The following is a 121,896-nucleotide window of genomic DNA, read 5'->3' as shown; positions in this document are numbered from 1 at the left end:
TTTTAACCTCATCTCAGAGAATAATTAGATCAGATGTCTGCCACAACATTCAAACTGAACAAATTCTGACATGTTTTCTACAAGCTCGTCTTCCCAGAGATGTTTTTCCCCACAGATGTTTCAGGAAGACAACCCCTCACGTGTGTGAGTCCTCATGTGCTTAGTTAAAATACTACTTGTATTAAAAAATTTCCCACATGTTTTACATGGATAGGGTTTCTCACCTGTGTGAGTCCTCATGTGGGAAGTTAAATGACATCTATGACTGAAGGTTTTCCCACATGTTTCACATGAATACGGCCTCTCACCTGTGTGAGTCCTCATGTGGACAGTTAAAATAGATCTATGACTGAAGGGTTTCCCACATATTTCACATGAATACGGCCTCTCACCTGTGTGAGTCCTCATGTGGATATTTAAAGCAGATCCTTCTCTGAAGGTTTTCCCACATATTTCACATGAATACGGCCTCTCACCTGTGTGAGTCCTCATGTGCTTAGTTAAAGCAGATCCTTCTCTGAAGGTTTTCCCACATGTTTCACATGAATACGGTTTCTCACTTGTATGAGTCCTCTTGTGGATAATTAAATTAGATGTTTGACTGAAGGTTTTCCGACATATTTCGCATGAATACGGCTTCTCATTTTTGTGAGTCCTCATGTGGACAGTTAAAGCAAATCCTTCTCTGAAGGTTTTACGACATATTTTACATGAATACGGCCTCTCACCTGTGTGAGTCCTCATGTGCTTCGTTAAAGAAGATGTATGACTGAAGGTTTTCCCACATGTTTCACAATAACATGGTTTCTCACCTGTGTGAGTTCTACGATGGACGTTCAGTATGTGTTCATTCTTGAAGGTTTTTCCACAGACGTCACATGTTACAGAGTTTCTATCTGTGTCAGTATCACACTGACTCTCTGACATGGGAGAGTTGTTACAAAAGAGCTGGTCACTGTTTGGTTCTGGTTCACTGAGCTCACTTTCCTCATCAGTAGGAGTCTCCATCAAGGAATCAGTCTTCTGGTTCACCACAAGATGTTCTCCCTGCTGACTGATGCAGAGTTCCTCCTGTTCCTCTTTCATCTGTGGAGGTTCTGGTTCCTCCAGTTCATCTTCCATCTGTGGAGGTTCTGGTTCCTCCTGGTCCTCTTTAATCTGTGAAGGTTCTGGTTCTTCCTGGTCCTCTTTCATCGGTGGAGGTTCTGGTTCCTCCTGGTCCTCTTTCATCCGTGGAGGTTCTGGTTCCTCCTGGTCCTCTTTAATCTGTGGATGTTCTGGTTCCTCCTGTTCCAGACTAGAGTTCCTCTCCTGGTTACAGAGCTGCTGATTCCTGAGAACCTCCTCCTCTGTCCAGACATATTGCTGTGGGAGGTCTGGAGGGACAAAGAGACACAACATAAATGTTACTAATGTGATGACAGGAAAACACAGGTGACATTTAAACTGTAAATTTAATACAGAACACCGACACACTGGGTGCTGCCAGTAAAGTCAGTCCACACTACAACAGACCTTTTCCAAGAACTTCCTATCTAATCATTGTTAATGTTTAGTGAATCATGGAGAATGTATTTTGAGTGTTTCTTGTAGCACACCAGTGAAGATAGATCACAGTGACAAACATGTGATACGGTGGCTAGGCTAACCACATCCATGTTAGCTAGCACTGAGTAGCAACAGTCCATGTAGCATTAGCTGTGCTAGTTGTTCTGTTTGTTTGTTGACATTTTAGTTTAACACATATACAAATCACAGATTCAGTAAATGTGTACGATAGACCCCTCCCCCCCAACGCCTCATGATCTCAGATCCTCTAAAGGAAAAGAAAATACAAAGGAAAAAATAATGTGATAAGGAAGAAACAGAACGAGGTAAGATGGCTGAATAGAATGATGATAATAATAGTAGTTATAATAAAAGTAAAATAAAGGAGAAAGAAAAAAAATACAATGGATTAAGTCACCAGTCTTCACCCAAATATGCAGAAATATCCTCTACTAGTTCCAGTTTGTCACATCAGTAATTTTGTGGAAATAAGTCAGGAAAGGCATCCAAACCTTGTTAAATCTGTCCTTATTACCTCTCAGAGAGAATTTGATCTTCTCCAACTGAGAAGATAGTGAGACATAATGTCCCTGATCCACCTAACACGGGATGAGGGTTTAGATCTCTTCCAATTTAACACTATTTGTCCCAGATGAAATCAGAAAATATCCTATCACCTTGTACACCCTGTCACTTCGGATTATCCCCTAAAAGGAGAGACACTGTCTTAAGGAAACTGCAAGCGGCTCAATCACTAAGTCAAAAAGCAGCGGTGATAGGGGGCATCTCTGGTCTCGTTCCATGGTATAAAGGAATGTAGCTTGATTGTACCTCATTTGTTCCAAGTGAGGCTAAGGGGGTGCTGTAAAGTAATTTGACCCAGGAAATAAAAGTGGGTCCAAAGCCAAATCTTGAAAGGGTATCGAAAAGGAAACCCTGGCTACAATAAGCTACAATAATTTCAGGTGAACAGGACTCCGACTCGGTGTACACTATGTCAAGGAGCCTACCGGTGTTGGAGGAGGAGTGTCGTCCCTGAATAAATCCTGTTTGATCGGGTGAAATGAGGGCTGGGAGAACCTTCTCAAGGCGCTTGGCTGGGCACTTTGCTAGAATCTTGCAATCCACACTGAGTAGACTAAATGGGCGGTAGGAATCACAGCGAAGGGAGTCTTTGTCTCTTTTGGGAATTAGACAAACTGAGTCTTGCCTCAATGTTTGTAGCAGCTGACCGTGCAAGAGGGCTTCATTGTACATATTCAAAAGTATTGGGGAAAGCTCGCTAGAGAACCTCTTGAAAAATTCCACTGGGAACCCATTGGGCCCAGGTGTTTTCCCAGACTGCATGTGGTTAATGGCGGCCGGACTTCCTCAACTGTCAATGGATTATTGAGAGTAGACCCCCAAGTAACGTTCAGTCTGGGTATATTCAGTACCTGACAAAAAGAGTCTGCTTCTACAGGGCCGGTGGTGCACTCAGATGTACCGTATTTTCCAGACTATAAGGCGCACCTGAATATAAGCCGCACCAGCTAAATTTTGGGGAAACTATAGATTGTTCCATATATAAGCCGCACCCAACTATAAGCCGCACCCGACTATAAACCGCTGGTGTTTTAATGTTTAATTACCGTAAGGGTTTCTTCTACCACGGAGGGGATTGTCGGGACAGAAATGACTGTTTGGAAACGCAAAGCGTCCCATTTATTTACATTTGACAAACATAAATCTTTCGATCAATCAAACAAAAAATCAATCAATCAAACTTTCACATCTTTGACATTACAAACAGCATTCGTGCAGTGCACAAACAATACAACGGTGTGCTCCTAGCGCACTTCCTGCAGTCATAGTACCGTAGTAGTGCAGTATAACAAAAAACAAAGCTTACAACGCTTGACGAGGCAATAACGTTAAATGGCTAAATTTAATTTGTTTGTAAAAGTGCTTGCCTGTAACACAGCAGCAAAAGTGCAGTAACCCGGCTGCTCAACAAAATAACCAGCCTACTATACCAGAAAAGTCAGTTCTTAATCCTCGTGTCATCGTCTATGAGATGATAGTGCGCCCCTGGCGACCGTTAGCTGTAAAAATCCATCCGCCGTTGTATAAGCCGCAGGGTCCAAAGCAAGTGACAAAAGTAGCGGCTTATAGTCCGGAATTTACGGTATATAATTTACCATAGTACTCAGCAAATGTATCATTGATTTGTTTTTGGTCAGTGACCGTGGAACTTGAGGTGGTCTGTATTTGAGCTTGCATCCCCTTCAGATCTTCACAGATGAGTTGTGAGTTGGGGCTGGTGTTAGCCCAAGCTTCTGTAGGGTTGCCAACCGTCTTTTGAAAAATGGAATCGCCTCGTATTTAGAAATTAAAGTACGCGGCCCACGTTGAGCTGAAATGGGACACACTTTGTCCCGTAATACCGTGAGAATCAAAAATAGTGTGTTACACCTCATTGGTTGAGGTACTGTCGCTTGCGAAGAAGATACCGGAAGACAACAAAGCAACAACTTTTACTCACACTTTCTGTTTACCCTTTTCTTATTGCACTATTACAAGAGAAATGTTCTGCTCACCTCAACAAAGTCAAGGTAAAGGAATGACCTCAGTCCAAATGAAACCACCTTGTAACCTACATTTGAGTCACTTCATAAAAAACACAAGCACACAAGTTATGTGAAAAGAAATTCAACATTTATTCTTTAGTGAAGCTTCTTATTGTCATATACACTACTCACAATAAGTTAGGGATATTGTTATTTACATGAGTGCTTTTCGTATTTGGTCTGAATTTTAATGAAATAAGTAAAAGTTCCCTTTGATATTCCTAATAATGAATGAGAAGAAACACCATTTTCATTAGTTTAATATTTATTACCCCAAAAATTTAGACAATAACTAGGATAGCCCCAAATAACAAAAATTGACAATGTCAGTATCGGGTGTTTCCACCATTTGCCGCAATGACAGCTTGACAGCGACGTCTCATGCTCCTCACTAGCCTCATGATGTTGTTCTGAGGCAATGCGTTCCACTCTTCCACAAGTCCTACATGCAGTTCTGCCAGGTCACGTGGGGGTGGATACGATCATCCAGTCTCTGCTTCAGCTGGTCCCAGACGTGCTCTATGGGGTTCAGGTCAGGGGACATTGCTGGCCATACCATATGAGGCACTCCGACTTCCTGAAGTCGAGCTGTGATAATTCTGGCACGATGTGGTGGAGCATTATCATCCATGAACAGAAAGTTGGGGGTGTGCTGGCGGAATTGGGGGATGATGATGGGTTCTATGATGTCTCTGAGGTAAGAACGTGCAGTGACTGAGCCATCTACAATAACCAAATCTGTTTTGCGCTGACTGGTGATGCCTGCCCAGACTGTTGCACCTCCTCCACCAAAGCAAACCCTGGGGACCATGTTGACCTCGGCGTATCTCTCACCTCGCCTTCTCCAGCAACACTGACGACCGTCATTTCAAGGTGACCCGACAATCATCAGTGAACAGGACGGTAGACCACTGCTGCATTGTCCAGGTCACATGATCTTGTGCCCACTGCAAACGTTCACGGCGGTGTCTTGGTGTCAGTGGAATCTCCTGCAAGCGTCGTCTGGCATTCAAGCCAAAGCGGTGGAGTTGGTTGCGAATGGTTTGTCTGGAAACCCTAGTACCCCTCACATCTCGTAAACGGGCCTGCAGCTGTGTGGCAGTTGCAGAACGATGTCTGAGTGCATACGTCCTTAGGTACTGGTCATCGTTGCGGTCTGTCACTCGTGGGGTTCCACTCCTGGGTCTGTCACAAACTCTGCCAGTAGTTCTGTGTCTTGATGCAAGTCTGCTGATGACACTTTGAGACACACCAAGTTCACAAGCAACATCTGACTGCGACCGACCCGAAGGCACGCTATGCCAGGTGGTGCTGCTCGTCCGTTAAGCGATGTCGTGTGTTCATGGCTGTTTGAATGATGAACTTGGAATGACTTACTGACAATACCAGCTTTTTATACCCACAGAATGTTGAAATTGATGCCACATTGAAAAGGGTTGTCTTTTAGTACTTTTTGGTATTGGCCCCAATATGTAAGGCACACGGTACACAGTGAGACCATAACGTGGAAAACACGAAATGAGGTGTGTCTATCATCCCAATACAATTGCCTGCCTATCCCAAAAATCTCTGAAGTGAAACAAACACCGTATGTATGACATCCACTGAGTCTCTTACAATATCTCTAACTTATTGTGAGTAGTGTATTTAGGATGAAACAGTTTTCCTTGTTTCTCTGATAGTGAATGATGACTGCTGGTGAAAATGTCTTTAATGTTAACATAAAGGGCAAATAAAACAAGTTAAAAGGTCATAACTATTTCAGTCAACAGAAACATTGAGTAGACATAGTATGCGTTGACCAAGAAATTCTATAACTCAGTGACTCTGTGAAAAATTAAAATAAAAATACAAAAACAAGATTTCCACCCCAACACATGAAAACAACCGATGCAGACTATAATCTGGGTTAAACCCATTTAAACTATTAAAACATACAGATTAAGATATGAGTTGATCTTAAAGGTAACTCGTGTCAAGTCACTGCAGGAATGTGTCCCTTATTGATGACTGGCATCTGGCTGGTTTATCTCAAGTTGAGAGGACAGAGAGGAAGATGGTGTGTGTTTACGTGTGAGAGACAGACAAGAGGAAAGAATACAGATTATGGCATCCTGGTCAAATTTGTCAATAACAGAAGGATTTCATCACACTGATACATTGTCAGTTTCTATACATGGTACTACAGTCTCTGGAAGAGTTGTTTTGTTAGCCATGTTCTTTCAGTTCTCGCCATTAAAACACAGTCTGGTTGTCTTATCTTCTCCCTGTCCTGTTAGATGGTCGTCCCAGTCAGAGAGAGAGAGGTGTCTCCTTTCATCTGTTTTAACCTCATCTCAGAGAATAATTACATCAGATGTCTGCCACAACATTCAAACTGAACAAATTCTGACATGTTTTTTACAAGCTCGTCTTCCCAGAGATGTTTCAGGAAAACGACCCCTCACCTGTGAGTCCTCATGTGCTTAGTTAAAATACTACTTGTATTAAAACATTTCCCACATGTTCTACATGGATAGGGTTTCTCACCTGTGTGGGTCCTCATGTGGACAGTTAAATGACATCTTCGACTGAAAGTTTTATCACATGTTTCACATGAATACGGCTTCTCACCTGTGTGAGTCCTCTTGTGGATAGTTAAAATAGATCTATGACTGAAGGTTTTCCCACATATTTCACATGAATACGGCCTCTCACCTGTGTGAGTCCTCATGTGCTTAATTAAAGAAGATCTTTCTATGAAGGTTTTAACACATATTTTACATGAATACGGCTTCTCACCTGTGTGAGTCCTCTCGTGAACAGTTAAATTAGATCTTTGAATAAAGGTTTTCCCACATGTTTCACAATAATACGGTTTCTCACCTGTGTGAATTCTGCGATGGACTTTCAGTGTGTATTTATGCTTGAAGGTTTTTCCACAGACGTCACATGTTACAGAGTTTCTACTTGTGTCACTATCACTCTGACTCTCTGACATTGGAGAGTTGGGAGAGAAGAGCTGGTCACTGTTTGGTTCTGGTTCACTGAGCTCACTTTCCTCATCAGTAGGAGTCTCCATCAAGGAATCAGTCTCTTGCTTCACTACAAGATGTTCTCTCTGCTGACTGATGTAGAGTTCCTCCTGTTCCTCTTCCATCTGTGGAGGTTCTGGATCCTCTGGTTCCTCTTTCATCTGTGGAGGTTCTGGCTCCATCTCATCCTCTTTCATCTGTGGAGGTTCTGGTTCCTCCTGTTCCTCTTTAATCTGTGGAGGTTCTGGTTCCTCCTGGTCCTCTGTAATCTGTGGAGGTTCTGGTTCCTTCAGTTCCTCTTTAATCTGTGGAGGTTCTGGTTCCTCCTGGTCCTCTTTCATCCGTGGAGGTTCTGGTTCCTCCTGTTCCTCTTTAATCTGTGGAGGTTCGGGTTCCTCCTGGTCCTCTTTCATCCGTGGAGGTTCTGGTTCCTCCTGTTCCTCTTTAATCTGTGGAGGTTCTGGTTCCTCCTGGTCCAGACTAGAGTTCATCTCCTGGTTACAGAGCTGCTGGTCCCTGAGAACCTCCTCCTCTGTCCAGACATATTGCTGTGGGAGGTCTGGAGGGACAAAGAGACACAACATAAATGTTACTAATGTGATGACAGGAAAACCCAGGTGACATTTAAACTGTTAATTTAATACGGAACACCGACACACTGGCTGCTGCCAGTAAAGTCAGTCCACACTACAACAGACCTTTTCCAAGAACTTCCTATCTAACCATTGTTAATGTTTAGTGAATCATGGAGAATGTATTTTGAGTGTTTCTTGTAGCACACCAGTGAAGACAGATCACAGTGACAAACATGTGCTATGGTGGCTAGGCTAACCACATCCATGTTAGCTAGCACTGAGTAGCAACAGTCCACGTAGCGTTAGCTGTGCTAGTTGTTCTGTTTGTTTGTTGACATTTTAGTTAAACACATATACAAATCACAGATTCAGTAAATGTGTACGATAGACCCCCCCCCCCCCCAACGCCTCATGATCTCAGATCCTCTAAAGGAAAAGAAAATACAAAGGAAAAAATAATGTGATAAAGAATAAACAGAACGAGGTAAGATGGCTGAATAGAATGATGATAATAATAGTAGTTAAAATAAAAGTAAAATAAAGGAGAAAGAAAAAAAAATACAATAGATTAAGTCACCAGTCTTCACACAAATATGCAGAAATATCCTTTACTAGTTCCAGTTTGTCACATCAGTAATGTTGTGGAAATAAGTCAGAAAAGGCATCCAAACCTTGTTAAATCTGTCCTTATTACCTCTCAGAGAGAATTTGATCTTCTCCAATTTAAGGTGAGACATAATGTCCCTGATCCACCTAACACGGGATGAGGGTTTAGATCTCTTCCAATTTAACACTATTTGTCCCAGATGAAATCAGAAAATATCCCATCACCTTGTACACCCTGTCACTTCGGATTATCCCCTAAAAGGAGAGACACTGTCTTAAGGAAACTGCAAGCGGCTCAATCACTAAGTCAAAAAGCAGCGGAGATAGGGGGCATCTCTGGTCTCGATCCACAGGATAAAGGGATGTAGCTTGATTGTACCTCATTTGTTCCAAGTGAGGCTAAGGGGGTGCTGTAAAGTAATTTGACCCAGGAAATAAAAGTGGGTCCAAAGCTTAATCTTGAAAGGGTATCGAAAAGGAAACCCTGGCTACAATAGGCTACAATAATTTCAGGTGAACAGGACTCCGACTGGGTGTACACTATGTCAAGGAGCCTACAGGTGTTGGAGGAGGAGTGTCGTCCCTGAATAAATCCTGTGTGATCGGGTGAAATGAGGGCTGGGAGAACCTTCTCAAGGCGCTTGGCTAGGCTCTCTGCTAGAATCTTGCAATCGACACTGAGTAGACTAAATGGGCGGTAGGACTCACAGCAAAGGGGGTCTTTGTCTTTTTTGGGCATTAGACAAACTGAGTCTTGCCTCAATGTTTGTAGCAGCTGACCGTGCAAGAGGACTTCATTGTACATATTCAAAAGTAATGGGGAAAGCTCCCTAGAGAACCTCTTTAAAAATTCCACTGGGAACCCATCGGGCCCAGGTGTTTTCCCAGACTGCATGTGGTTAATGGCGGCCGGACTTCCTCAACTGTCCATGGATTATTGAGAGTAAACCCCCAAGTACCGTTCAGTCTGGGTAGATTCAGTACCTGATGAAAAGATTCTCCTTCCACAGGGCCGGTGGTGCACTCAGATGTATATAATTTACCATAGTACTCAGCAAATGTATTATTGATTTGTTTGTGGTCAGTGACCGTGGAACTTGAGGTGGTCTGTGTTTGAGCTTGCATCCCCTTCAGATCTTCACAGATGAGTTGAATGAATGAATGAATGAAACCTTTATTGATCCCGCAATGGGGAAATTACAATAGTGGGGGGAGGAAAAAGGGAAGAAAAATAACAGGAGAGGGGAGGATAAAAAAAGCAGCTCCCAGACTACTCTCCTCTGGTCCCAGTGTGGGACCGGGAAAAAAACTCAGCAACATAAGCACATTTGAGCACACTTTACAACATGAAAACTCAAAACAACTTGCACCGCGGAGGGGGGAAAGGGGGGTGGAGGTGTTCCAGCGCAGACAGGCATCCCCTGGCCAAAGTCAACTACGGCGCCGCCTTCGGACCACGCCTGTTGCACTGGGGGGGTGGGGGTAAAGCGGCGAAGGCGTGGGATTGGGGGGTGGGGAGGTGTTATTGCATATGTGCATGTGTGCGAGTGTCTGTGGATGCCTGTGTGTACATAAGCCTGGAGAGTCGCTTCGTCTAGCCTCCCAGTCAGTGCCTCAGTTCGCAGGATGTCATCGTGATAACACAGCAGGTTGCCATGGAGAGGTCCCTGATCGGGTCCCAGACGGATTCAACCATCAACAGGTGTCCGTGAAGGAAGGGAGGGGGGAATAGGACAGAGCGTCTCACTGCAGCGATCTCCTGGGGGGTTGTTCCAGCAGTGGCCTTGGCCAAGGAATGCAGATTAGATTATGATTGTTTGGGTTAGGGCGAGTAGTCGCATTTCAATAGACACGTCTTACTCTATTTGTCCATTCTGGTCTTCAAATCGATCCATTCGCCTTGCAAAGCCAAAAAAAGCTTCTCCAAGATGGTTTCCATTTTGCGATTTATAACCACAGTCAGTTTGCTGGTAGCTCTTTCCAGTTGTGGGTTGTGAGTTGGGGATGGTGTTAGCCCGAGCTTCTGTAGAGTGGCTAGGGTTGCCAAGCGTCCTTTGAAAAACGGAATCGTCTCGTATTTAGAAACTAAAGTACGCGGCCCACGTTGAGCTGAAACGGGACGCACTTTGTCCTGTAATACTGTGAGAATCAAAAATAGTGTATATCACCTCATGTCGCTTGCTAAGAAGATACCGGGAGACAACAAAGCAACAACTTTTACTCACACTTACACTTTTCTTATTGCACTATTACAAGAGGAATGTTCTGCTTTCTATTGTTTGATATTAATTTATACAGTTTTAAGTTAAGCAGGACAGGTTTCTGTTTAAGAAAGATACTTATTTTATTCTGTTAATACTGTTAATTTTGTATTAAAAATAAATTGTTGAATAATAATGTTTTCCATGAGTTCATATCACTCAGAAATATGCATCTAATTCAATTCAGCTTTGAGTCAAATAGTAAAAAAAATCGTTTCACACACAAAAAGGACAAAATAAATAAATAAATGAAAATCACCACATTGGGAAGGGTGAAGGCATCCTGGTCGGCCGGTCCTGACAATGAGGTGTCCCATTTGTTTTTCAGGGAGTTGAATTGAATTTCGATATAGGTGAGGAGCACAAGAGTTTGCGTCTTCACTCCGCCATATTCTACTCACCTGTTCTGTGTAACTTTATCTCGGGTTTCCAGGTGATATCCAGCAGTCTGCGCTGACGATCGATCTCTTCCTCGTACTGGACGACAGTTCTTTCAACGACTCTGAATATTTCTTCAGCAGCAGCAGTTAGTCGCTCGATGATCAACTCTCTCAAACTCTCAGCTGAAGACATTGTTACTTCAACAGCTCTAATATTTATCTGGACACGACGACACGACACAACCGTCTTCCAGCTCAGTCCACAAACACAGTAACGCAACAACACGGAGTTTAAAAAACAAACCACTTCCGCCTGGTGTCCCACGGTAAAGGTCCGACAGAGGAGGAGAGTCAACATTTTGTTCCGCTATCTTTTTAAATCTCTCATTTCGGATCATTTCATCATTTTCTAGCAGGAATATTAACTCTGCATTCCCCAAAGACAAAACAAACATCAACAGATTGATTTAACTTCTATATTATTTGAATGATTTTCACTGAGGACTAAGTTTATTCTCTGACACTGTTATTGTTTCATATAACCAGTTTCTCCTCCTTCCCCTTGGAAACCCCGTGTTTAAAGCATTGACTGTATGCTTCAATTCAATTCAATTCAATTCAGTTTTATTTATATAGCGTCAATAACAATACAAATCGTCTCAAGATGCTTTACAAAAACCCGGCCTGAAACCCCCAGAGCAGCCTGAAGGCAACGGTGGCAGGGAAAAACTCCCTTTTAACAGGAAGAAACCTCGAGCAGAACCCAGCTCATATGGAGGGACCCATCTGCCTAAGGCCAGCCGGGTACAGACAGAAGAAAGAGAGAAGAGAACAGCAAAGAGAGAAGAGAACAGCAAGATAAAACGTACATCTGTCATAGATACACATATCTGACTAAAGTGTACATGTGGAATCTTATGATACAAACTGATGATGTTACATGACAGTTTGAAAATGTAAGAGGAATCATAGGCAGGTTGGAGAATTGTTCATTCAGGTAGGAGTGGATAACTGCAGGATTCCATGAAGACTAGGCAGGCTGATGAGACCACGACAACAGATGTAGTATAGAGCTCCACAGGAAACACACCACTCCAGGCCAGAGATACTCACAAGAAGAGGGGGGAAGTGGGGGGGAAGGGGGGTGGAACACACACAGCAGTAAACATTCTACATAGTAATAGCACAGAATTGTATGACTAGTAGTAGATAGGAAATTAGAGGGCAAGAGCTCTGTGCCAGAGAAAAGAAAGTGGAGGATGCGAAAGTGGAGAGAGAAGAAAGAAGGAGGACATGTGTTTGGTGCATCGTCCCCCAGCAGCCTAGGCCTATAGCAGCATAACTAAGGGATGGTTCATTACACAGGATGGTTAAAGTTCAGACCGGTTTAATGAAGCTGTTCACAAATTTTGTTTCACATGCTAGCTAGCTAGTGCTAACCTTGTAATACTACTTTTTTACCATAAGATGATAAGTAATAAGACAGTGTAGCGTCTTGTTTGCCCTCAGGTCAACATGAGAGGGAGGAGTATCCAATATGATCCAGTATGCAGAGTGGTATTTGGATTATTTCTATCCTGTACGCCGGAAAGAGACCTCGGGGCCAACCCAGGACACGATGGAGGGATTACATCTCTCATCTGGCCTGGGAACACCTGGGGTAGGCATGACCACTCGTTAGTCAGATGTACATGCTGGAGTCAGGTGACTCTATTAGAACTTAGTCATTTTTTTCCTTTACCTCAGTTATATGTGGACTCTGACTCTCATAACCCTCTTTTGTCCGATCATTTCCTCATAACTTTTGAATTTAGAATAATGGTTTATACAGGAACTGAAAAGACATTTCATTACAGTAGATGTTTATCTGATGAGGTTATAACTAGATATAAGGAGTTAATTCCTTCTTTATTTACCTCAGTGCCATATGCCAATGATGTGGATGACAGCAACCACAATTTAACTCCTGCACTAATAGATTATTTTGTCAATGGCACTGCAGCATCGCTTAGCACAACTCTAAACTTAGTTGCTCCTCTGAAAAAGAAGGTGATGAATGAGAGGAGCCTAGCTCCGTGGTATCATTCACAGCTGATCAGTTCAAAACAGGCAGTCCAAAAGCTAGAAAGAATTTGGCATTCCACTAATTATGAAGAAGCTTGCATAGCCTGGAAAGATAGTTTAACAACTTATAAAAAAGCTCTCAGTAGTATTAGAACAGCATATTATTCATCATTAATAGAAGAAAACAAGAACAACCCCATATTTGTTTTCAGCACTGTAGCCAGGCTGACAAAGAGCCACAGCTCTGTTGAGCCATCTATTCCTTTAGCCCTCAGTAGTAATTACTTCATCAGCTTCTTTACTAATAAAATTGTAGGCATTAGAGAAAACATTCAAGGCATCCTTCCTCCAGCTGTCAAAGATGTAAGTACAGTGACATTAGAAATTTCTGTAAGACCTTATCAACATCTGGAATCCTTCTCTCCAGTAGATCTTCCTGAGCTCTCTTCAACAATTACAGCATCTAAACCATCAACCTGTCTTCTAGATCCCATCCCAACTAAATTGCTCAAAGAAGTTTTTCCATTAATTAACGCCTCCATATTGAACCAGATAAATTTATCTTTATTAACAGGATATGTGCCTCAGTCTTTTAAGATTGCTGTAATTAAGCCTTCACTCAAGAAAGCCACTCTAGATCCAGATGTTTTAGCCAAGTATAGACCAATCTCCAACCTTCCTTTTATTTCCACAATTCTAGAAAAAGTTGTTGGAATGGTCTGTTTGAAGAGTTTCAGTCAGGTTTTAGAGTTCATCATAGTACAGAAACAGCTTTGGTTAAAGTTACCAATGATCTCCTCATGGCTTCAGACAGTGGACTTGTCTCTATACTTGTTCTGCTAGATCTTAGTGCTGCATTTGACACTATTGATCATAATATTTTACTACAAATACTTGAAAGTGAGATCAAGATTAAAGGAACTGCATTAGACTGGTTTGAATCCTATCTATCTGACAGATTCCTGTTTGTCCATGTCAACAATGATTCTTCTACTTATACAAAAGTAAGTTACGGAGTTCCTCAGGGTTCTGTGCTAGGACCAATACTCTTCACGCTATACATGTTGCCATTAGGCAAGATTATTAGAAAACATGACAGAAAATTCCATTGCTATGCAGATGACACCCAGCTATATTTATCCATGAAACCAGATGAAACAAATCAGCTGGTTAAACTCCAAGCATGCCTTAAAGACATAAAGGCTTGGATGACTTGTAATTTCCTACTCTTAAACTCACACAGAACAGAAGTCATTGTTTTTGGTCCTAAACATCTCAGAGATTCATTATCTAATCATGTGGTTTCTTTGGATGGCATAACCTTGGCCTCCAGTACTACTGTGAAAAACCTTGGTGTTACTTTTGTTGAGGATATGTCCTATAAATTGCACATAAAGCCAGTAACCAGGACTGTCTTCTTTCACCTGCTTAATATCATCAAAATTAGAAACATCCTGTCTCAGAGTGATGCTGACTTCATGCATTTGTGTCATCCAGACTGGATTACTGTAATTCATTACTGTCTGGCTCCAATTGCGCTTTAAAAAGAATCCAATTGATTCAAAATGCCGCAGCAAGCACATTGACAGGAATTAGCAAGTGGGAGCAGATTACTCCAGTTTTAGCTTCTCTTCAGTGGCTCCCTTTAAAATCTACAATAGAATTTAAAATCCTCCTCCTTACATACAAGGCCCTTAAAGGCCTAGCTCCATCATATCTTAAAGACCTCATTGTACCATATCATCCCAGCAGATCACTTCGGTCTGAAAGTGCAGGCCTACTTGTGGTTCCTAGAATTTCAAAAAGTAGAATAGGAGGTAGAGCTTTCAGCTATCAGGCTCCTCTCCTGTGGAACCAGCTCCCAGTTTGGGTGTGGGAAGCAGACACCCTCTCTACTTTTAAGGTCAGGCTAGTCATGCAATTCTGAGCTATTACTGTGTAGCATGTTAAATGCTGTGTGTACCTCTCTCCCCTCCTCCTCCATCTTCTTGTGGGTATCTCTGGCCTGGAGCTGTGTGTTTCCTGCGGAGCTCTATACAACATCTGTTGTTGTGGTCTCATCAGTCTGCCCAGTCTTCATGGAATCCTGCAGTTTTCCACTCCTGCCTGAATGAACAGTACTCCAACCTGCCAATGATTCCTCTTACATTCTGAAACTGTCATGTAAGTCATATATCAATCATAAGATTCCACATGTATTCTTTAGTCAGATATGTGTATATATGACAGATGTATGTTTATCTTGCTGCTTCTCTCTTTCCTCTGTCTGTACTTGGCTGGCCTTAGGCAGATGGGTTCCTCCACATGAGCTGGGTTCTGCTCAAGGTTTCTTCCTGTTAAAAGGGAGTTTTTTCCTGCCACCGTCGCCTTCAGGCTGCTCTGAACAATATGTAATTTATTGTTACTGAATTCTGGGTTATTGACGCCATATAAATAAAATTGAATTGAATTGAATTATTTGTTTAGAGCGTTTCATTTGTCGTTTTGTATGTCTTCTTTATTTTTCTAGTTTTAGGCTTTAGAGGTGACACTGACAAACTGTAAAAGATGGATGACACAGTGTTATATAAATCATCTTTCTTTTGTCAGAGAAGTTTGATCATTTCTTTCAAACGATGAATTCAATGATGAATTGTGTCGGGACCTGTTCCATCCAATGATTTAATAATAATCATTTTTAATAATTATTATTTATTAAAACCCAATATTTAGTGCCCTCAGTACACATGCCAAACATAAATGGTGCCCCGTGTGAGATTTTGGCTAAAGCCAAAAAGATTTTTTGAGCAACTTTTAGACTTGCCAAAAGTCTTCACGTTCAGTCCCACTAGTCTACCACAGGAGTAGATGTTCAGTTGTAAATGAATACAGTTGCAGTGTCGTGATACCATGTATTCAATGCAATCCAGTAAAGCCGTTTCCTGATAATTTAAGTGCTCCCCTGTTTAAGTAAACCACAGCGTGCCACTGGCCCTGTTACATAAATAACTTGTTCCCAACTGTTACTGCCATGTATTTCAGCCTAAGTAAGATAGAGTCTGAGACAGATCCACAGTGTGCTACCAGCCCTGTGAAACATAAAGTTGTATACTTAGCTGTTACTGACATGTGTTCCAGCCTGAGTTAACTTTAAGAATCATGGTTCTAACTGTTACTGCCCTGCATTTCAGTTATTGCATGCTGAGTTTTGGTAAGCAAATTTGTAAACCTGCATTTACTTTGTTACCAAATTTGTTGTGGCCATTAGAGTCACTAAATAGTGCCATGGTTACCTTTCTAGCCCTTAGAAGCTACTTAAGCTACTTAGCATAGCATTGCTAACTACATTGCTTTGTTATTGTCATTTGTTACCTCTGTCCCACATAACAATGGAGAACTCCTGTGTAGAGCAATTTATTTCTTCCCTTGCACAGAGCCGACTACCCACAATTCATTAGCAAGTTGAATTTCAGTGAGTGCAGGGATGAGATAGATTCACTACTGAATGACAGGTGCGATGTGCAGACTGCATCCAAAGGCCCATTGTTAAGATGTTTGCTTCTGAACTTTCACAGGCAAACCAGCCTTGCCTCTCAGAGCAAAGTAGCCCTAGAGACAGAATTAGTCCCTTAGAGCACAAACTGCTGGTCTCGTCCATGAGGTACAAATGGCCAATAATAAAGCTATGCGCTACTTAGCAGACCTGCCCTCAGAGTCAGATCTTTGTGCACACAAAGAGGAACTGTTGAGGCTTAAATCGGGTTGTATTTTCCCAACACAGTCATTAAGCCATGTGATTCTGGTTATTTCAATTCACATTCTTCCTCTTGTGAAAGGTTATTACCCTCTCCAGTCAGAAGATAGAAACAATTCCCAGCCGACCCTAAATTCCTGGGAATGGAGTCAACTTCTCAACCTCCTCTGAGAGACCAAGGTAATAGTCAGATAGATAATTATTTTTAATAATTATTAATTATTTATGAAAGCCAAAACTCAATATTTAGTGCCCTTAGTACACAGACCCAACAATGGAGTTGTGAGTCATCAGTCTCATTGGTAGTAATGCTGACAATGATCAGTGCCAGTTGTTTTTAAAACACTCCACTGACCAGCCCCAATAACAACGCATCAAAGACAGAAGTGAACAGACAGCTGAGATTATCAATGAAGTAATTTTAAAAGCTTGATTAGAAGAGCAAGCCAGGAAGTCAAGAACACCATCCCAACCATGAAGCATAGGGGTGGTAGCATCATGTTGTGGGGGTGCTTTCCTATGGGAGGGACTGGTGCACTTCAGAAAATAGATGAGGCTTCGTGAGGAAGGAAGATTGTGTGGATATATTGAAGCATCTCAAAACGTCAACCAGGAAATTAGAGCTTGGTTTGGATCTTCCAAATGGACACTGACCCAAACACACTCCTCAAGGACAACAAAGTCGAGGTATACGCATGACAAACACAAAGTCCTGACCTCAGTCCAAAAGAAACCACCTTGTAGCCTACATTTGAGTTGCTTTATAAAAAAACACAAGCACACAAGTTATTTGAGAAGAAATTCAACATTTATTCTTTAGTGAAGTTTCTTATTGTCATATATTCAGGATGAAAACAGTTTTCCTTGTTGCTCTGATAGTGAATGATGACTGCTGGTGAAAATGTCTTTTAAAGTTAACATAAAAGGCAAATAAAACAAATTAAAAGGTCAAAGGTCAACTATTTCAGTCAATAGAAACATTGAGTAGATATAATATGCGTTAACTAAGTAAATCTACAACTCAGTGACTCTGTGTCAAATAAAAATAAAAATATAAAAACAAGATTTCCACCCAAACACATGAAAACAACTGATGCAGACTATTATCTGGGTTAAACCCATTTAAACTATTAAAACATACAGATTAAGATATGAGTTGATCTTAAAGGTAACTAGTGTCAAGTCACTGCAGGAATGTGTCCCTTATTGATGACTGGCATCTGGCTGGTTTATCTCAAGTTGAGATGACAGAGAAGAAGATGGTGTGTGTTTACGTGTGAGAGACAGACAAGAGGAAAGAATACAGATTATGGTATCCTGGTCAAATTTGTCAATAACGGAAGGATTTCATCACACTGATACATTGTCAGTTTCTATACATGGTACTGCAGTCTCTGGAAGAGTTGTTTTGTTAGCCATGTTCTTTCAGTTGTCGCCATTAAAACACAGTCTGGTTGTCTTATCTTCTCCCTGTCCTGTTAGATGGTCGTCCCAGTCAGAGAGAGAGGTGTCTCCTTTTATCTGTTTTAACCTCATCTCAGAGAATAATTAGATCAGATGTCTGCCACAACATTCAAACTGAACAAATTCTGACATGTTTTCTACAAGCTCGTCTTCCCAGAGATGTTTTTCCCCACAGCTGTTTCAGGAGGACGACCCCTCACCTGTGAGTCCTCATGTGGCCAGTTAAACTACTACTTGTATTAAAACATTTCCCACATGTTTTACATGGATAGGGTTTCTCACCTGTGTGAGTCCTCATGTGGATAGGTAAAAAAGATTTATGACTGAAGGTTTTCCCACATGTTTTGCATGAATACGGCCTCTCACCTGTATGAGTCCTCATGTGGTCAGTTAAATGAAATCTATGAATGAAGGTTTTCCCACATGTTTCGCATGAATACGGCCTCTCACCTGTGTGAGTCCTCATGTGGATAGTTAAAGTACATCTTTGAATGAAGGTTTTCCCACATGTTTCACATGCAAACGGCCTCTCACCTGTGTGAGTCCTCATGTGCTTAGTTAAGCCAGATAATTCTATGAAGGCTTTCCCACATATTTCACATGAAAACGGCCTCTCACCTGTGTGAGTCCTCATGTGTACAGTTAAACGAGATGCCGTTCTAAAGGTTTTCCCACATGTTTCACATGCATACGGCCTCTCACCTGTGTGAATCCTCATGTGCTTAGTTAAGCCAGATAATTCTATGAAGGCTTTCCCACATATTTCACATGAAAACGGCCTCTCACCTGCGTGAGTCCTCACGTGGCGAGTTAAACCAGATGCTTTTCTGAAGGTTTTCCCACCTATTTCACATGAATACGGCCTCTCACCTGTATGAGTCCTCATGTGGACAGTTAATTGACACCTTTGACTGAAGGTTTTCCGACATGTTTCGCATGAATATGGCTTCTCATCTTTGTGAGTCCTCATGTGGACAGTTAAAGCACATCCTTCTTTGAAGGTTTTACGACATATTTTACATGAATACGGCCTCTCACCTGTATGAGTCCTCATGTGCTTAGTTAAACCATATCTTTGACTGAAGGTTTTACCACATATTTTACATGAATACGGCCTCTCACCTGTGTGAGTCCTCATGTGGACAATTAAATGTGATCTTTGAATAAAGGTTTTCCCACACGTTTCACAAGAATACGGTTTCTCACCTGTGTGAATTCTGCGATGGACTTTCAGTGTGTATTCATTCTTGAAGGTTTTTCCACAGACGTCACATGTTACAGACTTTCTACCTGTGTCAGTATCACACTGACTCTCTGACATGGGAGAGATGATAAAGAGGAGCTGGTAATTTTTTGGTTCTCGTTCACTGAGCTCACTTTCCACCTCAGTAGGAGTCTCCATCAAGGAATCAGTCTCCAACTTCACTACAAGATGTTCTCTCTGCTGACTGATGCAGAGTTCCTCCTGTTCCTCTTTCATCTGTGGAGGATCTGGTTCCTCCCGGTCCTCTTTAATCTGTCGAGGTTCTGGTTCCTCCAGTTCATCTTCCATCTGTGGAGGTTCTGGTTCCTTCTGGTCCTCTTTTATCTGTGGAGATTCTGCTTCCTCCTGGCCCTCTTCCATCTGTGGAGGTTCTGGTTCCTCTTGGTCCTCTTCAATCTGAGGAGGTTCTGGTTCCTCCTGGTCCTCTTTAATCTGTGGAGGATCTGGTTCCTCCTGGTCCTCTTTAATCTGTCGAGGTTCTGGTTCCTCCAGTTCATCTTCCATCTGTGGAGGTTCTGGTTCCTTCTGGTCCTCTTTTATCTGTGGAGGTTCTGCTTCCTCCTGGTCCTCTTTAATCTGTGGAGGTTCTGGTTCTTCCTTGTCCTCTTTCATCCGTGGAGGTTCTGGTTCCTCCTGATCCTCTTTAATCTGTGTAGGTGTTCGTTCCTTCTGTTCCTCTTTAATCTGTGGAGGTTCTGGTTCCTCCTGGCCCTCTTCCATCTGTGGAGGTTCTGGTTCCTCCTGGCCCTCTTCCATCTGTGGAGGTTCTGGTTCCTCCTGGCCCTCTTCCATCTGTGGAGGTTCTGGTTCCTCCTGGCCCTCTGCCATCTGTGGAGGTTCTGGTTCCTCCAGTTCATCTTCCATGTGTGGAGGTTCTGGTTCCTCCTGGTCCTCTTTAATCTGTGCAGGGTCTGGTTCTTCCTGGTCCTCTTTCGTCTGTGGATGTTCTGGTTCCTCCGGTTCCTCTTTCATCTGTGGATCTTCTGGTTCCTCCTGTTCCAGACTAGAGTTCCTCTCCTGGTTACAGAGCTGCTGGTTCCTGAGAACCTCCTCCTCTGTCCAGACATATTGCTGTGGGAGGTCTGGAGGGACAAAGAGACACAACATAAATGTTACTAATGTGATGACAGGAAAACACAGGTGACATTTAAACTGTAAATTTAATACAGAACACCGACACACTGGGTGCTGCCAGTAAAGTCAGTCCACACTACAACAGACCTTTTCCAAGAACTTCCGATCTAACCATTGTTAATGTTTAGTGAATCATGGAGAATGTATTTTGAGTGTTTCTTGTAGCACACCAGTGAAGATAGATCACAGTGACAAACATGTGCTACAGTGGCTAGGCCAACCACATCCATGTTCGCTAGCACTGAGTAGCATCTGAATCAGAAACAGAATCAGAATCAGTTTTAATGTCCACGTATATGCACATACAAGTAGTTAAAGAAAAAATAAAATAAATCTCAACCTGTACACATAAAATATAGAATAAGAGCAGATATGTACACCAAAACCAGGGTTTTGTACAGTGATTATGTACAGCAGTGCAGAGTTATTGTTTGTTCATGTCGATGGTCTCACACTCTGTTCAATAGCCCGGGGGAAGAAACTGTCCTTGTGGCGGGTGGTTTTGGCGTACAGCACTCTGTAACGCCGGCCTGAGGGGATGAGTCTGAACAGATTGTGACCAGGGTGTGAGGGGTCTGTGGAGATTTTACTGGCCCGCTTTCTGACCCTGGACCGGTACAGGTCCTGGATGGAGGGAAGGTCAGTACCAATGATCCTCTCTGCAGACCTGACTGTTCTCTGCAGTCTGTCCCTGTCATGTCTGGTGGAAAATCCAAACCAGACAGTGATAAACGTGGTCAGGACAGACTGGACTATTGCATTGTAAAAGATGATCAGCAGCTCCTGAGGCAGGTTGAACTTCCTGAGCTGACGCAGAAAGTACAGCCTCTGCTGGGCCTTCTTCCTTACAGAGTATATGTGGGAGGTCCACTTCAGGTCCCGTGAAACTGTGGACCCTAAGAACCTGAATGACTCTACTGTAGGGACTGTCCTCGAGTACTGTGAGAGGAGGGGTTGATGGGGGTCTCTTCCTGAAATCCAGTGTCATCTCCACAGTTTTGAGCAGGTTTAGCTCCAGGTGGTTCTGACTGCACCAGAGGACCAGCTGTTCCACTTCCCTTCTGTATGCAGACTCCCGGATGAGTCCAATGATGGACAAACTTCAGGCGTTTCACTGCAGGGTCCCTTGAGGTGGAGTCAGTAGTGTAAAGGGAGAAAATGCATCCCTGGGGGAAGCCAGTGCTGAGGGAACGGGTGCTGGATGTGAAGTTATCCAGTTTCACCTGCTGCCTCTTGTCAGTCAGGAAAATGGTAATGCACCGACAGGTGGAGGCGGGCACAGTGAGCTGGGACAGTTTGTGGTGGAGGAGCTCCGGGACGATGGTGTTGAATGCAGAGCTGAAGTCCACAAATAGGACCCGTGCGTAGGTCCCTGCAGAGTCTAGGTGGTGCAGGATGTAGTGGAGAGCCATGTTGACTGCATCATTTACTGATCTGTTTGCTCTATAAGCAAACTGCAGGGGGTCTAGCAGGGGATCCGTGATGTCCTTCAGATGGGCCAGCACCAGTCATTCAAAGGATTTCATGACTACAGATGTCAGGGCGACTGGTCTATAGTCGTTTAATCCTGTGACAGGGGACTTCATGGGAACCGGGATGATGGTGGAGCGTTTGAGAGATGTAGCTTGATTGTAACTCATTTGTTCCAAGTGAGGCTAAGGGGGTGCTTTAAAGTAATTTGACCCAGGAAATAAAAGTGGGTCCAAAGCTTAATCTTGAAAGGGTATCGAAAAGGAAACCCTGGCTACAATAGGCTACAATAATTTCAGGTGAACAGGACTCTGACTGGGTGTACACTATGTCAAGGAGCCTACGGGTGTTGGAGGAGGAGTGTCGTCCCTGAATAAATCCTGTGTGATCGGGTGAAATGGGGGCTGGGAGAACCTTCTCAAGGCGCTTGGCTAGGCTCTTTGCTAGAATCTTGCAATCCACACTGAGTAGACTAAATGGGCGGTAGGACTCACAGCGAAGGGGGTCTTTGTCTTTTTTGGGAATTAGACAAACTGAGTCTTGCCTCAATGTTTGTAGCAGCTGACCGTGCAAGAGGACTTCATTGTACATATTCAAAAGTAATGGGGAAAGCTCCCTAGAGAACCTCTTTAAAAATTCCACTGGGAACCCATTGGGCCCAGGTGTTTTCCCAGACTGCATGTGGTTAATGATACCTGATAAAAGAGTCTGCTTCCACAGGGCCGGTGGTGCACTCGGATGTATATCATTTACCAACGTACTCAGCAAATGTATCATTGATTTGTTTGTGGTCAGTGACCGTGGAACTTGAGGTGGTCTGTGTTTGAGCTTGCATCCCCTTCAGATCTTCACAGATGAGTTGTGAGTTGGGGATGGTGTTAGCTCTAGCTTCTGTAGTTTTGCCAGAGTGGCTAGGGTTGCCAACCATCCTATGAAAAACAGAATCGCCTCATACTTAGAAACTAAAGTACGCGGCCCACGTTGAGCTGAAAGGGGACGCACTTTGTCCCGTAATACCGTGAGAATCAAAAATAGTGCATAACATCTCATTGGTTGAGGTACTGTCGCTTGCGAAAAAGATACCGGAAGACAACAAAGCAACAACTTTTACTCACACTTTCTGTTTACACTATTACAAGAGGAATGTTCTGCTTTCTATTGTTTGATATTAATTTATACAGTTTTAAGTTAAGCAGGACAGGTTTCTGTTTAAGAAAGATATTTATATTCTTCTGTTAATTTTGTTATTTTGTATTAAAAATAAATTGTTGAATAATAATGTTTTCCATGAGTTCATATCACTCAGAAATATGCATCTAACTCAATTCAGCTTTGAGTCAAATAGTTAAAATAAATCGTTTCACACACAAAATGGACAAAAAATAAATAAAATTAAAGCTGCGAGCAGCGTTGAATGGGCCCTCGCACCCCACGCCTGTCGCCGACCGTCAAGGATGGGGTCACTGCAGTTCTCAGGGAATACACTGGAGTAACAATGCACCGTGGCACAATGCACAGTCTGTGCAATTCAATATTTACTACTTCCACACTACTTGAAATAATGATGGAATCAGTAAGACAGTAAGACTCCAAATTTTGAAGTCAATCTGATACGGCTTAATGCCTGATTTACACACCCTACGAAAAAACTTTTTGACAGTTTTATCAAAATAACAGACTTCCTGTTGGGTTTAGAATATGGCTCCAATTGACTTTTTTGTGCGTCCTGGATTGTTACATATATGTGACATATTTCTAGATTTTTAGATGCAACGGGCTTCAGGGGCTGGTCCGTACATCGCGCCACAGAGCCATTTTGCCACGCCCGTGCAGGAGGCCCTTACTCGGCTAAAGTTTTCGGGCGAATGAATTTTTCTGCAAATTTTCAGGACTTTTCGTGCATGTTTAGTCATCGTTAGTATTTTCCAAAGAACCAAATAATAATAATAATAATAATTATTAAAGCTGCAAGCAGTGTTGAACGGGTCCTGGCACCCCACGCCCGTCGCCGACCGTCAAGGACGGGGTCACTGCAGTTCTCAGGGGATACACTGGAGTAACAATGCACCGTGGCACGATGCACAGTCTGTGCAATTCAATATTTGTCAGAGCAAATCATCTGTGACAGCTGTAAGTACTGGCTGTTTTGAATGTATTCTCTCTGTGGCATCAAAGTATGTTAAAACAGTTTCACACACATACGTACACTCACAGACAGCCACCAGAGAGAAATAGTATGTCTCCATCTGCTGGACTGTCAATATTTGAAGTGAATCCAATCACTGACAGTAGCAGCAAGTCACACTACAAAATAAGATATTTCCTGTTCTCAATAGGTGGCGCTACAGTATACAACTATCATTTCAGGGGTAGCAGACATTGCCCTCCTTCCTGTTATACCTGCCACAATAACCATATATGTCACCTCCAGTAACCACAATGATGACAACACTGCACTGCACCCATCACCAGCCTCTGCAGAATGCTCAACACCTGTAACAGTACCATCACCAACAAAATTCCCATCATCAAACAACCCAGAAATATCATCATTAATTCGCCAAAGCCAGTTGCTATCTGTAAGTACTATTCTTTTTTATCTGTGCATAATGTACTGGTAAATCTGCTGCTGTGAATAACTAATACATATATTTCCTTCTAGTATTCCATTATGGACCCTCAAACAGCACCAAGAGACAACTACAACAATGAAACTTTGTTATAAGATCAGCAGCCTACTGGTGAAACAAGACCGCCAACACCATGCCCTACAAAAGGCTCTAAATATAAAAACAGAAATAATGGACCAGCAATCTAGCACTATTTCTAACTACAACAACGCACGATGCTTTGGAGGAACGCCTTCACAACTGCTTGTGCAAAAATAGTAAGTGCTAAAGGCTTACATGACTACTACTAACACAACTTTATTCATTACAACTTATTAAATAATACTATCCACACTTACATCCACACGCCAATACCGAATACATCTATGTCCCAACAACACTATTTTCCTTGAATTTATTCAATTTATTGCACATTTCTAGTCATATCCTCATCAAATGTGATCCACCCCTAAAACTATTGACTGCATTAATCTTGAACCTTCTTCTGGAACTAATAATGCATAAACTGTCTTGCAGGTATCCCAGACTCCATCTTCCTGGAGCTTCCTGACACAGAGGATGCACCTGAGTTGTCGGAGTCTGACTAACTGCACCAACAGGAACAAATAACAGTACAAAATGCACTCTTTGTTTGAGTACTTCATATTTATTGTACTTTATTCTTGTAAATAAAACTAATACACTTTTACAGCGATGTCTTCATTAATGCACTTACTCAATAACATCTCAACATCTATACATTTAACTATATCACACATCATATCACCATTGCATACACATGATTTTTCAATCTTTATGAAATCAAAATGACTACCCTCGTCACCACACATTATCATTGCAACTTTATAATTTCCTTAAGAGGAACTTAACAACACACACAGTGTTCATCTATAATGCTTCAGTTAACATAAGCAATGGCTCCATCTGCTGGACAAAGTAGCATACTACTTGAAATGATGATGGAATCAATAAGACAGTGAATCATTTCATTTTCACAACCACAACAGGCCCAGAGTTTAACGAAAACTCACAATTTCCGCAGTAAATCATCACGACGGCCATTAGTCTGTCCTGACAAACTTTGAAGAGAATCCAATCACCCTGACAGTAACAGCGGGTCACACTACAGACATTTGGCAAAATCAGACATTTCCTGTTCACAATAGGTGGCGCTACAATAATTGCATGAATATTGACATATGGATGTGTGCAGTTAGGGACCATTAACAATACTGTAAAGTTTGATGCACTTAGGACTGAATTAAAGCATGTTTAATGCAACTTCCTGTTTCATGGCACGTCATGAAACTTTAAGGGTCAGAACACCCACGCCACTTCGACAAAAAGTCAAAAACTTTTGTCAGGTTCCTTCGCCTTTCTTTCGACAACCTATTTCCAAATTTTGAAGTCAATCTGATAAGGTTTAATGCCTGATTTACTCACCCTGTGAAAAAAAACTTTTGTCCAATTTTCACAGTTTTATCAAAATAACAGACTTCCTGTTGGGTTTAGAATATTGCTCCAATTGAGTTTTTTTGTGCATCCTGGGATGTTACATATATGTGACATATTTCCAGATTTTTAGACGCAACAGGCTTCTGGGGCTGATCACGCATGCTTGAAGCCCCTATACAATAAAATTTGTCAGGCAAATGAATTTTTCTGCAAATTTTCAGGACTTTTCGTGCATTTTTAGATATGCTTTGAATTTTCCAAAGACACCAAATAATAATAATAATAATAATTAAAGCTGCGAGCAGCGTTGAACAGGCCCTCGCACCCCACGCCCATCGGCGACCGGCAAGGATGGGGTCAGTGCAGTTCTCTGGGGATACACTGGAGTAACAATGCACAGTCTGTGCAATTCAATATTTACTACTTCCACACTACTTGAAATAATGATGGAATCAGCAAGACAGTAAGACTCCAAATTTTGGTCAGAACACCCACGCCACTTCGACAAAAAGTCAAAAACTTTTGTCAGGTTCCTTCGCCTTTCTTTCGACAACCTATTTCCAAATTTTGAAGTCAATCTGATAAGGTTTAATGCCTGATTTACACACCCTATGAAAAAAACTTTTGTCCACTTTTCACAGTTTTATCAAAATAACAGACTTCCTGTTGGGTTTAGAATATGGCTCCAATTGACTTTTTTGTGTGTCCTGGGATGTTACATATATGTGACATATTTCCAGATTTTTAGACGCAACGGGCTTCAGGGTCTGGTCCGTAGATGGCGCTACAGAGCCATTTTGCCATGCCCGTGCTCGAGGCCCTTACATTAAATTTTTCGGGCGAATTTTCAGGACTTGTCATGCATGTTTCGACATGCATGGAATTTTCTAAAGTTTCTGACAAATAATAATAATAACTAGAAAATTTCTGTGGAAATTTTGACTGTGCCGATGATGCTGCCGTCCAGTTTAAAGTGTGCGTGGTAAATAATTTTTTAAGAAAAACATCATACTATATCACATCACTCTGCAACAAAGTGAGTGGATGGGTGTGAGTTTGATGTCATGCATGTTGGAGGGTACAACAAACCAAACAGTTTGATGAGGATGCAGTAGGCCTGGCTGAGAGAGAGAGACACTGAGAAGGGTCGTCCTTTATGCCCTTCTACAAACCGACAGGTACATGCAGCAGACCCCTCCCAGCTCCACCTGAAAACCAGCATCAAATAAGGAAGAGAGTGAGAGGGATCGTCACACCCCCACCTTTAAGAGGGGTGTCCTCACTAGGATCCCCAGACAAAGAACGAGCAAATCATAATAATTGATCGTTAATCATAATCATTTAATAATAAAAGTCATTACTGCTATCTGAGCAATAGTTTAACAGTTTACGGCACAGTCTTACATTTAGAAAAACATCAATATTAAACTTAACACGTCCAGGCTGTAACAAGGAATCAGCGATGAAGTGAAGACCTTCAAATTGTCCTGTTAGTCCAGCTCTTCGTCTCATGTTGGACGTCACTGCAGTCTGTCTGGATCAGCTGGAGGAAAACTATAGACGGGTTTCCTGTTTACAAACATTACTGGGTGCGCACGCATCCAGGGGGCAGAAAGCCAGACTGACTTATTGGTCCCCTACGACAACAATCTTAAGTATTGAAGTATTGAAGCTTTTTTGTTTTGTTTGTATATAAATGCACAACTGCAGACTCAATAAAACGTGATTTTAGTTGGATCCGTTTGTCCATCTTTAATTTTGCAATGTTACTGTATATGTATGGCTATAATTATCATGTTAGGCGGGTAATGTAAAACGTAGCCAATTTTAACAGCGGCATCAATCGGACAGCCCGATTTTACTTTTAAATTAAAGTTAAGAACCCTTCATTTTTCTTTAGTCACAGAGCTTACCTGGCTTGCTCACATATCTTGAACATTTAGCTGAATTTACCTTTTTGTAGATTTCGAGCTCTTTGTCATTTGACGTGCAGGCTATGCTAAGATATGTTGACGTGCAGGCTACTTGCTAAGATATGTTGGCTAATGTTTACATATTTCGTGTTTTAAGTATTAAAATACAACCTGTAGTTAAGTTGAAAGGGGATATCTCCGAAGTAATGATCCAACTGGCATGCTATAACAACATTAGCACTCGCAAACGTGATAGCTAGTTAGCTACACTAGCTGCTAGCCTGCTACGAACAGATTTACTGAACGCAACGTCTTTTGTTTACAACTTTGTTAAACTTTAACATGAATGAACGTGAACATGGACGAGCATGCAGTGCTAACTTAAACTCATAGATAGAGAATTAAGATAGCTCTAAAAAAAAAAAAAACACCATCTGGACCCCAATCTGCCCTTTTTATGGCCTGAAGCCATAACCTCCTCCGGTTTTTTGCAAAAGTATGATTCCCCCTAGGAATATTAAACATCTGGCACACATCACTGGCTCTTTTAGCGCAGCCAACACAACAACTCCTTGGCATTTTGACTACTACTACTACTAAACAAAACACGCAAAGATTCAGTCCTCCTCCTTTATCAACATTCTCTGAAAAGACGTCTTTCTGCCCCCTGTCTGCGCGGGGGGGGGGGGGGGGGGGGGGGGGGGTCATAGTGTCAGGTTCTGGCCCCCTACAGTACTGCAGTAATGGTGTGTTCTAATGTTTTGGCAGATCGTCTCCCTCTGTCTCCCTCAGCCTTCTGTGTGCACTTGTGCTGAGTCTGCTCGTCAGGGCCGTTGCCACTAGCCTGGTCGTTACCATCCTACGTTTCTGCCCGAAATTTGATTTCGGTCTGGCACGTTAGTCTGGCCCAATATAATAGGAATCTGTCTCCGTAATGGGCGGATGCTTATTTTGAGGTTTAAAATCATTGGAGTTCCCTTAACCAATCAGCAACGTTTGGTAATGACGTATATTGTGCGCCGTCGCCATTGTTGCTATGCTGTTGAACTACAAGCTTCGCTGGACTACAAGCAACTCGGCATGTGAGTTCCGCGTCATCACTCAACTGTTCGCTGATTGGCGCGGACCGCGGTTTGCCCTCCGAACAAATGCTCATAAATCAAAAACTAAAAGTCCTATCGAGAAAGCGAACACATTGTGAGCATCAGCCGTCTTTCCTCTACAATTTAGTGTTGTTCCCACGCGCGTACTGTGTAAATTGTGGCCGTGGTCGTTTTAGAACAAATAAAACCCACAGCATCTGAAAGCCAACAAAAATCCCTACGTTTTTATGTATTTTTTATCTCTGTACCTCAAAAACTGTGGCCCCCTGGTGAGATTGAACTTTTTTTTTTTTTTTTTTTACAGAATTTCGACAAAACTCTGAAGTTAGAGTGCGAGTTAGAGTGCGACCCTGACCAAACCGTAAAAGGTAGTGTTATAAGGGTAGCATGGCTCCTTTAAGGGGGGTACTACAGTGCGCATTTGCGACTGTGACTTGTGTGTTTGTGGTAGAGCGAGGGTGAGCGAGGGTAACGGTGAAGGGCAGTTAACAGTGAGACTGGTTAGCGAAGTTAGCAATAAATGGACAGTGCATGTCACAGTGTTGGTTAATAAAGGCTGTCACTTCTTCAAAGACAGAAGGGAGCTTCCGTGTATGTTGCTTGCCACTGCTGGAGATGAAGTAAGGGGGGTTAGCCCCGAAGTTAGCATCAACTTCTGTCCTGGAGGAAACTCTCCCCTGTGCTTATCGACTACGGTCTGGGAGCCGAACAGGAACGGCTAACACTGGCGCCACGAAGGGACTCTCTGACATTTAACGGAACAACAGTGGTGAGCAAAGAGAGAAAAACGGCGAGATAAGCCGGAACAATTAGCCACGTTCATTGTTTACTGCACCTGGCCAAGAAGTAAAGAAATACAAATGGCTGCCGCTAACCACCGCTATACTGCCAAGAACATTTCTTATAACGTGACCAGCCACTCTAACCCTTTCATGACACTAACTGCAGTAAATGAAAGTCAAGGAGAAATGATAATAATAATTCACCAGAACGGTGTCATAGCCAGACTGAACGGTTAAAGGACATATCCACCAATTGTGAGAGGGCCAAGACACGTGTCAGCCTCACAGTGCACGCTACCAGCCTTCATCTGAGAGTGAGGAAGACTACGACAACAGAGAGAGAGTCCCCACTCTACGTCCTGGTCAGTATGATGGCACCACTCCATGGAAAGAGTTTCTGCACCGGTTTGAGAGCTGCGCCAAGGCTAAGTACTGATCGGAAAAGACTATGGCTGTCCAGTTGAATTACTGTCTCGTGGGTGCTGCAGGGGCAATCATCCACAGAAATCCTCGGTCTGCACGGTGGGACTACAGCCGTCTGGTGGAGGAGATGGAGACTGCATACGGCCCTTCGTCAGAGCATGCAGCCGCAGTGGCTACTGAACTGAGACAGCGTGTTCGCCGATTGGGTGAGGCTCTCCATGTGTTAAGAGATGACATATATGGAAAAGTGTCAGTAGCCTACAGTGACAGGACAGAGACCGAGCAGGATGCCATAGGCGTTGAAGTTTTCACCAATGCTGTAGGCGATGCAGAAATTGTACAGAAACTGTTAGAACAACGGCCACACACACACTGGCGCAAGCCTATGACATCGCCCGCTGTCATGAAACCACCAAGCGGGCAGCGTTACATGTCACTAACCTCATGTAGTCAGGGGCACGCAGCATGGCTGAACGGAGGCCCCGTGCTGCTGTAATCAGAGAGGGAGCTGTGACAGAGGGAGCTGAGGCGGGTGCAGCACCGCCAGTGGCCAGCTGGAAGCCTGAGTCTGCCAGCTCCAGCCATCCACCACGTAAATGGAAGGGCCAAAAAGATAAAAGTGAGGAGATTCGCTGTCACAATTGCTCAGGGTTGGGTCACATGAAGAGAAATTGCCCCTCACCAAGGAAACCCTTCAGAGCTCAAACCTCAACAACCTTCTCCGAAAGCCCAGAGTCTGCTGTGCTCCATCTTAAAGCCCAATGTCAAGAAATGAGCACTAACATGTTTGTGTATGAACTGGAAGTGTGTGCTGTTTTGGACAGTGGGGCATGGAGAAGTGTAATGCCCCTGTGCCATTATAATGCCATTCATCCGAATGTCCGGCCTTCACTGCAGCCATCAGAGGTAGAGACTTTGCTTGGTGTTGGGCCTGGTGACGTCCCCGTGCTTGGTGAGGCTTATATTCCTGTACACGTTAACAACTGGCAGGTGAGCGTGCATTTCCTGGTTGCTAACATAGCCGGCGATGAGGCTCTCTTAGGCCATCCATTCCTGATTCAAGCTCAAGCACGCCTTGATTTTGGGAACCACCGCATTGTGCTATTTGGGGAAGAAGTGCCCTATTTCCGCTCACAAACCAAACCAAAGACGCATGCAGTGAGAGTGGCTCGGACTGTGGTGCTGGAGGCTGGACAAGAATACCTGGTACGAGGCAACGTTCACTACAGGGAACCTGTTAAAGGGGAGGTGTTGTTGAACCCCACCAAGGGCTTCGTAGAGAAACACAAAGTGCTTGTTGCACGCATCCTGGTGGAAGCTAAGCCCCTCAAAACTGTTCCCCTCCGCCTTTTCAACCCTGGAAGCACATCCGTAACTATCAAAGAAGGGGCAATTGCAGGGTTTCTCCAGCCTGCTAAAGCCTTGCCATCTACAAAGACCCCAACTCAGCCTGAACAAACCATTAGCAGCCCCCCCACTGTTCCCCAGCACCTGCAGGAGCTTTACACCCAGAGTTCCGCTGAGCTTAACAGAGAAGAGCAGCTTCAGCTAGCACAGCTGCTGTGTACCTACAACACTGTGTTCTCCACCGGTCCGGATGACCTCTGCCACACCAGCTTGGTGCAGCATGACATCATAACCCGGCCAGGCATCCCAGTCAAGCAGCCACCACACCGGATGGCGTGTGAGAAACAAAGTGCTGACCACCAGATACAGCAGAGCTTGAAAGCAGGACTGGCATGCCGGAGCCACAGCAGCTGGGCATCGCCCATTGTGATGGTACGTAAAAAGGACGGTACATACCGCCTCTGCATGGACTATAGAGCCTTGAATGACTGTACCATTAAAGATGCATACCCGCTGCCTCGCATCCAGGACACCCTGGACACCCTCTCCAGTGCCAAGTGGTTCAATAAATTGGACCTCGCCTCCGGCTACTGGCAGGTCGAACTGACCCTCAGAGCACGCAAAGCAGCAGCTTTCTGCACCAGAAATGGACTGTTTGAGTGGAACGTTATGCCGTTTGGACTGTGCAATGCTCCTGCAACATTCCAGCGATTGATGGACCGCGTCTTGGCTGGCATGCAGTGGGAGACGTGCCTGGTCTATTTGGACGACATTATTGTGCTAGGCCGGAATGTCTCTGAGATGTTGGAGCGGCTGGGCCAGGTTTTCAACCGTCTTCACCAGGCCAACCTGAAACTAAAGCCTGCCAAGTGCTTTCTCTTCCGCCACCGGGTAGCCTACCTAGGGCACACTGTCTCAGAGGATGGTGTGGCCACTGACCCCAACAAGGTCCAGAAGGTGCAGGAGTGGCCCACACCATCGTCAGTCCACGAGGTCCGCTGATTCATTGGCCTTGCATCATACTATCGTCGCTTTGTGAAAGACTCTGCCTCCATAGCTGAGCCCCTCCATGACCTGACAAAGAAACAGGCCCGTTTTCGGTGGACTGAGGAATGCCAGGCGGCGTTCAACAAGCTCAAGTGCCTGCTAACCACTGCACCAGTCTTGGGGTACCCACTCGACCAGGGCAACATGATATTGGACACTGATGCAAGCGATGTTGGCATTGGTGCCATCCTCTCCCAATCTCAGCAGGGCAGGGAGTGTGTGCTAGCCTATGGGAGCCGCAAACTATCCAAGACTGAACAGAACTATTGCACCACACGACGGGAACTGCTAGCCGTGGTGGAATTTACATCACATTTCCGGCAGTACCTCCTGGGGCGGCCCTTTATTGTCCGTACCGACCACAGCAGCCTTCGGTGGCTAACAAAAATGAAGGAGCCTGAAGGACAGCTTGCTAGGTGGCTCGAGAGAGTCGGAGAGTACAACTTTGAGATCGTTCATCGCCCTGGCTGGTTGCACACCAACGCGGACAGCCTCTCCAGAAGACCCTGCCGCCAGTCATGTCCATGTAATCTGCCAAACCCCTTTCCTCAACCAGTGAACGTCAGACATAAGGCTGTGCAGTGTGAGTTGGACTGATATCAACCAGGTGATGCCGAGTCTAGTGGGGGTAGATGGACAACCAGCTTCCACAGCAGTAAGTTTAGTGGGGGTGGACGAAGCTCTCCCTGCTGACACAGACAATTTCAAGCCGCCTGCAAGAATCTACCTTACTAGGACAAATAACACGGAACTGTTTTGCGGCTGGTCCCTGGAGGAGCTACGACAGGCCCAGGAAGCTGATCCAGATATTGCATCTATCAAGACATGGATGGAGGCTAGCAAAGAGCGCCCCCCATGGGTAACGGTGTCACCATATAGCCCAGCCACAAAGACCTATTGGAGCCAATGGAAGCGGCTTTACATCCGTGATGGAATACTGGTCAGGCGGTTCTACTGCCTGGACGACACCCAGTTTTACCCACAAGTGGTGCTGCCTTGTGTCCTCCGGCCTGATGTCATGAGACAGATGCATGAGGGGCAGGTTGGTGGGCATTTCGGTGTGGAGCGCACAGTAGCCCGACTGCAGACCCGATACTTCTGGTACCGGATGAGAGAAGCTGTTGCTGTCTGGTGTGGCACCTGTACCAGCTGTGCGTCCAAAGCTAGGCCACTTAAGACACCACAAGCCCCCATGGGTACTGTTAGAGTGGGAGCCCCAATGGAGCGTGTTGCCTTGGACATTATGGGGCCACTGAATGAGACTGAGCGCAACAATATGTGCTTGTGATACAGGATTATTTCACCAAATGGGTGGATGCTTTTCCCCTGTCCAATGACAAGGCTGTAACGGTGGCTGACGGTGGCTCGCTTCAGAGTGGGTGTGTCGTTATGGAGTACCACAGACATTGCACAGTGACCAAGGCCAAAACTTTGAGTCTGAGGTTTTCCAGAAAATGTGCACACTGTTTGGTGTCGAGAAGACGCACACCACACCATTCCGACCTCAGTCCGATGGCCAAGTTGAAAGATTTAATGCCACCCTGCAAAAGATTCTGGCAACAACAGCTGAGCGTTGCCACTGGGACTGGGACCTCATGATCCCTTATGCTGTCATGGCCTACAGAGCAACAAAGCACAGTGCTACTGGGTTCTCGCCCAACTTCATGATGTTCGGCCGGGAAGTGAGCGAGCCAGTGGATCTGGTGGCCGGCCTGCCTCCGGACCCCGACACCGCCCCTTCAGCCCCAGAGTATGTCAAGCACCTCAGAACAGCTGGAGCTGGCACACCAAATCACCAGAGATGCACTGGGTGAGTCTGTGGAACGTGCAAAGAGGCAATATGACAAGAATTGCTGCCGCACACAGTACCAAGATTGGTGATGCTGTGTGGTACCTCATAAAGGGTACCCAGAAAATACAGAACAAGGTCAGGAAGTTCCTGCCGTCGTATGAAGGACCCTACTTCATCCTGGGACAGTTGGATGATCTGGTGTATCGTATCCAGAAAGGTCCAAGGGCTAAAGTTAAAGTGGTTCACCATAATCAGCTGAAGCCTTATCGCAGCTGCGACCCACTGGACAACACCTGGGCCCTGGAGCAGGCCCGGAGCTGGACACCAGAGGAGGTGTTACCCCCAGATTTGGACGAGGATCCTGCCGACCCTGTTCTGGGTCTGTCCCAGCTGTTCTCCACCGCGGAGGCTGAGGAAGCCCCCAGCTGCACCTCATCAGATCCAGCTGCAGACCTTTCACTCCCATCCACCTCTCCTCACCTGAACCCTGTCCCTGCGTGGGACACCGAGGATAGTGGGGGTGGCGTGGAGGAACAACATTATGAGAGCCATCGTTTTCAAAGGCCAAGCCGCCAGCGGAGACCACCAGCCAAGTATGGCGAGTGGGTGGCTCACTGAGTGCAAGAGTTTTGGACAGTTTTTCAGTTTAATTGAGCATTTAAGTTAAAAAAAAAGGGGCAGCTGTTTGTTACTGTTTAAGTTAACTGTTACTTTTATACGTTTTTTAAAAAAAAAAGAAAAAAAACTTGAGAAGAATGCCTTGATTACCGCATCCACTGTGTTTAAAACTGAAATATGTAGTTGTGCTATTTCTATTAGTTAAGAGTAATTTGTTGAGTAAACAGAGAAGTTAAGTTGGTAATTTGGCTGATTGCTAATTTAGAGTTTGTAATAAGTCATAGCCTAGACCATGGCTGTTCATTTCTTTTCAGGATTTATTTCCCTCTACTGTAATATATGTAAGGGATAATGCCCGACGAGGTGTCCATTAACAGAAATTAATGGACGACGCGGAGGCGTGAACCGTCCGACGCGAAGCGGAGGACGGTTGCTTCCGCGAAGTCCATTAATTTCTGTTAATGGACACCTCGAAGGGCATTATCCCGCTTATACCATGGTCACTTACGAAAGAAATAAATATTTAATCAATTAATAATACTTTAACGTGTTTTAGAGTTAAAATCGTGAGCGTTTTTTTATTTTTACAAGTCGAGCGCACCATTTAATATCTCATGTATGCAGGCGTTGGCCATAGCGACCCGACCGCAGCAGTTGATCAGTGATGGGAAGTGAGATGATGGCTTAACCTTACGTTATGTGATACGAAGTATCATTTCAGAAGGCCAGTGCTACTTGTGTGTGTCCAGAGAATGATGCGAAATTTTGTTTCAAAGAATCAAAGTTCACAGATAGTTTCCTAAATCGTTTTCTTTGTGTTTATCTCGTCCTTGTCATCCTCTAATTCGTTCAATTCCTCCGGTGTCACCTCCTTGTGTCGCTTCCCCTTTTTCTTTTCATATTCTCTTCTGTCTTTTCCTTCTGCTGCATTCCAGTCTTCAAAGTTGTCAAACTCACCAAATAAGTTAAAAGAAATGATAAAATTACTCATGTTTTGTCTGTTTTGCGATGAATAAACTGTGAAATAACGTTGAGTCTCCGTTGCCATGGTTACCATCTAGCGTTTGAGCCAGCGCAATAATTTAGAACTGTCATCAGGCAATTTGACGGAACGTCTTTCCTAGGTGTACATTATCACTTTTTAACCCACACCCTCCAGCCAATCAGAATCGAGTATTCACCCAGACCATGGTATAAATGCACGTTAACGTTCCCGACTACGGTCTGGGAGCCGAACAGGAACGGCTAACAGTAGGCTATCGAAACGCCGTTTTCAGGACTAAAAAGCTACACTTCACGTGCCTCGTACAAACTTCCAATCATTTTTCTACTCCGAAGCACGGCCGAGTAATCGCTCGGCAAAGCGAAGGAGGACATTTTGGAATGTTGCCGCTTTTTTCGGGCTTCTCCATTCATTTCAATGGGACGAAACGCCCGCTTTTTGCCCGATTATTCTCGCCCCGTTGGAAGAACCGCTTAGAAAAGTCATAGCACACTTGTCCCGATTAAGGCGCACGTCTGGATATACAGCTTGTCTATTTTTTCTTAAGAATTCTGGGAGGAGTAGCGAACCGAAAAAAAAGGAAGAATAATAAACGCGAGCAATAGTAATATATTTTTATTATCTGTGCCGAGCCAGTGCATCGGCACAGATAATAAACAGTACGAAAACAAAAGGGTCCTTGCAACTCCGTTGCATGGCCCCGTTGGGCCCCTGCACTTCATTGCTCGGGCCCTAATAAAAAATCACCACATTGGGAAGGGTGAAGGCGACCTGGTCGGCCGGTCCTGATAATGAGGTGTCCCATTTGTTTTTCAGGGAGTTGAAGTGAATTTCGATATAGGTGAGGAGCACAAGAGTTTGCGTCTTCACTCCGCCATATTCTACTCACCTGTTCTGTGTAACTTTATCTCGGGTTTCCAGGTGATATCCAGCAGTCTGCGCTGACGATCGATCTCTTCCTCGTACTGGACGACAGTTCTTTCAAAGAGTCTGAATATTTCTTCAGCAGCAGCAGTTAGTCGCTCGATGATCAACTCTCTCAAACTCTCAGCTGAAGACATTGTTACTTCAACAGCTCTAATATTTATCTGGACACGACGACACGACACAACCGTCTTCCAGCTCAGTCCACAAACACAGTAACACAACAACACTACAAACGGCTTTTAAAAAACAAACCACTTCCGCCTGGTGTCCCACGATAAAGGTCCGACAGAGGAGGAGAGTCAACATTTTTATCCGCTATCTTTTTAAATCTCTCATTTCGGATCATATCATCATTTTCTAGCAGGAATATTAACTCTGCATTCCCCAAAGACAAAACAAACATCAACAGATTGATTTAACTGCTTTTTTTTTGCGATCAAATTTTTATTTCTATTTTCATTTACAGAAAGTCCAACAAAAATATTTCAGGAGATACAATATTATTAGAATGGCTTCTCAAAGAAAGAAGAACGTGTCATGGGAAAGAACACAGTGAAATAATTGACAATAAAAAACAAAATAAAAAATAAATTAATTTAAAAAAAAAAGGTGCATACACAACCTACAAAAAATACAAACGTACATACAGACATATATACACAAGACAGAAGGGACTTAACATCTAGAAGGGCTAAATAAGAGGTGAGAGAGACAGTGGGAAAGTCAATTTAGAGCATGTTTTTCAAAGAGTCAGCGGTGCTACGCCAAGTGTTAAGGGTGCTTTCAGTAGCACCGTTAATCCGAGCTGTTGAAAGCTCCATGTATATGACGTCCAAAAGAGAGAGAATCAAAGACTGAGTAGACAGAGAATGAGGTGGTTTCCAGCGAGTTGCAATCATTTTCTTAGCTGCTGTCAGTCCAGCAAAGATGACTCTCTTTTTGAGTTTAGAAATATTGAGGATTGACAGATTATTTAGAATCAGCACACATATAGTTACAGGTACTGTATCATCTATCAAATCAAATAGTTTGGATGCAACGTTGCCCCAAAATTGTCTAACAGGAGGACAGTCCCAGAACATGTGAATAAATGTGCCCTGGGTTTTCAATGAGCACAGATTACAACAAGGCTCATTAATAATTTTCATGTGGTGGAGTTTAACCGGGGTGAGGTACGTTCTGTGTAAGAAATTAAAGTGAATTTGCTGATGATCTGGATTACGAGATGCTTCATGAATGCTGGACCACACCGCGTCCCAATCAAAATCCTGAACTAGGTCTGGGCAATCTCTCCTCCAGACCCCCCTTCCACAGGGAGTGAAACAAGGTCTGTTACCTGCAAAAAATGGTACAGTTTGGATACTATACCCTTAGCTCTGTTTTGTTTAGTGAATAAATCTCGGCGTGGGTGGGTAGGTAAAGGATATTGCCAGGGCACGCCATGTGCTCTAAGCGCTGACCTTAGCTGTAAATAAAAGAAAAAAGTGGATCCTGGGACGGCCAAGCTGCCATCCTCCCTCCTTCTCTGGAGAATAGACAATTTCAGACGCGGCCGCTTCCGGTTCCAAATGAATTTGGAGGTAACAGAGTGGAGCTTGCTCCAGTAATTAGATGGAGGGGGAAAAGGAACCATAGAGATTACGAAATTGATCCGGGGCAGAATATTCATTTTAACAATAGAGACACGGGCTCGGATAGACATAGGGAGGTCAATCCACCGATCCATGTACCTTAAGATCTTATTCAGGACAGATGAATAGTTATGCTTAATAATCTGATTTAAAAAAGGAAATATTTCAATTCCTAAATACTTAAAGTGTTGTACTAAGATTGATTTAACTTCTATATTACTTGAAATGAAGACTAAGTTTATTCACCCTGACACTGTTATTGGTTCATATTCATATAGAAATATATAATTGTTTTCTGTATACAGTCCATGGTTTAAAGTCTACAGCACAATAACAATTTTATTTAATTTAATTTTTTAATTCAAGACTCATAGGCTATAGACGTTTACTCAATGCTACTACTGGACCTTCACAGTGGGACATCAAGAGAAGTGATTTTATTTTGAAAAGCCGTGCTGCAGAATGGTTTAAATGAACTAACCAATGAATGGAAACACACAGTGTGGCAAAATCGCAGCAAGAAGAATTTCATTGTTCAGGGAAACCTGTTTCTACACTGTGCACGTCAGAGTATTTCTCTCGTTCATCAGAAAGGACACAACACATGTAAACACACGTGAGACGCCACGTTATGGCAAATAAAAGACAAAATGTAGTCTCATGTAGATCATGTATATTGGGCTGCTGTGGCAGTGGAGCAGGTTTTCCCACAAACCACAGGGTTAGCAGTTCAATCCTTGGTACATGATGGACCACATGCTGGCGTGCCCTTGAACAAGAAACTAAACCCAGAGTTGCTCCCATTGCTTGGCACTTGTGTGAACCAATAGGGGGGTTTGTCATTGTGACTGTAATGTGATTTGAGTACCTATGGGTAGAGCAATTGTTTCATATATGCAAGACCATTACCATATTACATGTGGTGAGAAGCCATACCATTGTTGCAGCTGTGGGAAAAGGCTACTGCCTTCTTACTGTCCACACAGGTGAGATGCTGCATTCTTACAACATGTGGGGAATGTCTTTATGAAAGCTCTCACTTCTATAGGTAAGAGGTCAGACCTTTGAATCACCTGTGGAAAAAGATTTACAGCCTTCTCAGTGATTGAAACGTGAGAATCCACACAGCTGAGAAACTGTGAAAACCTCCCACAAACATTTGTGAGAGTTGAGAGTTTGGATCCTGGTAGAATATGTCTGATTTCTGATTTCATGGAAAGTTTGCTATGAAACCTCCAATGAGAGTTCACAAATATATTTATGTATTTTGTTTCACATGCTCGCTAGCTAGTGCTAGCCTTGTAATACCACTTTTTACCATGAGATGATGAACAATAAGACAATGTAGCATCTTGAAGTATTGATTGGCTGGCTTGACGAAGACGGTAGAAGTCTCTAAAACACTCCACTGAACAGCCCCAATAATAACGCATCAAAGACAGAAGTGAACAGTCAGGTGAGATTATCAATGAAATCATTTTAAAAACTTGATTGGAAGAGAAAGCCAGTAAGACAAGATCACCGTCTTAACCATGGAGCATAGGGGTGGCAGCATCATGTTGTGGGGGTGCTTTGCTGCAGGAGGGACTGGTGCACTTCAGAAAATAGATGAGGAAGGAAGATTGTGTGGATAATTGAAGCAACATCTCAAAACGTCAGCCAGGAAGTTAGAGCTTGCTTTGGATCTTCCAAATGGACACTGACCCAAGCATACTCCTCAAGGACAACAAAGTCGAAGTATAGGAATGACCAACACAAAGTTCTGACCTCAGTCCAAAAGAAACCACCTTGTAGCCTACATTTGAGTCACTTCATAAAAAACACAAGCACACAAGTTATTTGAAAAGAAATTCAACATTTATTCTTTAGTGAAGTTTCTTACTGTCACATATTCAGAATGAAAACAGTTTTCCTTGTTTCTCTGATAGTGAATGATGACTGCTGGTGAAAATGTCTTTAATGTTAACATAAAGGTCAAATAAAACAAGTTAAAAGGTCATAACTATTTCAGTCAATAGAAACATAGACATAATATGCATTAACTAAGAAAGTCTATAACTCAGTGACTCTGTGAAAAATAAAAATATAAAACAAGATTTCCACCCAAACACATGAAAACAATTGATGCAGACTATTATCTGGGTTAAACCCATTTAAACTATTAAAACATACAGATTAAGATATGAGTTGATCTTAAAGGTAACTAGTGTCAAGTCACTGCAGGAATGTGTCCCTTATTGATGACTGCCATCTGGCTGGTTTATCTCAAGTTGAGAGGACAGAGAGGAAGATGGTGTGTGTTTATGTGTGAGAGACAGACAAGAGGAAAGAATACAGATTATGGTATCCTGGTCAAATTTGTCAATAACAGAAGGATTTCATCACACACCTCACCTGTGAGTCCTCATGTGGGAAGTTAAACTACTACTTGTATTAAAACATTTCCCACATGTTTTACATGGATAGGGTTTCTCACCTGTGTGAGTCCTCACGTGGTCAGTTAAAACAGATCGATGTCTGAACATTTTCCCACAGGTTTTGCATGAAAACGGCCTCTCGCCTGTGTGAGTCCTCATGTGGATAGTTAAAGTATATCTTTGACTGAAGGTTTTCCGACATGTTTCGCATGAATACGGCTTCTCATCTTTGTGAGTCCTCATGTGGATAGTTAAAGCAGATCTTTCTTTGAAGGTTCCCCCACATGTTTCACATGAATACGGCCTCTCACCTGTGTGAGTCCTCTTGTGGATAATTAAATTAGATCTTTGACTGAAGGTTTTCCGACATGTTTCGCATGAATACGGCTTCTCATCGTTGTGAGGCCTCATGTGGACAGTTAAAGCAGATCCTTCTCTGAAGGTTTTACGACATATTTTACATGAATACGGCCTCTCACCTGTGTGAGTCCTCATGTGGATAGTTAAATTATATCTTTGACAGAAGGTTTTCCCACATGTTTCACAATAATACGGTTTCTCACCTGTATGAATTCTGCGATGGATTTTCAGTGTGTATTCATTCTTAAAGGTTTTTCCACAGACGTCACATGTTACAGACTTTCTACGTGTGTCAGTATCACACTGACTCTCTGACATGGGAGAGTTGTTAAAGAGGAGCTGGTCACTGTTTGCTTCTGGTTCACTGAGCTCAGTTTCCTCATCAGTAGGAGTCTCCATCAAGGAATCAGTCTCCTGGTTCACTACAAGATGTTCTCTCTGCTGACTGATGCAGAGTTCCTGCAGTTTATCTTCCATCTGTGGAGGTTCTGGTTCCTCCTGTTCCTCTTCTATCCGTGGAGGTTCTGGTTCCTCCAGTTCCACTTTCATCCGTGGAGGTTCTGGTTCCTCCTGTTCCACTTTCATCCGTGGAGGTTCTGGTTCCTCCTGTTCCACTTTCATCCGTGGAGGTTCTGGTTCCTCCTGTTCCTCTTTCATCCGTGGAGGTTCTGGTTCCTTCTGGTCCTCTTCCATCTGTGGAGGTTCTGGTTCCTCCTGGTCCTCCTTCATCCGTGGAGGTTGTTGTTCCTCCTGGTCCTCCTTCATCGGTGGAGGTTCTGGTTCCTCCTGTTCCTCTTTAATATGTGGAGGTTCTGGTTCCTCCTGGTCCAGACTAGAGTTCCTCTCCTGGTTACAGAGCTGCTGGTCACTGAGAACCTCCTCCTCTGTCCAGACATGTTGCTGTGGGAGGTCTGGAGGGACAAAGAGACACAACATAAATGTTACTAATGTGATGACAGGAAAACCCAGGTGACATTTAAACTGTTAATTTAATACGGAACACCGACACACTGGCTGCAGCCAGTAAAGTCAGTCCACACTACAACAGACCTTTTCCAAGAACTTCCGATCTAACCATTGTTAATGTTTAGTGAATCATGGAGAATGTATTTTGAGTGTTTCTTGTAGCACACCAGTGAAGACAGATCACAGTGACAAACATGTGCTACGGTGGCTAGGCTAACCACATCCATGTTAGCTAGCACTGAGTAGCAACAGTCCATGTAGCGTTAGCTGTACTAGTTGTTCTGTTTGTTTGTTGACATTTTAGTTAAACACATATACAAATCACAGATTCAGTAAATGTGCATGATAGACCTCCAGATCCTATCAAAAGAGTAAAACCATGTACACCCTTGTGCATCTCGGGTCTCAATCTACGGTATAAAGAGATGTAGCTTGATTGTACCTCATTTGTTCAAAGTGAGGCTAAGGGGGTGCTGTAAAGTAATTTGACCCAGGAAATAAAAGTGGGTCCAAAGCCGAATCTTGAAAGGGTATCGAAAATGAAACCCTGGCTACAATAGGCTTCAATAATTTCAGGTGAACAGGACTCCGACTGGGTGTACACTATGTCAAGGAGCCTACGGGTGTTGGAGGAGGAGTGTCGTCCCTGAATAAATCCTGTTTGATCGGGTGAAATGAGGGCTGGGAGAACCTTCTCAAGGCGCTTGGCTAGGCTCTTTGCTAGAATCTTGCAATCCACACTGAGTAGACTAAATGGGCGGTAGGACTCACAGCGAAGGGGGTCTTTGTCTTTTTTGGGAATTAGACAAACTGAGTCTTGCCTCAATGTTTGTAGCAGCTGACCGTGCAAGAGGGCTTCATTGTACATACTCAAAAGTAATGGGGAAAGCTCGCTAGAGAACCTCTTGAATAATTCCACTGGGAACCCATCGGGCCCAGGTGTTTTCCCAGACTGCATGTGGTTAATGGCGGCCGGACTTCCTCAACTGTCAATGGATTATTGAGAGTAGACCCCCAAGTACCCTTCAGTCTGGGTAGATTCAGTACCTGATAAAAAGAGTCTGCTTCCACAGGGCCGGTGGTGCACTCAGATGTATATAATTTACCATAGTACTCAGCAAATGTATTATTGATTTGTTTGTGGTCAGTGACCGTGGAACTTGAGGTGGTCTGTGTTTGAGCTTGCATCCCCTTCAGATCTTCACAGATGAGTTGTGAGTTGGGGATGGTGTTAGCTCTAGCTTCTGTAGTTTTGCCAGAGTGGCTAGGGTTGCCAACCATCCTGTGAAAAACGGAATCGCCTCATATTTAGAAACTAAAGTACGCGGCCCACGTTGAGCTGAAACGGGACGCACTTTGTCCTGTAATACTGTGAGAATCAAAAATAGTGTGTAACACCTCATTGGTCGAGGTACTGTCGCTTGCTAAGAAGATACCGGAAGACAACAAAGCAACAACTTTTCCTCACACTTTCTGTTTACACTTTTCTTATTGCACTATTACAAGAGGAATGTTCTGCTTTCTATTGTTTTATATTAATTTATACAGTTTTAAGTTAAGTAGGACAGGTTTCTGTTAAAGAAAGATGTTTATTTTATTCTGTTAATTTTGTTATTTTCTATTAAAAATAAATTATTGAATAATAATGTTTTCCATGAGTTCATATCACTCAGAAATATGCATCTAATTCAATTCAGCTTTGAGTCAAATAGTAAAAAAATCGTTTCACACACAAAAAGGACAAAATAAATAAATAAATAAAAATCACCACATTGGGAAGGGTGAAGGCAACCTGGTCGGCCGGTCCTGACAATGAGGTGTCCCATTTGTTTTTCAGGGAGTTGAATTGAATTTCGATATAGGTGAGGAGCACAAGAGTTTGCGTCTTCACTCCGCCATATTCTACTCACCTGTTTTGTGTAACTTTATCTCGGGTTTCCAGGTGATATCCAGCAGTCTGCGCTGACGATCGATCTCTTCCTCGTACTGGACGACAGTTCTTTCAACGACTCTGAATATTTCTTCAGCAGCAGCAGTTAGTCGCTCGATGATCAACTCTCTCAAACTCTCAGCTGAAGACATTGTTACTTCAACAGCTCTAATATTTATCTGGACACGACGACACGACACAACCGTCTTCCAGCTCAGTCCACAAACACAGAAACACAACAACACTACTAACGGAGTTTAAAAAACAAACCACTTCCGCCTGGTGTCCCACGATAAAGGTCCGACAGAGGAGGAGAATCAACATTTTTATCCGCTATCTTTTTAAATCTCTCATTTCGGATCATATCATCATTTTCTAGCAGGAATATTAACTCTGCATTCCCCAAAGACAAAACAAACATCAACAGATTGATTTAACTTCTATATTATTTGAAATGAAGACTAAGTTTATTCACCCTGACACTGTTATTGTTTCGTATTCATATAGATAAGATAAGATAAGATAAGATAAGATAAGATAAGACAAGACATGTTTATTAAATTTCCACGTCACAGTAGCAAAAAATATATATCCAGAAATATTGTGACAACTTAGACAGGGAAAATGTTGCCAAAAAAAAACAAAAAAAAACAAATACAAAATTTTGAAAGATTAAGATTAAGTGTCTCTCGGCCAAGTATACTTGTGTATACAAGGAATTTGGTCTCTGCATTTATCCCATCCGTGAATTAGTGAACACACAAAGCACACAGTGAGGTGAAGCGCACACACTAACCCGGAGCAGTGAACTGCCATGCTACAGTGGCGCTCGGGGAGCAGTGAGGGGTTAGGTGCCTTGCTCAAGGGCACTTCAGCCGCTTTTCTACCGGTCGGGGGTTCGAACCGGCAACCCTCCGATCACAAGCCCAAAGCGCTAACCAGTAAGCCACGGCTGCCCCTGAAAAATAGGCTATATACAAAAAATATACAAAAAATAACAATACTCTGAAAAAACATAGAGAGAAACAACTAGAAATATAAAGACATTCTGTATATGCAGTGTGGTCATGGAAATATATATATGTATACCTTTTAAAGTCAACTCTGACAGAACAGTATAATTGTTTTTAACTAAGTGCCCTTTAATGATGTCTGTATTAGATGTATTAGCTTAATATATATATATATATATGAATGTATATATATTATGGCATGCCGTTCGTTCTTCTCCAGTTCGTTCAGGAAATTAATCTTTGAATATATTGAATGAAACTTTGAAGATATGGAATGAAACTTTGAATATATTGAATGAAACTTTGAATATATGGAATGAAACTTGAATATATGGCATGAAACTTGAATATATGGAACGAACCTTTGAATATTTTGAATGAAACTTTGAATATATGGAATGAACCTTTGAATATATGGAGTGAAACTTTGAATATATTGAATGAAAGTTGACTGACATCAGATTTCACGGCAGTGCCTGCGGCCATCTTGTTTAGCGTGTGGATGCTGAAGCAAAAAGTGACAGAGTGACAATGAGTCAGGCCGCTCGCAATCTCGTTGCGGCAATATTAAACAATGAGGACATGATAAACACACTGGCGAATGCGTGTACGGGCCAAAATCCTCCCGATACCCCTGCCCAATACCCTGCCCATTCTTCTAATGAAGAAGTTCATTAGAAGAACAATAGTGTCTCGTGGCGAAGACACTATTGTTCTTCTGCGTGTTTCTTCTATATTATTCATCTTCCGTAGCTTTTTTCGATTTCAAACTCGCCCCGCAATTTTGGGGCGACACCAACAAAAATTACATCAAAACGTGCGCCTTTATCGGGATCGGTGTGCTCTTACTTTTATAAGGAATCCACAAATTTTTCGCAAATTTTTCGCGAAAAACTGCAAAAATCGTCCCATTGAAATGAATGGGAAACTGAGAAAAAACTAAAAAAAAAGGAAAAACTGACACTTTTGAGGGGCATTTTCAAAAGCTAACTCCTCCCGCAAAATTTCACCTAGAGACTTCATTTAAACTTAAAATGTAGGTAAATTTGTCCTCTATAAAAATACCATTCAGATTTTTGATATCTTTTATACTTTTCGATCAATCACTCGTCAATCATCGTGATCAATCATGTGAAATTTCTGAGTTTATAATGGGTGTGTATTGCGTGGAATGTTCGGCCTAGAGTGGGGGACCTCACAGGCTAGAGTGAGAGAGGCTGTCTGAAATTCACTGAAATTTTTCTCTTTCCACGCTGCTCCTGGGCACATCTTACATCGTAGACATTAGATTTTTTCCACTTTTGTAGAGGAACTTGTCCTGATTCATACAATGTGCTCGCCTAAGACGAGACATTTTCTGAATTTGAATGGCGTGCCCCAGAGTGAGGAGTGTCCCGCTCCAACTGCCCATGAACTCCCATTCAAAATTTGAAGCTGATTTTCGAGGAAAGCTGAATCCACCCTCTTCTTTTACTCGCCACAGTTTCCACAATATTTACTCCAGAGACACCATTACATCAGTGTGTTCGGGAACTTCTCCTGCCAATCACTGTCTGTTTTTTGTTCTGATGTGAGCTTTGGTTTTGCCTCAGTGAGCCCAAATGCGAGGACTGTCAGAGGGCAAAAAATCAAAATTTCTTCCTTCTCCTCTCCTGTGTCTGTGAGTAGTCATGGCAACCAGCAAAGTCACCATGGCAGCAGCAAAGGCCTCAGGCCAGGGCCACAGCTGCAGCCATTTTTGTAGTCCTTGGCAGTTAATTTCAGTTTATTTAAGTAAATAACAAAGAAAGAGACAGAGAGAGGGTAAAAGACAGACAGGCAGTAACAGACAGGTAAAGCAAGACATTTTTTGAGGTGACTGTCATCTGAGCTGAATGTTTTCTATTGTGTGTGTGCGTGACTGTGCTAATCTCTAGCCTTAGCCTAGTTTAGTGCGTCAGCATCGCGCGTTAGCGTGGCAAATGGTAATGCCAACATTAGTAATGGTAATGCTAACATCTTTTTCCTTTTCTTTTTTTAATAACCCCGGCAGCAGCCCTCGAGTCACTCTCAAAATTTCCTGCGGGAATTTTCTAGTTGCTAAATAATTTTAGGTCAAAATATTTAGCAATAGTCAACTTTAGGACAAAACCAAGGTTAGGATGTTTCTGAAAGTAGCCTACATCGGTGATGTTTGCTATCAATAACAGTTAGAAGCATTCATTGTGGCGTTTTATTCCACAGTTTAGATTTATCAATTTGCTATGTGGTAGATATATGACCGCTACCTGTTGATGTGGTTAGACGTTTGAGAGTGAAGCTGAGGCACAGGCCTCAGACGAGGATTACGTCCCGGCTCCTTCTACACACCCACGGACAAGTGGTGCGAGGTGGTGGAGGGAGGGGAGGGCGCTATGAAATGCGTGTCGATGAGCAGTGATTGACACTCTGTTAGATACACCCCTGGACGTGATTGGTGCATCTGAATGTGGAGCGGTGGATGTCTTGCAAATCGCGCTACAGGCTCTAGGTGGGGCCAGAGGAGCCAAATTTTTTTTAAATTACCTGCTTTATGCAATTATACTTGAACATAGGGTCAGTTTCAGCAAATATGACAGAAAGTTAGTTTTATAAAAGTTGCCTACTGCACCTTTAAGGTCTGGATTTTGAAATATCGGAGAATGTATGGAGGTACACAAGATAATGCCCATTTTCTTTCTACAATCTTTCCAGGTTTGTAGAGTATTGGTTACGGAGAAACATTTATTCATATTTTTTATCTTTTCAAAGTGGTTTATAAATAGGAGGGAGATGACAGGCAGCGGTTCGAATGGTTTTGATTCCATCTGAACCCACATGGATTCATGTCTCTCCATTGACCATGAGATCAGGTTCCTTATTTGGGCTGCCCAAAAATAATATTGGAGGTTGGGTAAGCCCAGACCTCCCAAAATTTCAGGCTTCATTAAAGTCAATAGACTAATCCGAGGTTTTTTATTCCTCCAAATGAATCTCGAGAGACAGCTATTAATTGAATTGAAAAACTCTATAGATAAAAAGCATGGAAGCATCTGGAAAAGAAAAATAAATCTTGGGAGAACATTCATTTTAATTACATTTATTCTGCCCAAGAGTGATAATGGCAGAGAGGCCCACTTTGATAACTCTAGCTTAACCTTAAGTGAAAGGGGAGTGTAGTTTTCTTTAATTAAATTATCCAAATCTGGAGTAATGAATATACCCAAGTACTTAAAGCCTTTTGGTGTAGCGTTAAACCCACTAGAAGATAGCAATTCTTCAGTTGGTATCGTGTGTAGGAAAAGGGCATTGGACTTGTTAAAATTTATCTTGTATCCTGAATAGTTACCAAATTCTCTAATTGTATTTAGGAGGTGAGGAATAGAATTGTCCAGGTCAGTGATATATAAGAGAATGTCGTCAGCATATAAGGACATTTTATATTCATTAGCGTCAAACTTGAAACCTTGGATATTGGTGTTGTCTCTAACAAATGCAGCCAGTGGTTCAATCACCATGGCAAAAAGTAAAGGTGACAAAGGGCACCCCTGCCTGGTCCCTCTAGTTAAAGCAAAGAAGTTTGAGCAGTAGCCGTTTGTTATGACTTTAGCTTTAGGGCAGTTATAAATACTCCTAATCCAATCAATAAAGTTACCACCCATTTTAAATTTCTCCAGAATAGAAAAGAGAAAGCTCCACTCAACCCTGTCAAAAGCCTTCTCTGCATCTAAAGATAACAAAAGAGAGGGCTTCCGCTGGTTGTTAATACAGTTTATTATATTCAGGGTTCTCCTAATGTTGTCAGTTGCATATCTCCACTTTATAAAGCCTGACTGGTCTGGGTTGATTAGTTTAGGTAGGATTGACTCCAGCCTTCTAGCTAAAAGTTTGGTGATAATTTTGTAGGCGTGGTCCAGGAGGCTTATAGGCCTGTATGATGAGCATTGCAGGGGATCTTTGCCACCTTTAAGTAAAACACTAATGTGAGCCAAGTTCATTGTCTGCGGGAGTATTTTTTCCTTACAGAAGTTGTTCACCATTGCCATAACGATAGGATCAATCTCAGGCCAAAACTCTTTATAAAAATCTACTGAGAAACCATCTGGTCCTGGGCTTTTATTTAACGACATTGAATTAATTGTAGCCAGTATTTCAGCTTCTGTAAATGGTAAATTTAAGGAGTGTTGGTCTGAAGCTGAGACTTCAGGTAGCTTGATTTTACTGAGGTAATCCTCCAATTTTTCTTGAGAGTAACCCCTTTGTGATTTGTAAAGATTATTATAGAAGTTGAAAAAGGTTTGGTTGATCTCTCCAGGGTGATAGGTTGTTTTATTATCACTAAAGTGTATAGCTTTTATAGTCTTTTCAGCTTGCTCCTTCTTTATTTGATGGGCTAATAATTTACCTGGTTTGTTTCCCATTTCATAATCTTTTTGTTTAATAAAATTCATTTTTTGTATGATCTCCTCTGATATCATAGTGTTTAATTTTGCTTTAGCAATGACTAATTGTTTCCAGTTGTTCTCAGTAGGTGCTTTTCTATGAAGGTTTTCCATTTGTATTACTTCTCTCTATATTTCTTTTCTTTTACCAAGTTTTTCATGATTTTTAAATGAGACATATGAGATAAGAAGTCCTCTTAATGTAGCTTTTGCTGCCTCCCAAATAATATTGGGCTCTAAGGAGGGATCGTTGTTTTCTTTAATATAATTTGATATCCACACACGTATGATTGATTTAAGTTCATTATCTTTAAGAAGGGAAGAGTTAAATCTCCATCGCCTAGAGATAAACCTTTTCTGAATGCATTGGATCTGTAGGTGGATTCTAGAATGGTCTGAGAGGACTATTGGATTTATACTACACTTGGATATAATGTACATATAGTAAGAGGGAACAAAAAAGTAATCTAATCGAGAATAGGAATTATGAACATTTGAAAAAAAAGTATAATCTCTGACACCGAGGTTTAATTCCCGCCAAACATCAGTTAGACCACAATCAGCACTCAGTTCGAGGAGGATCTTAGCAGATTTAGGGTTGGAGGCCTTGGCTTGATTGGATTTATCTCTTGAACACAAAGCTACATTAAAGTCTCCTCCCATGACACCCAACCCTTTACAATTCTCATTAAACAATAGGACCTGGTCAGAAATAAAGGACAGCTCATCTGAGTTCGGGGCATAAATGTTTAAGAAGGTCATTGGAGTGCCGTTAAGGGTGAATGAAATCAAAAGAAACCTGCCATTTGGATCTGTTACTAATTTACCCAAAATAAAATGTACATCTCGATTCATTAAGATGCATGTTCCTCTACTGTGAGATTTGTATGATGAAAAATAAACTTGACCTAACCAGTCTGTTTTAAATTTGGTGTGTTCAAAGTCAGATAAATAAGTTTCTTGTAAGAAAACAACATCTGCTTTATCGTCCTTCAGAACTGATAGTATTTTCATCCTTTTAGAAAGGTTACCCAAACCTTTAACATTCCAAGAGATGATATTCAAGTCATTCATATTAGCTGCCATTCGGCATGGATATCACTGTTAATACATACTGCTGAGAACAAATAACTGTATTGCTGTTTTTATTACTATTAGTTGTTGCCCCAAAAAGATAAACAAAGAATATGATGTAAAAAACAAAGACAATAGGAAAATCCCTAACCCCCACCCCAAAAGGATAAGTCAAAAGTACAATATAAGGAACAAAAACATTTATGGGAAAATCCCTAACCCACCCCAGAAGTTTTCTATTAGGCCAAAGGAAGTAAAGAACACATAACATAACTGAAAAAAGTTGATTGAAAAAGAAAAGAGACTTTATAGGCATCTCTTCCTAAATCTCTGGCAACTTGGAGCACCCTTCCTCAGTGCTATTAAATGAACAGGGGATCTGTCCATCAATAATTAAGGAATATCACAGGTAGACAATAACATGAAAGAGGGGAATAAATTAAATATGTAGTTAAGTAAAAAAGGAAATAGATAACCCCTCATACACTTAAGCCCTTGTATACCTGGTATGGTCCATTTGTTTTGATTTTCACCCATTTAGGCATTTGTATGAATACAATAGCCTAGAGCAGAGAGCAGATCAAGAGACAATAATGATCCCCAGAAGACTGAGGCTTTTTTCTGTTTGTGACAGTTCGTGATCGGTCTCGTGAGTGGGCAACAAAAAAGGAATTGTAGGGAGAATCAAATTCTCCCTTGATCAGTCTCTCATGGAACCTTCTCCCACCCCACCAGTGGACTAGTCCGCTGTGACATCATGCTTTGTTTCCGGAAGTAACCCGGTGCAGGCGTGAGTATCTGTTTATAGTCCAAAAATAGTCCAAAAATAGACTGTCCATCATTTGTTAGCCTACGCCAGTCTTTAATTGGGGAAAATAGCTTGTCTTACCTCCGCTCGATTGATGATCTTTTAATTATCAGACGGGGAGTCTGTTTCAACATGTCGCTTATTCAACTTGCCGATATGTGCCTTTGCATCTAAACGGGTATCAAAGAGTTCAATAGTGCCTTTATGTAGAATCCGAAGCTGGTGTGGATAGGCGAAACCTCTAAACATGTCCTTCTCACGGAGATATTCAATCACTCCAGCGAATTCATTACGTTTGCGGCGAACTTCTGCTGACAGATCCTGGCGAAAGATAAGCTCAGCCTTGCCCTCGCGTATCGGAGTTGTCTTCTTTTTCGCTGCCTGGAATATCATATGACTATCTCTAAACCGCAAGAATCGGATCATAATTGGTCTCGGTGGATTCTCTGGTTTGCCCGGTTCTGGACGAGGTTGTAGTTGGCCTAAGCGATGTGTGCGTTCGATCTCAAGTAGGCCCGCTTGATCCATAGGTAAATGCAGCCATTCCGGTATCTTCTGTTGGATGAATTCGAGTAGGTGTTTGTTTTCAGATTGTTCGGGGAGTCCCAACAACACTAAATTCTTCCTCCTTCCTCTGTTTTCTAAGTCATCCGTCTTGGCTTCAAGAGTTCTAATCAACTTTTGGGCTCGGTGTAAGTCTCTATTGGTTGTTTGCAAAATAGATCTGAGATCCTTTGTTCAGCTGCGTCTAAGCGCTGATGTTGTTTATTGAGTGCCTCGTTTGTCTGAGATAGTGCGCCCTTCATTGTTGTCACCTCCATAATAACATTTTCCAGACGGCTTTCGATGCCTTCCAGGCGGCTAACAATATCCCGACGCTGGGTTTTTAATTCCGCCATAATGTCAGCCAAGTCATACTCGCCCTCGGCGTCTTGGTCTTGGTCTTGTTTGTTCTTTGCTTTGGTTTTCTTTGCTTCTCTTTTATTTCTCCCTTCGTCTGGCATGATCCTTACAGTTTAAAGTAGCAAGATTGCGAGAATTAGCTGTAATAAACTTGGACTGGGTGAAAGTATAAAACTTATATTAAGCACTGAGGAAATATGGAGCTCTGAGCTCAAGCGGCCATCTTCCTTCCTCGGCCTCTTGTCTGTGTCATATCTGATGACTGGTATTGCATACATGTTGATGGCTTGGATCTTGTTCCTGCCATTTAGCTGACTTTTCAGGACCTGCCTCACTCTCTGGAGGTATTTGGTTGTGGTTGACTTCCTTGCGGCTTCCTCGTGGTTTCCGTTAGCCTGTGGGATACCAAGGTACTTGTAGCTGTCTTGGATGTCACCTATGTTGCCCTCTGGTAGGTCGACCCCTTCAGTTCTGATCATCTTGCCTCTCTTTGAGACCATCCAGCCACACTTGTCCAATCCGAATGACATCCCCATGTCGTTGCTGTAGATCCTGGTGGTGTGGATCAGTGAGTCAATTTCTCGCTCATTCCTGGCGCACAGCTTGATGTCATCCATGTAAAGCAGGTGGCTAATTGTTGCTCCACTTCGGAATTGGTACACGTAACCACTCTTTGTGATGATCTGACAGAGGGAATTCAGGCCTATGCAGAACAGTAGTGGTGATAGTGCATCTCCTTGGTATATGCCGCATTTGATGTTGACTTGGGCAATTGGCTTTGAGTTGGCCTCTAGGGTTGTCTTCCACATTCCCATCGAGTTCTGGATGAAGGCCCTTAGGTTCCTGTTGATCTTATACAGTTCCAGACATTCCAGTATCCATGTGTGTGGCATTGAGTCGTAAGCTTTCTTGTAGTCAATCCAGGCAGTGCACAGGTTGGCCCATTTCTCATCAGGTTGACGCGAACCTTGAACCTCCGAGCCGGTGTGACTCTGTCATTTGTCTGCACTCTCATGTTCATCAGGTAGGCCGGATACATTAAGGATCTTGCCCAAGGATCCTCACTGGATGCAGTTGTGTTTTTGCCTTCACTGGCATTTTGCCCCCAACGGGATTCAAACACTGCCCTCCCGTGTGGTAGTCCACATATACATATATATATATGTATGTGTAAACATGCTTGGCCAATAAGGTCTGATTCTGATATATATATATATATATATATATATACGTATACATATATATGTATATATACACATATACATATATATGTATACAAAGTCCTGACATCAGTCCAAAAGAAACCACCTTGTAACCTACATTGGAGTCGCTTCATAAAAAACACAAGGACACAAGTTATTTGAAAAGAAACTCAACATTTATTCTTTAGTGAAGTTTCTTATTGTCACATATTCAGAATGAAAACAGTTTTCCTTGTTGCTCTGATAGTGAACGATGACTGCTGGTGAAAATGTCTTTAATGTTAACATAAAGGGCAAATAAAACAAATTAAAAGGCCATAATTATTTCAATCAATAGAAACACAGAGTAGACATAATATGCATTAACTAAGAAAGTCTATAACTCAGTGAAATACAAAAAAAAAATATATATATATATATATAAAAACAAGATCTCCACCCAAACACATGAAAACAACTGATGCAGACTATAATCTGGGTTAAACCCATTTAAACTATTAAAACATACGGATTAAGTTATGAGTTGATCTTAAAGGTAACTAGTGTCAAGTCACTGCAGGAATGTGTCCCTTATTGATGACTGGCATCTGGCTGGTTTATCTCAAGTTGAGAGGACAGAGAGGAAGATGGTGTGTGTTTATATGTGAGAGACAGACAAGAGGAAAGAATACAGATTATGGTATCCTGGTCAAATTTGTCAATAACAGAAGGATTTCATCACACTGATACATTGTCAGTTTCTATACATGGTACTGCAGTCTCTGGAAGAGTTGTTTTGTTAGCCATGTTCTTTCAGTTCTCGCCATTAAAACACAGTCTGGTTGTCTTATCTTCTCCCTGTCCTGTTAGATGGTCGTCCCAGTCAGAGAGAGAGGTGTCTCCTTTCATCTGTTTTAACCTCATCTCAGAGAATAATTAGATCAGATGTCTGCCACAACATTGAAACTGAACAAATTCTGACATATTTTCTACAAGCTCGTCTTCCCAGAGATGTTTTTCCCCACAGCTGTTTCAGGAGGACAACCCCTCACCTGTGAGTCCTCATGTGGACAGTTAAAATACTACTTGTATTAAAACATTTCCCACATGTTTTGAATGGATAGGGTTTCTCACCTGTGTGAGTCCTCATGTTTTGTTAAAGTAGATCTTTCTCTAAAGCTTTTACATGAATACAGCCGCTCATCTGTGTGAGTCCTCTTGTGCTTAGTTAAAGTAGATCTATGACTGAAAGTTTTCCCACATGTTTCACAAGAATACGGTTTCTCACCTGTGTGAGTCCTCCTGTGGACAGTTAAAATAGATCTATGACTGAAGGTTTTCCCACATGTTTCGCATGAATATGCCTTCTCATCTGTGTGAGTCCTCATGTGGACAGTTAAAATAGATCTTAGACTGAAGGTTTTCCCACATGTTTCACAACAATACGGTTTCTCACCTGTGTGAGTCCTCATGTGGGAGGTTAAATGACATCTTCGATTGAAAGTTTTATCACATGTTTCACATGAATACGGTCTCTCACCTGTGTGAGTCCTCATGTGCTTAGTTAAAGTAGATCTATCTCTGAAGGTTTTACCACATATTTCACAGGAATATGGCCTCTCACCTGTGTGAGTTCTCATGTGGATAGTTAAAGTAGATCTTTGACTGAAGGTTTTCCCACATGTTTCACAAGAATATGGTTTCTCACGTGTGTGAGTCCTCATGTGGAGAGTTAAATTAAATCTCTGAATGAAGGTTTTCCCACATGTTTCACAATAATACGGTTTTTCACCTGTGTGAGTTCTGCGATGGACTTTCAGTGTGTACTCATGCTTGAAGGTTTTTCCATAGACATCACATCTTACAGACTTTCTACCTGTGTCAGTATCACACTGACTCTCTGATATGGGAGAGATGTTAAAGAGGAGCTGGTCACCGTTTGGTTCTGGTTCACTGAGCTCACTCTCCTCCTCAGTAGGAGTCTCCATCAAGGAATCAGTCTCCTGGTTCACCACAAGTCGTTCTCCCTGCTGACTGATGCAGAGTTCCTCCTGGTCCTCTTTCATCCGTGGAGGTTCTGGTTCCTCCGGTTCCTCTTTAATCTGTGGAGGTTCTGGTTCCTCCTGGTCCTTTTTAATCTGTGGAGTTTCTGGTTCCTCCTGGTCCTCTTTCATCCGTGGAGGTTCTGGTTCCTCCTGGTCCTCTTTCATCCGTGGAGGTTCTGGTTCCTCCTGATCCTCTTTCATCCGTGGAGGTTCTGGTTCCTCCGGTTCCTCTTTCATCTGTGGAGGTTCTGGTTCCTCCGGTTCCTCTTTCATCTGTGGAGGTTCTGGTTCCTCCTGTTCCTCTTTAATGTGTGGAGGTTCTGGTTCCTCCTGGCCCAGAGTAGAGTTCCTTTCCTGGCTACAGAGCTGTTGGTTCCTGAGAACCTCCTCTGTCCAGACATATTGCTGTGGGAGGTCTGGAGGGACAAAGAGACACAACATAAATGTTACTAATGTGATGACAGGAAAACACAGGTGACATTTAAACTGTTAATTTAATACGGAACACCGACACACTGGCTGCTGCCAGTAAAGTCAGTCCACACTACAGCAGACCTTTTCCAAGAACTTCCTATCTAACCATTGTTAATGTTTAGTGAATCATGGAGAATGTATTTTGAGTGTTTCTTGTAGCACACCACTGAAGATAGATCAGTGACGTGACAAACATGTGCTACGGTGGCTAGGCTAACCACATCAGAATCAGAATCCGCTTTACTGACCAAGTATATGCACATACAGGGTATTTGACTCCAGTAGCTTTACTCTCTTGTACATAAACACACAAACTTAAATACGGGAAGAAAATTAAGAATAAAATTAAGATAAAAAATACGCAATCTATACACATAAAATATAGAATAAGAGCAGATATATACCCCAAGCAAGGGTTTTGTACAGTGACTATATGCAGTAGTGCAGTATTGTTTATTGTTCATGTGGATGGACTCACACTCTGTGACTGGTCAGAGTTCAACAGAGCGACAGCCTGGGGGAAGAAACTGTCCTTGTGGCGGGTGGTTTTGGCGTACAGCACTCTGTAACGCCGGCCTGAGGGGAGGAGTCTGAACAGATTGTGACCAGGGTGTGAGGGGGTTTGTGGAGATTTTACTGGCCCGCTTCCTGACCCTGGACCGGTACAGGTCCTGAATGGAGGGAAGGTCGGTACCAATGATCCTCTCTGCAGACCTGACTGTTCTCTGCAGTCTGTCCCTGTCATGCCTGGTGGCGGATCCAAACAAGACTGTGACTGATGTGGTCAGGACAGACTGGACTATTGCAGTGTAGAAGATGATCAGCAGCTCCTGAGGCAGGTTGAACTTCCTGAGCTGACGCAGAAAGTACAGCCTCTGCTGGGCCTTCTTCCTTTCAGAGTCTATGTGGGAGGTCCACTTCAGGTCCCGTGAAACTGTGGACCCTAAGAACCTGAATGACTCTACTGTAGGGACTGTCCTTGAGTACTGTGAGAGGAAGGGTTGATGGGGGTCTCTTCCTGAAGTCCACTGTCATCTTTTTGAGCGGGTTTAGCTCCAGGTGGTTCTGACTGCACCAGAGGACCAGCTGTTCCACTTCCCTACTGTATGCAGCCTCGTCGCCGTCCCGGATGAGTCCAATGACGATGGTGTCGTCTGCAAACTTCAGGAGTTTCACAGAAGGGTCCCTTGAGGTGCAGTCAGTGGTGTAAAGGGAGAAAACGCATCCCTGGGGGAAGCCAGTGCTGAGGGACCGGGTGCTGGATGTGAAGTTACCCAGTTTCACCTGTCAGTCAGGAAACTGGTAATCCACTGACAGGTGGAGAGGGGCACAGTGAGCTGGGACAGTTTTTGGTGGAGGAGCTCTGGGACGATGGTGTTGAACCAGGGTTCGAATTACAAAGTGGTTTTCGGGGGAGCCCTATTTTCCGATCCTCCCTGACTGACTTTAACGCTTTCGGTGCGTGTTCGCCCCCCCCCCCCCCCCAATATAATACTAGATAATATATATATATATATATATATATATATATATATATGTATGGGAGTATTTGGCCGCTATTTGCGGAGAATTTAGTAACGTCAATGATTCTGATAAGCTCAGGCCGGTCGCGTTCGCCTCGCGGCCGCTCAATTTGTGATCCGCTGCGTAAATCCTTCGGCCGGCCGGCCGACCGGGAAACTTTTCCCGGCCACTTGGCCCCTGCGTCAGACGCTGTCAGTGTTAGGGCAAACAGCTCTGTCCACGGTTCTGAATCAACCGCGTTTAGGCTTACCAACTCAGTGAGAAGTTCAAGTGGTGACGTAAACGTAGTGATTTGAGTGCAGCGCCGCCACGCATGGATGGTCACAACAGGAGACACAGCATTGCATTTATTAGTGGAGACAGATGTTCGGAAATAGTAATGTAATGAGCGAATAAACACACAACATTGACACATTTTACTATTATTATTTATTTCAGGAACCTTAATGTACAGAAAATCAAAATCTATATGCGACACAAAAATGGACAGTGTTTTAGAGCTCCCCCTAAATGTCTCAAAGTAGGCTTTCAGGGGAGCCCAGGTCCTTTTCAGGGGAGCCGAGCTCCCCTTAGCTCCCCCGTAATTCGAACCCTGTGTTGAACGCAGAGCTGAAGTCCACAAATAGGACCCGTGCGGGGGTCCTTGCAGAGTCTAGGTCAGGGATGGGCAACTGGCGGCCCGCGGGCCGACCTCACTCAACGTGGCCCTAAGATTAATGTTTGAAAATTATAAATAAAATCTATTTATAGCCAGGCGGGGGCTCCCCACAGGGTGGGGGGATGGTCTCCTGTAGTTGGTAATGGTCTGCAGGCCTTTCCAAACTGCAGAAGAGTTGACACAGTTGGCGTAGTTGTTAAATAACTTCTCTATTCAAATTGACAATTCCCCAGTCTCCCCCTCTCCCCAGGTTAAGAGTCTGGGTGTCATCCTTGTCATCCAACCACACTTTCTTTCCATTCTCATATTAACAACATCACCCGTTCAGCCTATTTTCACCTACGCAATATCTCCCATCTCCGTCCATTAGGGGTGTGACGCTCGAAGCTGACGTTTCAAAACAGTGTCGAGCTTCCGAAACGCAAGTGTTTCGAAGTGTGGTTCAAAACGCCCATGTCACGTGACCATGGCTGAGCGAGGCTTCGTGGTGGTTCAAACTGGTTTCAACAGGGGGCACTCTAATTAGCCAAGTCCCACAATGCTTAAAAGCCATTCAAACAAACAAACAAATTTTCGTGGGTTTTGTGTGAGGAGAGATATTTTGAGAGATAGCGACATTGCGACATATAGAGACATAGCGATTGATTTTGTGATTGACAGATAAGGTTAGTGATATAGATTAATTGACAGGCTGACAGTGAGCGATAGTTTAGATAGATATAGTCTAGTGACGTTAATATTAGATAGTAGCAGATTAGCGCGAAGTAGACTAGGTTACAGTTGTAGTGTTTGGTTAGGTTAGGATATAGATAGGCTAAGGATGGAGATGCCACGTAGGAGAACACGTTCAGTGGCGTGGGAGCATTTCCATCTAGAAACCCCTCATATGGTGAGATGTATGTTATGCGACAGGTCCCTTGCCTATTGCAATAATACATCCACCATGTTGCGCCATCTGAGGAGCTGTCACTCTGTAGTTTTCCGGGACACAGAGGAAGCTGCCCCCGTACCTAGGCCTCCTGCTGCTGCTGCTGGCACACTGCATAGAGGTATGTTTAGAAACATGTCGCCCGCATAGCTCAGTGGGTAGAGCTGGTGACCCATGTGCCGAGGCTGAGTCCTTGCTGCAGCGGCCCAGGGTTCGAGTCTGACCTTTATTTAAAAAAAATAAATAAATAATAATAATAATAATAATAATAATAACAACTATAGAAAACACAAAGCTTGTAGGCCTACGCCTAAAATATTAAACAATGTTTTGTAAACTGTTGTACTCCTGCTGTCAATCCAATTTACGAACCTGAGAATTTTTTTGCTTCAAACTGCATTAAACTACCAAGATGTCCTGTATTTTCTAAATGTAGTCGTAATAATGTCTAAAAGTGAGTGTTAGATAGATAGATAGATAGATAGATAGATACTTTATTAATCCCAAGAGAAATTCAAGTGTTAGGTTCATTTAAAGGCAGGCAGTACCTCCCAAATAACATACTATGACACTGAAATAGCAAAACATCTGTAACAAGCAGATATGTATAAAATGCTGAATTTTCTCTGGGATAAACTAGTTCAGACACTTTAGGCATCAGCAGGGATTCAAACCTCGGCCGTTCGGGCCGAGGTTTTTACGAAAAGGTGCGTTCCATGTCGCCTACTTATATTCTTTGTCTGAAGCAGTTGTGCTTCATGGTCAAAATGTGATGTTACCAAAACAGGCCACTAGATGTCACCATGGAGTTACGTGTGTCGGGTTGTTTCGAAGCCTCGACACAATTCCGGCGCAATTGCTTCGAACGTTTCGTTGTTTCACAAAGCCTCGTTCTGCCCATCCCTACCGTCCATCCCTCTCACCTGAAAATACTGCCACTCTTGTCCATAGCCTGGTCACATCCCGTCTGGAGTATTGCAACTCCCTCTTAATTGGTTTACCTGACAAATCCATCCATAAGCTACAACTGGTTCAAAACTACGCCGCACGTATCATCACTAGAACCCCCTCCATGAGTCACATAAGACCGGTCCTGCAGCAACTCCACTGGCTTCCTGTCAAATTCCGTATCAACTACAAAATCCTACTTCTCACCTTCAAGGCATTAAACAACCTCACCCCTCAGTACCTCACTAACCTGCTCCAAATAAACATTCCTGCCCGCACTCTTAGGTCATCCTCATCACGACTCACCATCCCACCTGCTCGCTTGACCACCATGGGGTTTAGAGCCTTCTCCCATTCAGCCCCCTGCCTCTGGAACGCCCTCCCAGAACACTTAAAAAATTCAGACTCAGTCACCACTTTCAAATCTCAGCTCAAAACTTATTTATTCAGACAGGCCTACTTCATTCCATAGTCTCACTTCTATCTCCCATTCTATCTGTAATTTGTATGTAACTATATGTTCTATATAATGCTTCTGTGTACTTTAATTGTGTCTATTTTGTGTATTTGAACTGTGTTTTATTTTAAACAATTTTGTACGGTGACCTTGAGTGTCGTGAAAGGCGCCTATAAATAAAATGTATTATTATTAAGAGTCGTTGGCAGAAAAACGGTCCTTCAGCTTTTCAGTGTAGTTCCTCTTTGCTGCCTTGATTTCCTTTGTCAGCTTGTTCCTGGCCTGCTTGTACAGGTCCCGATCCCCACTCCTGTAGGCCTCCTCCTTGTCCTGGCATAGTTGTCTCAGTTCTGCAGTGAACCATGCTTTGTTGTTGTTGAACGTGCAGAAGGTTTTGGTCTGCACGCACATGTCCTCACAAAAGCCGATGTAAGATGTCACAGTGTCAGTCAGTTCATCCAGGTCTGAGGCTGCTGTTTCAAAGACGCTCATATCAGTGCAGTCAAAGCAGGCCTGTAACTGCATCTTTGACTCGTCTGTCCATCTCTTCGTAGTTCTCACTGCAGGCTTAGCAGATTTCAGCTTTCAACACAGCAGATTTCAACACTGTGACATCTGTACACCAACTTTCACTAATGTAGAACCTCGTTCCTCCTCCCTTTGACTTCCCAGACAGTTCCGTGCAGTGATTCGCACGGAACTGTCTGGAAGCCCGGCAGCCGTAGTGCACTCCAGCTCGTTTCCTGCACCGGCGTCTCCGTCTAAATCCACAGAGCGCTGCTGATCCTTCGACCAGAATCTCCAAAAAACAATCTGGCTGAGTGAAAACGGGACAAAAAAATCCGGCACTGGATAGCCCTGTGTTCAAGAGTTCTTCCCTGCTAATTTCAACAGCAGAGGGAGTGCAGAAAACTACACTAAAAAGTAAAATAGTAAGAAGTACAAGAGAGCACAGTACCGAGGCGTCCGTCCGCGGCACCGTCTTGGATCTTTGTAGCGTTAGCTGCACTTGTTCTGTTTGTTTGTTGACATTTTAGTTAAACACATATACAAATCACAGATTCAGTAAATGTGCACGATAGACCCCCACCCACCCCTCATGATCCTAGATCCTCTAAAGGAAAAGAAAATACAAGGGGAAAAAAATAACGTGATAAAGAACAAACAGAACGAAGTAAAACGGCTGAATAGAATGACCATAATAATAATAGTTATAATAAAAGTAAAATAAATAAAGGAGAAAGAAATGAAACTACAATGGATTAAGTCACCAGTCTTCACCCAAATATGCAGAATCCTCTACTAGTTCTAGTTTGTCACATCAGTAATGTCGAAAAGTCAGAAAAGGCATCCAAACCTTGTCCTTATTACCTCTCAGAGAGAATTTGATCTTCTCCAACTTAAGGTGAGACATAATGTCCCTGATCCACCTAACATGGGATGAGGGTTTAGAGCTCTTCCAATTTAACAGTATTTGGCTACAACATTGTACATATTTAATGGCCAGTCACAGTGCCCAGGTCTTACACCAAATAAAGCTATCAAAGGATGTGGATCAATAACCATACGAAAAACCTCACTCAAGGAGATAAATATTGCAAGCCACAATGTACGAAGGATGGGACATATCCAAAACACGTTAATGCACGTGTTTTGGATCATCAATATCTGGGCGGATGCGGGGGGACGTGTTTTCCTACATGTGACCGGTGCCTGTTCGCACCGGTCACATGTAGGATCGGTATTGGAGTAAATCTTAGCCAGTTTGGCCTTGGTTAAGTGAACACAGTGAACAATTTTAAATTGTATAAGGTCATATCTACTACATAAAGAAAGATGAGTGCACTTGCTCTAAAACTGACAGCCACAGATCATTAGAGAGAGGTGTGCCAAGATGTTCCTCCCAGAGAGTCCCAATATTGGCAGTGGGCTGAGGATTTATGTTGGTTAGTGTGTCATAGATCCTTGTGATGGCACCCTTATGATCTGCCTTTGTGGCAAGAAAAGAACCTAGGGGTGTCTCTGGAGGTAACTCAGGGAAAGGTTGGTAACCCTTTTGGACAAAGTCCCTAATCTGAAGGTAGCAGAAGTAATGCGACCGGGGTAGGCCAAATTTTCCTGCCAGTTGAGCAAAGGATGCAAATACCCCCTCAGTATGCAGCTCTTTAACAACTTGTATCCCGTCCCTGTGCCACGTGCGAAAAGACAGAGCTAACTGGGCCAGTTTAAAGAGGTGGTTTGACACAACGGGTGCCATTAAGGAGGCTTTTTGCAGGCCGAATTGTTTCCTAAACTGGGACCAAATTTTAAGCGTGTGAGCAATGACCGGATTGATGTATGATGAACGAGTTGCCAGAGGTAATGGGGAAGTGACGGAGGGGTGAAAAGGAAGACCGTGTGCTTCTATCTTTACTCACTCAGGTGCATCCTCAAGAGGATTGCTGTGGACATGTGTGATAGCTTTCTGAATGTTGCTATCCCAATAATAATGGAGAAGGTTGGGCATGGACATCCTTCCCAATGTTTTGGGTCTTTGAAGAAAGGCCTTACTAATCCGAGGCTGCCTGCCATCCCAGATGAAATTAGATAATATCCTATCAAGAGAACTAAACTTCTTTTTGGAAATGAATACGGAGGTATTCTGGAAGAGATATACGGAATTAGGAGTTATATTAATTTCAAGCAAGTTAACACACCCAGCCAATGATAATGGTAACGTGGGCGCCAATGCTCCAAATCTTGTTTGCATTTGTCAATTTAAGGAGATAAATTAAGTTTATATAATAGCTGAAAAGAGCGTGGGACAGTTATCCCCAGGTATTTAAAGTGGGATGTCACTCTTTTGAAGGGGAACATAGAGGCAGGGACTGATCTTGTAGCCAGAGAGTTTCCCGAACCATTCCAGCCTACACAGAATGGGTGGAGGGGACACTGCAGCATGGAAATATATACAAGTAGAGTCGTCCGCATACAGTGACACCTTGTACACCCTGTCACTTCGAATTATCCCCTAAAAGGAGCGACACTGTCTTAAGGAAACTGCAAGCGGCTCAATCACTAAGTCAAAGAGCAGCGGTGATCTGGTCTCGTTCCACGGTATATAGGGATGTAGCTTGATTGTACCTCATTTGTTCAAAGTGAGGCTAAGGGGGTGCTGTAAAGTAATTTGACCCAGGAAATAAAAGTGGGTCCAAAGCTGAATCTTGAAAGGGTACCGAAAAGGAAACCCTGGCTACAATAGGCTACAATAATTTCAGGTGAACAGGACTCCGACTGGGTGTACACTATGTCAAGGAGCCTACGGGTGTTGGAGGAGGAGTGTCGTCCCTGAATAAATCCTGTTTGATCGGGTGAAATGAGGGCTGGGAGAACCTTCTCAAGGTGCTTGGCTAGGCACAGCAAAGGGGGTCTTTGTCTTTTTTGGGAATTAAACAAACTGAGTCTTGCCTCAGTGTTTGTAGCAGCTGACCGTGCAAGAGGGCTTCATTGTACATATTCAAAAGTAATGGGGAAAGCTCGCTAGAGAACCTCTTGGAAAAATTCCACTGGGAACCCGTCGGGCCCAGGTGTTTTCCCAGACTGTGTGTGGCTAATGGCGGCCGGACTTCCTCAACTGTCAATGGATTATTGAGAGTAGACCCCCAAGTACTGTTCAGTCTGGGTAGATTCAGTACCTGATAAAAAGAGTCTGCTTCCACAGGGCCGGTGGTGCACTCAGATGTATATAATTTACCAACGTACTCAGCAAATGTATCATTGATTTGTTTGTGGTCAGTGAGCGTGGAACTTGAGGTGGTCTGTGTTTGAGCTTGCATCCCCTTCAGATCTTCACAGATGAGTTGTGAGTTGGGGATGGTGTTAGCTCTAGCTTCTGTAGTTTTGCCAGAGTGGCTAGGGTTGCCAACCATCCTGTGAAAAACGGAATCGCCTCATATTTAGAAACTAAAGTACGCGGCCCACGTTGAGCTGAAACGGGACGCACTTTGTCCTGTAATACTGTGAGAAACAGGTGTAGTGTGTAACACCTCATTGGTCGAGATACTGTCACTTACGAAGAAGATACCAGAAGACAACAAAGCAACAACTTTTCCTCACACTTTCTGTTTACACTTTTCTTATTGCACTATTACAAGAGGAATGTTCTGCTTTCTATTTTTTTATATTAATTTATACAGTTTTAAGTTAAGCAGGACAGGTTTCTGTTTAAGAAAGATATTTATTTTATTCTGTTATTTTTGTTATTGTGTATTGAAAATAAATTGTTGAATAATAATGTTTTCCATGAGTTTATATCACTCAGAAATATGCATCTTATTCAATTCAGCTTTGAGTCAAATAGTTAAAAAAATCGTTTCACACACAAAAAGGACAAAATAAATAAATAAATAAAAAATAAAAATCACCACGTTGGGAAGGGTGAAGGCATCCTAGTCGGCCGGTCCTGACAATGAGGTGTCCCATTTGTTTTTCAGGGAGTTGAATTGAATTTCGATATAGGTGAGGAGCACAAGAGTTTGCGTCTTCACTCCGCCATATTCTACTCACCTATTCTGTGTAACTTTATCTCGGGTTTCCAGGTGATATCCAGCAGTCTGCGCTGACGATCGATCTCTTCCTCGTACTGGACGACAGTTCTTTCAACGACTCTGAATATTTCTTCAGCAGCAGCAGTTAGTCGCTCGATGATCAACTCTCTCAAACTCTCAGCTGAAGACATTGTTACTTCAACAGCTCTAATATTTATCTGGACACGACGACACGACACAACCGTCTTCCAGCTCAGACCACAAACACAGCAACACAACAACACTACCGACGGCTTTTAAAAAACAAACCACTTCCGCCTGGTGTCCCACGATAAAGGTCCGACAGAGGAGGAGAGTCAACATTTTTACCCGCTATCTTTTTAAATCTCTCATTTCGGATCATATCATCATTTTCTAGCAGGAATATTAACTCTGCATTCCCCAAAGACAAAACAAACATCAACAGATTGATTTAACTTCTATATTATTTGAAATGAAGACTAAGTTTATTCACCCTGACACTGTTATTGTTTCATATTCATCTCTAAATATATATTTGTTTTCTATATACAGTCCATGGTTTAAAGTCTACAGCACAATAAAAATTTTATTTAATTTAATTTTTTAATTCAAGAGTCATATAGATGTTTACTCACTGCTACTACTGGACCTTCACAGCAAGTGATTTTATTTTGAAAAGCCGTGCTGCAGAACGGTCTAAATCAGGGGTGGGCAATTATTTTTCTCAAGGGGCCACATGAGAAATCGTAAATATCTTGGAGGGCCGTGCCAATAGGCTGAACTCAAACCTGCGCCCGCAACATTGGTATGTTTTATTTTGTGCTGGTGTTTTTAGTAAAGGGATGATCAAGAAAGCAATTAGTCATACTTAAAGCTTGAAATGCTTTACAATGAACACATTCTATTATTCAGATTCAGATTGAGATTCAGAAAACTTTATTTGTCCACAGGGGGCAATTTAAGTTATAAAGTGCAGTTAATTAAATCTTTAATGAAATCTGTACCAATGAACTTTTAAAATATAAACAAAATGTATTTATTTATTAACTGTTAATCTATTAGTATGATTTGTTTTTTTAAATGACCATATATAATATTTATATTGGCTAATACTACTGTTTATTAAATAAATGATCATTCATTCGACTCAATCGATCCTAAGCCACACATGTCAAACTCAAGGTCCATAAGGCCCGCAAGATAATATTTTCGATGTATCCAGTGGTGGACAGTAACGAAGTAAATTTACTTGAGTACTGTAGGCCTACTTAAGTACAGTTTTTGAGTATGTGGGTTATCCGGCTCATTTTTGGCTGTGATACATGATATAAGTGTAAGTAAACTAGCCAACAAGTTGTTTATCCATCAATGTTACAAAACTGAATGTTACAATAAATGTTTAGGTATTGGTAAATATACTTCATGATGTGTTCAAATTGAATTGAATTGATTTATTTAAACTCGAAAAAATCATTGAGGGCTTAGCCCTCATTTACAATGATGTCGAGTAAACACACATACAACACATATACAATATCATGAAAACTAGTAATTAAAAACAAGGGCATGAAAATACAAAATGATCTTTAAGCATGACTTTAAAATTATCAAGAGAAACAAATGAATCAAGTTTAAGGCTGATGTAACTACAATATGTAGAAATTGCATTTGTTGATGAATGCAGCTGAGTCTGTGTTCTGAGGCTTCTTGCCTTTATTTGTTTATTTTTGAGCTATAAACATATCTGTAGCTGAATCGCATCAGTGGATTGTATAATGACAATAAAGCTACTTTCCTTTCCTGTATTTCCTGAGATACTTTTTAAATACTTTTACTTAAGTATTTTTTTAAGCACATACTTTAGTACTTTACTTAAGTAATATTTTGACTTAGCTACTTTTACTTGTATTGGAGTAATATTTGACAAGGAGTATCTGTACTTTTACTCAAGTAGTGAAGGTGTGTACTCTGTCCACCTCTGGATGTATCAGAATCAGAACTGACCCGCATTTATTTTGCGTGCGTCAAGCAGGAACGTCATTCAGCTCATCCTCCCACCTTTATTGACAAACTTGTCAACGTCTCATGGTTGCCTTGGCAACCGCTCAGCGTATCGGTACGGCAGCGCGGCGCTCTGAAGTTCATACGGTGGACCAATAATACTAAAATATGTTAACGGAGATTCTGACACAAAGTAACGATGTACCGGTTAGCAACGTCACTATGTCTTTGTAACCAGTTAGCAGACCAGTTAGCAGACAACGGGCTAAACACTGAAAGTGTCCGATAGCCAAATAACAGTGTGTTTAACACGGCATTAGCATGCTAACTTAGGACACCACGCAAAAAAAAAAAAAAAAAAAAAAGTTCTGTCGAAAACAAATGACAAGCTTTACGCGGGCCGGTCAGAGTCAGCCAAAGGGCCGTATACGGCCCGCGGGCCGTGTCATGCCCAGGTCTGGTCTAAATGAACTAACCAATGAACGGAAACACACAGTATGGAGAAGACACAGAGGAAAGACTATGGAAGTATTTCTGTGCCATCTGAGGTTGAACATACATTTCTGAGGTTGAATTTTTTCAGCATGAAAATAATAAAAAATCATCAAATTTCTAGCCCTGAGTTTTTTTTTTTCCAATGTTAAAAAAAATTCAACCTCCAAAAATTCAACCAAAAAAAATCAACCTCAAAAAATTCAAACTCAAAAATCAATTCAACCTCAAAAAAAATTCAACCTCAAAAAAAAATTCAACCTCAAAAAAAATTCAACCTCAAAAAATACAACCTCAAAAAAAATTCAACCTAAAGACTCAACATCCGGGTAACCAGGGAGAAGCAATCGATCTCTGTCTCAATTCATCCAATATCCCGCCAATTGAGTCTTGAGGTTGAATTTTTTTTGAGGTTGTATTTTTTGAGGTTGAATTTTTTTTTTTAGGTTGAATTGATTTTTGAGTTTGAATTTTTTGAGGTTGAATTTTTTTTAACATTGAAAAAAAAAACCCTCAGAGCTAGAAATTTGATGATTTTTTATTATTTTCATGCTGAAAAATTCAACCTCAGAAATTTATGTTCAACCTCAGATGGCACAGAAATACTTCCATAAAAGACACTCAGCTACAAGACTGATAACATACTAAGAGGCTAACTAGCACAGCTAATGCTACATGGACTGTTGTGTGTAGCGGTTGGAAAGTGGCAGCAAGAAGAATTTCATTGTTCAGGGAAACATGTTTCTACACTGTGCACGTCAAGAGTATTTCTCTTGTTCATCAGAAAGGATACAACACATGTAAACACACGTGAGAAGCCACATTATGGCTGCTGTGACAGTAGACCAGGTTTTCCACAAACCACAGGGTTAGCAGTTCAGTCCTTAGTACATGGACCACATGCTGGAGTGGCCTTGAACAAGAAACTCAACCCAGAGTTGCTCCCATTGCTTGGCACTTGTGTGAACCAATAGGTGGATTTGTCATTGTGACTGTAAAGTGATTTGAGTACCTATGGGTAGAGCAGGCGTTTCATATATACAAGACCATTACCATATTACATGCGATGAGAAGCCATACCATTGTTGCAGTTGTGGGAAAAGGCTACTGCCTTCTTACTGTCCACACAGGTGAGATGCTGCATTCTTACAAAATTTGGGTAATATATTTATGAAAGCTCTCACTTCTATAGGTAAGAGGCCATACCATTGTACCACCTATGGAAAAAGATTTACAGCCTTCTCAGTGATTGAAACGTGAGAATCTACAGCTGAGAAACTGTGAAAAACTCCCACAATCATTTGTGAGAGTTGAGAGTTTGGATCCTGGTAGAATATGTCTGAGAAAATTTAATGGAAAGTTTCCTATGAAACCTCCAATGAGAGTTCACAAATATATTTATGCATTTTGTTTCACATGCTAGCTAGCGCTACCCTTTTAATACCACTTTTTACCATGAGATGATGAACAATAAGACAATGTAGCAACTTGAAGTATTGATTTGCTGGCTTGATGAAGAAGGAAGAAGTCTCTAAAACACTCCACTGACCAGCCCCAATAACAACGCATCAAAGACAGAAGTGAACAGTCAGCTGAGATTATCAATGAAATCATTTTAAAAACTTGATTGGAAGAGCAAGCCAGTAAGACAAGATCACCATCCCAACCATGGAGCATAGGGGTGGCAGCATCATGTTGTGGGGGTGCTTTGCTGCAGGAGGGACTGGTGCACTTCAGAAAATAGATGAGGAAGGAAGATTGTGTGGATATATTGAAGCAATATCTCAAAACGTCAGCCAGGAAGTTAGAGCTTGCTTTGGATCTTTCAAATGGACACTGACCCAAGCATACTCCTCAAGGACAAGAAAGTTGAGTTATAGGCATGACCAACAAAAACTTCTGACCTCAGTCCAAAAGAAAACATCTTGTAACCTACATTTGAGTCGCTTCATAAAAAAACACAAGCACACAAGTTATTTGAAAAGAAACTCAACATTTATTCTTTAGTGAAGTTTCTTATCGTCACATATTCAGGATGAAAACAGTTTTCCTTGTTTCTCTGATAGTGAATGATGGCTGCTGGTGAAAATGTCTTTAATGTTAACATAAAGGTCAAATAAAACAAGTTAAAAGGTCATGACTATTTCAATCAATAGAAACAGAGTAGACTTAATATGCATTAACTAAGGAAGTCTATAACTCAGTGAAATACAAAAATAAAAATATAAAAACAAGATTTCCACCCAAACACATGAAAACAACTGATGCAGACTATAATCTGGGTTAAACCCATTTAAACTATTAAAACATACAGATTAAGATATGAGTTGATCTTAAAGGTAACTAGTGTCAAGTCACTGCAGGAATTTGTCCCTTATTGATGACTGGCATCTGGCTGGTTTATCTCAAGTTGAGAGGACAGAGAGGAAGATGGTGTGTGTTTATGTGTGAGAGACAGACAAGAGGAAAGAATACAGATTATGGCATCCTGGTCAAATTTGTCAATAACAGAAGGTTTTCATCACACTGACACATTATCAGTTTCGCCATTAAAACACAGTCTGGTTGTCTTATCTTCTCCCTGTCCTGTTAGATGGTCATCCCAGTCAGAGAGAGAGGTGTCTCCTTTCATCTGTTTTAACCTCATCTCAGAGAATAATTACATCAGATGTCTGCCACAACATTCAAACTGAATAAATTCTGACATGTTTTCTACAAGCTCGTCTTCCCAAAGATGTTTTTCCCTACAGATATTCAGGAACACAACCCCTCACCTGTGAGTCCTCACGTGGCAAGTTAAACTAGATACGTTTCTGAAGGTTTTCCCACATATTTCACATGAATACAGCTTCTCACCTGTGTGAGTCCTCATATGCCTAGATAAATTAGATCTTTGACTGAAGGTTTTCCGACATGTTTCGCATGAATACGGCTTCTCATCTTTGTGAGTCCTCATGTGGACAGTTAAAGCACATCCTTCTCTGAAGGTTTTACAACATATTTTACATGAATACGGCCTCTCACCTGTATGAGTCCTCATGTGCTTAGTTAAACCAGATCTTTGACTGAAGGTTTTACCACATATTTTACATGAATACGGTTTCTCACCTGTATGAGTCCTCATGTGGATAGTTAAATAAGCTGTATATCTGAAGGTTTTACCACATGTTTCACAATAATACGGTTTCTCACCTGTGTGAATTCTGCGATGGACTTTCAGTGTGTATTCATTCTTAAAGGTTTTTCCACAGACATCACATGTTACAGGCTTTCTATGTGTGTCAGTATCACACTGACTCTCTGACATGGGAGAGATGTTAAAGAGGAGCTGGTCATTTTTTGGTTCTGGTTCACTGAGCTCACTTTCCTCATCAGTAGGAGTCTCCATCAAGGAATCAGTCTCCTGCTTCACGACAAGATGTTCTCTCTGCTGACTGATGCAGAGTTCCTCCTGGTCCTCTTTCATCTGTGGAGGTTCTGGTTCCTCCAGTTCATCTTCCACCTGTGGAGGTTCTGGTTCCTCCTGGTCCTCTTTAACCTGTGGATGTTCTGGTTCCTCCAGTTCATCTTCCATCTGTGGAGGTTCTGGTTCCTTCTGGTCCTCTTTTATCTGTTGAGGTTCTGCTTCCTCCTGGCCCTCTTTAATCTGTGGAGATGTTGGTTCCTTCTGGTCCTCTTTAATCTGTGGAGGTTCTGGTTCCTCCTGGCCCTCTTCCATTTGTGGAGGTTCTGGTTTCTCTTTTATCTGTGGAGGTTCTGGTTCCTCCTGGTCCTCTTTAATCTGTGGAGGTTCTGGTTCCTCCTGGTCCTCTTTAATCTGTGCAGGTTCTGGTTCCTCCTGGTCCTCTTTCTTCTGTGGATGTTCTGGTTCCTCCGGTTCCTCTTTCATCTGTGGAGGTTCTGGTTCTTCCTGGTCCAGACTAGAGTCCCTCTCCTGGTTACAGAGCTGCTGGTCCCTGAGAACCTCCTCCTCTGTCCAGACATATTGCTGTGGGAGGTCTGGAGGGACAAAAAGACACAACATAAATATTTCTTCAAGGATTCAAGGATTCTTTATTGTCATTACGACACATGTTGGCACATGGGAAGGAACGAAATTGGTTACTCTGGTCCCGAGTCAAGCCATAAGTAAAAAAAAATAATAGAATATAGAATAAAATTAGCTTTCCCAAGTATTATGCAAAATAGCAGGTATAAAAAAAAAGTATAAATATAGGGGGTAAAAAGTATCAACATAGAATTAACAGCAATGAATTGAGGTAGTGTGCAAATGGAGTTAAACTGACAGTGCAAAACAAACTGCAATCTGTGCAGATGTGTCCGTGGGTGGCTGTTTGGGGGGGGGGGCTGGTGGTCCTGCTCTTAATGCTCCGTAGCCTCCTGCCTGAGGGGAGCGGGACGAACAGTGTGTGTGCGGGGTGGGTGGGGTCTTTCTTGATGCTGGTGGCCCTTTTCTTGCATCTGGAGGTGTAAATGTCCGTGGTGGTGCATAGACTGTGTCCCACAGTCTTCTGTGCAGCTTTTGACCACCCTCTGCAGAGCTTTCTTCTCTGCTGCAGAGCAGCTGCCATGCCACACAGTGATGCAGGAGCACAGGACGCTCTCCACCACACATCTGTAGAAGGATGTCAGAACTGAGCTCCCCAGTCCGGCGAGGCTCAATTGCCTTCTAATGCGATGACAGGAAAACACAGGTGACATTTAAACTGTAAATTTTATACGTAACATCGACACACTGGCTGCTGCCAGTAAAGTCAGTCCACACTACAACAGACCTTTTCCAAGAACATCCTATCTAACCATTGTTAATGTTTAGTGAATCATGGAGAATGTATTTTGAGTGTTTCTTGTAGCACACCAGTGAAGATAGATCACAGTGACAAACATGTGCTACAGTGGCTAGGCCAACCACATCCATGTTAGCAAGCACTGAGTAGCATCTGAATCAGAAACAGAATCAGAATCAGTTTTAGTGTCCACGTATATGCACATACAAGTAGTTAAAGAAAAAATAAAATAAATCTCAATCTGTACATAAAATATAGAATAAGACAGTGTACAGTGATTATATACAGCAGTGCAGAGTTATTGTTTGTTCATGTGGATGGTCTCACACTCTGTTCAATAGCCCGGGGGAAGAAACTGTCCTTGTGGCGGGTGGTTTTGGCGTACAGCGCTCTGTAACGCCGGCCTGAGGGGAGGAGTCTGAACAGATTGTGACCAGGGTGTGAGGGGTCTGTGGAGATTTTACTGGCCCGCTTTCTGACCCTGGACCGGTACAGGTCCTGGATGGAGGGAAGGTCAGTACCAATGATCCTCTCTGCAGACCTGACTGTTCTCTGCAGTCTGTCCCTGTCATGTCTGGTGGCAAATCCAAACCAGACAGTGATAAACGTGGTCAGGACAGACTGGACTATTGCAGTGTAGAAGATAATCAGCAGCTCCTGAGGCAGGTTGAACTTCCTGAGCTGACGCATAAAGTACAGCCTCTGCTGGGCCTTCTTCCTTACAGAGTCTATGTGGGAGGTCCACTTTAGGTCCCGTGAAACTGTGGACCCTAAGAACCTGAATGACTCTACTGTAGGGACTGTCCTGTTGAGGATCGTGAGAGGAGGGGTTGATGGGGGTCTCTTCCTGAAGTCCACTGTCATCTCCACAGTTTTGAGCAGGTTTAGCTCCAGGTGGTTCTGACTGCACCAGAGGACCAGCTGTTCCACTTCCCTTCTGTATGGAGACTCGTCGCCATCCCGGATGAGTCAAATGATGGACAAACTTCAGAAGTTTCACAGAAGGGTCCCTTGAGGTGCAGTCAGTAGTGTAAAGGGAGAAAACGCATCCCTGGGGGAAGCCAGTGCTGAGGGACCGGGTGCTGGATGTGAAGTTACCCAGTTTCACCTGCTGCCTCTTGGCAGTCAGGAAAATGGTAATGCACCGACAGGTGGAGGCGGGCACAGTGAGCTGGTTTGTGGTGGAGGAGCTCTGAGACGATGGTGTTGAAGTCCACAAATGCAGAGTGTAGGTGGTGCAGGATGTAGTGGAGAGCCATGTTGACTGCATCATCTACTGATCTGTTTGCTCTGTAAGCAAACTGCAGGAGGTCGAGCAGGGGATCCGTGATGTCCTTCAGATGGGCCAGCACCAGTTGTTCAAAGGATTTCATGACTACAGATGTCAGGGCGACTGGTCTGTAGTCGTTTAATCCTGTGACAGGGGACTTCTTGTGAACTGGGATGATTGTGGAGCGGTTGAGGCACAAGGGGACCTTGCACAGCTCCAGGGAGTTGTTGAAGATCTGGGTGAAGATGGGAGACAGCTGGTCAGCACAGACTTTCAGACAGGACGGAGACACTCCAGCGGGTCCCAGGGCATTCCTCATCCTCTGTCTCTGAAAGAGCTGACGCACATCCTGTCCGCAGATCGTCAGTGCAGGCAGGTGTTCAGGTACGGGGGTGGTTTGGGGTGCGGCTAGTCCTTTTTTGATGGAGATGGTGGGTGAAGTGAAAGGTGTGAAAGTCCTTTCGAACCTGGAGTAGAAGTCACTGAGGTCCTCAGCCAGGCGGGGGCTCCCGACAGGGTGGGGGGGGGATGTCTCATGTAGTTGGTAATGGTCTGCAGGCCTTTCCAAACTGTAGAAGAGTCGTTGGAAGAAAAACGGTCCTTCAGCTTTTCAGTGTAGTTGCTGCCTTGATCTCCTTTGTCAGCTTGTTCCTGGCCTGCTCGTACAGGTCCCGATCCCCACTCCTGCAGGCCTCCTCCTTGTCCTGGCGTAGCCGTCTCAGTTCTGCAGTAAACCATGGTTTGTTGTTGTTGAAAGTACAGAAGGTTTTGGTCTGCAGGCACATGTCCTCACAAAAGCTGATGTAAGATTTCACAGTGTCAGTCAGTTCATCCAGGTCTGAGGCTGCTGCTTCAAAGACGTTCCAATCAGTGCAGTCAAAGCAGGCCTGTAACTGCATGTTCGACTCGTCTGTCCACCTCTTCACAATTCTCACTGCAGGCTTAGCAGTTTTCAGCTTCTGCCTGTAAAATGGGATTAGGTAGACCAGGCAGTGGTCAGAAAGTCCCAAAGCAGCGCTGGGGACAGAGCGATATGCGTCCTTTATTGTGGTGTAGCAGTAGTCCAAAGTGTTCATGTCCCTGGTGGGACACGTCACGTGCTGTCTATATTTAGGCATTTCAAGTTTGAGATTTGCTCTGTTAAAATCCCTGAGAATGATTAGCAGAGAGTCCGGGTGTGTTTTCTCCACGTCTGTAATCTGGTCAGCGAGGTGATGTTACGCCTCCGTTACGCACGCCTGCGGTGGAATGTACACACCGACCAGCACAAACGAGGTGAACTCCCGTGGTGAATAAAATGGCTCCCGCTCCAGCGCCTCCGTCTAAATCCACAGAGCGCTGCTGCTCCAAAAAACAATCTGGCTGAGTGAAAACTGGACAAAAAAGTCCGGCAATGGATAGCCCTATGTTCAAGAGTTGTTCTCTGCTAATTTTAATAGCAGAGGGAGTGCAGAAAATAACACTAAAAAGTAAAACAGCAACAAGTACTAGAGAGTAAAGTACCGAGGCATCTGTCTGCGGCGCCATCTTGGACTGTGTGCCATGTTAGCTAGCACTGAGTAGCAACAGTCCATGTAGCGTTAGCTGTACTAGTTGTTCTGTTTGTTTGTTGACATTTTAGTTAAACACATATACAAATCACAGATTCAGTAAATGTGCATGATAAACCCCCAGTCCCTCCGTCCCCCAACGCCCCATGATCTCAGATCCTCTAAAGGAAAAGAAAATACAAAGGAAAAAATAATGTGATTAAGAAGAAACAGAACGAGGTAAGATGGCTGAATAGAATGATGATAATAATAATAGTTATAATAAAAGTAAAATAAATAAAGGAGAAAGAAAAAAAATACAATGAATTAAGTCACCAGTCTTCACCCAAATATGCAGAAATATCCTCTACTAGTTCCAGTTTGTCACATCAGTAATGTTGTGGAAATAAGTCAGAAAAGGCATCCAAACTAAATCTGTCCTTATTTCCTCTCAGAGAGAATTTGATCTTCTCCAACTTAAGGTGAGACATAATGTCCCGGATCCACCTCACACGGGATGAGGGTTCAGATCTCTTCCAATTTAACACTATTTGTCACAGATGAAATCAGAAAATATCCTATCAAAAGAGTAAAACCTTGTACACCCTGTCACTTCGGATTATCCGCTAAAAGGAGAGAGACTATGTTAAGGAAACTGCAAGCGGCTCAGTCACTAAGTCAAAGAGCAGCGGTGATCTGGTCTCGTTCCACGGTATAAAGGGATGTAGCTTGATTGTACCTCATTTGTTCAAAGTGAGGCTAAGGGGGTGCTGTAAAGTAATTTGACCCAGGAAATAAAAGTGGGTCCAAAGCTTAATCTTGAAAGGGTATCGAAAAGGAAACCCTGGCTACAATAGGCTACAATAATTTCAGGTGAACAGGACTCCGACTGGGTGTACACTATGTCAAGGAGCCTACGGGTGTTGGAGGAGGAGTGTCGTCCCTGAATAAATCCTGTTTGACCGGGTGAAATGAGGGCTGGGAGAACCTTCTCAAGGCGCTTGGCTAGGCTCTTTGGTAGAATCTTGCAATCCACACTGAGTAGACTAAATGGGCGGTAGGACTCACAGCGAAGGGGGTCTTTGTCTTTTTTGGGAAACAGACAAACTGAGTCTTGCCTCAATGTTTGTGGCAGCTGATCATGCAAGAGGACTTCATTGTACATATTCAAAAGTAATGGGGAAAGCCTGCTGGAGAACCTCTTGAAAAATTCCACTGGGAACCCATCAGGCCCAGGCATTTTCCCAGACTGCATGTGGTTAATGGCGGCCGGACTTCCTCAACTGTCAATGGATTATTGAGAGTAGACCCCCAAGTACCCTTCAGTCTGGGTAGATTCAGTACCTGATAAAAAGAGTCTGCTTCCACAGGGCCGGTGGTGCACTCAGATGTACAGTTGAGGCCGAAATTATTAGGCCCCCTATGAAATTTTGGGGGCCACAAGTTTTTTTCAAAATTTTCCAAGTGCTTTTTAAGTAGAGCATGGAATTTTCAACATAGCATTTCTAAACATACTAGTTTTCTTTAGAAAGCATAAATTACTTCAATTTGCACACAATAACATAATTGTTAAAAAAAAATAAAAAAAATACCACAGTCAATATTATTAGCCCCCTTAAGAACTGACCATTTTATTTAGCCATAACACAAACCACTGTTGTGCAATGATGTGCTTTGACTTTGTAATGCTCAAAGCTTGTAAAATCAAGTTAAAATTAAGAGTTATCTCCCAATTTACACACAGTATAAATCCTCCAGTATCGGTTTTGGCTGGCACTTGAGGAAGCATCGTGCCAAAAACAAAAGAAATCAGTTTAGACTTGCGAAAGAGAATTGTTGATGCTCACAAAGCAGGAGAAGGATACACAAAGTTATCACAGCGTTTCCAAGTGTCAAGAAGTGGAGTGAGAACCATCATCAAGAAATCAAAAGAGAGCCACATTGTACGGAACAAGCCTGGCAGAGGTAGGAAGCGAAGTATTTCAAAGACCCTGGAAAGAAAGATGTGTCTAAAGACCCCAGAACAACCGCCAAGACACTAGGGAATGACTTAGCCTTGTCTGGAATTGTAGTCTCAAAGAAGACAATCACTAGAGTTCTGCACAGGAATGGACTGCGAGGTTGCAGACCAAGAAAAACTCCACTTCTGCAGAAGAGGCCTTAAAGGCAGACTGAAGTATGCTAAGGACAACCTGGAAAAAGATGGTGCATACTGGAAGCATGTCCTTTGGTCAGATGAGACGAAACGAGAGCTCTTTGGCCACAGAGACATTGCTTATGTTTAGAGAAAGAAGGGTGAGGCGTATAACCAACAGAACACCATCCCCATAGTGAAACACGGTGGGGATGGTGTTCTGTCTCCATCTGGGAATCTGGTCAAGGTGGAAGGAATCATGAAGAAAGAAGGATATGTGAAGATTTTTAAAGAAAATGTCAAGCAGTCAGCAGCAAAACTGGGTCTGGGTCATCGCTTTGTCTTCCAACACGATAACGACCCAAAACACACGTCACTCCTGGTGAAGAACTACCTCCAGAAGACCAAAGTGAATGTTATTGAATGGCCTGCACAAAGCCCTGACTTGAATCCTGTAGAACATCTGTGGGGTGAACTAAAGACCAAGGTCCATGCCAGAATGCCATCAAGTCTGGAAGAGCTTCAGAGATTTGCCAAAGAAGAATGGGCTGGTATTACCCAGGAGACGTGTCAGGGACTTGTTTAAAACTACAACAAACAACTACAGGCTGTTATCCAGCAAAAAGGATACACAATTGACAATTAACATCAGGGGGGCTAATAATTTTGACCCTGGTAATTTTTGTTTTTTCTGAAATACTTTAATTTCTGTGTGGATATTAAAATAATTTAAGCATCCAAAATAAAAGGCGGATGTTTGAAAGACGTGTGTTAAAAATTCTTTGCTCTGTTTAACAGCACTTGGGAAATATTTTCAAAAGAATCTAATTTCCATAGGGAGGCTAATAATTTCGGCCTCAACTGTATATAATTTACCATAGTACTCAGCAAATGTATCAGCTGTTTGTGGTCAGTGACCGTGGAACTTGAGGTGGTCTGTGTTTGAGCTTCATCTTCACAGATGAGTTGTGAGTTGGGGCTGGTGTTAGCCCTAGCTTCTGTAGAGTGGCTAGGGTTGCCAACCATCCTGTGAAAAACAGAATCGCCTCGTATTTAGAAACTAAAGTACGCGGCCCACGTTGAGCTGAAACGGGACGCACTTTGTCCTGTAATACCATGAGAATCAAAAATAGTGTATAACATCTCACTGGTTAAGGTACTGTCGCTTGCGAAGAAGATACCGGAAGACAACAAAGCAACAACTTTTACTCACACTTTCTGTTTACACTTTTCTTATTGCACTATTACAAGAGGAATGTTCTGCTTTCTATTGTTTGATATTAATTTATACAGTTTTAAGTTAAGCAGGACAGGTTTCTGTTTAAGAAAGATATTTATTTTCTTCTGTTAATTTTGTTATTTTGTATTAAAAATAAATTGTTGAATAATAATGTTTTCCATGAGTTCATATCACTCAGAAATATGCATCTAACTCAATTCAGTCAAATAGTTAAAAAAAATCGTTTCACATACAAAAAGGTCGAAAAATAAATAAAATTAAAGCTGCAAGCAGCGTTGAACATGCCCTCGCACCCCACGCCCGTCGGCGACCAGCAAGGACGGGGTCGCTGCAGTTCTCAGGGAATACACTGGAGTAACAATGCACAGTCTGTGCAATTAAATATTTACTACTTCCACACTACTTGAAATAATGATGGAATCAGTAAGTAATTTCTGAAGTCATTCTGATTGACTGATTTACACACCCTAGGAAAAAAACTTTTGTCCAATTTTCACAGTTTTATCAAAATAACAGACTTCCTGTTGGGTTTAGAATATGGCTCCAATTGACTTTTTTGCGCGTCCTGGATTGTTACATATATGTGACATATTTCCAGATTTTTAGACGCAACGGGCCTCAGGGGCTGGTCCGTACATGGCGCCACAGAGCCATTTTGCCACGCCCGTGCTGGAGGCCCTTACTCGGCTAAAGTTTTCGGGCGAATGAATTTTTCTGCAAATCTTCAGAACTTTTCGTGCATGTTTAGACATCGTTAATATTTTCCAAAGAACCAAATAATAATAATAATAATAATTAAAGCTGCGAGCAGCGTTGAACAGGCCCTGGCACCCCACGCCCATTGCCGACCGGCAAGGACGGGATCACTGCAGTTCTCGGGGGATACACTGGAGTAACAATGCACCGTGGCACGATGCAGTCTGTGCAATTCAATATTTGTCAGAGCAAATCATCTGTGACAGCTGTAAGTCTTGGCTGTTTTGAATGTATTCTCTCTGTGGCATCAAAGTATGTTAAAACAGTTTCACACACATACGCACACTCACAAACAGCCACCAGAGAGAAATAGTATGTCTCCATCTGCTGGACTGTCAATATTTGAAGTGAATCCAATCACTGACAGTAGCAGCAAGTCACACTACAAAATAAGATATTTCCTGTTCTCAATAGGTGGCGCTACAGTATACAACTATCATTTCAGGGGTAGCAGACATTGCCTTCCTTCCTGTTATACCTGCCACAATATTCAGAGATGTCACCTCCAGTAACCACAATGATGACAACACTGCACTGCACCCATCACCAGCCTCTGCAGAATGCTCAACACCTGTAACAGTACAATTCACCAACAAAATTCCCATCATCAAACAACCCAGAAATATCATTAATTCGCCAAAGCCAGTTGCTATCTGTAAGTACTATTCTTTTTTATCTGTGCATAATGTACTGGTAAATCTGCTGTTGTGAATAACTAATACATACATTTCCTTCCAGTATTCCATTATGGACCCTCAAACAGCACCAAGAGACAACTACAACACTGAAACTTGGTTATAAGATCAGCAGCCTACAAGTGAAACAAGATCGCCAACACCGTGCCCTACAAAAGGCTCTAAATATAAAAACAGAAATAATGGATCAGCAAGCTAGCACTCCAGGATTGACTTCAAGATTCTTCTCCACACCTTCAAGGCCATACATAACCTCGCCCCTCCTTATCTCTCTGATCTCCTCCACATTGTCACCCCCTCCCGCTCCCTCAGATCCTCCTCCTCTATCCACCTCTCTGTGCCCTCAGCACGCCTCAGTACCATATCTGGAACTCACTCCCACCGGACATCCGACACATCGACTCTTTCCCCATCTTCAAATCCAGACTCAAAACCCACCTGTTCCAGAAAGCTTACTCCCCGTGACTGCACTGTTCCATTTTTTATTTATTTTTTCTGCTCTGTCTTGTTTTGTGTCCTTGTGTTTTGTAAAGTGTCCTTGTGTGTCTTGAAAGGTGCTTATAAATTAAATGTATTATTATTATTATTATTATTTCTAACTACAAAACAACGCACGATGCTTTGGAGGAACGCCTTCACAACTGTTTGTGCAATAATAGTAAGTACTTAAGGCTTACATGACTACTACTAACACAACTTTATTCATTACAACTTATTAAATAATACTATCCACACTTACATCCATACGCCAATACCGAATACATCTACGTCCTAACAACACTATTTTCCTTGAATTGATTCCATTTATTGCACATTTCTAGTCATATCCTCATCAAATGTGACCCACCCCTAAAAACTATTGACTGCATTCATCTTGAACCTTCTTCTGGAACTAATAATGCATAAACTGTCTTGCAGGTATCCCAGACTCCATCTTCCTGGAGCTTCCTGACACAAAGGACACACCTGAGTTGTCAGAGTCTGACTAACTGCACCAACAGGAAAAAATAACAGTACAAAATGCACTCTTTGTTTGAGTACTTCATATTTATTGTACTTTATTCTTGTAAATAAAACTGATACACTTTTACAGTGATGTCTTCATTAATGCACTTACTCAATAACATCTCAACATCTATACATTTAACTATATCACACATCATATCACCATTGCATACACATGATTTTTCAATCTTTATGAAATCAAAATGACTACCCTCGTCACCACACATTACCATTACAACTTTATAATTTCCTTAAGAGGAACTTATCAACACACAGTGTTCATCTATAATGGCACATTCTAATTACTACTTCCAATTACTACACTTATCTTAAAACCTACTTAGAAATGCTTCAGTTAACATAAGCAATGGCTCCATCTGCTGGACAAAGTAGCATACTACTTGAAATAATGATGGAATCAATAAGACAGTGAATCATTTCACTTTCACAACCACAACAAGCCCAAATATATTTTCTCTGTGGCATCAAAGAATGTTAAAACAGTTTCACCAACTATTACAGGTTAAACAACACACACACACTGGCAGACAGCCACCAGAGAGAAATGCTATGGCTCCATCTGCTGGACAAAGTAGCACACTATTGAAATGATGATGGAATCAGTAAAACAGTGAACCATTTCACTTTCACAACCACAACAGGCCCAAAGTTTAACAAAAACTCACAATTTTCGCAGTAAATCATCACGACGGCCATTCGTCTGTCCTGACAAACTTTGAAGAGAATCCAATCACCCTTACAGTAACAGCAGGTCACACTACAGACACCTGGCAAAATCAGAGATTTCCTGTTCACAATAGGTGGCTCTACAATAATTGCATGAATATTGACATATGGATGTGTGCAGTTAGGGACCATTAACAATACTGTAAAGTCTGATGCACTTTGGACTGAATTAAAGCATGTTTAATGCAACTTCCTGTTTCATGGCACGTCATGAAACTTTAAGGGTCAGAACACCCACGCCACTTCGACAAAAAGTCAAAAACTTTTGTCAGGTTCCTTCGCCTTTCTTTCGACAACCTATTTCCAAATTTTGAAGTCAATCTGATAAGGTTTAATGCCTGATTTACTCACCCTGTGAAAAAAACTTTTGTCCAATTTTCACAGTTTTATCAAAATAACAGACTTCCTGTTGGGTTTAGAATATTGCTCCAGTTCACTTTTTTGTGCATCCTGGGATGTTACATATATGTGACATATTTCCAGATTTTTAGACGCAACAGGCTTCAGGGGCTGGTCACGCATGCTTGAAGCCCCTATACAATAAAATTTGTCGGGCAAATTAATTTTTCTGCAGATGTTCAGGACTTTTCGTGCATGTTTAGACATGCTTTGAATTTTCCAAAGACACCAAAGAATAATAATAAGAATTAAAGCTGCTCGGGCCCTAATAATAATAATAAATAGTACGAAAACAAAAGGGTCCTTGCAACTCCGTTGCATGGCCCCGTTGGGCCCCTGCACTTCGTTGCTCGGGCCCTAATAAAAAATCACCTCGCTGGGAAGGGTGAAGGCATCCTAGTCGGCCGGTCCTGACAATGAGGTGTCCCATTTGTTTTTCAGGGAGTTGAATTGAATTTCGATATAGGTGAGGAGCACAAGAGTTTGCGTCTTCACTCCGCCATATTCTACTCACCTGTTCTGTGCAACTTTATCTCGGGTTTCCAGGTGATATCCAGCAGTCTGCGCTGACGATCGATCTCTTCCTCGTACTGGACGACAGTTCTTTCAACGACTCTGAATATTTCTTCAGCAGCAGCAGTTAGTCGCTCGATGATCAACTCTCTCAAACTCTCAGCTGAAGACATTGTTACTTCAACAGCTCTAATATTTATCTGGACACGACGACACGACACAACCGTCTTCCAGCTCAGTCCACAAACACAGTAACACAACAACGCTACTAACGGCTTTTAAAAAACAAACCACTTCCGCCTGGTGTCCCACGATAAAGGTCCGACAATGGACGACAGTTAACATTTTTATCCGCTATCTTTTTAAATCTCTCATTTCGGATCATTTCATCATTTTCTATCAGGAATATTAACTCTGCATTCCCCAAAGACAAAACAAACATCAACAGATTGATTTAACTTCTATATTATTTGAGATGAAGACTAAGTTTATTCACCCTGACACTGTTATTGTTTCGTATTCATATAGATAAGATAAGATAAGATAAGATAAGATAAGACATGTTTATTAATCCCACGTATGGGAAATTTCCACGTCACAGTAGCATGGAATCTGGCAAAAAAATATAGATCCAGAAAAACTGTGACAACTTTGACAGGGAAAATGTTGCCAATAAAAAAAAAATAAATAAATAAAAAAATAAAAAAAATGCTGATCTCTCCTGTCTCTGCTCCCCTGCTGATCAGAGTTTCCTGATCATACTCCTTTGTCTACCGTCCCCATCTCCTCTCTGCTGATCAGAGCCTTGATCATACTACCTGAGTGTCACTCCTTTGTGCTTTTGTCCTTTTGTTTGACCACGTCTGGGAGCCACCCCTGCCCCCTAATGAGTTCACCCTCTTGTGTAAAGTTGCCCTCAACTGACCAGTATCCACTATACGTTCTATTCAGGAACTGTCTGCAACCACACCTGGGGACAGGGTATATCTGTGCCCTGTTCCTGCATTCAGGGTCAGTCTCCGGTCTCAGACCCACTCTGTGTCGATAGGCTCACCATGACCTGGAACTTCAATAAACCTGCACCACTTCAGCAAACTTGGAACTAGACTTGGATTGGTTTTTTTTTTTCCTTCTTATGTTTTCGATATACAGTCCATGGTTTAAAGTCTACAGCACAATAACAAATTTATTTTATTGATTTTTTTTAAGTCAAGACACATATAGACATTTACTCACTGCTACTACTGGACCTTCACAGCGGGACATTGAGGGAAGTGATTTTATTTTGAAAAGCCGTGCTGCAGAATGGTCTAAATGAACTAACCAATAAATGGAAACACACAGTATGGAGAAGACACAGAGGAAAGACACTCAGCTACAAGACTGATAACATGCTAAGAGGCTAACTAGCACAGCTAATGCTACATGGACTGTTGTGTGTAACGGTGGGAAAGTCGCAGCAAGAAGAATTTCATTGTTCAGGTAAACATGTGTCTACACTGTGCACGTCAGAGTATTTCTCTCTTTCATCAGAAAGGACACAACACATGTAAACACACGTGAGACGCCACATTATGGCAAAACAAAGACAAAATGTAGTCTCATGTAGATCATGTATATTGGGCTGCTGTGGCAGTAGAGCAGGTTTTCCACAAAACACAGAGTTGGACCACATGCTGGAGTGCCCTTGAACAAGAAACTAAACCATTGTTGCAGCTGTGGGAAAAGGCTACTGCCTTCTTACTGTCCACACAGGTGAGACGCTGCATTCTTACAAAATTTGGGGAACGTATTTATGAAAGCTCTCACTTCTATAGCTAAGAGGCCATACCTTTGTACCACCTGTGGAAAAAGATTTACGGCCTTCTCCCAATAACAACGCATCAAAGACAGAAGTGAACAGTCAGCTGAGATTATCAATGAAGTCATTTTAAAAATTTGATTGGAAGAGCAAGCCAGTAAGGCAAGACTACCATCCCAACCATGGAGCATAGGGGTGGCAGCATCATGTTGTGGGGGTACTTTGCTGCAGGAGGGACTGGTGCACTTCAGAAAATAGATGAGGAAGGAAGATTGTGTGGATATATTGAAGCAAACTCTCAAAACATCAGCCAAGAAGTTAGAGCTTGGTTTGGATCTTCCAAATGGACACTGACCCAAGCATACTCCTCAAGGACAACAAAGTCGAGGTATAGGAATGACTAACACAAAGTCCTGACCTCAGTCCAAAAGAAACCACCTTGTAGCCTACATTTGAGTCGCTTCATAAAAAACACAAGCACACAAGTTATTTGAAAAGAAATTCAACATTTATTCTTAAGTGAAGTTTTTTATTGTCACATATTCAGAATGAAAACAGTTTTCCTTGTTGCTCTGATAATGAATGATGACTGCTGGTGAAAATGTCTTTAATGTTAACATAAAGGTCAAATAAAATAAGTTAAAAGGCCATAACTATTTCAATCAATAGAAACAGAGTATACTTAATATGCATTAACTAAGAAAGTCTATAACTCGGTGAAATACAAAATCTTATCTCAAGTTGAGATGACAGAGAGGAAGATGGTGTGTGTTTATGTGTGAGAGACAGACAAGAGGAAAGAATACAGATTATGGCATCCTGGTCAAATTTGTCTATAACAGAAGGATTTCATCACACTGATGCATTGTCAGTTTCTCTACATGGTACTGCAGTCTCTGGAAGAGTTGTTTTGTTAGCCATGTTCTTTCAGTTGTCGCCATTAAAACACAGTCTGGTTGTCTTATCTTCTCCCTGTCCTGTTAGATGGTCGTCCCAGTCAGAGAGAGAGGTGTCTCCTTTCAGCTCTTTTAACCTCATCTCAGAGAATAATTACATCAGATGTCTGCCACAACATTCAAACTGAACAGATTCTGACATTTTTTCAACAAGCTCGTCTTCCCAGAGATGTTTTTCCCTACAGATGTTTCAGGAAGACAACCCCTCACCTGTGTGAGTCCTCATGTGGACAGTTAACATACTAGTTGTATTAAAACATTTCCCACATGTTTCACATGGATAAGGTTACTCACCTGTGTGAGTCCCCATATGTTTAGTCAAATGAGCTCTTTGACTGAAAGTTTTCCCACATGTTTCACATGAATACGGCTTCTCACCTATGTGAGTCCTCATGTGGACAGTTAAATGACTACTTCTAATAAAACATTTCCCACATGTTTCACATGAATAGGGTTTCTCACCTATGTGAGTCCTCATGTGGTAATTCAAAGTACTACCTTTACTAAAACATTTCCCACATGTTTCACAAGAATATGGTTTCCCACCTGTGTGAGTCCTCCTGTGGACAGTTAAATGACTATTATTAATAAAACATTTCCCACATGTTTCACATGAATAAGGTTTCTCACCTGTGTGAGTCCTCACGTGGTAATTTAAGGTACTACCTGTACTAAAACATTTCCCACATGTTTCACAAGAATATGGTTTCTCACCTGTGTGAGTCCTCGTGTGGACAGTTAAATGACTACTGCAAATGAAGGTTTTCCAACAGAATTTGCAACCATAAACCTTCTCACCTGTGTGAATTCTGCGATGGACTTTCAGTGTGTATTTATGCTTAAAGGTTTTTCCACAGACGTCACATGTTACAGACTTTCTCTCTGTGTCACTATCACTCTGACTCTCTGACATGGGAGAGAAGAGCTGGTCACTGTTTGGTTCTGGTTCACTGAGCTCAGTTTCCTCATCAGTAGGAGTCTCCATCAAGGAATCAGTCTCCTGGTTCACTACAAGATGTTCTCCCTGCTGACTGATGTAGAGTTCCTCCTGTTCCTCTTTCATCTGTGAAAGTTCTGGTTCCTCTGGTTCCTCTTTAATCTGTGGAGGTTCTGGTTTCTCCTGGTCGTCTTCCATCGGCGGAGGTTCTCGTTCCTCCTGGTCTTCTTTAATCTGTGGAGGTTCTGGTTCCTCCGGTTCCTCTTTAATCTGTCGAGGTTCTGGTTCCTCCGGTTCCTCTTTAATCTGTAGAGGTTCTGGTTCCTCCAGTTCCTCTTTCATCTGTGGATGTTCTGGTTCCTCCTGGTCCAGACTAGAGTTCCTCTCCTGGTTACAGAGCTGCTGGTCCCTGAGAACCTCCTCCTCTGCCCAGACATATTGCTGTGGGAGGTCTGGAGGGACAAAGAGACACAACATAAATGTTACTAATGTGATGACAGGAAAACACAGGTGACATTTAAACTGTAAATTTAATACAGAACACCGACACACTGGCTGCTGCCAGTAAAGTCAGTCCACACTACAACAGACCTTTTCCAAGAACTTCCTATCTAACCATTGTTAATGTTTAGTGAATCATGGAGAATGTATTTTGAGTGTTTCTTGTAGCACACCAGTGAAGATAGATCACAGTGACAAACATGTGCTATGGTGGCTAGGCTAACCACATCCATGTTAGCTAGCACTGAGTAGCAACAGTCCATGTAGTGTTAGCTGTGCTGATTAGCCTCTTAGCATGTTATCAGTCTTGTAGCTGAGTGTCTTTCCTCTGTGTCTTCTCCATACTGTGTGTTTCCGTTCACTGGTTAGTTCATTTAGACCATTCTAGTTAAGGATGCATCGAAATTAAAAAAAAAAATATATATATTCTTGGCCAAAAACGAAAACCGTAAGAAATTATTTTGAGAATTATCAGTACCATTGCATTTATGGCTATGACTGTGTATTAACCTCACTAAAGGCATTGCAATTGTATAAATTAATATTAATGTTTTACAAAATTAATTACAAAATTATGAAAATATTTATTTAGCACATTCCAACAATGCACAATATAAAATTAAATAAAATCAAAAATAAAATGTTTAACTTAACTCCACGAAGCTTTTGCAGGTAGAATTCAGCATGGATCCACTGTGCTGTTAGACTGAGCATATGTTTTTATTTTTATGAAGAAAAATTGGTGCACTGCACCTTTAGAAAAATAGCGCTGTCCCTTTAAGAAAGACGGTAGTCTTAATTGAAGCTGTGCCGCGTCACGGGCATGTTGCAATAAAAAGTAAAAACTTAACTGCCTTAACGATCTACCGGTCCATCGCCACTGAAGTATAGGACACCGGCACCATCACTGGGAAACTTCCGTGCGTGGATGTTTGGATTTCAGGTGATAAATTAAACCCGACATGGAGAAATTCTTTCCAGATGCAGGCCTCTGGAAATTTCAGCACTGGACCTTTTGTAAATCGCTATCAGTGGGTCTTCATATAACATACTTTATACATTGAAATACGTCAACACGCATGTCCAGTCTGAGGATGTTGCTTCATCACAACATCCTGTTTCGGCCGTGTTGTTTCGGTGACAAAAGTCTTCTTTGGCCGAATATTCGGTGCATCCCTAATTTAGTTCTACTCACCTATTCTGTGTAACTTTATCTCGGGTTTCCAGGTGATATCCAGCAGTCTGCGCTGACGATCGATCTCTTCCTCGTACTGGACGACAGTTCTTTCAACGACTCTGAATATTTCTTCAGCAGCAGCAGTTAGTCGCTCGATGATCAACTCTCTCAAACTCTCAGCTGAAGACATTGTTACTTCAACAGCTCTAATATTTATCTGGACACGACGACACGACACAACCGTCTTCCAGCTCAGTCCACAAACACAGAAACACAACAACACTACTAACGGAGTTTAAAAAACAAACCACTTCCGCCTGGTGTCCCACGATAAAGGTCCGACAGTGGACGACAGTTAACATTTTGTTCCGCTATCTTTTTAAATCTCTCATTTCGGATCATATCATCATTTCCTAGCAGGAATATTAACTCTGCATTCCCCAAAGACAAAACAAACATCAACAGATTGATTTAACTTCTGTATTATTTGAATTATTTTAACTGAAGACTAAGTTTATTCACCCTGACACTGTTATTGTTTCTTATTCATAGAATCAGTTGCTCTTCCTTCCCCATGGAAACCCCGTGTTTAAAGCATTGACTGTGTAAAAAGTCCATGGTTTAAAGTCTACAGCACAATGACAAACGTTCATATTGAAGAGGAAAGTAATTTTATTTTGAAAAGCCGTGCTGCTGAAGAACTATTTATAAAACTCATCAGCGCAGACTGCTGGATATCACCTGGAAACCCGAGATAAAGTTACACAGAACAGGTGAGTAGAACTAGAATGGTCTAAATGAAGTAACTAATGAATGGAAACACACAGTATGGAGAAGACACAGAGGAAAGACACTCAGCTACAAGACTGATAACATGCTAAGAGGCTAACTAGCACAGCTAACGCTACATGGACTGTTGTGTGTAACGGTTGGAAGTCAACAAACTAATGAGACAGTAGACCATGGATTATTGTGTTTGGATTCTGTGGATGAAGTGACTAGCTTCTACCTGTCAGTGTTAATGTTGATAGCCATCTTTGATTTAGTCAGTCTTTAGACTAAAATGTTTATTAGTCACATTATTAGTGATGCAGTGCTACGCAATGCAAACTATTGACCCTCATAGCAAAGCTATGGGAGTCAATAGTTTGCAGTGCGAAGCACTGCAAACTATTGTTCTTCACTACGTTTTTTCTTCTTATTATTAGTGATGCAGTGCTACGCAATGCAAACTATTGACCCCCCTCATAGCAAAGCTATGGGAGTCAATAGTTTGCAGTGCGAAGCACTGCAAACTATTGTTCTTCACTACGTTTTTCTTCTTATTATTATTAGTGATGCAGTGCTACGCAATGCAAACTATTGTTCTTCACTACGTTTTTTCTTCTTATTAGTGATGCAGTGCTACGCAATGCAAACTATTGACCCCCTCATAGCAAAGCTATGGGGGCCAATAGTTTGCAGTGCGAAGCACTGCAAACTATTGTTCTTCACTACGTTTTTTCTTTTTATTATTATTATTATTAAACTTTTTCCTACGCATTTTCGAAACTTTTCAACTCAAATACCGTTCGTCGCACACAGGTCAAAATACATCAAAACGTGCGTCTCGATCGGACTCGGTGTGCTTCTATACAGTTCTTTCAAACACGATTTTTTCGCGACGTAGTCGCGAAAAAACTGCGACAAATTTCCCAATTGAAATGAATGGAGAAGCCCGAAAAAAATAAAAATTCAACAGACATTTTCAACAATGAACTGCTCTGGCATACTTTAACCGAGAGACTTCATTTAAACTTTAAAACGTAGGTACTCTTGCCTTCTCTTCAGAGATTCACTTCACTTGTCGACAACTTTTACCGTTTTTAAACTATGAAGCCTCAGAGTTGTGTAGGTTTTTACTCAAATTTCAGGGTTTATAATGGGTGTGTATTGCGCGGAATGTTTGTGCTAGAGTGGATGACATCATCAGCTAGAGTGAGGAGGGGAGAAGAAAGTTAGTCAAAAAACTGCACAGAAACTGCTCCCGTGGCCACAAATTTCACACGACAGACATAATTTATACATAGAAACGTAGGAAAATGTGTCTTCTCACTCAAATTCGTCTGCTAAAGCTGTAAGTCTTATAGTTTTGGCGTCAGACACAAAGATACGCCAGCAACACCCACCCACAGCTCCATAGACTGCCATGTTAAAAAGGCAGGGAAATTTCTGGAGGAAAGCAGACGTAACCTTTCTTTGAATCGCTTAGAATAGGTCACATTTCGTCATTTTACCCACAAACTGCATATGTAGACGTTCAGGAAAGCCTCAAGATGCCCAAAGTTAAGTCGGTTCAATGATTGGAAATACGGTTTGGCCACAAGTCCTTCCTGTTCGAGGCGATTTTTCAGCATTTTCTCTCTTTTCCCCGTCTTCCAACTGACATTCTAACAGGAGCAGTTGACCCTGGTAGCCATGACAACCAGACCCCAACCAGCTTACACACGTTCACACACGCAGCTGCTGGGGACGAGAGGCGGGAAAAGAGCTCTCAGTGGAAAACATGATCTGCCAAAACATTAAAACCCCCCAAACCATTACTGCAGTACTGTAGGGGGCCAGAACCTGACATTGTGACCTTTTCCTTTATTTTAAACACAAATTATATCTGGCTGCTTTGCTGAAACTCCTGACACAACATCCCTGACCCGTTTCCTTCATCTTATTAGGTCAGTGAATAGCTAAACTGCTAACAGACGCTAACGACTAGCCGCCCAGTGATTTAGCCGACGACTAGCCTTCCAGCATAGCTCATGTATGTTAGCAAGCTAGCGGAGCTAACGGAGCTAGCTAGCCGCTACCTTAACGCCGCGGACTCAACCGCGGAGTTAGCCTCGAGCTAACCGCTAACTAACCGCTAGCTAACCGGGATTTAACCGCGGACCCGCGGGAGTTAAACACGAATTAGCCGCGGCAGTTCGCCGTGAGCTAACGCGGAGGCTAGTGGGGTTAGCCGCCGGCTAATTCGCCGCCTTGCTAGCGGGTGCTTATCACAGTAATAATGTTGAAGTTTTACAATTTAAAGGGAAGATATTTTTAAATTAAACTGTGTCAAACTGAAAAATATATTATTCCACCACATAAAGTAGGAAACATTTATGGCTTGCAACAACATTAATGACAGTATATATATAATTGGAGTAATTTAATATAATATGATGTTTTTAATTAAATAAATAATGAGCTGTTGAACACTCATAAGAGTTATATTAAGTATGTTACATAACATTATTTGACATGTCTGTTTGTCTGCCTATAGTTTTCCTCCAGCTGATCCAGACAGACTGCAGTGACGTCCAACATGAGACAAAGAGCTGGACTCGCAGGACAATTTGAAGGTCTTCACTTCATCGCTGATTCCTTGTTACAGCCTGGATGTGTTAAGTTTAATATTATTGTTTATCTAACTGTAAGACTGTGCCGTAAACTGTTAAACTATTGCTCAGGTAGGAGTAATGAGTTTTATTGTTAAAATTATTATGATTAACGATCAATTGTTACGATTTGCTCGTTCTTTGTCTGGGGATCCTAGTGAGATCCCTCCCACTCTCTTCCTTATTTGATGCTGGCTTTCAGGTGGAGCTGGGAGGGGTCTGCTGCCTGTACCTGCCCTTCAGTTTGTAGAAGGGCGTAAAGGACGACCCTTCTCAGTGTCTCTCTCTCTCAGCCAGGCCTACTGCATCCTCCTCATCCTGTTTGGTTTGTTGTACCCTGCATGACATCAAACTCACACCCATCCAGTCAGAAGGAACCAGGCCTTAAATGACTATTTGAGTTGTGCTTTTTGTTATAGCTGCTGCTCATGGTAGTAAAGACATGCTACTTAGTAAAGACATTCGCGACTTAAGTATACGAATACTTTCATACCTGTCTTGACCTGACCATTACTTTTTGTAGTCAAACATGAAATTATTTGCAACGTAAGTCGCAAATATTTTCACCAGGATTATATTATGACTATATGAATAGGTGATCATTAAAGCATCATAGCATCTTAGTATAATTGCATTGTAACATCTTAGCATCGTAGCAACATAGTATCTTAGCTTTGTAGCATCTTAGTATCATAGCATCTTAGTATCTTAGCATCATAGCATTGTAGTAGCATCTTGGCATAGTAGCATCATCGTAGCATCGTACTATCACAGCAATATAGCATGGTATCGCAGACTGCTGCGGCCACTGCATCACTCTCGCGATTTCCCGCAGGGGAATTGTCTAGTTAGTGATGCAGTGCTACGCAATGCAAACTATTGACCCCCCTCATAGCAAAGCTATGGGGGTCAATAGTTTGCAGTGCGAAGCACTGCAAACTATTGTTCTTCACTACGTTTTTCTTCTTATTATTATTATTATTATTATTATTATTAAACTTTTTCCTACGCATTTTCGAAACCTTTCAACTCAAATACCGTTCGTCGCACACAGACACAAAATACATCAAAACGTGCGTCTCGATCGGACTCGGTGTGCTTCTATACAGTTCTTTCAAACAAGATTTTTTCGCGACGTAGTCGCGAAAAAACTGCGACAAATTTCCCTATTGAAATGAATGGAGAAGCCCGAAAAAAAAAAAAATTCAACAGACATTTTCAACAATGAACTGCTCTGGCATACTTTAACCGAGAGACTTCATTTAAACTTTAAAACGTAGGTACTCTTGCCTTCTCTTCAGAGATTCACTTCACTTAGCGACAACTTTTACCGTTTTTAAACTATGAAGCCTCAGAGTTGTGTAGGTTTTTACTCAAATTTCAGGGTTTATAATGGGTGTGTATTGCGCGGAATGTTTGTGCTAGAGTGGATGACATCATCAGCTAGAGTGAGGAGGGGAGAAGAAAGTTAGTCAAAAAACTGCACAGAAACTGCTCCCGTGGCCACAAATTTCACACGACAGACATAATTTATACATAGAAACGTAGGAAAATGTGTCTTCTCACTCAAATTCGTCTGCTAAAGCTGTAAGTCTTATAGTTTTGGCGTCAGACACAAAGATGCGCCAGCAACACCCACCCACAGCTCCATAGACTGCCATGTTAAAAAGGCAGGGAAATTTCTGGAGGAAAGCAGACGTAACCTTTCTTTGAATCGCTTTGAATAGGTCACATTTCTTCATTTTACCTACAAATTACACATCTAGACGTTCAGGAAAGCCTCAAGATGCCCAAAGTTAAGTCGGTTCAATGATTGGAAATACGGTTTGGCCACAAGTCCTTCCTGTTCGAGGCGATTTTTCAGCATTTTCTCTCTCTTTCCCCGTCTTCCAACTGACATTCTAACAGGAGCAGTTGACCCTGGTAGCCATGACAACCAGACCCCAACCAGCTTACACACGTTCACACACGCAGCTGCTGGGGACGAGAGGCGGGAAAAGAGCTCTCAGTGGAAAACATGATCTGCCAAAACATTAAAACCCCCCAAACCATTACTGCAGTACTGTAGGGGGCCAGAACCTGACATTATGACCTTTTCCTTTATTTTAAACACAAATTATATCTGGCTGCTTTGCTGAAACTCCTGACACAACATCCCTGACCCGTTTCCTTCATCTTATTAGGTCAGTGAATAGCTAAACTGCTAACAGACGCTAACGACTAGCCGCCCAGTGATTTAGCCGACGACTAGCCTTCCAGCATAGCTCATGTATGTTAGCAAGCTAGCGGAGCTAACGGAGCTAGCTAGCCGCTACCTTAACGCCGCGGACTCAACCGCGGAGTTAGCCTCGAGCTAACCGCTAACTAACCGCTAGCTAACCGGGATTTAACCGCGGACCCGCGGGAGTTAAACACGAATTAGCCGCGGCAGTTCGCCGTGAGCTAACGCGGAGGCTAGTGGGGTTAGCCGCCGGCTAATTCGCCGCCTTGCTAGCGGGTGCTTATCACAGTAATAATGTTGAAGTTTTACAATTTAAAGGGAAGATATTTTTAAATTAAACTGTGTCAAACTGAAAAATATATTATTCCACCACATAAAGTAGGAAACATTTATGGCTTGCAACAACATTAATGACAGTATATATATATAATTGGAGTAATTTAATATAATATGATGTTTTTAATTAAATAAATAATGAGCTGTTGAACACTCATAAGAGTTATATTAAGTATGTTACATAACATTATTTGACATGTCTATTTGTCTGCCTATAGTTTTCCTCCAGCTGATCCAGACAGACTGCAGTGACGTCCAACATGAGACAAAGAGCTGGACTCGCAGGACAATTTGAAGGTCTTCACTTCATCGCTGATTCCTTGTTACAGCCTGGATGTGTTAAGTTTAATATTATTGTTTATCTAACTGTAAGACTGTGCCGTAAACTGTTAAACTATTGCTCAGGTAGGAGTAATGAGTTTTATTGTTAAAATTATTATGATTAACGATCAATTGTTACGATTTGCTCGTTCTTTGTCTGGGGATCCTAGTGAGATCCCTCCCACTCTCTTCCTTATTTGATGCTGGCTTTCAGGTGGAGCTGGGAGGGCTCTGCTGCCTGTACCTGCCCTTCAGTTTGTAGAAGGCGAAGCATAAAGGACGACCCTTCTCAGTGTCTCTCTCTCTCAGCCAGGCCTACTGCATCCTCCTCATCCTGTTTGGTTTGTTGTACCCTGCATGACATCAAACTCACACCCATCCAGTCAGAAGGAACCAGGCCTTAAATGACTATTTGAGTTGTGCTTTTTGTTATAGCTGCTGCTCATGGTAGTAAAGACATGCTACTTAGTAAAGACATTCGCGACGTAAGTCGCGAATACTTTCATACCTGTCTTGACCTGACCATTACTTTTTGTAGTCAAACATGAAATTATTTGCAACGTTAGTCGCAAATATTTTCACCAGGATTATATTATGACTATATGAACAGGTGATCATTAAAGCATCATAGCATCTTAGTATAATTGCATTGTAGCATCTTAGCATCGTAGCAACATAGTATCTTAGCTTTGTAGCATCTTAGTATCATAGCATCTTAGTATCTTAGCATCATAGCATTGTAGTAGCATCTCGGCATAGTAGCATCATCATAGCATCGTAGCATCGTACTGTCGCAGCAATATAGCATGGTATCGCAGACTGCTGCGGCCACTGCATCACTCTCGCGATTTCCCGCAGGGGAATTGTCTAGTTATTATTATTATTAAACTTTTTCCTACGCATTTTCGAAACCTTTCAACTCAAATACCGTTCGTCGCACACAGGTCAAAATACATCAAAACGTGCGTCTCGATCGGACTCGGTGTGCTTCTATACAGTTCTTTCAAACAAGATTTTTTCGCGACATAGTCGCGAAAAAACTGCGACAAATTTCCCAATTGAAATGAATGGAGAAGCCCGAAAAAAATAAAAATTCAACAGACATTTTCAACAATGAACTGCTCTGGCATACTTTAACCGAGAGACTTCATTTAAACTTTAAAACGTAGGTACTCTTGCCTTCTCTTCAGAGATTCACTTCACTTGTCGACAACTTTTACCGTTTTTAAACTATGAAGCCTCAGAGTTGTGTAGGTTTTTACTCAAATTTCAGGGTTTATAATGGGTGTGTATTGCGCGGAATGTTTGTGCTAGAGTGGATGACATCATCAGCTAGAGTGAGGAGGGGAGAAGAAAGTTAGTCAAAAAACTGCACAGAAACTGCTCCCGTGGCCACAAATTTCACACGACAGACATAATTTATACATAGAAACGTAGGAAAATTTGTCTTCTCACTCAAATTCGTCTGCTAAAGCTGTAAGTCTTATAGTTTTGGCGTCAGACACAAAGATGCGCCAGCAACACCCACCCACAGCTCCATAGACTGCCATGTTAAAAAGGCAGGGAAATTTCTGGAGGAAAGCAGACGTAACCTTTCTTTGAATCGCTTTAATAGGTCACATTTCTTCATTTTACCCACAAACTGCATATGTAGACGTTCAGGAAAGCCTCAAGATGCCCAAAGTTAAGTCGGTTCAATGATTGGAAATACGGTTTGGCCACAAGTCCTTCCTGTTCGAGGCGATTTTTCAGCGACAAATTTCCCAATTGAAATGAATGGAGAAGCCCGAAAAAAATAAAAATTCAACAGACATTTTCAACAATGAACTGCTCTGGCATACTTTAACCGAGAGACTTCATTTAAACTTTAAAACGTAGGTACTCTTGCCTTCTCTTCAGAGATTCACTTCACTTGTCGACAACTTTTACCGTTTTTAAACTATGAAGCCTCAGAGTTGTGTAGGTTTTTACTCAAATTTCAGGGTTTATAATGGGTGTGTATTGCGCGGAATGTTTGTGCTAGAGTGGATGACATCATCAGCTAGAGTGAGGAGGGGAGAAGAAAGTTAGTCAAAAAACTGCACAGAAACTGCTCCCGTGGCCACAAATTTCACACGACAGACATAATTTATACATAGAAACGTAGGAAAATTTGTCTTCTCACTCAAATTCGTCTGCTAAAGCTGTAAGTCTTATAGTTTTGGCGTCAGACACAAAGATGCGCCAGCAACACCCACCCACAGCTCCATAGACTGCCATGTTAAAAAGGCAGGGAAATTTCTGGAGGAAAGCAGACGTAACCTTTCTTTGAATCGCTTTAATAGGTCACATTTCTTCATTTTACCCACAAACTGCATATGTAGACGTTCAGGAAAGCCTCAAGATGCCCAAAGTTAAGTCGGTTCAATGATTGGAAATACGGTTTGGCCACAAGTCCTTCCTGTTCGAGGCGATTTTTCAGCATTTTCTCTCTCTCTCCCCGTCTTCCAACTGACATTCGAACAGGAGCAGTTGACCCTGGTAGCCATGACAACCAGACCCCAACCAGCTTACACACGTTCACACACGCAGCTGCTGGGGACGAGAGGCGGGAAAAGAGCTCTCAGTGGAAAACATGATCTGCCAAAACATTAAAACCCCCCAAACCATTACTGCAGTACTGTAGGGGGCCAGAACCTGACATTATGACCTTTTCCTTTATTTTAAACACAAATTATATCTGGCTGCTTTGCTGAAACTCCTGACACAACATCCCTGACCCGTTTCCTTCATCTTATTAGGTCAGTGAATAGCTAAACTGCTAACAGACGCTAACGACTAGCCGCCCAATGATTTAGCCGACGACTAGCCTTCCAGCATAGCTCATGTATGTTAGCAAGCTAGCGGAGCTAACGGAGCTAGCTAGCCGCTACCTTAACGCCGCGGACTCAACCGCGGAGTTAGCCTCGAGCTAACCGCTAACTAACCGCTAGCTAACCGGGATTTAACCGCGGACCCGCGGGAGTTAAACACGAATTAGCCGCGGCAGTTCGCCGTGAGCTAACGCGGAGGCTAGTGGGGTTAGCCGCCGGCTAATTCGCCGCCTTGCTAGCGGGTGCTTATCACAGTAATAATGTTGAAGTTTTACAATTTAAAGGGAAGATATTTTTAAATTAAACTGTGTCAAACTGAAAAATATATTATTCCACCACATAAAGTAGGAAACATTTATGGCTTGCAACAACATTAATGACAGTATATATATAATTGGAGTAATTTAATATAATATGATGTTTTTAATTAAATAAATAATGAGCTGTTGAACACTCATAAGAGTTATATTAAGTATGTTACATAACATTATTTGACATGTCTGTTTGTCTGCCTATAGTTTTCCTCCAGCTGATCCAGACAGACTGCAGTGACGTCCAACATGAGACAAAGAGCTGGACTCGCAGGACAATTTGAAGGTCTTCACTTCATCGCTGATTCCTTGTTACAGCCTGGATGTGTTAAGTTTAATATTATTGTTTATCTAACTGTAAGACTGTGCCGTAAACTGTTAAACTATTGCTCAGGTAGGAGTAATGAGTTTTATTGTTAAAATTATTATGATTAACGACCAAATTGTAATAATTGATCGTTAATCATAATAATTCACCTGTTCATATAGTCATAATATAATCCTGGTGGGGGTGTGACGATCCCTCCCACTCTCTTCCTTATTTGATGCTAGCTTTCAGGTGGAGCTGGGAGGGGTCTGCTGCCTGTACCTGCCCTTCAGTTTGTAGAAGGGCGTAAAGGACGACCCTTCTCAGTGTCTCTCTCTCTCAGCCAGGCCTACTGCATCCTCCTCATCCTGTTTGGTTTGTTGTACCCTGCATGACATCAAACTCACACCCATCCAGTCAGAAGGAACCAGGCCTTAAATGACTATTTGAGTTGTGCTTTTTGTTATAGCTGCTGCTCATGGTAGTAAAGACATGCTACTTAGTAAAGACATTCGCGACGTAAGTCGCGAATACTTTCATACCTGTCTTGACCTGACCATTACTTTTTGTAGTCAAACATGAAATTATTTGCAACGTAAGTCGCAAATATTTTCACCAGGATTATATTATGACTATATGAACAGGTGATCATTAAAGCATCATAGCATCTTAGTATAATTGCATTGTAACATCTTAGCATCGTAGCAACATAGTATCTTAGCTTTGTAGCATCTTAGTATCATAGCATCTTAGTATCTTAGCATCATAGCATTGTAGTAGCATCTTGGCATAGTAGCATCATCGTAGCATCGTAGCATCGTACTATCACAGCAATATAGCATGGTATCGCAGACTGCTGCGGCCACTGCATCACTCTCGCGATTTCCCGCAGGGGAATTGTCTAGTTATTATTAAACTTTTTCCTACGCATTTTCGAAACCTTTCAACTCAAATACCGTTCGTCGCACACAGACACAAAATACATCAAAACGTGCGTCTCGATCGGACTCGGTGTGCTTCTATACAGTTCTTTCAAACAAGATTTTTTCGCGACGTAGTCGCGAAAAAACTGCGACAAATTTCCCAATTGAAATGAATGGAGAAGCCCGAAAAAATAAAAAATTCAACAGACATTTTCAACAATGAACTGCTCTGGCATACTTTAACCGAGAGACTTCATTTAAACTTTAAAACGTAGGTACTCTTGCCTTCTCTTCAGAGATTCACTTCACTTGTTGACAACTTTTACCGTTTTTAAACTATGAAGCCTCAGAGTTGTGTAGGTTTTTACTCAAATTTCAGGGTTTATAATGGGTGTGTATTGCGCGGAATGTTTGTGCTAGAGTGGATGACATCATCAGCTAGAGTGAGGAGGGGAGAAGAAAGTTAGTCAAAAAACTGCACAGAAACTGCTCCCGTGGCCACAAATTTCACACGACAGACATAATTTATACATAGAAACGTAGGAAAATGTGTCTTCTCACTCAAATTCGTCTGCTAAAGCTGTAAGTCTTATAGTTTTGGCGTCAGACACAAAGATACGCCAGCAACACCCACCCACAGCTCCATAGACTGCCATGTTAAAAAGGCAGGGAAATTTCTGGAGGAAAGCAGACGTAACCTTTCTTTGAATCGCTTAGAATAGGTCACATTTCGTCATTTTACCCACAAACTGCATATGTAGACGTTCAGGAAAGCCTCAAGATGCCCAAAGTTAAGTCGGTTCAATGATTGGAAATACGGTTTGGCCACAAGTCCTTCCTGTTCGAGGCGATTTTTCAGCATTTTCTCTCTTTTCCCCGTCTTCCAACTGACATTCTAACAGGAGCAGTTGACCCTGGTAGCCATGACAACCAGACCCCAACCAGCTTACACACGTTCACACACGCAGCTGCTGGGGACGAGAGGCGGGAAAAGAGCTCTCAGTGGAAAACATGATCTGCCAAAACATTAAAACCCCCCAAACCATTACTGCAGTACTGTAGGGGGCCAGAACCTGACATTGTGACCTTTTCCTTTATTTTAAACACAAATTATATCTGGCTGCTTTGCTGAAACTCCTGACACAACATCCCTGACCCGTTTCCTTCATCTTATTAGGTCAGTGAATAGCTAAACTGCTAACAGACGCTAACGACTAGCCGCCCAGTGATTTAGCCGACGACTAGCCTTCCAGCATAGCTCATGTATGTTAGCAAGCTAGCGGAGCTAACGGAGCTAGCTAGCCGCTACCTTAACGCCGCGGACTCAACCGCGGAGTTAGCCTCGAGCTAACCGCTAACTAACCGCTAGCTAACCGGGATTTAACCGCGGACCCGCGGGAGTTAAACACGAATTAGCCGTGGGAATTCGCGAGAGTGATGCAGTGGCCACAGCAGTCTGTGATATGATATGATGCTATGATATAACGATTTGATACTGCGATGCTAAGATGATATGATGATATGATGCTACAATAATCCTTTGCTTTAATGATATAATTTTAAAAAAAGGATAGTGTGAGTTAAAATAAATAGTATATATACTTATATATATATATATACACTAAATATGTATATATATATATTTACATGCATACATTTACACACACACACACACACACACATCTATCTATAACAGGATCATAGCGTAGCTCAGGAATCTAACCTGTGTCCATGAGAGAGACAGAGAGATCGTGAACGCGCATATGTGTGTGCGTGTCTGTGAATCTGTGAAGCCCGCGAAAAATTCATCCATCTGATTGGACAGTAGCAATGACGTGTTCACGGGGAGGACTCTGATTGGTCAGGTCCGTTACTACGGAGTTAAATACCCTCGTCTGATTCTGCTCCTCCCCTTTCTTCTCGGCAGAGGTAAGTGTACGTTTCATTCCTCTTTAGATAACAAATATTTTATTAAATTGTTAAAGAAAAGTGATATTATTGAAGCTAGATATTGTTCTGTCGTTATTCTGTAAATGTATTTAATTATTTATGTTCGGTGTGTTTATATTAAAGAATATTAAGCCGCGGTAAAAGCTCGGTAAAAGTGACTGTGCCTTTTCTATATAAAACATTAAACAAAGACAAAAGCAAACAGCTCTAACTGTGGTAATATGTATATATCTTTATCAAAAGAGAGATTATTAAAGCTAAATATTACTTTCTGGTGATTTTACGGTTGGTTTGTTTCAATACAAGAACATTAAACCGAGCTAAAAAGCTAACGGAGCTAACTGGCTATAGACAGAGCTAAGCTAGCGGCCTGTACCGCCGCCATTATGCTAATGAAGGGCTAACGAAGCTCACTGGCTGTAGACGGAGCTCCGGTAAAGGCCCGAAGGGCCGCTATTGTGTTAATGAAAAGCCTACAAAGCTAACTGGCTGTGGCGCGAACGGCAGCCATTATGCTAATGAAAAGCTAACGGGGCTAACTGGCTGTAGATAGAGCTTGGTTAAAATAGCTAGGCTAATATGTTAAACACTTTTACATCATACCTTCATTAAATAGAAAAGCATTTTGATACAAGACTATTTTTTTTTACTTTTGGTAATAAATGTTCATTCAGATGTTGATACAATCCTGTACATTTGCTGAAGTTGATGTTATCTTTGCTTGTGTGGAATATCTATTTGTCATAGTAATTATTTGTTTTTATGAAAAAAAAAAACTTATAATATGATACTGTTTAAAATAAATTAATATAGTAGTATAATTATCATCCATAGTTATTATAATATAGAAATATTGTGCCCAAAAACACACACTTTATGACAACTACAGATGTTTAACATGTGTTTGCTTTGTTATTAGCTTGTTGCTTACACTTACTTATAACAATTGAAAGACATTTCAATTTTTTTGCATTGTCTTTGATAGGATTAAAAGGTTCCTGTGCTTCGACAGCTGAGAGTTGATTCATCGCCCTCAACCATCGCAGAGTAGTATCGCCACCTCACCCACACACATACATTCACCACACCTTCATCTACACAGATTTAATTTAAATATAACATATTACATTAATTTGTCTTAGATTAGATTATTTTACATTAGGTAGTTAGAGTTTAGGTAAAGGCTAGGGTTTAGGTTAGTTTGATAGGTTTGATAGCCTGTTAAACTTTGAAAAGTATTTTGTCTTGTTTTTTTTTTCTGTCTATTTTTTGTCAGCAGGATGCCTAGGAAGTCCAGACGTTCCATGGCGGTGAAGCAGCGCTGGAGGAGGCTCGACCTGGAGGAGCTGAGGTCCACCCCTTCCCCCCTGGAGGTATTTACACAGTAGATAAGCTTCTGTGCCACAATGACATCTGTCTGCGTGAAAATGGCTCTAGAAATGTTACATCTATTGTTTTCTCCTTAACTGCTGAGTTCTGTATGTGTTTGGTCTTAATGTTTCATCAGACGTCCCCCCCGGCCGGAGAGGAGCCTTCCCACCGACCCTGCTCTCAAGCTCGTCCCCCCGTTCGTGCTCGTGAGTATCTCTCAATGATCAATAAATTAATTCAGCATCAGTATTTAACTTTCTAAACTGTTTTTTTCTGTCCTGTTGTACTCATATTAACAAATGATTGTTGACATTTCCTGGTTTGTTTTCAATTCAGTAACACCGTTATCTCGTGATGTGTTTTGTCGTTTACTAAACAGGCCGCGGTACCGGCTACCGCCATCGGGTCCTGCGGTGGCCAACTTCGTCGCTCACTGGACGGAGCCACAAGTTGGTCATCCCACCGGAGTCTCCTGACAAGAAGGTGATATTATTAGCCACTTTATGAAGAAAGTGATTGATGTTTAGAGGGATTAATGATTTTCATGCTAATTACATTTTCTTGGTTGTTACAGTTCATTCTGATTGTCGGGGACTCCCACCTGCGCTCCATCGCCGACGGATTCGCCGTGATGCCAGACACTAAGTATTCGTTCGGTATCATGTCGACCCCTGGGGCCCATGCCGCTCAGTTGCGGACTGAGGTCCTTAATGCTAATGTACCTCTCTCACCTGATGCTGTTTGTGTTCTTGCTCCTAGTAACAACCTGACAGCCAGCAGGACCATCGAGGAGGCGGCCGTCGACTACGCCCGTTTCCTCACTGCGGTGAGGAGCCGTTGGCCAGAGGTAAGTTTAATTTCATGTCTCACTTGTCCTGTATTTGTAGTAGTTTAACAAGACTCGAAGTTCATTGACTCTGCTTAAACGTATGAGATTTAAAAAAAGAGATTTAAAAAAATTAATGTGTATTTATTGTAACGTGTGTGATTTTGAAAGAAAATGTCAATTGGTAGCGAACATGTTTTGTTTTGGAAAATTTTGCTTTATTACAGGTCTTTGTGGTGGACTTCCCCCCCCGCCTGACGGAGGACCAGACGTACCAGGACCTTCTTCGCCAGGAGTACCACCGCGTGTCGGCTCGTATGGGTGTGTACAAATTATCATGTCAATAAAAACAAGGAAAAAGAACTTAAAAGTGTCTGTGATTCATGGTACATGTTGTAATTGCTTGTTGTTTTCTTTTGTGTATTTTCAGGTGTGAGGTTCTTCTCTGCGGCGGAGTACTTCCCCCTGACGCGCCTGGAGCTCTGGAGCAGAGACGGCGTAAGTAGAAAATCAATGTGTGATAGAAAAAGTCAAATTTGTTATAATGTCTTGTGTGTTGATATGAAACATTCAACACGAGCTACTGTTCTATACCTGAACTTTGTATGTGTCTTTGTGGGTTTGTGTTCATGTGTGCAGGTTCACCTGAGCGACCGTGAGGGGATGGCCATCCTGACCAGCCTGCTGTGGTCCGCGACGGAGCGGTACCTGGAGACACCACCTCCCCCCCCGGTGTCTCCTACTCCTCCACAGCCACTTAGGAAGGTTTCTCCTAAGCTGGTTGTGAGGGGAGAGGTACGTGCTCCGCTGGCTTCTGACCCCTTCCGTTGGAAGGTCGTTGGTCAGAGCAGCAAGGTTAGTAAAGTTTTACTGTTGTATCATCATGTGTGTTTACATGTGTTTGTGAACATGTTGGAGATCGGGTTCACAGTCTTAAAAAGCACCTATTTAATCAAATGTGATGTGAACTTTTCCAGGTTCCCTCCCCGGCCAGCGCGACTCAGCAGCAGGAGAAGGAGTCCTTCCTCCCACTGAACCCTGTTTGGTTCAGCAGCACGCTTCTTCGTGCTGTGGAGGAAGTGTCTCCTTCTCAGCTGTCTGGTGTCGTGGACCCCCCGTCTCCTCCAGCGCGGAAGAAGGTAAGTTGTCTGATTCTTCTCAGCTGTAAAGTTTCTCCTTGTTCCCTACAGTTACTGTTGCTATGTTCTATCTGACTGTGCAGGTGGCCTCCCCAGCAGCAGCCAGACGACGCAGGACCCCCCGCCCCCAGACTACAGTGACTAATGTACGTTTTTATCTGCCACAACACACACAATGTGACACAGAACACACAGTGTGTTCACTGAGTGAATTTTAACATGTCTATTCTCATGTGTCAACAGCTGGTTGGATCCCCTCCTACCAGGTTGGCCTGCAGTCTGGGATCTCCGGAGACCCCCACCTGTTCACCGGTGGCCAAGGTACATATTATTCCTATTGAATAAAGTTGATGATGTCATCAAAGTCTTCATTCTACTGAATTCTTGTTATGATTTGTTCTCAGGTGGCCAGGATCCAGACACCTTCCCCGGCTGGACCTTCCCTTTCCCTCACCGCTGTGGCCCGCTCCTCTCCTCGCCCAGCTAAGGTATTTAATCCACAACTGACACACACACAACGTTTACTGTAAATTCAGCTGTAACTACATTAACCTGGTTCATCTTCCTCTGCAGTTCATAAATGCAGAGAAAGTGAGTAATAAAAATACATTTAGAAAACTTTTCTCGTAACAACTTAGTGCTTGTTCTAATACTGGTCTTATGACTTGTCACAGACATTTAGAAAACTTTTCTCGTAACAACTTAGTGCTTGTTCTAATACTGGTCTTATGACTTGTCACAGACCCGGACACCGTTCCCCTCATCAACTTCCTGGCCCTGGATCATCGACGACGGACTGTCCACCTCCTCTGCTAATGAGGTAAGAACATTTACCTTCTGGTTTATCGTGGGCTCAATAAAGTGTTTGTTTGAGGGAGAGTGTAATTTCCTTTAAACTGTAATGTATAAAAAAAACTTGAGGAAATGAAGGAGAGATTTAATTTGTTTTTTGATCATTATTAATATCTTGGTAAACTTACCAAGATATTAATAATGATCAGAATACCAGTAATGTGTTCTAGTCAAGTGTGCTCATGATATGTGTGTAAGATTGTGTCAGCTTTTTATAGATGTTTAGTTGATCTGAAAAACTTGCTGGAATTGATGTTCTACAACAATGTAACTTGATTCATTACTACTTCTGCTATTAATACTAGTAATAATAATAAAGCTAACTATAATAATACTGATACTAATAATGTGTAGTAATTAATAGTATTTTAATACTAATAGACTAATAAAATTAATTATGACTAACCTACTAATAATTAACCATTGAACATCTTTACAGGCAAGCATAAAGGTAGGTACTCAGGTAAGTGGGGGTCAGGCTGTCACTGTTAGGGCTAGTCATAGTCAGAGGGACAGGAGGTACAGTAAGTTCTCTAGGAACAGTCAGTGTACCTGCATGTCCCTGACTTTTCTCGCTTTCGAGAATGAGGGTTGTAGCTTTAACACAGCTACCCTCGATAGAGTGCTGGCTCAGGGAGATTCACTCTACGTAGGAGTGAAACAACAGCTGATCCTGGAGCACAGGTATGAAAATGATCATCTCACCGTCGAGAAAATGCCTAAACAAGTCCTGACAGACACTGCAATGTACGATGTCCACATGTGCGAAGTTAAATGTGGAACCGTCAAAGCCTCCAGCGACGGAAACGGCAACTTAATTTCCCTTGCTGAAGAGCTGCAGTGTCTGTCAGGAGATGTGAGGCATGCGTTTATCATAGTAAATCCAGAATGCATTGCAGTGTTCCGTACCCAAACAGGGACGTATGGTGTGTTTGATTCACACACCAGAGATTCGGCAGGTTTTCCAAAATTCAACGGAACTGCAATCATGAAGACCTTCACTGAAATCAGTGACCTGGCTGAACACCTGCACAACCTCTTTGCTGATCGTGGACCTTCTGCCAGCTATGAGCTTGTGCCTGTGTCATTTGAAGCCGTCGGTTCCAGTGAAGGTCTTCAACAACCGACGGTAGAAGTAGATTTAGAAGTCTCCAGGACAGCTCTCCCTCCAGTCATAAAACTAGGTAAATTAGGTAAACAACGAAGACAAAAAGTTAAAAGGAGGGAAAGTGACAGCCATGTTATCAAATGTGAAAAAAACATTAATGAAAAAAATAGGTATGACAACTGCCCGGAATTTGGAATTAAAAAAATAGAAGCAAACAAAATAAAACATTCCCAAGACAGTAATCATAGGAAACAACGGTTACTGTCTTTCAGAAATTATTATTCAAAAGTTAAAAATACAAAAAAAATAAAACTTAATCAAAAATATAAGGAAGACCCAACATTCCGGAGCAGTAGAAAAAAACATTATACAGACAAATACAGGGCCGATCCTGCTTTCCAGAGCAGGAAGAAAAAAATTTTTACAGAGAAATATAACATGGATCCTGCCTTTCAAACTAGGCAAAAAAAATATATTAAAGAAAAGTATAAGGCAGACCCTGCCTTTCAAACTAGGCAAAAAAAATATATTAAAGAAAAGTATAAGGCAGACCCTGCCTTTCAAACTAGGCAAAAAAAATATATTAAAGAAAAGTATAAGGCAGACCCTGCCTTTCAAACTAGGCAAAAAAAATATATTAAAGAAAAGTATAAGGCAGACCCTGCCTTTCAAACTAGGCAAAAAAAATATATTAAAGAAAAGTATAAGGCAGACCCTGCCTTTCAAACTAGGCAAAAAAATTATATTAAAGAAAAGTATAAGGAGGATCCTGCCTTTCAAACTAGGCAAAAAAAATATATTAAAGAAAAGTATAAGGCAGACCCTGCCTTTCAAACTAGGCAAAAAAAATATATTAAAGAAAAGTATAAGGCAGACCCTGCCTTTCAAACTAGGCAAAAAAATTATATTAAAGAAAAGTATAAGGAGGATCCTGCCTTTCAGAGTAGGCACAAAAATTACATTAAACAGAAATATAGGGCAGATCCTGATTTTTGTACCAAAAAGAAAATGTACATGTTAACTAGGTACAAATCTAATCTTAGACTTAGACAAAAGAAAAAAGAAAGTTTAAATAGAAGGTATCACAATGATCCTGAGTTTAGGTTACGCTGTATCCAACGCAGAGTAACTAAACTCGCAACAAATGCTACTTTTTGCATCTTTAACAAGATGCAAAACGCATTAAGGATCAAACAAAAATATAGAAGGATCGTGCCCTATAACCCCCCCCAACCGCAGCCGTTAATAAATCCTGTGATGGAAGCCGCCATCACAGTGTTTCGTGAAACTATTCGACACGGGCCGACGTATGTCTGCACCGTGTGTAACAGAGCAATGTTTCCTAATCAGGTCAGATTGTGCAAAAGAGAAAAATATAGACAAAAACCTGCAGTGGCAGCATCCTGTTTAACAGGAAACTATGTCCACTTTTGTGACAACGACTGCGCTGCACATTGCTCTGTTACACACGAGCGACTAAAAGAGTGGATCTGTCACACGTGTGACAGCCACTTGAAGAGAGGACGGATGCCACCGGTTGCGACGGCGAACAACTTAGAGTTGTCGCCCATCCCCCCAGAGTTAGCGAGGCTCAACGTGCTCGAGAGGCAGCTAATTGCTAAAATACTGCCTTTTGCTAAGGTTGTCGCTCTGCCGAAAGGACAACAAAAAGCAGTCCATGGAGCTGTTGTCTGTGTTCCATCAGAGGTGGAAGCAACAGTCAACAGTCTCCCAAGACCCAGATCTGAGTCACAACTACTTCAGGTTAAATTAAAGAGGCGCATTAACTACAAGGGCTACCAGCACTTTTATACTGTTAATATGAGAAATGTATTAGCTAGTCTCGCCACACTTAAAAGGATACATTCTGAGTATCAGGATGTATCCATAGACGATAGTGTTGTTTTTGATGAGTCAGTCGACGATGACGACTCACAACTCAATGTTGCTGATGCTGCTCAGTCAGAGCAGCATCAGGGAGACATTGAGGCAGACGTGGACCTCGAGGAGGTCTTTAATAGGAAAAACGACCCAGACCAACCACAAAGGCAGCAGCCAGACCCAGACATGGACAAAGACTTAGAGGAAGTTTTTTCTAGTCAGAACGACCCAGACTCTAGTAGAAGTCAGCAGCCTCAGGGAGCTGACGACGAACAGGAGGAGCTGAGGCCTGGCCTGACTCTGGACACGTGTATGCAGCCGCCTGACATTGCACAGGAGAGTCTTTCGTATGGTGATGGAATATTTAGCATTGCCCCCGCCCAGGGCAACAGACCAGTAGGCTTCTTCACCATACCAAAGCTTGAAGCCATGGCTTTCCCTGTGCAATTCCCGACAGGAGAGAACACACTGGATGAACCCAGAACCTTCTCCCTGTCACCTAGCATGTATTTTAACTGCAGGTTGTTTGCTGTCGATACACGTTTCGCTAGCGACCAAAGCTACCTTTTCTTTGCGCAGTTTGTCACAGAAACCCACCTGGCGACAAACAGCATGTCAATTCAGATGCGCAAAGGAAAGTCCAGAGCTAGAGACGGCCGTCGTATTAACAACCTCATGCTCCTGGACCAAGACGAGGTGCAGCGGCTCATTATGAGCCAAGATGCAACTCGCTTCATGCAGCCTCTCAGAGGCACTCCAGCCTATTGGACCAAGACTCTGAAAGACGTCCACGCCATGGTGCGACAAATAGGCAAACCCACATTTTTTGTCACGTTCTCGGCTGCTGAGATGAGATGGCCTGAGGTCATAGAGGTCATCAAAGCTCAGCAGGGAGAACACGGGGACTTTTCAGAGCTCGACTGGAAATCAAAGTGCGACATTCTGCGGAGCAATCCGGTCACAGTAATGCGCATGTTTGAAAAGAGAGTCGACGCTCTGATGACCAACCTTCTCCTCTCACCAGCGCAGCCCATTGGCGAGGTGGAGGATTATTTTTATAGGGTTGAGTTCCAGGCTAGAGGAAGTCCCCACATCCACATGCTAATTTGGATTAAAAATGCACCTAAATTTGAAGAAGAGTCCGACCAGAAGGTCGCGGCTTTCATAGATAGGTACATAACATGCAAGATGCCTGATCCTGAGACAGACCTGGAGCTCCACAGAATTGTCTCAGAGGTTCAGGTTCACAGCAGGAAACATTCCAAGTCCTGCAAAAAAGGCAACGTTGCCTGTAGGTTTGGCTTCCCGAAGCAGCCCATGGATGATACATTCATCACTAGACCCCCCATTAGTGCTGGCACCTCAAAACCTTTAGATCAAGACCAGAACCAAGATGAGGTCGCCAGAATACTGGAGCAGAAGCGGGCACTCGCTAAGAAGCGAAAGGAAGCCAAAGTCAAACTTCAGCAAGTTAGAGACTTGCTCTTGGATGCAAACGCTTCATTCAGTAGTTTGACAGACTTGCTCGACCAGTGCGGCTTGACGTACACGGAATACCGAGCCCTTGTCCACCGCCTGGCGAGCAGCCATGTCGTGATCCTGAAGCGGCATCCAAACGATTGCTGGGTTAACGCCTATAACCCAGACCTGCTCCGAGCCTGGAACGCCAACATGGACATTCAGTACGTTGTGGACGATTATAGCTGCATAATGTACATGATGTCCTACGTGTCCAAGCCGGAGCACGAGATGACGCAATTCCTTAAGAACGTCATCGGAAATGTTAAACAGTCCAATGTTAACGAGCGTGACGAAATGAAGCAGATCATGCAGGCCTATGCTAAACATAGGGAAGTCAGCGCTCAAGAGGCTGTTGCTCGCACCTGCAGCTTACGGCTGAAGAGGTGCTCCCGGACCGTGGTGTTCCTTCAGACCGACGAGGACGGTCTGAGGATGAGTCACCCTATCGGTAGACTCCAACAGATGGAACCGGGTTCAGAGGAGGTGTGGATGTCCGGCCTGCCAGAAAAATACGTCAACAGACCTCGCGGTGCTGAGTTTGCGCGTATGTGCATGGCCGAGTTTGCGTCAGAGTACAGGGTGCTGTACGGTGAGCAAACTAAAAGTAAAAGCGCCATCCCCCTCCTGAATGAAATGGGCTTTATTCAGAAAAGAACTGCTGGAAAGCCGGCAATTATCAGATTTCCTCGGTTCTCAGAGAAGAAAGCTCCTGAGAAGTTTTATAGACGACTGCTCAAACTTTATCTCCCACACCGATCTGATGACGACCTGAGAGATGAAGCTAACCCCACTTATGAGCAGTTTTATACGTGTGGCGAGATCCCGGGTATGAGTGTTAGAGATCTCGTAACCCGTAACAAAAAACGCTACGAAGGTCAGGGTAAAAGGATCGACGAAGCGTTAGAACAGTATCAGGTGCTGGGCCCTATAGTTAATGAGTGGAACTGTTTTGCGCCTGAAGTAGAAGCTGAACGGTTAGAGTGTCTTGCAGAGCGACAACCTGCCGAGCACGAAGACCCAGGAGAGGTCCCAGAGTTTCAGGTCACTAGAGATAGGGGGAGCTCCATGCCGAGGATAGAAGCGCCGCAGTTGAGTCCAGACTTTGTTAGAAAAATGTATCAAAGTCTGAACGAAACGCAGGCTTCTATCTTCTACAGCATTCGTCAGTGGTGCTTTGAGCTGGTGTGGGGCCGCGATGTAGAGCCGTTTTATTACTTTTTGACAGGGGGAGCTGGCTGTGGTAAATCGCACGTAATCAAGTGCGTTCACCAGGAGGCAACGAGGATTCTGCGTGAGCTCCCCAGATTCAGGGACCAAGCAGACATGACGCAGCCTGCAGTGCTGCTGACTGCCTTCACTGGCACAGCAGCCTTCAACATTTCAGGCGTCACGTTGCACTCACTGCTCAAACTGCCGAGGTCCTTGAAGGCACCGTATCAAGGTCTCGGCAACGCCCTGGATGAGGTCCGAGCGACACTTTCCAACGCGGAGATTCTCATCATCGATGAGGTCTCCATGGTTTCCAAGGAGCTGTTTGCTTACGTCAACTGGCGTTTTCAACAGATCCGAGGAAACAGGAAGCCGTTCGGGGGGATTTCTGTCCTCGCTGTTGGTGACTTTTACCAACTGCCGCCTTTAGGCAGAGCCAAGCCACTGTGTGTGTATGAGGAGACTGAGTTTGATCTCTGGAAGGATCACTTCAAGATGGTCATCCTTACAGAGATCATGCGACAGAAGGACGATCGAGCTTTTGCTGAACTCTTGAACCGCCTCAGAGTGAAGCAAAAGCTGGATCCTTTGAGTGATGAGGACAGAGAGTTGCTCACACAGGCAGTGGCTGACGTCAAAGATTGTCCAGTAGATAGGCTACACATTTTTGCTACCAACAAAGAAGTTGACCGTCACAACTCTGGTACTGTAGCCTCCCTCCACGACGACGCTATCGACATCGCAGCTCGGGATTATAGGAAAATGCCTACGACCGGCTGCATGACGATAGTGTCGAACGTTAACGGCACCAAGCGAGATTTGCCTGACAACATAGTGGCTGCTCCAGGAGTACGCGTTATGTTGACCAGGAATCTCGACGTGGAGGACGGAATTGTTAATGGAACATTCGGAACCATCTCGCACATTGTAATGACGGACAGCGAGCCAAAGTCTGTTAAGTTAATTGGACTCGAGCTGGACAATCCCACAGCAGGACAGAGATTCCGCAAAAAGATCTTGGGTCCCTCAGACAATCTGGCCTACATTGAAAGATCTGAGGAGAGCCTGAGTAACACAAAAGGGGTCATTCGGCGCCAGTTCCCCATGAAGTTGGCTTTTGCGTGTACGGCCCACAAAGTTCAAGGTATGACGATGGCGTCAGCGGTTGTGTGTCTGAAGCGCGTGTTTGAACCGGGCATGGCTTATGTAGCGCTCAGCCGCACAACTTCGCTGGGAGGTCTCACTATCTGTGACTTCGACGAGAAAAAGATATATGCTGACCCCGAAATCAAGACAGCTCTGGAAAGTATGCCTCAAGCCTCTTTCCAGAGCTGTCGACCATTGTTAGCATTTTATAGATTGATGGAACAAACTCCAAAGACCTTGACAATCATCCACCACAATACTCAGGGACTTCCGTCCCACATTTCAGACCTGAAGGCTCATCACGAACTGCAACTAGCAGACGTGCTGTGCCTCACAGAGACACATTTGTCAGGGTCCTCTGTATCCCCAATTTTCGACCTGGAGGGATACACCATGTTCACACGCAGTAGGTTGCTGTCTTACAACAGCTGTGTGGACATGGCTCGAAAAGATGGAGGTGGAGTTGCAGTGTACTGTAGAGGCAACGTGCAAGCAGAGCCTCGCAGGTACATGCACCAGGTCACTGATTTGGAGTTTGTTGTCATCAAAATTGAGGCTCCAGTCAAACTACTTTTAGCGACTGTTTACAAACCACCAAATTTCCGATGGTCTATGTTCTTACAAAACTTGAGAAACCTCTTAGACTCATTGGACGTGATAAATCACCAGCCCATCATTGTTTGTGGCGACTTTAATGAGGATCTCCTCAGTAAAGGCAAAAAAAGTATAAAAGACTTGTTTCAGGCCAGAGGTTACACTCAACTAATTAGTGAATCCACCACTGAGAAGAACACTCTGATTGATCACATTTATATTTCACATCCTGATAAATGTCTTCAATCAGGTGTTCTCCAAACTTATTACAGTTACCACAGTCCAGTCTATTGTATTTTGACTGACTAAGTCTCTCCAGCCAACACATGGTCCATAGAAAAGTAAGTGTGACTTTAATCATGATGTTGTAATGGCATGTGTTGGCTGGAAATAGTTGAATCATGTATTGATGTAGTGTTTTTTTATATTTATTAATGTAACAAAGGGGTCAGCATTATCTTATCAAGCCGTTCTCATCATCTATTGAGATGATGAGAACGGCTTTCAATGTATAATGTTAAATATTTTGTAATTAGCTTAGCTAATGTAATTATTTAAATTACATTAGCTAACCTAAATAATGTAAATCATGTATTGTAAATTAAATCATGTAAGTTACAGGTCGACAATCTACGTGTCAACCAGGTCCATCAAAAGGTGAGTATCTCTCTTTAAAATGATTAATCACATTGAATATTTGAACTAACCTCCCTTCTCTTCTCCTGTCTGTCTGTTCTGTCTTTACTGTCATTCATGTTCAACAGAAGGAGACATCAAGAGGACCACAGCTGATCTCTCTCCAGTAGAGACAGCAAACCAACACCAAAAAAAAGGGAAGTAATATTTCACATTTTTTGATCAAATGTTTTAACTAATGTTTTGAGCCTTTAACTTATGTCTGTTTTTGTTTAAATTGTGTGAACTAGATCTAGGAAGAAGACGCCCAGATGACAGCAACACAACAACAATAAGGGAAGTAATATTTCACATTTTTTGATCAAATGTTTTAACTTAATGTTTTGAACCTTTAACTTATGTCTGTTTTTGTTTAAATTGTGTGAACTAGATCTAGGAAAAAGACGTCCAGATGACAGCAACACAACAACAATAAGGGAAGTAATATTTCACATTTTTTGATCAAATGTTTTAACTTAATGTTTTGAACCTTTAACTTATGTCTGTTTTTGTTTAAATTGTGTGAACTAGATCTAGGAAGAAGACGTCCAGAAGACAGCAACACAACAACAATAAGGGAAGTAATATTTCATTAAGTTTGTGATCAAATGTCTCCATGATGATTTGAAACCTCTAACTTATTGATCTTTTAAATCCAGGATCAAGGACCCAAGATCCAGGAAGAAGACGTCCAGAGGACTTTTTTTTTTCCTTTGTATCTTTAGTTTCGTGATGGGTTCGGTGGCCGTGTTTTTACAACTTTGTTTCTTGTTAGATTAACGTTTTTTACCGACTCATCAGATGTTTTCGTGTTCCTTGATTGTTTTGTTGAAAAATAAACTTAATTTCTGTTGCAAACTGTCTGTTTATGGCTGTTTTATCACTTATCTTATAGTTTCAGCTTAGTTAAAGGTATATTATAGCATTTTAGCATCTTAGCATTAAAGCATCATTTAAACATCTTAGCATTGTAGCATCATAGCATTGTAGCGAATTGGCATTGTAGCATCTTAGCATCATAGCATTTTAGCATCATGAAAGCATGTTAGCATCATAGTATGGTAGCATGATAGCATTGTAGCAAATTGGCATTGTAGCATCATAGCATCATAGCATGGTAGCATCATTAAAGCATCTTAGCATCATAGCATGGTAGCATCATTAAAGCATCTTAGCATCATAGCATTGTAGCATCATTAAAGCATCTTAGCATCATAGCATGGTAGCATGGTAGCATGATAGCATTGTGGCAAATTGGCATTGTAGCATCTTAGCATCATAGCATTGTAGCATCATTAAAGCATCTTAGCATTGTAGTATCTTAGCATCATAGCATCTTAGTATAATTGCATTGTAGCATCTTAGCATCATAGCAACATAGTATCTTAGCTTTGTAGCATCTTAGTATCATAGCATCTTAGCATCTTAGCATCTTGGCATAGTAGCATCATCGTAGCATCGTAGCATCGTACTATCACAGCAATATAGCATGGTATCGCAGACTGCTGCGGCCACTGCATCACTCTCGCGATTTCCCGCAGGGGAATTGTCTAGTTATTAGTGATGCAGTGCTACGCAATGCAAACTATTGACCCCCCTCATAGCAAAGCTATGGGGGTCAATAGTTTGCAGTGCGAAGCACTGCAAACTATTGTTCTTCACTACGTTTTTCTTCTTATTATTATTATTATTATTATTATTATTAAACTTTTTCCTACGCATTTTCGAAACCTTTCAACTCAAATACCGTTCGTCGCACACAGACACAAAATACATCAAAACGTGCGTCTCGATCGGACTCGGTGTGCTTCTATACAGTTCTTTCAAACAAGATTTTTTCGCGACGTAGTCGCGAAAAAACTGCGACAAATTTCCCTATTGAAATGAATGGAGAAGCCCGAAAAAAAAAAAAATTCAACAGACATTTTCAACAATGAACTGCTCTGGCATACTTTAACCGAGAGACTTCATTTAAACTTTAAAACGTAGGTACTCTTGCCTTCTCTTCAGAGATTCACTTCACTTAGCGACAACTTTTACCGTTTTTAAACTATGAAGCCTCAGAGTTGTGTAGGTTTTTACTCAAATTTCAGGGTTTATAATGGGTGTGTATTGCGCGGAATGTTTGTGCTAGAGTGGATGACATCATCAGCTAGAGTGAGGAGGGGAGAAGAAAGTTAGTCAAAAAACTGCACAGAAACTGCTCCCGTGGCCACAAATTTCACACGACAGACATAATTTATACATAGAAACGTAGGAAAATGTGTCTTCTCACTCAAATTCGTCTGCTAAAGCTGTAAGTCTTATAGTTTTGGCGTCAGACACAAAGATGCGCCAGCAACACCCACCCACAGCTCCATAGACTGCCATGTTAAAAAGGCAGGGAAATTTCTGGAGGAAAGCAGACGTAACCTTTCTTTGAATCGCTTTGAATAGGTCACATTTCTTCATTTTACCTACAAATTACACATCTAGACGTTCAGGAAAGCCTCAAGATGCCCAAAGTTAAGTCGGTTCAATGATTGGAAATACGGTTTGGCCACAAGTCCTTCCTGTTCGAGGCGATTTTTCAGCATTTTCTCTCTCTTTCCCCGTCTTCCAACTGACATTCTAACAGGAGCAGTTGACCCTGGTAGCCATGACAACCAGACCCCAACCAGCTTACACACGTTCACACACGCAGCTGCTGGGGACGAGAGGCGGGAAAAGAGCTCTCAGTGGAAAACATGATCTGCCAAAACATTAAAACCCCCCAAACCATTACTGCAGTACTGTAGGGGGCCAGAACCTGACATTATGACCTTTTCCTTTATTTTAAACACAAATTATATCTGGCTGCTTTGCTGAAACTCCTGACACAACATCCCTGACCCGTTTCCTTCATCTTATTAGGTCAGTGAATAGCTAAACTGCTAACAGACGCTAACGACTAGCCGCCCAGTGATTTAGCCGACGACTAGCCTTCCAGCATAGCTCATGTATGTTAGCAAGCTAGCGGAGCTAACGGAGCTAGCTAGCCGCTACCTTAACGCCGCGGACTCAACCGCGGAGTTAGCCTCGAGCTAACCGCTAACTAACCGCTAGCTAACCGGGATTTAACCGCGGACCCGCGGGAGTTAAACACGAATTAGCCGCGGCAGTTCGCCGTGAGCTAACGCGGAGGCTAGTGGGGTTAGCCGCCGGCTAATTCGCCGCCTTGCTAGCGGGTGCTTATCACAGTAATAATGTTGAAGTTTTACAATTTAAAGGGAAGATATTTTTAAATTAAACTGTGTCAAACTGAAAAATATATTATTCCACCACATAAAGTAGGAAACATTTATGGCTTGCAACAACATTAATGACAGTATATATATATAATTGGAGTAATTTAATATAATATGATGTTTTTAATTAAATAAATAATGAGCTGTTGAACACTCATAAGAGTTATATTAAGTATGTTACATAACATTATTTGACATGTCTATTTGTCTGCCTATAGTTTTCCTCCAGCTGATCCAGACAGACTGCAGTGACGTCCAACATGAGACAAAGAGCTGGACTCGCAGGACAATTTGAAGGTCTTCACTTCATCGCTGATTCCTTGTTACAGCCTGGATGTGTTAAGTTTAATATTATTGTTTATCTAACTGTAAGACTGTGCCGTAAACTGTTAAACTATTGCTCAGGTAGGAGTAATGAGTTTTATTGTTAAAATTATTATGATTAACGATCAATTGTTACGATTTGCTCGTTCTTTGTCTGGGGATCCTAGTGAGATCCCTCCCACTCTCTTCCTTATTTGATGCTGGCTTTCAGGTGGAGCTGGGAGGGCTCTGCTGCCTGTACCTGCCCTTCAGTTTGTAGAAGGCGAAGCATAAAGGACGACCCTTCTCAGTGTCTCTCTCTCTCAGCCAGGCCTACTGCATCCTCCTCATCCTGTTTGGTTTGTTGTACCCTGCATGACATCAAACTCACACCCATCCAGTCAGAAGGAACCAGGCCTTAAATGACTATTTGAGTTGTGCTTTTTGTTATAGCTGCTGCTCATGGTAGTAAAGACATGCTACTTAGTAAAGACATTCGCGACGTAAGTCGCGAATACTTTCATACCTGTCTTGACCTGACCATTACTTTTTGTAGTCAAACATGAAATTATTTGCAACGTTAGTCGCAAATATTTTCACCAGGATTATATTATGACTATATGAACAGGTGATCATTAAAGCATCATAGCATCTTAGTATAATTGCATTGTAGCATCTTAGCATCGTAGCAACATAGTATCTTAGCTTTGTAGCATCTTAGTATCATAGCATCTTAGTATCTTAGCATCATAGCATTGTAGTAGCATCTCGGCATAGTAGCATCATCATAGCATCGTAGCATCGTACTGTCGCAGCAATATAGCATGGTATCGCAGACTGCTGCGGCCACTGCATCACTCTCGCGATTTCCCGCAGGGGAATTGTCTAGTTATTATTATTATTAAACTTTTTCCTACGCATTTTCGAAACCTTTCAACTCAAATACCGTTCGTCGCACACAGGTCAAAATACATCAAAACGTGCGTCTCGATCGGACTCGGTGTGCTTCTATACAGTTCTTTCAAACAAGATTTTTTCGCGACATAGTCGCGAAAAAACTGCGACAAATTTCCCAATTGAAATGAATGGAGAAGCCCGAAAAAAATAAAAATTCAACAGACATTTTCAACAATGAACTGCTCTGGCATACTTTAACCGAGAGACTTCATTTAAACTTTAAAACGTAGGTACTCTTGCCTTCTCTTCAGAGATTCACTTCACTTGTCGACAACTTTTACCGTTTTTAAACTATGAAGCCTCAGAGTTGTGTAGGTTTTTACTCAAATTTCAGGGTTTATAATGGGTGTGTATTGCGCGGAATGTTTGTGCTAGAGTGGATGACATCATCAGCTAGAGTGAGGAGGGGAGAAGAAAGTTAGTCAAAAAACTGCACAGAAACTGCTCCCGTGGCCACAAATTTCACACGACAGACATAATTTATACATAGAAACGTAGGAAAATTTGTCTTCTCACTCAAATTCGTCTGCTAAAGCTGTAAGTCTTATAGTTTTGGCGTCAGACACAAAGATGCGCCAGCAACACCCACCCACAGCTCCATAGACTGCCATGTTAAAAAGGCAGGGAAATTTCTGGAGGAAAGCAGACGTAACCTTTCTTTGAATCGCTTTAATAGGTCACATTTCTTCATTTTACCCACAAACTGCATATGTAGACGTTCAGGAAAGCCTCAAGATGCCCAAAGTTAAGTCGGTTCAATGATTGGAAATACGGTTTGGCCACAAGTCCTTCCTGTTCGAGGCGATTTTTCAGCGACAAATTTCCCAATTGAAATGAATGGAGAAGCCCGAAAAAAATAAAAATTCAACAGACATTTTCAACAATGAACTGCTCTGGCATACTTTAACCGAGAGACTTCATTTAAACTTTAAAACGTAGGTACTCTTGCCTTCTCTTCAGAGATTCACTTCACTTGTCGACAACTTTTACCGTTTTTAAACTATGAAGCCTCAGAGTTGTGTAGGTTTTTACTCAAATTTCAGGGTTTATAATGGGTGTGTATTGCGCGGAATGTTTGTGCTAGAGTGGATGACATCATCAGCTAGAGTGAGGAGGGGAGAAGAAAGTTAGTCAAAAAACTGCACAGAAACTGCTCCCGTGGCCACAAATTTCACACGACAGACATAATTTATACATAGAAACGTAGGAAAATTTGTCTTCTCACTCAAATTCGTCTGCTAAAGCTGTAAGTCTTATAGTTTTGGCGTCAGACACAAAGATGCGCCAGCAACACCCACCCACAGCTCCATAGACTGCCATGTTAAAAAGGCAGGGAAATTTCTGGAGGAAAGCAGACGTAACCTTTCTTTGAATCGCTTTAATAGGTCACATTTCTTCATTTTACCCACAAACTGCATATGTAGACGTTCAGGAAAGCCTCAAGATGCCCAAAGTTAAGTCGGTTCAATGATTGGAAATACGGTTTGGCCACAAGTCCTTCCTGTTCGAGGCGATTTTTCAGCATTTTCTCTCTCTCTCCCCGTCTTCCAACTGACATTCGAACAGGAGCAGTTGACCCTGGTAGCCATGACAACCAGACCCCAACCAGCTTACACACGTTCACACACGCAGCTGCTGGGGACGAGAGGCGGGAAAAGAGCTCTCAGTGGAAAACATGATCTGCCAAAACATTAAAACCCCCCAAACCATTACTGCAGTACTGTAGGGGGCCAGAACCTGACATTATGACCTTTTCCTTTATTTTAAACACAAATTATATCTGGCTGCTTTGCTGAAACTCCTGACACAACATCCCTGACCCGTTTCCTTCATCTTATTAGGTCAGTGAATAGCTAAACTGCTAACAGACGCTAACGACTAGCCGCCCAATGATTTAGCCGACGACTAGCCTTCCAGCATAGCTCATGTATGTTAGCAAGCTAGCGGAGCTAACGGAGCTAGCTAGCCGCTACCTTAACGCCGCGGACTCAACCGCGGAGTTAGCCTCGAGCTAACCGCTAACTAACCGCTAGCTAACCGGGATTTAACCGCGGACCCGCGGGAGTTAAACACGAATTAGCCGCGGCAGTTCGCCGTGAGCTAACGCGGAGGCTAGTGGGGTTAGCCGCCGGCTAATTCGCCGCCTTGCTAGCGGGTGCTTATCACAGTAATAATGTTGAAGTTTTACAATTTAAAGGGAAGATATTTTTAAATTAAACTGTGTCAAACTGAAAAATATATTATTCCACCACATAAAGTAGGAAACATTTATGGCTTGCAACAACATTAATGACAGTATATATATAATTGGAGTAATTTAATATAATATGATGTTTTTAATTAAATAAATAATGAGCTGTTGAACACTCATAAGAGTTATATTAAGTATGTTACATAACATTATTTGACATGTCTGTTTGTCTGCCTATAGTTTTCCTCCAGCTGATCCAGACAGACTGCAGTGACGTCCAACATGAGACAAAGAGCTGGACTCGCAGGACAATTTGAAGGTCTTCACTTCATCGCTGATTCCTTGTTACAGCCTGGATGTGTTAAGTTTAATATTATTGTTTATCTAACTGTAAGACTGTGCCGTAAACTGTTAAACTATTGCTCAGGTAGGAGTAATGAGTTTTATTGTTAAAATTATTATGATTAACGACCAAATTGTAATAATTGATCGTTAATCATAATAATTCACCTGTTCATATAGTCATAATATAATCCTGGTGGGGGTGTGACGATCCCTCCCACTCTCTTCCTTATTTGATGCTAGCTTTCAGGTGGAGCTGGGAGGGGTCTGCTGCCTGTACCTGCCCTTCAGTTTGTAGAAGGGCGTAAAGGACGACCCTTCTCAGTGTCTCTCTCTCTCAGCCAGGCCTACTGCATCCTCCTCATCCTGTTTGGTTTGTTGTACCCTGCATGACATCAAACTCACACCCATCCAGTCAGAAGGAACCAGGCCTTAAATGACTATTTGAGTTGTGCTTTTTGTTATAGCTGCTGCTCATGGTAGTAAAGACATGCTACTTAGTAAAGACATTCGCGACGTAAGTCGCGAATACTTTCATACCTGTCTTGACCTGACCATTACTTTTTGTAGTCAAACATGAAATTATTTGCAACGTAAGTCGCAAATATTTTCACCAGGATTATATTATGACTATATGAACAGGTGATCATTAAAGCATCATAGCATCTTAGTATAATTGCATTGTAACATCTTAGCATCGTAGCAACATAGTATCTTAGCTTTGTAGCATCTTAGTATCATAGCATCTTAGTATCTTAGCATCATAGCATTGTAGTAGCATCTTGGCATAGTAGCATCATCGTAGCATCGTAGCATCGTACTATCACAGCAATATAGCATGGTATCGCAGACTGCTGCGGCCACTGCATCACTCTCGCGATTTCCCGCAGGGGAATTGTCTAGTTAGTGATGCAGTGCTACGCAATGCAAACTATTGACCCTCATAGCAAAGCTATGGGAGTCAATAGTTTGCAGTGCGAAGCACTGCAAACTATTGTTCTTCACTACGTTTTTTCTTCTTATTATTATTATTATTATTAAACTTTTTCCTACGCATTTTCGAAACCTTTCAACTCAAATACCGTTCGTCGCACACAGGTCAAAATACATCAAAACGTGCGTCTCGATCGGACTCGGTGTGCTTCTATACAGTTCTTTCAAACAAGATTTTTTCGCGACGTAGTCGCGAAAAAACTGCGACAAATTTCCCAATTGAAATGAATGGAGAAGCCCGAAAAAAATAAAAATTCAACAGACATTTTCAACAATGAACTGCTCTGGCATACTTTAACCGAGAGACTTCATTTAAACTTTAAAACGTAGGTACTCTTGCCTTCTCTTCAGAGATTCACTTCACTTGTCGACAACTTTTACCGTTTTTAAACTATGAAGCCTCAGAGTTGTGTAGGTTTTTACTCAAATTTCAGGGTTTATAATGGGTGTGTATTGCGCGGAATGTTTGTGCTAGAGTGG

General features: G+C 42.4%; 7 protein-coding genes across 8 annotated transcripts; 1 reads left to right on the top strand and 6 right to left on the bottom strand.

The window, feature by feature from the left end:
- Positions 1 to 5,064: 5,064 nt before the first annotated feature.
- On the bottom strand, positions 5,065 to 11,431 carry LOC311489718 (uncharacterized protein). The gene is made up of 3 exons (XM_084546931.1): positions 11,015 to 11,431; positions 7,023 to 7,730; positions 5,065 to 6,487 (listed from the first exon to the last, which is right to left on the bottom strand). The coding sequence occupies exons 1-3, from the start codon at positions 11,349 to 11,351 to the stop codon at positions 6,483 to 6,485; spliced, it is 1,050 nt and encodes a 349-aa protein (XP_084403057.1). The 5' UTR covers positions 11,352 to 11,431; the 3' UTR covers positions 5,065 to 6,482.
- Positions 11,432 to 17,517: 6,086 nt separating this feature from the next.
- On the bottom strand, positions 17,518 to 44,852 carry LOC311489717 (uncharacterized protein). Of its 2 annotated transcripts, none has more exons than XM_084546930.1 (2): positions 44,447 to 44,852; positions 17,518 to 20,600 (listed from the first exon to the last, which is right to left on the bottom strand). In XM_084546930.1, exons 1-2 carry the CDS (start codon positions 44,616 to 44,618, stop codon positions 18,451 to 18,453), a joined length of 2,322 nt encoding a protein of 773 aa, XP_084403056.1. In that variant the 5' UTR covers positions 44,619 to 44,852; the 3' UTR covers positions 17,518 to 18,450. The 2 variants fall into 2 exon arrangements, with proteins under 2 accessions (XP_084403056.1, XP_084403055.1); XM_084546929.1 differs by lacking the exon at positions 44,447 to 44,852 and adding an exon at positions 37,125 to 37,530.
- Positions 40,564 to 42,842, bottom strand: LOC311489731 (uncharacterized protein). Its single transcript, XM_084546952.1, has one exon. The coding sequence runs from the start codon at positions 42,504 to 42,506 to the stop codon at positions 41,184 to 41,186; it is 1,323 nt and encodes a 440-aa protein (XP_084403078.1). The 5' UTR covers positions 42,507 to 42,842; the 3' UTR covers positions 40,564 to 41,183.
- Positions 44,853 to 54,058: 9,206 nt separating the features above from the next.
- On the bottom strand, positions 54,059 to 65,887 carry LOC311489725 (uncharacterized protein). Its single transcript, XM_084546946.1, has 2 exons — positions 65,464 to 65,887; positions 54,059 to 56,345 (listed from the first exon to the last, which is right to left on the bottom strand). Exons 1-2 carry the CDS (start codon positions 65,633 to 65,635, stop codon positions 55,015 to 55,017), a joined length of 1,503 nt encoding a protein of 500 aa, XP_084403072.1. The 5' UTR covers positions 65,636 to 65,887; the 3' UTR covers positions 54,059 to 55,014.
- A 4,233-nt stretch (positions 65,888 to 70,120) lies between these two features.
- On the bottom strand, positions 70,121 to 83,347 carry LOC311489726 (uncharacterized protein). The gene is made up of 2 exons (XM_084546947.1): positions 83,035 to 83,347; positions 70,121 to 71,957 (listed from the first exon to the last, which is right to left on the bottom strand). Exons 1-2 carry the CDS (start codon positions 83,204 to 83,206, stop codon positions 70,729 to 70,731), a joined length of 1,401 nt encoding a protein of 466 aa, XP_084403073.1. The 5' UTR covers positions 83,207 to 83,347; the 3' UTR covers positions 70,121 to 70,728.
- A 1,444-nt stretch (positions 83,348 to 84,791) lies between these two features.
- On the bottom strand, positions 84,792 to 88,996 carry LOC311489732 (uncharacterized protein). The gene is made up of 2 exons (XM_084546953.1): positions 88,424 to 88,996; positions 84,792 to 87,179 (listed from the first exon to the last, which is right to left on the bottom strand). The coding sequence occupies exons 1-2, from the start codon at positions 88,593 to 88,595 to the stop codon at positions 86,077 to 86,079; spliced, it is 1,275 nt and encodes a 424-aa protein (XP_084403079.1). The 5' UTR covers positions 88,596 to 88,996; the 3' UTR covers positions 84,792 to 86,076.
- Positions 88,997 to 107,207: 18,211 nt separating this feature from the next.
- LOC311489710 (uncharacterized protein) lies at positions 107,208 to 114,975 on the top strand. The gene is made up of 2 exons (XM_084546915.1): positions 107,208 to 113,346; positions 113,454 to 114,975. The coding sequence occupies exon 1, from the start codon at positions 107,347 to 107,349 to the stop codon at positions 112,996 to 112,998; it is 5,652 nt and encodes a 1,883-aa protein (XP_084403041.1). The 5' UTR covers positions 107,208 to 107,346; the 3' UTR covers positions 112,999 to 113,346; positions 113,454 to 114,975.
- Positions 114,976 to 121,896: the final 6,921 nt, after the last annotated feature.

Source organism: Chelon labrosus (assembly GCF_963514085.1).
Source record: "Chelon labrosus genome assembly, chromosome: 6".
Lineage (NCBI taxonomy): Eukaryota > Metazoa > Chordata > Actinopteri > Mugiliformes > Mugilidae > Chelon > Chelon labrosus.
This window is presented reverse-complemented; position numbering and strand designations above follow the sequence as displayed.

Coding starts and splice junctions, on each gene's coding strand:
- LOC311489718 (XM_084546931.1), bottom strand. CDS start 11,351: ATGTTGACTCTCCTCCTCTGTCGGACCTTTACCGTGGGACACCAGGCG. Junction 7,731..11,014: donor GATAAAGTTACACAGAACAG/GTGAGTAGAATA, acceptor TTGTCCCTCCAG/ACCTCCCACAGCAATATGTC.
- LOC311489731 (XM_084546952.1), bottom strand. CDS start 42,506: ATGTTGTGTCTCTTTGTCCCTCCAGACCTCCCACAGCAACATGTCTGG.
- LOC311489717 (XM_084546930.1), bottom strand. CDS start 44,618: ATGTCTTCAGCTGAGAGTTTGAGAGAGTTGATCATCGAGCGACTAACT. Junction 20,601..44,446: donor GATAAAGTTACACAAAACAG/GTGAGTAGAATA, acceptor TTGTCCCTCCAG/ACCTCCCACAGCAATATGTC.
- LOC311489725 (XM_084546946.1), bottom strand. CDS start 65,635: ATGTCTTCAGCTGAGAGTTTGAGAGAGTTGATCATCGAGCGACTAACT. Junction 56,346..65,463: donor GATAAAGTTACACAGAATAG/GTGAGTAGAATA, acceptor TTGTCCCTCCAG/ACCTCCCACAGCAATATGTC.
- LOC311489726 (XM_084546947.1), bottom strand. CDS start 83,206: ATGTCTTCAGCTGAGAGTTTGAGAGAGTTGATCATCGAGCGACTAACT. Junction 71,958..83,034: donor GATAAAGTTGCACAGAACAG/GTGAGTAGAATA, acceptor TTGTCCCTCCAG/ACCTCCCACAGCAATATGTC.
- LOC311489732 (XM_084546953.1), bottom strand. CDS start 88,595: ATGTCTTCAGCTGAGAGTTTGAGAGAGTTGATCATCGAGCGACTAACT. Junction 87,180..88,423: donor GATAAAGTTACACAGAATAG/GTGAGTAGAACT, acceptor TTGTCCCTCCAG/ACCTCCCACAGCAATATGTC.
- LOC311489710 (XM_084546915.1), top strand. CDS start 107,347: ATGTACATGTTAACTAGGTACAAATCTAATCTTAGACTTAGACAAAAG.